At 43.2% G+C, this 144179-nt stretch overlaps 5 protein-coding genes across 5 annotated transcripts; all 5 read right to left on the reverse strand.

Moving 5' to 3' along the window:
* Positions 1 to 3458: 3458 nt before the first annotated feature.
* On the reverse strand, positions 3459 to 21708 carry LOC128419192 (phospholipase A2 inhibitor and Ly6/PLAUR domain-containing protein-like). The gene is made up of 6 exons (XM_053399611.1): positions 21574 to 21708; positions 12604 to 12656; positions 11338 to 11483; positions 8649 to 8798; positions 5165 to 5311; positions 3459 to 3707 (listed from the first exon to the last, which is right to left on the reverse strand). Exons 1-6 carry the CDS (start codon positions 21706 to 21708, stop codon positions 3535 to 3537), a joined length of 804 nt encoding a protein of 267 aa, XP_053255586.1. The 3' UTR covers positions 3459 to 3534.
* Positions 21709 to 31214: 9506 nt separating this feature from the next.
* LOC128419193 (phospholipase A2 inhibitor and Ly6/PLAUR domain-containing protein-like) lies at positions 31215 to 39744 on the reverse strand. Its single transcript, XM_053399612.1, has 4 exons — positions 39654 to 39744; positions 37017 to 37166; positions 33206 to 33352; positions 31215 to 31561 (listed from the first exon to the last, which is right to left on the reverse strand). The coding sequence occupies exons 1-4, from the start codon at positions 39742 to 39744 to the stop codon at positions 31392 to 31394; spliced, it is 558 nt and encodes a 185-aa protein (XP_053255587.1). The 3' UTR covers positions 31215 to 31391.
* Positions 39745 to 60988: 21244 nt separating this feature from the next.
* LOC128419194 (phospholipase A2 inhibitor and Ly6/PLAUR domain-containing protein-like) lies at positions 60989 to 69130 on the reverse strand. The gene is made up of 5 exons (XM_053399613.1): positions 69040 to 69130; positions 67728 to 67847; positions 63033 to 63182; positions 62401 to 62547; positions 60989 to 61152 (listed from the first exon to the last, which is right to left on the reverse strand). The coding sequence occupies exons 1-5, from the start codon at positions 69128 to 69130 to the stop codon at positions 60989 to 60991; spliced, it is 672 nt and encodes a 223-aa protein (XP_053255588.1).
* An 18810-nt stretch (positions 69131 to 87940) lies between these two features.
* LOC128419195 (phospholipase A2 inhibitor gamma subunit B-like) lies at positions 87941 to 93510 on the reverse strand. The gene is made up of 6 exons (XM_053399614.1): positions 93480 to 93510; positions 93277 to 93396; positions 89972 to 90121; positions 89340 to 89486; positions 89085 to 89116; positions 87941 to 88108 (listed from the first exon to the last, which is right to left on the reverse strand). Exons 1-6 carry the CDS (start codon positions 93508 to 93510, stop codon positions 87941 to 87943), a joined length of 648 nt encoding a protein of 215 aa, XP_053255589.1.
* A 21890-nt stretch (positions 93511 to 115400) lies between these two features.
* Positions 115401 to 127738, reverse strand: LOC128419196 (phospholipase A2 inhibitor and Ly6/PLAUR domain-containing protein-like). The gene is made up of 7 exons (XM_053399616.1): positions 127702 to 127738; positions 125070 to 125192; positions 118779 to 118928; positions 118146 to 118292; positions 117269 to 117372; positions 116083 to 116248; positions 115401 to 115462 (listed from the first exon to the last, which is right to left on the reverse strand). The coding sequence occupies exons 1-7, from the start codon at positions 127736 to 127738 to the stop codon at positions 115401 to 115403; spliced, it is 789 nt and encodes a 262-aa protein (XP_053255591.1).
* Between the last annotated feature and the right edge of the window lie 16441 nt (positions 127739 to 144179).

Here is a 144179-nt window from a genome sequence, read left to right on the forward strand (position 1 = left end):
AGAAGTTAAAGAAGAAAGAAAAGTATTCTATTTAACAATTAACCCCATAATATCAAAAATATTTTAGCTGAGATAGTTGAAAGGAGGGATGAAGCATGATTAGTGCAGTTTAGAAGCTATATGCTGTATAATATTTTATGCAGTTCATAGTTCAATCATAGGAGGCAGTGATGGCCACCAGCTTAGATTACTTGAAAAGAGGATTAGACAAACTCAGGCAGGGCAAAATAACCCACAATGTCTATGTTCCACCTCCAGTTTCAAAGGAAGTTTGCTTCCTTCCTTGAAAGCGAATGATATTTCTCAGTTTTCCACCCCATCCCTCACCAATAAATATATTTGGCTGGAAGGATTGGAGGAAACTGCTAAAGTGCTGTATTGTGTATCGTTATACTTATTGTGATAAATATTAATGATTGCGGAAAAGAAAAAAGTTGCTTCTAAAATGTGTATCCTTCAAATCAATAGTTTGGAATTGGGAAGTATAGTATTTTCTGATGTAAAGAATCAAGGTTTTGTTTTTAATGTAATACTGCAGGCAAGCAGAGATTTGACAGTTTTTCAATGCATGGTTATATCATCTAACCTCAATATAGACAACACATCTCTTAAATATGTGAAATGATAAAAGTGTTAGAACAGGTGGTGAAAGAGACTGGCTGGGCCTAATGATCTTTGTTTCTTCAGGTACCTTAGTCTTGTTAAAAAACAACATACAAAAAGTCATATTCAAAAGGCATTGGGCTTTTACAGCAATCCTATGGGCCTTCAGCTCTGACCATTTTGCTTTGTAAATGTTCTCATATTCTCCTTACAGTTCAAGAGTCCATTCACCTTGGAGACAAAGTTATTTTAAAGCTGATTTGAATGTATACCCCTGAACAGTCCCGATTTGGCCAGAATGGCTAGAGAATTCATTAAGCTGTCATGGGTTGTGACTTGATTCCATGGTGTCCTCATTTCTACCTGCCAGCAGAGAAGGGTCACAGAAGCAACTCCTGGAGTGGCAGCAGCATTGGGAAGGAGATGCTCTGGTCCATGGGGTCATGAAGAGTTGGACACGACTAAACAACGGAATATGTATGTAATCACATCTAACAAAATGTGGCATTTTCCGTCTTGTTTATTTTCAATGTTTCATTATTTAGGAAACCACAAAAGCAGAGTTGGGTGTGTGTGTGGAGATGACAAGGCATTGGTACAGTATGTATCAAAAACACATGGTGATAAGTATTGGTCTGTGCTTAAAAAATAAAATAAAATAAAATAAAAGACTTAATGTGCTGTCAAGTGGTAGTGGTGGGGAATCTCAAGCTGGTGCCAGTATCCAGGTAGAGAGGTGGCGAAGTGGGCATCTCCCAGGGTGAGAGGCAGGGTGAGAAAAAGGAAAGTACAAGGTGAAAATGGGGAGGGCCTGTCATTGGGAGCCAGGGAGGGTGCTTATGACTTGTCAATGCTGTGACTTGTTTGCAAAGCATTTTGAGGATGAAATTGCTTGCATCCACTGGGAACCTGACTCAGCTGTTACAGCAGATGAAACTCAAGGGGTGTCCAGAGCACTGTCTAGCCCTGATGTGTTGGATGAGTTTCACTTGGTAAGACTCAAGGACATTGCCCCTTGCCCCTCTTGTCTGAGGAAAAGTAGGGGGGGACAGCTGACTGGGTCAGGGAGGTGATTAATGCCTCCTTGCAAGAGGGGTCGTCCCTATCTACTTGAAGGAGGCAGTGGTGTGCCATCATCACAGATGAGTTATGTGGACCCCTCCAAGTTATTTCATAGTGGCCCCTGGAGGTGGGACTTCTGAGATGGGACTTTTTGGGTAGAGTGTCATATGACATCTTCAATCAAACTCTAGAGGGGTGGGGCATGACTAATAGACAGGAGGTAGTATACTGATACTACTGATGCCTGTTGTATGCATGACCAAAGTATCCTGCCAGGATGCTCAATCAGAGGAACTATGGCACTCTGTCTGAAGGCAACTAGGAGAGACCTATAGACCAGTTGCCATGCCGATCAACTTTGGAAGGGACCAGCTCCCTCAAATATTTTATGGGGGGGGATGAAGACCCCTTGCCACCTTGGAGTTGCCTCCTATGTAAACTGGTGTTTGTTCAGTGAAGGTCAGAGTGCATATACTTTCCCTTAGGTATTTATTGATAAAATTTAAAAATAGGATGGAGGTTTCATGGAGATTATGATTTTTAACAATAGAGAGCCTCCATCTTGGAATAAGGTAATACTACATATTATTGATGATTATGATCTTCCTAGAGATATTCTGAGTGTGTTATATATTGAGGTGACAACTTGTCATATGAAATTTCATATTTAGAAGTATAATTTCATGGTCAAATGTGCTCCTTGGCAAGTCTGTCCCAAGACATGTTGGCAGCTGAAGCAAACCACAAAATAGTGCCTCACCATTCCAGGGAAGAAGAGATAAGTGCAGATCAACATCCCGAACAATGCGAAGGGTGAGGAATAAAGATCACCACAGGAAACAGGATAGGAAGAGACCAGCAGTGCCTATTGGCAAAGAGGCCACTGAAGAGGCAACCTGATTTTGGGGGAGGGGCAAATCTGGTCTTTGAGAAGCACAGTGTGGCTGCTGTTGCCACTGTGCCAGTGTACCAAATGGGAGAAAGCTTTTACAACTCTGTCATAGTTGAAGGCTGCTCTCGCCGGATCCCCTATGTGATTTGCCTATGTAAAGGTAAGGGGCCTGAATATTCACCCAACTACTTACTGGTTTGTTCCATCTATGAGGACTTAAGAGAAGCTTTGTTCAAATATTTAAATCTCCCAATTGAGAGATAGATTGGTTATATGATTCATTATTTATTAAGGGACAAATCCCCTTACCCCTCTGAAAAATTGATCTGTGTTGCCTTTACAGTTACGATTATAAGGAGAAAAGTTTGTAGGGATCAGTGCTATTTTCCTAGATTTGCAGGTGCCAGAGTTCACCACGAACTTGTTCCTTGATCTCTTAGAATGGCAATGGCACTAACCTGAGAGGTGCCGGAGCTGAATTCCACTAAACTCTGCCTTAAAATATGCCCAAATTTAAATCTTTCAAAGGAGAAACCTCATATCTAATGAATCATCTGATTCTAATAATAATTTTAGTTCTGCAATGTGTTAATTTTGTTTTTATTCTGTTTTATGTATTGCGTCTTTCGTAATCGGTGTGGCTAAACCAATAAATGATAATTGCATTTGTATCTGAAAGAAACAGATCTGAGAACCAGCATTTCATTCTCCATAACCATTTATTTTTGCATTGTAATCGTAATAATGTAAACCTAACTGTTTTTTAATGATACACAACAGGATTCTTTGAAGTTAGAATCCACAATTCCCGTATTCTGACCTCTTTTTCTCTGCCCCTTGCTTCCCTTTTCTTCAACCAAAAGCAAAAAAAGAAAGAAACAGAGATCCTGAGTCCTGAATTTCAACACTAGGCCTCGAATTCCCCCTTATTGCCATAGATTTTGGAATACACAAGGAGGAGGTCTACACGGTCCCATTCACTCTTCATGTTCAGGCTGGTGTGAGATTTTTGAAGCATTGTAACAACTTTCTTGGGTAACAGAAAGGATATAGTACCCATCTCCGGTTATTTTTCTTTGCCTTTTCCCGATGGCACAAAAATCTGTTGTTCCACAACCTCGGAAAGTGAAACTGTGGGGCCGAAGTGCACCTGGGGGGGGGGAGAAATGTTGACATTAGTCCTTTACTCAGGGACTAGGAGATGGTTCCTGTGATGGTGAATGAGAATTTTAATAAGTTAGTTTTTAAAAGAAGTTCAGGTAAAAAAATTAGATCAGATATAATTTAAAATTGCTATCATACCCAAAGGACTCTCAAGACACAAAGATTTTTAATAAACAGGTTATACTTATAAGATATAATGAAATCAGAGAATTTGAAAACAGGCCTAATTGATAAGATTAACCAAATCAAATTCTTGTGGGCAGGTGAGTTGCAATAAAATGGGAGGAATACTATCCCCCCCCCCCATCTCCTGGGTGTCTTAAAAGTCACATGCTACGGCCACACAGCAAGATCTGAATACAACACTCCCTCCTTGGTGTCTGACCCTTGAGTGTGTGAAGCCGCCGTAAGTCAACAGGGTGATCCAGCAGCAAAAAAGCTGGAGATGCACATCACTGTCTCTCATGATGGTTGGGTGCCAACTAAGGTTCCCTCATTGCCCCACTGTGATCTAAGTATCCAGAGAATCCTCCTTTTATTTTACTGAAATATACTCAGAGTCGCAAAGTGATTTCATGCTCTTTATTCAACTCATAGTGGTGAGGAGGAATGAATGAATGTCCCCTCAAAGTATCTGCTTTATATACATTATTTACACAATGGGCTGCACATGATTGGCTAATTCCGGAATTCTACTGTAAGCCAATCAGGTTGTGGATTCACTTCTATCTGGAGCATGATTGGGTGGTTCCTGCCAAGCAATCATACGGCTGCATTGTTCTAGGACCAATCAGACTGCTGCATTCTGAATCCTATTGATCTAGGACCAATCAGACTGCTGCAGTTTGGATCCTATTCAGCTCAGTACATAACATTTACCATATTTATTTTCATGTTAAACACATCAAACATAAAGCAGGTGAAAAAGGCGAATCCCAAGAGCCAATCAGGTACTCACCTCAGAATTCTTACTCACCCCTTAAAAGAGAAACTAGCAAAGCCAAGGCTGTAAAGGGCAGCAGAAATAAGAGAAGAAAGAATGTAGGGAAGAAGCATCACAAATGGCCTGGAAATTGCCTCTGTCCTCCTGAGGCAAATCAGCCATATGCCCCTCCCCCATTCATTCCAAATTCCCTCCCAATGTAGCATTATTCCTGAAAAATTTGCTGATAGGGAGGTCTCCATCTATTTTATATACACATCTCACTCTGAATCCTCCTTCCGGACAAGCAAGTGGCATTATGAGAGTTAAAGGACACGGACCAGGCAGGCAAAACAATACGGAAGGGTGCAGAGTTGGGTCAGTAAGAAATATGATCCCTCTCATTTTTATAGCAACATGCAAGGGAAAGGGAGGAAGGAAGGGAGAGAAGAAGACAAGGAGAGAGTCTGCATGACCAAGAATTACTAGGCCTTTTTTCCTTGTCTGAGTAGCAATGTTACCGATAAGAAGAGCTACTTTGGATTGAATACACTGGGTCTCATTCTCAAGGCAGTTGATGGTCTTCTCACTTTTACACATTATTGTTCCTTTGGAAAAGCAGGATGGGCACTGCAAACCATTTTCAGCCAGCATGTTGCGATCAGGGACTGCCAAAATCAAAAGTATAGTGAGCATGCTAACGTCTTCGTCTGTTTTTGTATCTCTGTGTTGTATTAATGGAATCCACCCTAGGGCCTTCCAGTTTTGGTGGGGCAGTTGCGAGTACTCTTGGATAAAATATAATCTAGACACAATCTGGGTTCAGGACTGAGCATGGGACAAAGTCACCATTGTTCTCTGAGATGAATGACCTTTACATAAAGGGGGGTGGGGGAGTGTGAACTTTCTTCCCTTCTCAATCTCTCAGAAGGTTTTCCTGCCATTGATTATGGTGTAGCCTGTATGAAAAGGTATACTCTTAGTCCCTTATCTTTGTACAGAGTTTCTGGCTGTTTTTTGCACTTCAGCAATGAACTAACCGTCACTTTCTGTGAATTCCCTGAGACCTGCAGGTACAGGACAGTATATAAATTCAATAAATAATAATAATTAATAATAACTGTCAGATTAGACAGTGCTTATTTTGTCAATTAAAAGACTGACAAGAAGCAGTTCAAGGGTCATTTAGGAGGACACCTGGATAAGATAGGTGGGTTGTAAGGCCCATATTTGGACCATCTAATTGAATGTTATCTCAAAGGGACCATAACCTGTTTATGAGCTGTTCATGCACCTAGGTATCCAATTATGTTGCTATAAATATCATTCATGGCTAATTATGCATAAAGGTAAAGGTAAAGGGACCCCTGACCAGTAGGTTCAGTCTTGACCGACTCTGGGGTTGCAGCACTCATCTCACTTTATTGGCTGAGGGAGCCGGCGTACAGCTTCTGGGTCATGTGGCCAGCATGATTAAGCCGCTTCTGGCGAACCAGAGCAGCGCATGGAAACGCCGTTCACCTTCCCGCTGAAGCGGTACCTATTTATCTACTTGCACTTTGACGTGCTTTCGAACTGCTAGGTTGGCAGGAGCAGGGACCGAGCAACGGGAGCTCACCCCGTCGCGGGGATTCGAGCCGCCAACCTTCTGATCAGCAAGCCCTAGGCTCTGTGGTTTAACCCACAGCGCCACCCGCATCCCTAATTATGCATAGGGAATGTTATAAAGGCATCTTGAAGATTGTATTCTTGACCCCGATTTTCATTTTTATTTTTATACTTATCCACTTGGTTAATTAATGTAGACAAAATTCCTAAACTGACATAACTGACCCTTCTTTAGACACTTCTAAATCCTAGTGAAGGGCCATAAGGCTATTATTTTATAGTATATTATTTTCTTTTTTATATCCAACACTGCTCTTCTTCCTTCTGCCTGTGGCAGAACAAACCTTTCTTTAACAGACTGAAATATCCTGGGCCCCTTGCAGGAATGTGCCAAGGTCATAAAACGTAGCCATAAAACAATGAACTGTTCTTCTAGCAGAGGGAGGGCTGGGCTGTGGGTGGTCTATCTTTGATGGATGTTATATTCCTATATTATCTCTTACACTAAAATCTCTATAGGTGATATATATATATATATATATATATATATATATATATATATATATATATTTACTGCATATATATATATATATATATATATATATATATATATATATATATATACATATACATATACACACACACACACACACATATTATGTATGGAAAAACTTTCCTAGGTATATAGCTAATTATATTATTCTATTTACATAATAATAATAAAAGCAAGAATCTCTTTGGGCTTCCTCTCCCTCTCCTTTGGGCCATTCCTTGCCTCTCCCTACAGACCCCCCCTTCCCTTAGAAGCAGGAGGAATGACTGATTGCTCAGCCAGACGATAACGGGTTGCTATACCAACTCCAGCAGCCCAGGAGGAGGGAGGAACTAGAATACGTGAAATTAGGAAGTTAGCCCCTTTTATGGAAAAACGAATGTTTTAATTCTACACCATTTCTTGTAAATCACATGTTTTCTGGGAAATCAGATGATAGACCATCACAGGGGGTATAAAAAGGCTGGCAAGCCCAGAGAGGGGGCTCTTCTTTTTGGCAGGGCAGGCAATGAGCATTAGCCTGTCTGCACTTTTTTCTCATGACAAATAAATAACTGATTTTACTGCTGTCAAATTGACTCTTGGAAGCGTTTCTGATTCTCTGAGAATTACAAGGAACTAAAGCAGGACCTAACACTAGGAAATCAACATGACTCATGTCAGAAGCAATCTACTTCTGAGGTAACCATTTTGGGGAAGTGTGTCATTAAAATAGCAGATTAGCACAGCAGCACATCAAAGGAATGGAGGCTGCTCCCTGGGTAGTAATAAAACCAGGATTAGGTTATATTAGAATATGAGGGATGTGACCATTCTCAGAAAAAGACAAACTGCCAAGGCAAGGATGCTGCTGTGTCTATGAGAGCGAGAGCACATATTCTGGTGAATGTCTTCATTGTAGGCCTCAGGTTGTATATATTTATGCATAACGATATATCATAAAAACACCACAGTGCATTATGGTCTCACAGGAAACACAGAGCCTGGGTTACAGCATGCCTAGTACCCATGGAATCTCACATCACTTGGATATAGGGGCGATGTGTAACCATATCTTAACATACAGTAAAAACATGGCTGGGACAAGGGGCACTGGCACTGTGCAGGATCAGATCCTCCCACCTATCAGAAGGATGATCTGATTCTGCATGGTGCTGTTTTGAGGGGCAGGAAGAAGGAGAGGCCTGGTTGGAAAGGCAACCCGTCCCTTCACTGGCAGACGTATCTGCCAAGTAAAAGGTAAAGGGACCCCTGACCTTTAGATCCAGTCGCGGACGACTCTGGGGTTGTGGCGCTCATCTCACTTTATTGCCCAAGGGAGCCGGCGTTTGTCTGCAACCAGCCTCCGGGTCATCGGGCAGCAGGACTAAGCCACTTCTGGCGAACTAGATCAGCGCTCGGAAATGCTGTTTACCTTCCCGTTGGAGCAGTACTTAGTTATCTACTTGCACTTCGTGCTTTTGAACTGCTAGGTTGGCAGGAGCAGGGATCGAGCAACGGAAGCTCACCCCATTGCGGGGATTTGAACCGCCGAACTTCTGATTGGCAAACCCTAGGCTCTGTGGTTTAACCCACAGCGCCACCCGTGTCTCTAGCTAGGTCCCTCTTTTTCACAGTTTCTCCTCATGACTGTCTCCCCGTCCTGCCTGACTCTACATCGCTTGAGAGCCCCTAATAGTCCTGAGCTGCTCAACCCAACCTATAGCCACCTGGGGCTGTCTCACCCCATTTGAATGAGGCTCAGATTCTCTAAGTACTGCTGATTGACTAAGGATCCAGGCCATGGCCACATTCAGTGCAAAACCCTAACATGTTAATGATTCTAGATTGATGCAGAAACGTACGGCTGAGAAGTGCATTGTTACACATTTTAGTCCTGCAGCAGTGCTTCTTCATCTGAAAGAATTTACCATCCCCTGCAGTGAAGCTGTAATGGCCTGGGGAACAGTATCTGGATGACGAGCATTTATTCAAAAGTTCCTCTTGGAATTTCACTATGAAAAAGATTTTGAAAGAATTAACTAGATATGGAGGTTCATTGCTCCTAAGACACGTTCATTGTAATGGTTCCAATTTTCTGTAATGTCTGAATGAGAACCTTTTCAAACAAATAATATGGAAAGTAGTATTAAATTGGGCAATATAAAGTGATGTAGTTTTAAGAATTAAAATATGTACACACCACTATGTCATAGAAAGAAAAAATATCAAAATGTCTTCCAGCCATAATACTTAAAGCATTCAATAAAAGCTATTAAAAGTAAAGAAACAGATATCAATTAACCATGTATTCTGAATGGCTTGTATGAGCCTGGTGGAATACACAATTTTTCTGCAGGCATTTATAAGATGATTGCCAAGGATGGGTTGAAAAATAGTGAGACTAGAGAAGCAAATATAAGTCAGATGATACTACCCTGGCCTTGGCTAAGTTCCTCTCAGAAGTAATATGAAATAGAAACCTACATACTGTGGATAAAACAATGTGACCAGCTTTTAATCTTCCCTGTATTTCTTTTTTATTTTGTTTTTGAAAATGATTTTGTGGGTCTTTCAACCGAAATAAATAATGTTCTTGTTCTTGGCAGTATAAGTTGCATTTTCAGCTGAATTTGGGGGAACCAATTGAAGCAGCAATTTTGCAGTGCTATTTCAATGGCTTTTGTTTGATTTGCTCAATGCAAACAGCTAGAAGTCTGTAAATTTTGATAATCAACCCAATTTGCAATGGGGCGTGAATAATTTCGATTGAAACTGTAGTTTGTAAAATATAACTGAAGCTTTCAAAGCTTTTTTACGATCATAGACCAGAGTAAAAGGCATTAAATTTGGAAGGAATGTAGAACTTCATTTCAGATCCCAGCTGCAGCATGAAGAATCATGGCTTCTTCTATACCTCTGACAATACATGTGCCATACATTGCATTCTCTCTGCTAGTCGATCATAACCGTTTATAGGGTGGGAAAATACTTCCCTGAACTCCTGTTGCCCAACCCAAGATACAGTGGTGCCTCGCAAGACGAAATTAATTCGTTCCGCAAGTTTTTTCTTCTTGCGAGTTTTTCGTCTTGCGAAGCACGGTTTCCCATAGGAATGCATTGAAAATCAATTAATCCGTTCCTATGGAGACCGCCTTCAGACCAAGGTCCGGGGAGAGTCTGCCCCCGGACCACTTCTGAAGGCTGGCGGGGGGAGAAGGACTTTTCTCCCCACCGCCAGCCTTCAGAACAGCCTTCTAAATGCTGGCGGTGGGGAGGAAAACCTTCCTCCCACTGCAAGTCTTCAAGACAGGTCCGGGAACAGAGGAGAAGCGCTGCGCGCATACCCCTCTATTCCCGGACATGTCCTGAAGGCTTGCGGTGGGAGGAGGGCTTTCCTCCCCACCGCCAACATTCAGAATGCTGTTCTGAATGTTGGCGGTGGGGAGGAAAAACCCTCCTCCCACCGCAAGCCCCGGGAACAGACGAGAAGCGCTGCGCGCCTTCTCCTCTGTTCCCGGACCTCCCACCGCAAGCCTTCAGGACAGGTCCGGGAACAGAGGAGAAGGCGCGCTGCGCTTCCCCGCTGTTCCCGGAGATTTCCCTATGGGCTTTCGTCTTGCAAAGCAAGCCCATAGGGAAATTCGTCTTGCGAAGCCGCTAAAAATCGGAAAACCCTTTCGTCTTGCGGGTTTTTCGTTTAGCGAGGCATTCGTCTTGCGGGGCACCACTGTACTTGGCAGAGGTTTAAAGACTGTCTCAAGGCAAATCTTTAAAAATGTAGTATCAACACTTACAACTGGGAAACACTGGCCTGCGAGCACTCCAGTTGGAGAACAGCCTTTAACCAAAGGTTTCATAGGCTTTGAAGACACTTGAACTCAGGATGCAATGGAAAACATGCTAGGAGGAACGCACGCTTGGCAAATCCACACCATGATCAATTCCTGACTGGAAACCAATGCCAATGCCCCCACTGTGGAAGGACGTGTGGATCCAGAATTGGCCTCCACAGTCACTTATGGACTCATTGTTAAAACCATGTTTATGGAAGACAATCTTACTCAGCTACAAGTGATCGCCAAGGAAGAAGACTTGGCAGGGCACGTCAACTGCACCAACCTCAATGTCCCATTTCCCCTCTCCCTCCAAGTATGTAGCAATGATGTAGGAACAGATGGTCAAGTGAGCACAACCATCCCACCCAGAATTGCCCCACGGTATTTTAGCAGCTGAGACGAACCACAAAATGGCAACCACACACTCTAGGGAAGGAGGATGGGTGAACATGTACATCAAGCTGGAAATCTGATGCTTGTGATCAGGTGATTTTAGATTCCCCATTTTCAAATGTTAGTGATTCCTTACTGCAGGACTGGGAAGCTGTGATCCTCCAGATGCTGCTGGACTACATCTCCCATCATCTCTGACTGGTGGCCAGGATAGATGAGGCAGATGGGAGTTCTCATTCATCTACAGCTTATGTGCCACAGCTTCCTTACCACTAACTTATTAATTTCAAAAACAAAAGACAAAGAACCAGATAAATCTTACCTATATTTGTACGCAGAACACTGGCAACACAGGAATCTTCTTGCAAGTTACAAGGTTTTTTTACATAGTGAACATATGTCAGTCCAGTACTGTTATACACGTGTCTGCAGTACAGAGGTAATGCTGAGGACAGGAACAAAAGATTACTTCATGGATTATTATTATCATTAACGTTATTATTATTTGGTTTTGTTGTTTCCTTCATTTGACACAGAGAATGAGGTGAGAGTAAATTAAATATTTTAAATGAAATGGGGTTCAAGTTAATAAGTTCTTTTTTAAAAAAATTAAATGAGTAAAAGCCATTGGCCAGAACACTGGTTTAATTATTTCCAAGAGGTTTGAAGGTAACCCCCCCCCCTTTACCATGGCCCATTTTTAATCCCATCCACTTCAATGCCTTTTTTTCTTCTACAGTTCGATTACAATCATAGATGTGAGCTTAGCTAAAGGAGCAGTGGCCAGACGATGAGCAAGAGGAAGGCAAATTGTGACAGATCCTTTCCCCCTTACCTGCAGGTCCAGTTTTAAATCTAAATTGGTCTTATCCCATCATTTAGGCATGAAAAAAGCATTGGGGAAACTGGGAACCCTCTGTAGGAATAATCTGTACCATCACTTACTAGACCTCTTGGGGAGAAGATTTTGCATTTCAACCAGTTTTAAGCAGAGTTAAATGAACATGGTTAGATGCAGGTGAATAGAGTTGGACTTTAAGGGGGGGTTAGGACAGTTAAGAGGGGAGAAAGAGGGGACTTCCTGGAAGCACATACTGTTCTGCATGATATGGACAAAGTGGAAATACAAACATTTTGATCCCTCTCTCGTAAGACTGACAAAGCTACCAATCTGAATGGCTACACAAAAAGTTTACACAAATGATGCAGTACCTTCAGTTACTAGCATATTTCAAATATCATTTTAAAACTCTATCCATTTCAGTTGCTCTTGGTTTCTATTTTATTTATTTATTTGATTTCTGCACTTGCCTCCAAGCAGCTCAAGGCTGTGTACATGGTTCTCCGCTCCCCATTTTATCCTCACAAGAACCTTGTGAGGTAGGTAACCTGAGGTATAGTGACTGGTCCAGGATCTCCCAGTGAGCTTTGTGGCTGAGTGGGGATTTGAACCCTGGTCTCCTGGATCCTTGTCTGACCCTCTAATGTCTACAACACACAAGCTCTCTTAATTTCAGCTCTCCGGATTCCTCTGTCCTTCTAAATATTATTTCTGTAAAAGTTCCCCATCCTACTGGTTCCTACTTACCTGAAGAAAGCAGGGGCAAGAGGAGGCATGTGCTCAGGAGTGCCTTCATCATGCTAGAAAGAGAACTGATGCGCATAGAGGCTTACTTGGAGGGATTTATAGGCTATGTGTTTGTGCTGCAGGCAACACTTGGGGACAAATGTTCAGTGAATTCTGAGAAGAGGAGTTTTTAAAAAAAAGATATTTATTAAATTTGTATGCAAAAACAAAAAATTAAAAAGACATAGTTCATAATACTTAATTTTCAATAACATATTTCTCTGACCTCCTCATACCTCCCCTTGTTGTATTCCATTTCAAGTTATTTATTCAGCAAATCCTTAACTCAAAGCATTACGGCTTATAAAAACACCTTATTTTCTATCCAACATCTTAAGTTATTATATTTGTCAGGGGCTCAGGAGCAGAAGCACAGGGGAGAGAGGAAATGGAGAGCGAAGGGGAAGAATCTGAGGGCAGCGTAGGGGAGTATGACAGTGACCCGAGAGATTCCATGAGCTTCTCCAGTGAATCAGAAGATTCCCAGAAGGGGGCGCCGATGGTCAGGGCAACGGGGGTCCCGGGGGGGACGCACCAGAAACAAGGGGCCAGCGGGGACTCCCAAAGCAGCAGCGGGAGATCAGGACCAGCTTCCCCACCAGAGCGTAGTGGGGGGGAAGAGTCCCATGTGTCAGGACCAGCGTCTCCTCCAGCGGGGAGAGAAGATGAGTCAGGGCTGACCACGCCTCTATCGGAGAGTGGGGGAACGGAGGGGAGGTCAGGTCCAGCTAGCCTCCCCGAAGGGGGAAGCAGTGATAGGAGCAGTGTAACGGTCAGGAGGAAGGCTGCCGGCTGGGCACGCGTGCCAAGTTCGAATGTACAGGCGCGCGGGACAGCAGAAAACCCGGATTGGGAACCAGGTCCTAAAGCCCGCCGGAGGCAGGGGGAAGACTCAGGGGACTCAGCGTCAGAAGAGTCTAGGAAGGGCAAGACCCTGACGGACAGGCGGAACCAGAGGAGGAAAGAGCAAAGGAAGAGGTGGAACAAGGCTAGAGTCTTAAACTGGTGTCTGGGGGGGGGAGGAGATTCAGACGGAGCTTCAGCGGTCTAGAGTTTGAGACGTAGAGCTGCACGCTGCGGCTGTGAAAGCGAAACTGAACTTCAATAAAGACTTTCGTACATAACAATGAACCGGCGTTGGTCCTTTTGTGAGCTGGGACCTCGGGCAGCTCTGACAGTAAGCTCCGTCTCGTTATAGAATTGAACCCTCGCAGCGTGAGTTGGCGCAGCGAGGGGGCAAAACTTGGTGTTTTGCGAGCTCACGAAGATAGGCAAAGATGACTACAGAGGAGAAGGTGACAGGACTGCAAGAAGCAGTCACGACGCTTTACGCAGAAGTAGCAGCATCCAGAAAGAGAGAAGAAGAAGCAGTAGTGCTCTGCCGGGATCTGCAAACCAGGTGGGAACGTTTGGGCAAAGAGGGGCTGCCAGGACCCAAGCCGGAGGGAGTTGGCCTCGGGAAGAGGGGGGGCAGCATAGTAGCCCACTTCGACGGGAACCTGCAGCAGTATCCTAACTTCAGAGCCGACAGAAATTTCACGCTCAATTTGCTTCGGAAAGACTTTAGAGATGAGGAGGAGAAAGTAGGCTTCATAATAACTCATCTGCATGGGGAAGCTAAATCGTGGCTGCGCAATTTATGGCGCGAAAATGATCCCGCCCTCCAAGATTCAAAAGCATTTATCAAGGCTATGGACGATTGTTTTAAATCAACGGTAGATGTGGATGTGGCCAGGAGGGAAATGCATGGGCTGAAGCAGGGCAAAGCCATGGTGAGACAATATCACTCCCGCTTTTTTGCGTTAGTAAATGTGCTGGGCTGGGAGAAGGACTCCGCTGCCGTAAGGGATCTGTTCTGGGAGGGACTAAATGGGGCCGTGAAAGATGAGCTGGCGAGGGGAGAGAGACCTAAAAGCACAACAGAAGTCGTCCAGAGAGCGCTGGCAATAGGGGTGCGCCTGGAAGAACGCCCTTGGAGCAGGGATGAGGGACGTATGGCAAGCACACCAGCCAGAACAACTCCCTTCCTACCCAGAGAGACAGGGCGCGTGCAATCCACGCCTCCACTGGGGGGAGGAGAAGAGCCGATGGAGATAGGTGGTGCCAGGGCTCAGACAGCGAGCAGAGCCCAAACACCAGGAGCAGTCAAGGCGAAGGCTCCTAGAGGGAGCAGGAAGTGTTATATCTGCGACAGTGCACAGCACATGGCCAAAGAGTGTCCCCAGAGGATCCAGAAGCACACTGCAGCCTCAGCAACAGTAAGGGGAGCACTTCAGCAGGGGGAACAGCTACAGGGAAACGACGAAGCCTGGATGGAGGCAGAGGCACTGGGGCCCAGCCAGGCGAGTCAGTGAAGCAGTCCCCAGAGATTTTACAGCCCACAGACCCCCTCCCACCCAAACCAGTGGTGCAACTCACCGCATCGCTCCAGCTGCCCAATGGACTCACCCTGGAAGTCCCTATTACCATTGACTCTGGTAGTAATGCAGACTTTGTAGGAGTGGACTTCATCAGGCAACATCGCATAGCACTCCTACCAGCCACGATGCCCCTAAACGTCGTCACGGTCGATGGCAGGGAGATACTGGGAGGAGAGGTGGTACAGCAAACACCGCCCATGGTAATGCAAATTGGAAATCACCGCGAGGTCATCAGCTTCAACGTCACCCACCTGTCGGACACGCCCATAGTGTTGGGCATGAGTTGGCTGGATAGGCACAGCCCGGCATTAGCATGGTACCAGCGGCAATTGACCTTCTGCTCCTCCTACTGCGCAGAACACTGCGTCCGGACCAGCCAGGAAGAAGAGGGGCAAGGGGATGAACCGCAGCTACACCTAGGCATGGTGCAAGCGGTACCCAACAAGTACAAGGCGTTTTTGGAAGTCTTCTGCGAGAAGGAAGCGGACAAGCTGCCTCCCCACAGGCCCTACGACTGCAAGATTGACTTCCTGCCGGGGGCGACGCTGCCGACTGGAAAACTGTATTCCATGTCTGAAGACGAACTGCAAGAACTCAGGGAGTTCATAGATCACAACTTGAAGCGGGGATTCATCCAAGAATCCAAAGCAGTGGGGGGCAGTCCCGTGTTTTTCGTGAAGAAGAAAGACACGCCCCAACGGAGGCTGGTAGTTGATTACAGAATCATCAATTCCAGGACAAAGCCCACAGCATTCCCCATGCCCAAGATCGACGACCTGCTCGCAACGGTGAGGAAGGGACGAATCTTCACCAAGTTGGATCTACGAGGGGCGTACAACCTTATACGCATGTGGGAGGGCGATGAGTGGAAGACGGCCATGTTTATGCCTTTAGGCACCTATGAATATCGAGTTATGCCGTTTGGTCTGCAAAATGGCTCCCATTGTTTCCAAGCCTTCATGCACCACGTGTTAGCGGGACTCCTCTACAAGAAGTGCGTCTGCTTCCTAGACAACATCCTGATCTTCTCGGAATCGCAGGAGGCTCACGAGGGAGATGTCAAGGAGGTCCTGCAGAGACTACGGGAGCACAGACTTTACGCCAAACTGGAGAAGTGCCAGTTCGACATGACGGAGGTGGATTTCCTGGGCTACAAGGGACTCGCCATGGACAGCACCAGGTCCGCTCGGTGTTGGACTGGAAGAGCCCGCACAATCGGAAGGAGATCCAGAAGTTCGTCGGCTTCGCCAACTTTTATCGCAAGTTCATCAAGGGGTTCGCGATGGAGACGGCGGCCATCACGGACACCCTCAGCTCCAAGAAGAAGAAGTTCACCTGGACGGACCAGGCGGAGCAGTCCTTTCGGAGACTCAAGCGTCTCTTCGCGTCCGAAGAACAGCTGCTACACGTAAACCCCAGCAAACCAATGAGGGTTGAAACGGACGCCTCGGACAGAGCGGTGGGGGCGGTCCTGTTGCAGCAAGATCCACAAGGGGACTGGAGGCCATGCGCATTCTACTCCAGGAAACTCAGCAAGTCGGAACAGAACTACACTATCTGGGACAGGGAGTTGCTGGCCATTCATGCAGCCTTCAAGGCGTGGCGGCACTTCCTCATCGGAGCCAGACACACAGTGCAGGTCCGCACGGACCATAAGAACCTGGAGTACTGGCGCACGGCGCGGTTCCTGAACCAGAGACACATCCGCTGGGCGGTGTTCTTTGCGGATTTCGATTTCCGGATAGAATACATCCCAGGAGACAACAACGTCATGGCGGATGCACTATGCAGGAAGCCGCAGTATCTCGAGGAAGCGGCACCGGTGGCGGCCAAACACATTTTCGCACCGAAAGCGTGGGCGTGCGCTTCAGCCACCGTGGACCTGGATGCGGTGCGTCGCACGCTGCAGACGGATTCGTTCGCACAATCCAAGATGGAGGAGGTGCGAAGAGGCACAGCGAAGGACGACGAGTTCCAGATACGCGACGGACTGCTCATCCGCAAAGGGGCTCTCTACGTACCGGGAGACGACCTCCGCACGAAAGTCCTGCAGCAGTTACACGATGCGCCCAGCGCTGGGCACTTCGGCAAGGACAAGACGGCGGAATTAGTAACCAGAGACTTTTGGTGGCCCAAGATGAGGGGAGAAGTCGCGGATTATGTCTCTAGGTGTGACACATGCCAAAGGGCCAAACAAGTACACAGGAAGCCGGCGGGACTGCTGGAACCGCTACAGATGCCGCTCGAACCGTGGGAGAAAGTGGCCCTGGACTTTGTCACAGATCTGCCCAGCTCGCAAGCAAAACAGCGGTACTCGTGGTCGTAGACCTGTTCACCAAGATAGCGCACTTCATTCCTTGCGCGAAGGTGGCCACAGCGGAACAGACCGCCAAGCTGTTCATAGACCACGTGTTCAAAGTTCACGGCTTACCGCGGTCCATCCTGTCCGACCGGGGTCGCCAATTCATCTCGAGCTTCTGGCAGAAGCTGCTGGGCATCCTGAACGTCAAGATCAACTTAGCGTCGGCACGACACCCGCAGACCAACGGACAAGCGGAGAGGGTCAACGCCATCATGCAGCAGTACCTGCGATGCTACGCGAATCAACAGCCCTCGACCTGGGTGGACTACCTACCGCTGGCCGAGTTTGCCTACAACAACACGAAGCACGGGTCTACAGGGGTGACACCGTTCTTCGCCAACAATGGGCGGCATCCCAGAACCTTCCCGGGGTTAGAGACGAAGGGGGAGGGGGAGCCACGGGGAGCAGAGCACTTAGCAGCAGAGTTACAGGAGGTCCACGAGCAACTCCGAAGGCACTTGGAACTGGCAAAACACGCCTACAAAATGCAGGCAGACAGGCACAGGAGAGTCGGGGAAGACATCCAGGTGGGGGACTGGGTCTGGTTAGCAGCCCAGGCAGTGCCGGCCAGAACGTTAGCTAAGAAGAAGCTCAGACACAAGCAGCTGGGGCCTTACCAAGTCGCGGCACAAATCAATCCAGTGGCCTTCCGGTTGACACTCCCGGAGGGCTCCAGAATGCACCCGGTCTTTCATAGGTCAGCGCTCACACCCTACAAGGAACCCCACAGGTTTCAGGCGCCAGGGAACGCACCAGACCCACTCAGCAAATCGCCAACAGGGGTGGGGTCACCGAGGGTGGCGCCACTCAGCGAGGTCACGGAGATTTTAGACTCGAGATGGGGGGAAGAGGGAGTTGAATATCTCCTCGCCAGGGAAGGTACCCCGGCTAGTGCCAACAGGTGGGTACCGTACTATGCCGTGGAGGAGCACTACCTCAAAGACGAGTTCCATGCACTGTTCCCACACAGACCTATGCCGGCAGATTATTTCGACGACTGTCTTTTCACACCCACACTTTCAGCCAGTACGTTCCAGGGGTTCTCATCAGCTGAGGAAACGGCGCCAGAAACAAGCTCCCCGGAGGGATCACTCTCGGGGTTTGTCACAGACCGCTCTTATTGGTGGGACAATCAACCGGAGGTGGAGTGGAGCAGGGAACTGCTGAGGGGGCCCTTACACGCAGCATCACCCGAGGTAACAGGGGGAGGGAAGGACATGGACGTGTTGGGGGAGGATCCTGGGTTCGAGCACAACTACAGAGAGATGGAAGCAGAGGAGATCGACGTTGACGAGCCCATTGCGGGTTGGTCGGATCCCGCTGGCCGGCTGCACACCAGGGGGAAAGAACGGTATCCCGCACTCACCCCCACAGCACTGGAGCACCCGGAACCCGCACCCGAAGAGGGGGAGGGGGGAAGGGGGGCTTCGATGGTCAGGGCAAGCGGGGTCCCAGGGGGGACGCACCAGAAACAAGGGGCCAGCGGGGACTCCCAAAGCAGCAGCGGGAGATCAGGACCAGCTTCCCCACCAGAGCGTAGTGGGGGGGAAGAGTCCCATGTGTCAGGACCAGCGTCTCCTCCAGCGGGGAGAGAAGATGAGTCAGGGCTAACCACGCCTCTATCGGAGAGTGGGGGAACGGAGGGGAGGTCAGGTCCAGCTAGCCTCCCCGAAAGGGGAAGCAGTGATAGGAGCAGTGTAACGGTCAGGAGGAAGGTTGCCGGCTGGGCGCGCGCGCCAAGTTCGAATGTACAGGTGCACGGGACAGCAGAAAACCCAGATTGGGAACCAGGTCCTAAAGCCCGCCGGAGGCAGGGGGAAGACTCAGGGGACTCAGCGTCAGAAGAGTCTAGGAAGGGCAAGACCCCGACGGACAGGCGGAACCAGAGGAGGAAAGAGCAAAGGAAGAGGTGGAGCAAGGCTAGAGTCTTAAACTGGTGTCTGGGGGGGGGAGGAGATTCAGACGGAGCTTCAGCGGTCTAGAGTTTGAGACGTAGAGCTGCACGCTGCGGCTGTGAAAGCGAAACTGAACTTCAATAAAGACTTTCGTACATAACAACGAACCGGCGTTAGTCCTTTGTGAGCTGGGACCTCGGGCAGCTCTGACAATATCCTTAAATTTTCACTTATAAAAAACCATTTTTTCATGTTCCTTTATACCATTACAGCTAGAAACCACTCAATTTCAATCCAGCATCATTCAACATTCCTTAATTTTACAAGAGAAGAGGAGTTTTTTCCCCCCTTTGGCATAAAGACATAGAGAAAATGATGAAATTCAAAGCTCACTGTTGTAATTGTCTGAATTATTTCACCACAATCTCATTAGTTGTCAACAGGCACTTTTCAAATTTCTTCCTCTATACAGTTACCATATTTTTCACTCTATAGGACACACTTTTTCCCTCCTAAAAAGCAAGGGGAAATGTGTGCGCGCCCTATGGAGCGAATACAGAATAAATTCTGACAGCACCCAATGAAGGAGCTGAGAACAAAAAAAAAGGCAATGGCAAAGTCCAGAAGCCACCTACAAAAACCCCCTCAATACAGTCTCCATCTAAGGATTCCTCTTCTAAAGAAGAGAAAAGCCTGGATACTAGATCCATCCCAGCAAGGCTGCGAAGTATAGGATGAGCTGTGCTTAAAATGCTGACTTCATATTGCAGCGCACATGGCTGCAATGGAGGTTTCAACCAGTAAAACTGATCCACACAGAAAAAATGAGGGTGATTCAGTGTCAGCAAAGCAATCACTTCAGGGGCAGGCAAGTAAGGCTGAGGTAGAAAGCAGAGTGATACCTCTGGATACGAATGCTTCAGGTTACGAACTCCGCTAACCTGGAATCAGCTGCTCCTAGTTGCAAACTTTGCACCAGGATGCCAATGTAAATCGCGCACAACAGGAGGTCCCATTAGTGAAAGTGCGCCTGAGGATAAGAATGAATTCAGTTCTTAACCAGAGGTACCACTGTAAGGTAATGTTACTGCAGGACCACAAACAGCTCCAAATGAGCAACTTGTTCCAAGAAGGCTACAAAGTCAATTGAGGCCATGTGACTATGCTCATCATTAAAATTAGAAAAAATAATTCTGAGCCAATTCCTCTGTTTTTGCCTTTGCTTACTGATTTGGAAGGAACAATATACTTTTTCTCTTCTTCCAGGCCACTAATCAAAGTTCAATGAAAGCCTCAAGGTACTGCTCAGGTGACTGCTCAGCTGGCAAACTAGACATACCTCAGGGCTGTTGAAAGGTGCCAGGGACACACTGGTAGGCACTTAATAGAATACAGTGACTCTAAGATTATTACTGAGAGCTGATTAAATCATTTTACTGAACTTTGCCCCTCCTTGTTCTAATTGTGTCAGATTGTTGTGAAAGGCAGAGGATACTTTGAGCCAGCTTTTTTGTTTAGTGATGACTAGACTTAGCCACATTGTCTTGAACTGAATCCAGCTACGTAGTTGTTTATCCCTGCTTCAAATCCCACCCTCCATTTTCAGGACAAGAAGAACCCTGCAGTCTAGCAGCATCCTTCTTGGAGTGGCTGATCAGATGTACATTCATACAGGACTATCATAACAGGAGGGCAGTCGCCCACTCCCCCTGTTCTCCCTCAGCAACTGGAAATGGTATATCCATCAAATTAATTGCCACTGATAGCCTCTTCCATAAATGTGACTAGTCCACTGTTAGGTCAATCCAACTGTGGCTTTCACTGCTGATGTGGGTTTTCTATAGCTCAGCGAGTAGAGCATGAAACTCTAAATCTCATGATCGAGTCCCATGGGGGCAGTTTCAGTGGTTGGACTAGATCAATCTTGAGGTCCCTTCCAACTCTACAATTCTATGATTAAGTTGAAGAATTTTGCTGATGCAGATTATGCTTCACTTCTTTTCTTTTTTAAAATATGTTTTATTACATTTTCAGTGTTTTGTGATCACAATATCCATATATTAATCCATATGCTCAAACATTGCTCTATCCGAGCATCGACCTCCTCCAGCCCCTTTTTCTGACTTCAATACGTAATTACTTTATTCTTAGCATTTCTATAACCACTTCTTTACCTTCTCTCTTATTTTTGTATTTCCCTTTATTAAATGTAAATCAGTTCCTTATATTGTCATTACAAAACATTTCAACTCACAGCTACAAATGTTTTCAGATATTTATAATATTCTTTCATATACAATATAAATTTGCTCCAGTCCTTTTGATACAGTTCATCGCGCTGATTCCGGATCTTCCCCGTCAGCTTTGCTAACTCAACGTATTTCACCATCTTACTTTGCCATTCTTCCAATGTTGGAATCTCCTGTGATTTTCATTTCTGGGCCAGGAGTATCCTTGTGGCCGTTGTGGCATACATAGATTCATCTCCAATTAGACCTAACAAAAATTTCCGATGTCCTGGAGAAGGTAATCTAATGTTTCTTAATTATTTTGCTTGCGTTTGGTAAGTTAAAGAAAAAAGAAAAGTATTCTATTTAACGATTAACTCCATAATATCACAAATATTTTAGGTGAGATAGTTGAAAGGAGGGGTTAATGCAGTTCAGAAGCTATTTGCTGTATAATATTTTATGCAGTTCATAGTTCAATCATGGAACTCACTTCAATAGGAGGCAGTGATGGCCACCAGCTTAGATTACTTGAAAAGAGGAATAGACAAACTCAGGCGGGGCAAAATAACCCACAATATCTATGTTCCACCTCCAGTTTCAAAGGAAGTTTGCTTCCTTCCTTGAAAGCGAAAGATATTTCTCAATTTTCCACCCCATCCCTCACCAATAAATATATTTGGCTGGAAGGATTGGAGCAAACTCCTAGGGATTTCAGCACACTCCTATGCACTTTTGGTTGAAGTAATAACCATTTATTTCAAAGGGATTACAGTGCAATTCTATACCTGTCTATCTAGATGTAAGTGCCACTGATTTCAATGGGTCTTACAGATAAGTCTGTATAGTTTTGTATTGCAACTTCCTCAAAGTATACTTTGGAGTTTTGGTTTCTCTGGCACTTCCCTTTATCTCCACTGCCTCAGACGCTTTTCCAGTTGAAATAACTATTATAATGCTTCACATATCTAACACCAGCCTCACATTGATGGGTAATTATGGTTCAGCATAAATCTCCTCCTTGTGAATTCAATAATTCATAGCAATGTGAGGGTGATTCCTAGTGGTGAGAGTCAGGCATTGGGATCCCTGTCTCTTCCTCTCTCTCTCTCTCTTTTTTTTCCTGTTCATGGAGGGAAATGGGATGCAGTACACAGAGAAAAGAGTGCTGTCTATCATTGTGGTTATTATGATAAAAATAAATGATTGTGGCAAATAAAAAGTTGCTTCTAAAATGTGTATCCTTCAAATCAATAGTTTGGAATGGGGAAGTATGGTATTTCCTGATATAAAGCATCAAAGTTTTGTTTTTAATGTAAAACTGCAGGCAAGCAGAGATTTGACAGTTTTTGAATGCATGATTATGTCATCTAACCCCAATGCAAAAGGACAGATCTCTCAAATAAATGAAATGATAAAAGAGTTAGAACAGGTGGTGGAAGAGACTTGCTGGGCCTAACAATCTTTGTATGTTCAGTTACCTTAGCCTTTTTAAAACACAACATACAAACAGTCATATTCAAAAGCCAATGGACTTTTACGCCAATCCTATGGGCCTCCAGCTCTGACCATCTTGCTTTGTACATGTTCTCATATTCTCCTTACACTTCAAGAGTCCATTCACCTTGGAGGCAAATTTATTTTAAAGCTGATTTAAATGCATACGCCTCAGCAGTCCTGATTTGGCCGGAATGGCTACGGAATTCCTTAAGCTGTCCTGGGTTGTGCCTTGATTCCAGGGTGTCCTGATTTCTCCCCGCCAGCAGAGAAGGGCCACGGAAGCAGCTCCTGGGGTGGCAGCAGCATTGGGAAAGAGACAGGAGGGCTCCTTCCCAAAGCCTACTTAGTCCTTAAAAGGCTTTGGGGGAAAAGCCGTTTGACTCCAGGATCCTGTCAGAGTCCTCACACCTCCTGCCAGAAGCACCTCCTTTTGCTGCTTCTTTCAGACCAGACGGAAGGGGCTTACCCAACCATTGCACTGCTCCCACACCTCTGTATTGTTTAGCCTAGGCAGTAGTCAATACCAACTCTTCATGGAAGAAGCATATACTCAAGAAGACCCTCATAATGCCTGAGTGATTAGAAGCCAATGAGGAATGAACCAACAGGTGACCTCTGGAAGAAGAAGTTGACTTGGAGGGATTCATGGGCCAAGGAAGGGTGACCAAGGATTCCAATTGGGAAGGACTGGTCCAGTGAGGAGCAGGAAATTATGGAAATAGAGAGTGCTTGCTTTCCCAGAAATCCTATATTTTTATATTGTAACACAAATCTCTTTTTTCATATTGGATGCAATCTTTTTAAGGAACTCTGTGGGAGTCAGCCAGGTGCCTCTTCCAGTTCAACCACATTCACACTCTCAGTAAGCAGGTACTTTTAATAAATGTGTTCCTCCCTCAGGCTTTATGGTAAAGCTGAGCTGGAAACAAACTTACTTACTTATTCAAACCTTTATTAGGCATTATACAAATAAAACGATAAAAGAGAAAGTAACATATAAAAGCCTTGAGATATATACAGAAAGGCAGCAGTTGGCTACATACATATATATATATATACATATAAAATCAGTGGTTTTCCTTGCTAACCCGCTCCTTGGAGGGCTACTACCAAAAACTCGGCTACCCCCGCCGTTACCCTTTGGTCAACGTCGGATAGGCAGAATCCCACACATTCACCTTGTTGGGGCTCCAGACCACCCAAAAGAGGGGACAGCACGCGTTGACGGAGCGTACTGTACAATGGGCACTGAAAGAGAATGTGCTCTACCGTGTCCGGGACATTCATAAAACATCTGCAGAATCTCTTGTTTCTGGGGATGTTTTGATATCTTCCCCTAACAAATGCTGAGGGAAAAACATTCAAACGGGCCAGCATAAAGGCCCTACGTTGGGCTGGAATTATTAATTTGGTGACGTAATTGGCTCTGCTATCTAAGATATTTAAATCATAGAATATGGGCGAACAAATTTTGTTTACAGCTGCCATAATATTTTGCCTCTCGACATCCTTTAGTCTAGTTAGGATATTATGGAAAATGTATTGCTCATTAGAATTGTACAGGGGCTCCAGCTCGATGCCTAAAGATTCAATCTTTTTTTCGAGGTACTGATACCATCTTGATTTGTAGGAGTCTTTGAGCAAATCAGCGAGCAGACTTGATGGAGGGCAGCGAAAATGGCAGCGTAACCAGTACTTTATTGAGGTGGACCAGGCCCAATATTCCATTGTGTGTATGCCTATTTCTGCACACATTGTTTCATATTTGATCACAGTTGGGAGTCCAAGAATACGTCTCAGAAAGCTGGAGTGAATCTTTTTTAGATCACTATTATATGCTTGGACCCATAGCGGGATTCCATAGAATATCTGGGATTGCACTTTTGTTTGGAATATCTGATTGGCCGCAGGAATAAATTGATTGCCTTTCTGATAATAAAAACGGGCAACAGCTGATGAGGTGCACTTTGCCTGTTTTATGGCATTTGTGCGATGATTTGCCCACCCTAAATTGCTCTGGAATAAGATTCCCAGATACCTATAGATTTTCACTTGTTGGATTTCCTGCCCTCTTATTTTCCATTTCTCTAATTTCCAACCATTCGAGAAGACCAAAATTTTTGTCTTCTCATAATTTATAGAGAGCTTGTTACATTCGCAGTAAAGGATCAGAGAAGATATAAGACGTTTCAGACCCAAGCTCGTTAATGATAGTAGAACAGCATCGTCTGCGTATAATAACAGAGAAACTGGTTTCTGATTAAGTTTAGGGGCATGTGATTCTATTTTTTGAAGGTGATCTGGCAAGTCTGATAAAAATAAATTAAATAGGAAGGGGGCAAGAATACACCCTTGTTTTACCCCTTTCGAGTTTGGGATGTCTGATGAGAGGTGACCTTTGGTGTTAAGTTTGACTTGACAGATATTGGAAGAGTATAAATTTTTTATTAGGATCAATAAGCGCTGATCAATTTTTAATTCTGTGAGTTTCCTCCACAACTTTGGGCGGTCAATTGAATCAAATGCACCACGAAAATCTACAAAAGCAGCATATATCTTAGATTGCCTTTGAGATCTGTATTTTTCAACCAAGTGCATAAGTATAAGGCAGTGGTCTAATGTAGAGCAACCTTTGGAGAAACCTATTTGTTCTTTCCCTGGTAAATTTAGATTTTTCATCCAGGTAAGGAGTTTAGATAAAAGGTGCTTAGCGTAGATTTTCCCTATCACTGATAATAGGCTTATCGGTCTATAATTCCTTGGTTCTTTTGGGTCGCCATTTTTAAAGATTGGGATAATTATTGATCTTAACCATATCTCAGGTATGATCCCATATTTATCTATGAGAGTAAACAATTGAGCTAAGGGTTCTGCCCACCAATCTATATAGGTCTTGAATAATTCTATTGGTAGACCGTCTGGCCCAGGAGATTTCCCCGATTTGAAATTTTTAACTATCTCTCTAATTTCCTCTTCTTCTACCCTTGGCCACTCCTGGAGTTTATTGATTTTATTTTTAGTGGTTTCATTTCCTTTAAGCTCACTGTGTAGATTGTTAAATACCGATGTAAAATATTGGGACCATTTGGATTCTGCAATTGGTGGTAGAGTTAGTTGATTTTCGGCTTTCAATCCTCCGTACACTAGGTTCCAGAACGCTTTGTTATTTTTACTCTGAATTGAGTCGAGTAATTGTAGCCATTTTTGGGTTGCATATTTCTGTTTCTTTTCGGCCAGAATGTAATGATATTTTCTTTTTTCATCAAGATAAGAGGGCTCTAGTTTAGTACGATTATTTTTAAATGTTTGGCGCAGTTTTCTTTTTAGCTGGAAACATTCATCGTCAAACCAAGGGCTAGCGCTATGTTTAAGTACCCAAACTTTAGGTGGAGTACTAAGTTCTACGAACATTTGGAAGATTTCATTATAAATTTTCGGAATATCGCTGTAGGAATTAGTAGTCTTTAAGTTGGATAATACTTGTTTTCTCAGGTTGGCTGTAAGTTTTTGCCCCACTACTACACTCATTTCCTGGGACCATTTTAATTGAGTCATTTGTTTGTATTGAGAGGGTTCTATAATATTGTGCTTGGTTATTTTGGTTTCGTCCTTTAAGTTAATAGACAACAATAATGGCTGATGGTCGCTTTCAGTACGCGTTCCAATTTTGAGGTCCATGATCGAATTTATAATATTATAAGGGACAAGAATATAGTCGATGACACTGCATCCTCGGGGGGAGAAGTATGTAAACTCCCCGCTTCTATCGCCTTTTGTTGAACCGTTCACAATCTGCAAATTAAAGTTGTTACATAATTCAAGTAGGCGTAAGCCTTCGGTGTTTACAACCCTATCTCTGGAGAATCGTCCTATTTTCAGGGCATGTGCGATATCATTATCAGTATTCCAATTTAGTTTGCTACATAGTTGTTCATTGTTGGTTCCCACTCTGGCATTAAAATCACCTGCTATTATCAATGAGGTGTTTGGGTATTTATCGGTCAAATTTTCTATATAAAAGGTTAGTTGTGACCAATTTTCACTGTTGCTGTTGTTTTTGGATGGGGGGATATAGACATTTACAAGTAGCAAAGTATCGTCTTTTTGGGTTAAAAGTAGGGCTTGTGCAAGTGGCAAGCATTTTTCTAACTGCTTGATTTCAAACCCTAAGTTGTCTTTGATCATACAACAGAACCCTGCTTTCGGCCGGCCCTTCGTGTTCGTTTTCAATGCGGGTTTCATATAGGAGGAGAATCCATTGATTTTAATATCTCTAGTTGACCATGTTTCTTGTAGAAGTATTAATTCAAAATCTTTGAAGAATCTTTGAACAAACTAATCCTAATGAGGCACAAAGTAATAAACAATTAGCATGTCAGACACATGCTCTTCCCAGAAATCAGGTGAACCTGGAACCTGCTTGTATCCATGGGGCCATTCAAGTTTACACTGTCAGTTTTGTAACTTATTAGTATTTTGTTTTTGATATAGTTATGATAGCTATTTTCCCTCCAGTATGAGAACTAGTAAGCCTCTGAATATCTGTTGTTGCAGATCACAGCGGAAAATGTGATCTATAAAGGGATACACATGCATTGATGGTTACCACATCCTCTTTGTGGGTCACAAAGTGGTGTTGTCCGTTATGGATACCATCCTCGCAAGCTTCCCAACCCCGACTGACACCCCGTCGGTTCTGGCAGCAAAAGACATTGCAGAAGAACTGTCAGCAATGCATACTTTGCTAAAAGAGCATTTGGACTGTGCTAAAGATATTGTCCAATGCGCACTGACAACCCGGCACCGAGATTAATGTGGAAGATCAGGTGTGGCTGTCAAAACCTGATTTGCCACAAAAGGGCATGTGCAGGAAACTGAACCCAAAGAGTGGGCCCGTTTGAAGTTGTGGACCAGATCAACTCTCTGACTTTCTGGCTCCGATTGCCTGTGTCTATGAAGATTCACCCCATCTTGCACAGATCAGTCTTGTCACCTGTCGTGCCTGCACACCCTTACCAGGCACCTAGACATGGTAGAAGGAGAGGAAGAGTACAAAGTAGAACAAATTCTAGACTCCCGGATGCAAAGGAAGAAGTTGCAATACCTGATTGCGTGGGAGGGGTGTTGACCAGAAGAAAGATCATGGGAGTATGCAGAACATGTCCATTCACCATACTTGCAAAGGGCGTTGCATACATGCCACCCCAACTGACCAAAACTACTGGGATGGGTGGAGGAGGGCTCTGGAGAGGGGAGTGATGTCAGGGACTGGGCAGAGGAGGAATGGTGGAGACTGCCTCCCCAACCTGACCCTTCCAGAGAAGAAGACAGTTCAGAATTACAACAGAGGTTTGAGGGAGATCACAATTCAGAGGAGGATGAGGGGAGAAGTTGGGAAATAATGGGAGAGTAGGAGGAGGCAGATCCAGAGCAGCTGGCTGACACACTTTCACTAGAAAGCATTTCAGATCCACCATCTCCCTGAACCCTGCGAGCAAAGAGCTCTAAGACAAATGGCCCTAAGAGGCAACCATAGAGGGGGTGGTGCTGTTGACGAATGAGGAAGTGGGAGAGAAGGGGAGTGGAGTTTTACTCAGGACTACGCCATTTCTCCAAGAGGCTGCATTCCCAAGCATCTCCCTGTAAACATTGAATAAAAAGCAGATGGGAAGGAAATTTCCTTGTGTTATCCGTTCCTGACAACCTGCCGTGGTTGTTGGTTCCTCTGCCACCTGACAGCTGTTAAAATATACTAGTTTAGACTTGTTTCTTTTCTGTGTACATATTTTCCCAAATGTTCCCAAATTCCTAACTGACCTTCTTCTACCATCCTTTATTCCTGTTTGGTAACAGGGTGCTTACTACACTGTTGTTTTATTTGTCTTAAATAAATATGTAATTCTGTATTTTTTGATCCAAACCAGTGCATCAGATCTTTTTGAGTCTTCTGTCCTATATATTTTGGTGATTTAACTCCTACTTTCTGGAATCACTCAGATGTCCTTTGTACCCACAGGTGTTTCCTGGACCTGAAGGGAAGAATTGTTAGCAAGAGTGTTGACATACTAATATTCTGGGAGTTTGGCCTTGTGTTTAAGAGCCAACAAGAGAACAAGCTCTTGAAACGATGGGTCCATTTCATAAGCTACAGGAATGAAAGAGTTGTAGATAACATCTTTTCTTGTAACCTGTTTTCAGTGATCTGACTTCTGAACGGCTTTCAACTGCATTTTAAACATGCACAAACATCCCTCCCTTCCCAATGTTTCTCTTTTGCCCTTCCTTCCTTCCTTCCTTCCTTCCTTCCTTCCTTCCTTCCTTTACTTTTCCTCATATTTACCCCTTTCTTTTCTCCTCCCATTCCTGCTTTTATTGTGTTCTCTTTTTTATACACCCTAATATCATCATGACCATCATTATTGCTATTAATATTATTTAAATATACCTCTTTCTATTCATTTCCTTTGAATCGGTGTGTCTTTAGTATTTGCTTATACTAACAGAATTTCAAAGGGATGGAGAAAGGAGAAGAGAAGATTCCCTGGAAAAGACCCTGATCTTGGGAAAGATTGAAGGCACAAGGAGAATGGGATGGCAGAGGACGAGATGGTTGGACAGTGTTCTCGAAGCTACTAACATGAGTTAGTAGACCAAACTGAGGTAGGCAGAGAAAGACAGAAGTGCCTGGCATGCTCTGGTCCATGGGGTCATGAAGAGTTGGACACGACTAAACAATGGAATATGTATGTAATCACATCTAACAAAATGTGGCATTTTCCCTCTTGTTTATTTTCAATGTTTCATTATTTAGGAAACCACTAAAGCAGTGTTGGGGTGTGTGTGGAGATGACAAGGCATTGGTACAGTATGTATCAAAAACACATGGTGATAAGTATTGGTCTGTGCTTTAAAAATAAAATAACATAAAATAAAATAAAAGACTTAATGTGCTGTCAAGTGGTAGTGGTGGGGAATCTCAAGCTGGTGCCAGTATCCAGGTAGAGAGGTGGCGAAGTGGGCATCTCCCAGGGTGAGAGGCAGGGTGTGAAAAGAAATGTTCCAAGGTGAAAATGGGGAGGGCCTGTCATTGGGAGCCAGGGAGGGTGCTTGTGACTTGTCAATGCTGTGACTTTTTGCAAAGCATTTTGAGGTTGAATCTCAAGGGGTGTCCAGAGCACTGTCTAGCCCTGTTGTATTGGATGAGTATCAGTTGGTAAGATTCAAGGACATTGCCCCTTCCCCCTCTTGTCTGAGGAAAAGGAGCAGGGAGGGGACAGCTGACTGGGTCAGGGAGGTGATTAATGCCTCCTTGCAATACAGGGTGGTCCCTGCCTACTTGAAGGAAGCAGTAGTGTGTCATCATCACAGATGGGTTATGTGGATGCTCATCCCCAGGTTATTTCATAGTGGCCCTTGGAGGTGGCCCTTCTTAGATGGGACTTATGGGGTGGAGTGTCATATGACATCATCAATCAAACTCTATGGCAGTGGGACATAAGCAATTGACAGGAGGTAGTATCCTTATACTACTAATGCCTTGGCCTGTAGATTAGTGTCAGAAGAGATGAGCTGACTGAGTCCAGGAATGATACACCATTGACTGGAAAACTGAACCTGAATCCTGATACTGAAGCTCCACCATGATTGCCCCAAGGGTCCTGTAACTTTCAGCCTACATGCTTCTCCATTCCGAAGTATTCATCTGAAAGAAGACTTGGTGTTTTTAATCAATTGGTAATGGAAGAAAAACTATAACTTAATTATGAAAATACAGGATGATTATAATGGCAATAGTACAGGATCAGTGCTATTTTTTCAAGATTTACAGGTGCAAGAGCTCACAATGGAATTCTTCCTTGTTCTCTTAAAATGGTAATGGCACCCACCTGAAAGGTGCCGGAGTTGAAAAGATGCCCCGAGTTAAATTCTTCAGAGGAGAAACCTCTTATCTAAGAAAACATTCAATTTTAATAATGATTTTAGCTGTGTAATGTATTTTATTATGTTTTTATCCCGTTTTATGTATTTTATCTTTTGTAATATCTTCGGCTAAACCAATAAATATTAATCACATTTGAATCTGAAAGAAACATCCAAGAACCAGCATTTTATTTCCCATAACCATTTATTTTGTATTGTAATAATCATAATGAAAACTTAACTGCTTTTTAATGATACACTACAGGGCTCTTTGAAGTTAGAACCCCCAAATTCCGACCCCTTTTTCTCTACCACTTGCTTCCCTTTATCTCCACCAAAAGCAAAAAAGAAAGAACTAGACTTCCTGAGTCCTGAATTTCACCACTAGGCCTCCAATTTCCCCTCATTGCCTACACTGTGCAAATTACCCTTCATGTTCAGGCTGGTGTGATATTCGTGAAGCATTATAACATCTTTCTCGCTGAACTAAAAGGACATATTTCCCTACTCCAACTCTCTTTCCTTTTTTTCGGATGCGACAAAAATCTGTTGTTCCACAGCCTTGGAAAGAAAAATTGTTGTGGGAAAAAAAAGCTGGAAAAAAGGAAAGAAATGCTGACATTAGTCCTTGATCCAGGGACTAAAAGATTGTACCTGTGATGGTGAATGTGAATTTAATAAGTTAATTTTAAAATATGTATATTTCAGAAATCTGAACAATATTATAATTTCATCCAAACATGAATATACAAGAATACTACTACTACTAATTTATTATTTATACCCCACCCATCTGGCTGGGTTTCATAATTCTCACCATTAGTAGTTTGGGTAAAAAAGTAACTCTTATGTAATTCAAAATTGCCATCATACCCAAAGGAGTCTCAAGAAATGAAGATTATTAATAAACAGGCTATATTTATAAAATATATTGAAATTAGAGGATTTGAAAACAAGCCTTGAGTATGTGGATCTGGCATTAATCCAGCTGGAGTTGCACTCCATTGTCTCTCAGGGCGGTTGGATGCCAGCTGAGGCTCCCTCATTGCCGCACTATGATCTAAGCATCCAGAGGATCCTCCTTTTATTTTACCATATCTATTTTCATTTCAAACTCATCTAACATGAAGTAGGTGAAAGGGGGGAATCCCAAGAGCCAATCAGGAACTCCCCGCAGAATTCTTACTCAGCCCTCAAAAGAGAAACTAGCAAAAACCCAGGCTGTAAAAGGGCAGGAGAAGGATGAGAAGAAAGAATGTATGGCAAAGGCAGCTCAAATGGCCTAGACTCTGCCTCTTCCTTCATGGGGCAAATCAGCCCATATGCCCCATCTCTATTAATTCCAAATCCTCTCTTCTTTTCAGAAAGGAGGGATTTGGCAATTCCCCCCCCCCTCTCAAAACATCATTATTCCTCAAAACTATGTTGATATGGAGCTATGCATCTAAGGCTGGATCTAGACACATCAAAAAAGTGATTCAGTTTAATACGTTGTAAACTTCATACATGGAAGTCCCATTGGTGAAAGACGGGACTCCACAACATCAATTCCATAATGTTATAACACATATAAAGCGCTTTATATTTTTACGAATGTAGCTAACTCATGACATCGGCAAAATGATGTATCCTTTTGGAAAGGAACATAGCCTCCCTCTTTTCCTCCCCCTGTGTATCCCCTAAATCCATTCCGGGAGTTTCCACAATTGTGGAGCAGATTTTGGGAGGAAACAGAGCACATGTAGGCAGAAGAGCCCAGATATTCTGTTGCACAACTGTAAATCCTTGCACTGAAGGTCTGAGTTAGCCAGATACTGCTCATTGTCACAGAATTTAAGGAAATCTATTACATTCATTTTACATAATAAATATGTTTTTTGAGCAAGAGGGACATAGTTTGTCCTGGACTGCATCTCATTGGTGGACAGATCCAGATGCAACTGGGGTAGAGCAATCAATGCACTTTTTACTTTTGTTTGGAAGGGTAGTTTATATGCATATCTCACTTTTAATCCTCCTTCTGTACAAGCAAGTGGCATTATTAAAGATAAAAGACACAGTCCAGGCAGGCAAAATACTAAGGAAGGGTGCAGAGTGGGACCAGTGAGAGAGACCAGTGTTCCCTCTCACTTTTCCAGCAACATGAAAGGGAAAGGGGGGGAGAAGGAAAACAGGAGGGAGTCTCTATGACCCAGCCATAGACTAGGCCTTTCCCCCCTGTTTGACTAGCAGTGTTACCTCTAGTAAAAACTCCTTTAAAATCCACACACTTGGTCTCATTCTCAAGGCAGTTGACGGTCTTCTCACTTTTACACTTTTTGTTTCCTTTGGAGAAGCAGGCTGGACACCGCAGACCATTTTCAGCCAGCATGTTCCGATCAGGAACTGCCAAGATCACAAATATATGGAGCATGTTAATGGTTTTGTCTATTTTTGTATCTGTGTGTGATAATTCACTTATTTTGCCAATTAAAAGACTGACCAGGACCAGCTCAAGGCTGATTTAGGAGGACACGGATAAGATATGTGGGTTGTAAGGTCAATATTTGAAACAATTGAATATTAACTTGAAGGGACCATAAACTGTTCATGAGCTGTTCATGAGCCTAGATATCCAATTATTCTGTTTGAAATAGATCGTTCACAGGCTTAAAAAGCATAGGGAATGTTATAAAGGTTTCTTAAACTTTGTATTCTTGGCCCAGGTCTATTTGGGGGGGACTTACCCACTGAGTTAATTAAGCTAGGCCAAGGTCTTAATTTTGGCTTGTTAGACACCTCTTGATTCTAGCAAATTATCTTGATGTATGTCAGAAGCAATCTACTTGTGAGGTGACCATCTGCAGAAGTGGGTCATTAAAATAACAGATTAGCACAGCAACACATCAAAGGAATGGAGGCTGCTCCCTGTGTAATAGGGATAAGTTTTATTAGAATATGAGGGATGTGACCGTTCTCAGGAAAAGACAAGCTTCCAAGACAAGAATGCTACTGTGCCTATGAGAGGGACAGATCTCCTTTTTGTGGACACCTTCATTGTAGGATTCAGGTTGTATCTATTTATAAATAAAAAATAAATCATAAAGGCACCACAATGTCAGCTGTGTATTTTGGTCCCACAAGAAACACAGACCCTGGGTTGAAGCACGCCTGGTACCCCTAGAATCTCAAATCACTTGGATATAGGGGTGATGTGTAACAACATCTTAACATCCAGTAAAAATATGGCTGGGACAAGGGGCACTGGCACTGTGCAGGATCAGATCCTCCCACCTATCAGTTGTAGGTTGCTGCTACAAGGGGCAGGAAGAAGGAGAGGCCTTTTTGGAAAGACAACCCATCCCTTCTCAGCTGCCCAGTAGGTCCATCTTTTTCACAATTTCTCCTTATGCCTGCCTCTCTGTCCTGCCTGCCTCTACACCCCTTGAGAGGCCCTAATAGTCCTGGAGCTGCTCAACTGAACCTGTATCCATGTGGGGCTGTCTCACCCCATTTGAATGAGGCTCAGGTTCTCTGCTAATATACTAAGGATCCAGGCCATGGCCAAATCCAGTGCACAGCCCTAACATGCTAAGGACTCCAGAATACCTGGAAGTAAAAAACAAAAAAACAAGCAGCATTGATGTTTATTGACACTGAAAAGGCATTTGATAATATCTCTTGGTCATTTATGCATAAGGTTCTAGAGGAGATGGAATTTGGTTTAGAAGAGGAATTGATGCAATTTATTCAGAGCAACAAGCAAGATTAATTGTTAATAATGTTATTACAGAAAAATGTAAAATCATGAAAGGGACAATACAAGGATGTCGCTTATCACCATTATTGTTTATTTTAATATGAGAAGTCCTGGTGAGAAACATAAGAGCAGAAAAAACTATTAGAGGAATAGTAGTAGGAAATAAAGCATATAAATTGAAACCATTTGCAGACAACCTTGTTATAATGGTTGATGACCCCCAAAATTCACTATTGAAAGTATTAGAAAAAATACAGAAATTTGGACAGGTATTAGGTTTTTAATTGCATAAGAATAAGACTAAACTCTTAGTGAAGAATGTTTCAGAGCAAGATAAAAAGGAGATACAGCAGAAGACAGAGATAGTTATATTTTAAAAAGTTAAATATTTGGGAATATGGTTGACAGCTAAGGATATTAATATATTTAAAGACAACTATGAAAATTATGGAAAGGAAAAAAGGAAATTAGAAATCTGGGGAAGGATGAATTTGTCTATATTAGGCAGAATGCCAGTGATCAAGATGAGTGTTTTGCCAAAAGTGTTGTTTTTATTCCAATCAATCCCAGTGATAAGCAATGCGAGCTGCTTCAAAGAGTAGCAAAGAGATATTTCAAGATATATCTGGAGAGGGAAGAAACGAAGAATAAAACATAAATTATTAATAGATGTTAAAGACAGAGGAGGCTTCTCTCTACCAGATTTAAGACTATATTATGAAGCATCCTGCATTTGTTGGATCTGGGAGTGGATAATTCTAAAACAAGCTGATCTGCTGGATCTGGAAGGTTATGATAATAGATTTTATTGGCAAGTGTATTTATGGTATCATAAGGCCAAAGTACATAGAAGATTTCATAATCATATAATAAGAAATGTGATATTTAAAGTTTGGGAGAAATATAAAGATTTACTAGAACAAAAAACACCATGGTGGCTTTCCCCGTGACAAGCAGTATCTTTTTAAAAAAAGACAGGTTGGCTGACATATAGAGAGCAGTTAACAGAAACAGATAATCAATTAAAATTAAAAGATTATGAAGAAATCAGTAGAAAAGTAACCGACTGGCTACAATATTTTCAGTTAAATGAAACCTTTAAAAATGATGAAAAGAAAGGATTAGTTATGAAGTGTCAAAGTTTCAGAGAGCAATTGTAGAAAACAATACAAAATTGCTGTCAAAAATGTATAATTTGCTTCTGGAGTGGGATACTAAGGAAGAACAAGTCAAATGTGTGATGATCAAATGGGCAAAAGACGTGGGACATAATATACAAATGTCAGACTGGGAAAGGCTTTGGAAAACAAATATGAAATTTACAGCATGTACCCAACCGAAAGAAAATTATAATAAAATTATGTACCGGTGGTATTTAACCCTGGTTAAACTAGCAAAAACATACAGAACAAGATCCAACAACAGAGGGTAAATTTTATCATATGTGGTGGAAATGTAAGGTCATTAATAACTTCTGGGAAATGATCTACAGTGATACCTCAGGTTACAGACGCTTCAGGTTGCGTTCTTTTGGGTTACGGATCCCCTGTATCCCAGATGTACCGGAACGGGTAACTTCCGGGTTTCGGGGGTCGCGCATGCGCAGAATCGCTAGATTGCGCTTTGCACATGTGCAGAAGCGCCAAATCGCAACCCACACATGCGCAGACGCGCCGCTGCGGGTTGCAAACGTGCCTCCCGCATGGATCACGTTCGCAACCCGAGCGTCCACTGTATAATGAAATGAAAAAAATATTTAGAGTAACTTTTGTAAAACAAAAAACCAGCAGCCTTTTAAATAGGTATTATAGGAGCAGAGGTTCCAAAAGACCAGAAGAAATTGTTGACGTATGTTACAATGCCCACCCGGACATTGCTAGCCCAAAGATGGAAAGAGGAAGCAGTCCCTACCAAAGAAGACGGGCAGACCAAGTTAATGGACTATGCTGAAATGGTGAAATTAATTGGAAAGCTCAGAAACCAAGATGATGAGAAATTTTAAAAAGAATGGGAAATGTTTATTATATATTTACAAAAGTACTGTAAACATCTTAATACATTGGCAGGTTTTTAAAAACACTTGTAATTTTAGAGACGGTACAGGAAACTTGAGGTTAAAATACAAATTTGGAGTAGAAAGGATATGCAGTTAAAAAGGATTTTCTTTTCTTTTCTCTTTTTCTTCTTTAATTTTTTGATGTAGTGTTTGTTCTCTTTTGTTTATATGTGATGCTTGTTACACTTGCAGAAAACCCAATAAAAACATTATTTCCTTTAAGAAAAGGATTCTACAATGATGCAGAAACTTACGGCTGAGAGTTTCACTGTTACACAGATCAGTGTTGCAGCAGTGCCTCTTCATCTGAAAGAATTTGCCATCTGCTGCAGTGAAGCTGTAATCACCTGAGAAGCAATAGTGGGGTGGCGAGCACCAATTCGAAAGTTGCACTCGGGGATCCACTATGAAAAAGAATTTGAAAGAAATATTTAGTTTGGGGGGCGGAATGCAGATTTATTGCTTCTAAGGCACATTCATTGTAATGGTTCTAGGTTTCTACGTTGCCTGAATCAAGACCATTTCAAACTGACAATATGGAAAAGTATTATTAAATTTGGCAATGGAATGTATGCAGAACTTCATTTCAGGTCAAAATTGTAGCACGAAGACTCATGCCTGCCTCTATGCATCTGATAATGCATGTGACATACACTGCACTCTCTCTACTAGTTGATTGTAACAGTTTGCAGGTTGGGGAAAATGTTTCCCTGAACTCTTGTTCCCAACGCAAGACACTTGGCAAGACATTGCATTGCACCAACTTTACTGCCCCCTTGGCTCTCTCCCTCCAAGAATGTAGCAGTGATGTTGGAGGTTCATCAGGGTGGAGGGGCGCACTTTGAATCAAGCTGGGTAACTGAATCCCTTTTTTAGAGGCGAACTACATGAATACTTTCTTTATATTGGTTCTTTTCTCATTGTTTCATCACTGAGAATTACTTCAAAATAACTTGAGTGGGGGGAGGCCATGGAGCCATGAAAGTTTGAAGTATCTTCAACTCCAATCCCGATTACACAGCTTTTGAATAGTTTTTATAGATCTGTGAAAGGACTCTCAATTTTAAGGTCATTTATGGCAAAGGGGATGTTCATCTTATATTCCAGGCTTATTGTCCTAGTTTGATAACCAAAACTAATCTGGAGTTCATTGGTTTGGCTCTATAGGGATTTCTGGTTGATGCAAATCAAGTTCTCTAAGCTTGGCGATCAGCCCCCAGATTCGGCCACTGGTTGTGATCAGGTGATGTTAGATTCCCCATTTTCATATGCAAGCCATTCCTTACTTCAGATGTTGTTGAACTACATCTCCCATCTTCCCTGACTGGTGGCCAGGCTAGCGGAGGCTGATGGAAGTTCTAATCCATCTACAGCTGAAGTGTCACAGTTTCCTCACCTCACTTTTTCATAGGTGAGTTGCCCCAGCATAAACTTCTATATGCTAGTAGAACCCTTAAAGTTCACCTATATCTTAACCTGGGTCAAATCCAACAGCAAAAGACAAAGTCTTACTTATATTTGTTCGCAGAGCACTAGCAACACAGGAATCTTGGTTGGAGTCACAAGTTATTTCCGCATAGCCATGATCTGTCAGTCCAGTCTTGTTATAAGCACTTCTGCACTTCCTAGCTAATGCTGAGGACAGGAGCAAAAGATTACTTCATAGATTATTATTACCATTACCATTATTATTTGGTGTTGTGGTTTGCTTAATGAGACCCGGAGGAGGAGGTGATAGTGAATTAAAACTTTTAAATTAAAAGGGGTTCAATTTAATAAGCATTTTAATAGAATAATATGAAATGATATGAGTAAAACACTCATTAATTAAAGCTCTTGAAGCCACTGACCAGAAAAAGTAGCATATTTCAGACATAAGTTGCTGGAACCCACAATAAGACAGAGTGTTGCACCTTTGCTGAGGTCCTAATTGTGTGCTTCCCATAGCCAATGTGTTGGCCAATGTGAGGACAGGTTCCGGGACCAAGGGTGAACAAATCTATCAGTTTCGCTTGCTCTCAATTTCAAATTTTTCAAATTTATTTATCTGCAGCCAAGCTCAAGGCTGTGTACTTGGTTCTCCCCTCCCCATTTTATCCTCAGAAGATTCCTGTGAGGTAGGTTAAGCCAAGGTATAGTGACTGGTCTAGGATCCCCCAGTGAGCTTTGTGGCTCAATAGGGATTCAAACCCTGGCCTCCTGGATCCTTGTCTAATACTCTCATCACAACAGCAAACTGGCTCTCTTAAATTCAGCTCCCCAGATTTCCACAATCAACAAGTAGTAGTAGCAAAACTGGATCCTCAGCAGTGGGTTTCTGTGATCTGTTCCAAGAGGATGTTTTTTTTTTCTTATTAAAATGTATTTAATTTCTTCCTGCTATGGCCATACTTTGTTTTCTCCCCTTTCCTTTCCTAAGCAACTTTTACTCTCCATTCCAATGGAATTACTATTCTGTCCTATTTTCTAAGTCCTATTTTCTCCCCCTCTCCCATTGAAGAAAAGATTGTTCACCTTCTTAGCACTTTCCCTGCATTTTGAAATCATATCCAACATTTTCATCTGACCATCTCTTGCCTTTGCACATCCCCCATCTGTTTCCACACCTAACGATGTGTCTGTCTCGTGTGTGTGTGTGTATAAACACACAAACATACACACACACACACACACACACACACACCAACAAACACAACACACACAGAGAGAGGGGGAGATCCTTGATTTGTGTGTTTTGCTGGAACTCAATAGAAATAAACTTGTGACTTGACTCTCCCCTACTTCCTCTTGGTAACCCAGCAGTCCTTGCTCTCTATGGTGTTGATCTACACTCCCAACTCCCCTTCCCTCCCAAGTGTCCTCTAAAGGTAATTTAATGTTCCCCATCTTACCTGGAGAAAGCAGGGCCAAGAGGAGGCATGCTCTCAGGAGTGCCTTCATCATTCTAGAAAGATTAGGAGACTCAGAGCAGAGAAGGATCATCAAATGAATTGATGCAGGTAGAGGCTTGCCTGGAGAGATTTATAGGCCATGGATTCATGTCGGAGGCAACACTTGGGAACAAATAGTTCAGTGAGGTCTGGAAATGGGGATTGTTTGTTCATTACAAAGATAAAGAGGGACATATTAAAATTCAAAGCTCACTGTTGGAATTGTCTAAATTATTTCTCTATAATCTCATTACTTGTTAATAGACACCTCTCAGATTTATTCATAATAATAATAATAACAATAATAATATTTTTACCCCACCCATCTGACTGGGTCACCCCTGCCACTCTGGGTGGCTTCAAGTATATACAGAAACATTCTTCTTCTTCTTCTTTGGCGATCACTTGAAGCCTTGTAAGATTGTCTTCTGGGCCCTCATGCCTCTTTCCCCATCTGGCAGACTAGCAGTGGCTCTGGCTGTGCCCTTTTTTTGCTCTTAATGATAGGTCAGCCCTAACAGGATGCTTTTAAGTATCTCCTTCTTCTCTTTCTATTGCTCTTGGATGCAGAGCAATAGCCTCGTTTCCCGCTCATACCACCAACAAAGGCGATTTTTAGCCACACAGCACAGAAGGCACAGAGGACATTCTGCTTTATGCTGCCTATCTTGAGGTGTGGTTCTCTTTGCTTCATTATTTATGTTATGCCTACTTAGCAATGCAACTCCTTCCTTCATAGGCAATGGTGCTTCTCAAGTTTCCACCCCATCCCTAACCAATAAATATATTTGGCTGGAAAAATTGGAGGTGGCATAGGGATTTCAGCACACTCCTATGCACTGTTGTTGGAAGTAGTAACCATTTATTTCAAAGGGATTACAGTGCAATTCTATATCTGTCTACATAGATGTAAATGCCACTGATTTCAATGGGTCTTACTCTCAAATAATAATAATAATAATAATAATAATAATAATAATAATAATAATAATAATACTACAGTGGTACCTCAGGTTACATACGCTTCTGGTTGCATACGCTTCAGGTTACAGACTCTGCTAACCCAGAAATCGTACCTCAGGTTAAGAACTTTGCTTCAGGATGAGAACAGAAATTGTGTTCCGGTGGCGCAGCAGCAGCAGGAGGCCCCATTAGCTAAAGTGGTGCTTCAGGTTAAGAACAATTTCAGGTTAAGAACGGACCTCCGGAATGAATTAAGTACTTAACCCGAGGTACCACTGTAATAATAATAATAATAATTCATTTATACCCTGCCCTTCCTGGCCAGGGCCAGGCTCAGGGCGTCTAACACCAAATATAAATTACAATAAAAAGTAATGGGGGGGGGGAAACAACAACAAAAAGTTAATTAAAATATGACTTGATACAACTTAAAATGCAGCTTCATTTTAGTAGTAGCCCATAAATCAAGACCACAAAGGGAGGAAACATCAGCTATTCGCCCAAGCCAGCTACCCATGCTGGTCCTACATGGGCCAGCAAAATCCAAGGGAAAATTTATATACCAAAGCCCACATAAGGGTTCAGAGTGAATCCAAGCCAAAGGCCAGGCGGAACAGCTCCATCTTGCAGGCCCTGCAGAAAGATGTCAAATCCCACAGGGCCCTGTTCTCTTGTGACAGAGCATTCCACCAAGTCGGGGGCCAGTGCTGAAAAGGCCCTGTCCTAGTTGAGACCAATCTAACCTCCTTGAGGCTCGGGCCTATTTATGGACCTTAAGGTCCTCCGCAGAGCATACAAGGAGAGGCAGTCCCATAGGTATGAGGGTTCTAGGCCGCATAGGGCTTTAAAGGTCAAAACCAGCACCTTAAACCTGACCATGTACTCCACCGGGAGCCAGTGCAGCTGGTAAGCACTGGATGAATGTGGTCCTGTGGCAAGGACCCTGTAAGGAGCCTTGCAGCGGCATTCTGCACCTGCTGGAGTTTCTGGGTCAGCTTCAAGGGCAGCCCTGCGTAGAGCCCAGCATAGATAAGTGTGTGTAGTTCTTTTTTGCAACTTCTTCAATGTATACTTAGGAGTTTTGGTTCCTCTGGCACTTCCGTCTGTCACCCCTGCCTCACACTCTTGGTTCCTACCAATACAGTCACTGTTTAAGAATCTTCTCTCTCTTAGAAACACCCACCCACAAACACACACAAAGTTTGCTGCCAAATGAAATTATATTGCAATCTATTTTGTCCTCACCTGTATTTTAACTCAATCCAAGAAACCAACCTTCACTGAGTTGCTGTGGCATTTCCTGTTCCAAGAGTTTCATGTAAATGTTGAATAGCACTGAAGACAGGACAGAATCCTGAGGTCAGTTGTCACAGTCCAATGACTAAGGCTTTGAAAAGGAGTCCTCTCAGTTGTGTCCTTTCGAGGCTAAGCCTATCCAACTCCCTCATCCATTCCACATAAAGCTTGGTTTCCAGACCCTTTATCATTTTAGGTTCCCTCCTCTGCACACGGTCCAGCTTCTAAATATCTTTCTTAGATTGCAGGGCCCGAAACTGGGCACAGCATTCCAGGTGTGGAATGAGAAAGTCAGAATAGAGCAGTACCATTTGTTCCCTTGATCTGGACACTATAAAAATCATTATAACATAGTATACTTAAAAAGAAACAAAAAGTACCGTATTTTTCGCTCGATAACACGCACCTGACCATAACACGCACATAGTTTTTAGAGGAGGAAAACAAGAAAAAAAAATTCTGAATGAAACAGTGGATGTATCATTTTTGTGCTTCATGCTGCGGCCACAGACATGTGATTTGACGGTGAGTTTGGGGTAGCCCAATGCAAAGATCCTGAGGATCCATGTGGATCCATGCTTTGTAACCACGTTTTTGCACCATTGCAGCCCCAGGCAACAGTGGGTGCATGATTTTTTTGGTGCAGGCTGTAGCCATGGACATGCTGTGTGATCTGATGGTGAATTTGGGGTGACCCAATGCAAAGATCCTGAGGATCCATGTGGATCCGTGCTTTGTAACCACGTTTTTGCACCATTGCAGCCCCAGGCAACAGTGGGTGCGTGATTTTTTTGGTGCAGGCTTTAGCCATGGACATGCTATGTGATCTAATGGTGAATTTGGGGTGACCCAATGCAAAGATCCTGAGGATCCATGTGGATCCATGCTTTGTAACCACGTTTTTGTACCATTGCAGCCCCAGGCAACAGTGGGTGCGTGATTTTTTTGGTGCAGGCTGTAGCCATGGACATGCTATGTGATCTGATGGTGAATTTGGGGTGACCCAATGCAAAGATCCTGATGATCCATGTGGATCCGTGCTTTGTAACCACGTTTTTGCACCATTGCAGCCCCAGGCAACAGTGGGTGCGTGATTTTTTTTGGTGCAGGCTGTAGCCATGGACATGCTATGTGATCTGATGGTGAATTTGGGGTGACCCAATGCAAAGATCCTGAGGATCCATGTGGATCCATGCTTTGTAACCACGTTTTTGCACCATTGCAGCCCCAGGCAACAGTGGGTGCGTGATTTTTTTGGTGCAGGCTGTAGCCATGGACATGCTATGTGATCTGATGGTGAATTTGGGGTGACCCAATGCAAAGATCCTGAGGATCCATGTGGATCCGTGCTTTGTAACCATGTTTTTGCACCATTGCAGCCCTGTTTTTGCATCAGATCATTGCTATGTGATCTGATGGTGAATTTGGGGTGACTCAATGCAAAGATCCTGAGGATCCATGTGGATCCGTGATTGGAACCACGTTTTAAGTAGGGAGGGAAGGAAAAACATAGAAGCGACAAGGAGAGGGGTGTGCAGAGAAGCAGCTGGCTAAGAATGCAGGAGAGGGGTTTTACCGGAGGGAGGAAAGGAAGGCAAAAGTCCCCCCCCCCCACAAGCCAGCCAGCTCTCTCTCTCTCCCCCCCCCCAACCTGCATGTTGCCTTCGAGTCCCAGACGCACGGAGAGGAGCTTTCCACTCTGCTTGCCTGGAGGGGAGGGGTTTTCTCTGCTCTTTGTTCCGTTTGAGCAAACACAGTAAGGAAACAGAAGCGGGTGGGCAGTAAGACCCTGAGGCAGAATGCAGGAAAGCAGCAACTTCCTCCTTTCCTCCCTTCTCTGGACTATTTGATATTTGCCTGATTTTTGCCTTCACTCGCGCTTGTCAGCTCCAGGGACCACACATTCGCTCGATAACACGCACAGACATTTCCCCTTACTTTTTAGGAGAAAAAATCTGCGTGTAATAGAGGGAAAAATACGGTATACACTTTATAAAATTAAGTCGATGCACTCAACATGGGGCTACCTTTGAAGGTGACTCAGAAACTACAACTAATCCAGAATACGGCAGCTAGACTGGTGACTGGGAGTGGCCACCTAGACCACATAACACTGGTCCTGAAAAACGTACTTTGGCTCCCAATATATTTCTGAGCACAAGTCAAAGTGTTGGTGCTGACGTTTAAAGCCCAAAACAGCCTCAGCCCAGTATACCTGAAGGAGTGTCTCTACCCCCATCGTCCAGCCCGGACACTGAGGTCTAGCTCTGAGAGCCTTCTGGTGGTTCCCTCCCTGTGTTACAGGGAACCAGGCAGAGAGGCTTCTCAGTAGTGGTGCCCACCCTGTGTAATGGCCTCCCATCAGATATCGGACTTTGAGAAGACATCTGAAGGCAGCCCTGTTTAGGGAAGTTTTTAATGTTTGATGTTTTATTATGTTTTAATATTCTGTTGGGAGCTGCCCATAGTGGCTGGGGAAACCTAGCCAAATGGGCGGGGTATAAATTATTATTATTATTATTATTATTATTATTATTATTATTATTATTATTCACCACCAGAACCACAAACTCCAAGGCCTTAGTAAATGACTAATGTGAATATTTCTTTTTCTTTTCCAGATTTCGTTCATAGGAGTGACTTCACTTTCCAAGGATGTTGAACAACAGATTTTTTTTTTGAAAGAGTTGGAATTGGAGCAATAGTGCTCTTTTCCAATAGAAATACTATTATAATGCTTCACAAATCTCACATTGACGGGTAATTATGTTTCAGCATAAACCTCCTCCTTTTGAAATGGGATGCAGGACACAGAGAAAAGAGTGCTGTATTTGTGTACTTCCTTATGTTTATTATGATAAATATAAATGATTGTGGCAAATAAAAAGATGGTTCGAAAATGTTTATCCTTCAAATCAATAGTTTGGGATGGGGAATAATGGTATTTCCTTATATAAAGCATCAGTGTTGTTGTTTTTTAATGGAAAACAACAGGCAAGCAGAGATTTGACAGAACACATCTGTCAACTAAGTGAAATGATAAAAGAGTCAGAACAGGTGGTGGAAGAGACTGGCTGGGCCTAACAATCTTTGTATGTTCAGGTACCTTAGCTTGGTTAAAACAAGGGGCTTCCCCAACCATTGCAATGCTCCCACACCTCTGTATTGTTTAGCCTGGGCATTAGTTGAAAGCAACTGTGCAAAGGAGAATCATATACTCAGGAAGGCTCACATAATGCCAGAGTGATCAAAAGCAAAGGAGGAATGAACCTATGGAAAAAGATGCTGACTTAGAGGGATTTATGGGTCAAGGAAAGGTGCCCAATGATTCCAACTGGGAAGGACTGGTCCAGTGAGGATCAGGAAATTATGGAAATAGAGAGTGCATGCTTTCCCAGAAATCCTATATTTTTATATTGTAACACAAAGCTCTTCTTTTCATATTGGATCCAATGTTTTTAAGGAACTCTGTGGGAGTCAGCCAGGTGCCTCTTCCAGTCCAACCACACCTACACTGTCAGTAAACAGGTACTTTAAATAAATGTGTTCCTCCCTCGGGCTTTATGGTAAAACTGAGCTGGAAACAACCTAATCCTAATGAGGCACAAAGTAATCAACAATTGGCATGTCACACATTTGCTCTTCCCTGAAATCAGGTGAACCTGGAATGTGCTTGCATCCATCAGGCCATTGAAGTTTGCACTATCAGATTTGTAGCTTTTCAGTATGTTTTGTTTTTACTGTAGTCATGACAGCTATCTTCTCTCAAGTATTAGAGCCAGTAAGCCCCTTATTACCCCAAAAAATTCCTCTCTTCCCCATCTTCTCTCTCCCCCTCTCCTTCTCATATTTCCCCTTTCTCTCTCCTCCCTTTCCTACTTTTATGGTGTTCTCTCTTTTACACACCCTAATATCATCATCATTACCATCATTATTGCTATTAATTTTATATACCGTATTTTTCGCCCCATAGGGCGCAGCGGCCCATAAGGCACACCTAGTTTTTTTTGGGGGGAATAAAGAAAGAAAAAATATTTCCCACCCCCCCAAGGCGTGAGGCTGGGGCGGGGGAAGCCTGAGCTTCCCCCGACCCCAGCCCCAAAACAGGCTGCTCTCCGCAAGCCGTGGGAGCCCTCCCGCAGCTTGCGCAGAGCTACCCGAAGCCCCGACGCAACTGCTCAGCGCGCCGGGACTCCGGGATAAGAGGCAGCGCTGCGCAAGCTGGGGGAGCCTTCCCGCAGCTTGCACAGAGCTACCCGAAGCCCCGGCGCGACTGCTGAGCATGCCGGGGCTTCGGGATAAGAGGCAGCGCTGCGCAAGCCGGGGGAGCCCTCCCGCGGCTTGCGCAGCGATGCCTCTTATCCCGAAGCCCCGGCGCGCTCAGCAGTCGCTTTGGGTAGCTTCGGGATAAGAAGCAGCACAGCGCAAGCCGGGGGAGCCCTCCCGCGGCTTGCGCAGAGCTACCCAAAGCCCCGGCGCGACTGCTGAGTGCGCCGGGGCTTCGGGATAAGAGGCAGCACTGCGCAAGCCGGGGGAGCCCGGGGGGAACTCCCGCGGGCTCCCAAGGCTTGCGGATAGCTTCCTGAAGCCTGGAGAGGGAGAGGGGTCGGTGCACACCGACCCCTCTCGCTCTCCAGGCTTCAGCGAAAGCCTGCATTCGCCCCATAGGACGCACACACATTTCCCCTTCAGTTTTGGAGGGGAAAAAGTGCGTCCTATAGGGCGAAAAATACGGTATACCCCTTTCTACTAATTTCCTTTGTATCACTGTGTCATTTGTATCTGCTTATTCTAACAGAATTTCTAAGGACTGGAGTACAGTAATATGTGTGTAATCACTTTTAACAAGATGTGACATTTTTCCTCCCCATTTATATTCAATGTTTCATTATTTAGGCAACCCCCTCACACTGAAAGAGAGAGAGAGAGAGAGAGAGAGAGAGAGAGAGAGAGAGAGAGAAGGCAATGCTAAGATATCACAACCGTGTGATGGTATGAAAGCATTGGTTCAAGCTTTAAATATAAAATAAAAGGCTTAATGTGCTGCAAGACTTGGGGGGGAATCTCAACCTGGTGGAGAAGTGGACATATCCCAGGATGAGAGGCTGGGTGAGAAAAGGAAAGCTCTAAGGTGAAAATGGGGAGGGCCTGTCATTGGGAGGCAAGGGGTCTGCTTGTGTCTTGTCAATGCTGTGACTTGTTTCCAAAGCATTTTGAGGATGAAATTTCTTGCTTCCACTGGGAACTTTACTCCGCTGTTACAGCATGTGATGTTATAGAATACTAAGGTTAAAAGTCCAAATGAAAAGAAAGAGAGATGTTAATGGACTAAGTAAATTTATGTGAAACTAGTTTTGAAAAACTGCTGCAATGATGTATATGGAAACTCAGCCAGGGGGATTCGAGGAAGTCAACCAACAATGATAACCAAAGCGGAATTTTTACAGTTAGGATATATGTTTGTTTGCTTGCTTGTTTTTTGATGTTTTCTTTTTAAGTTTGTTATAAATTTGGAAAACGAATAAGAAAAATTTGGGGGGGGGGAATCAAAGTATAGTGAGCATGTTAATGGTTTTGTCTGTTTTCGCATCTCTGTGTTAGATAATGTTTATTTTTCCCATTAAAAGACTAACCAGAACCAGCTCAAGGGTCATTTTGGAGGATACTGGGATATAATAGTTGGGTTGTAAGGGACATATCTTAACATCCAGCAAGAATATGGATTGAAGGGGCAGTGGGACTGTGCAGGATCAGATCTTATATAATAATAATTTGTTATTTATACCCCGCCCATCTGGCTGAGTTTCCACAGACACTCTGGGCGGCTCCCAATCAAATGTTAAAAACAGTACAGCATTACATATTAAAAACTTCCCTGAACAAGGCTGCCTTCAGATGTCTTTTAAAGATAGGATAGCTGCTTATTTCCTTCACATCTGAAGGGAGCGTGTTCCACAAGGTGGGCGCCACTACTGAGCCCAATACACCCCCCCCTGTGGAACCTGCCACAGCCATTCTATTGGCTGAAGCCCACTCCCAGGCAGCCCTGACCCTTTCCCTTAAAAAGCAAAATACAATCTTCCCACCTATCAGAAGGAGGATCTAATCCTGCATGCAGCTGCTTCGAGGGGCAAGAAGAAGGAGAGGCCTAGCTGGAAAGGCAAGCCATCCCTTCTCAGGAAGAGACAAAGCTGCCTAGTAGGTCCTTCTTTTTCACACTTTCTCCTCATGCATGCCTCTCCGTCCTGCCTGACCCTCCACCCTTTCAGAGCCCCTTATAGTCCTTTGTTGTTCAACCCAACCTGTAGTCATCTGAAGCTGTCCCATCCCATTTGAATGAGGCACAGGTCCTTTGAGTACTGCTGATTGACTAAGGATCCAGGCCTTGGCCAAATCCAGTGCACAGCCCTAACATGTTAATTATTAAGTAGTGGGTTGACATAGCAGATGGCACAGAGATTGCTCCAGGTAGTTCTTTATAAGTAAGCTGGAACTGAACTGAACTGAACTGAACAGCTCAGCCGGCCTGCTTTTATAGGCAGCCAGCTGCCAACATTGTAACAACAACACCCCAGGGTTTCCTGCCTAAATTAACTGACGTGGACCTGAGTGAAAACTATATACACAATACCTCTGGTGGCCAGGGTGAGAACTTCAATACATAACATTAATGATTCTAAAATGATGCAGAAACTTACGGCTGAGAGTTGCATTGTTACACATTTCAGTGTTGCAGCATTGCATCTTTATCCCAAAAAAATTTACATCTGCTGCAGTGAAGCTGTAATTGCCTGAGAAACAATCATTGGATGACGTGCATTTACTTGAAAGTTGCACTCTCGGTTTCACTATGAAAAAGAATTTGAAAGAAATATTTAGGTCTTGGAAAAATATGCAGGTCTATTGCTCCTAATTTTGTAATTTGTAATTTTCTGTGTTGCCTGTGTTACCTTTTCAAACTAACAATATGGAAAATAGAACTAACTATATGGAAAATATTATTAAATTGGGCAATGGAATGTATGCAGAACTTCATTTCAGGTCAATTTGTAGCACGAAGACTCATGCCTTCCTCTATGCATCTGATAATGCATCTGACATACACTGCACTCTCTCTTCTAGTTGATCGTAACAGTTTGTAGGTTGGGGAAAATGCTTCCCTGACCTGTTGTTCCCAACACAAGACACTTGGCAAGACATTGCATTGCACCAGCCTCACTGCCCCCTTGCCGCTCTGCCTCCAAAAATGTAGCAGTGATGTTGGAACAGATGGTCAAGTGAGCACCACCATCCCACCCAGAATTGCCCCAAGGCATTTTGGCACCTGAGGCGAACCACAAAATGGCACCCACACCCTCCTGGGTAGAAGGTGTGGGTGAATCAGGAACAAGCAAGGGGATCATATCAGCCTTAACCAATGGTTGAAGTAGGAACCAAAGTTCATCAGGGTGGAGGGGCCCACTTTGAATCAAACTGGGTAACTGAAGCCTATTTTAAGAAGCGAACAACAGGAATACTTCCTTTCTGTTGTTTCCTTCCTCATCGTTTTATAACTGAGAATTATTTCAAAATTACTTGAAGGGGGATAAGGAGCCATGAAGGTGTGAAGCACCTTCATTTCCCATCCCAGTTGCTCAGCTTTTGAATAGTTTCTGTGAAAGGACTCTCAATTTTAATGTAATTTATGTCAAAGGGGATATTGAGATTACAGTCATACCTCAGGTTGAAGTTGCTTCAGGTTGAGCATTTTCAGGTTGCACTCCACGGCGACCCGGAAGTAAAGGAATGTGTTACTTTCGGGTTTCACCACTCGCACACGCTCAGGTGCTCAAAATGACGTCACGCGCATGTGCAGAAGCAGCGAATCACAACCTGCACAGACATGCAGACACAGGTTGCGTTCTGCTCTGGATGCAAACGGGGCTCCGGAACGGATCCCATTTGCATCCAGAGGTACCACTGTATATTCCAGGCTTATTGTCTAGTTTGATAACCTAAACTAAACTGGGGTAAATTGGTTTGGGTCAAAAGGGATTTCTAGTTAATGCAAATCAAGTTCTCTAAGCTTGGAGATAAGCACCCAAATTCAGCTTACTTCAGGATCGGGAAACTGTGATCCTCCAGATGTTGCTGGACTACATCTCCCATCCATTTCTGACTGGTGGCCTGGCTAGCTGAGCCTGATGGGAGTTCTAATTCATCTACAGCTGAAGCGCCACAGCTTTCTTACCTCACCTTTTTCATAGGTGAGTTGCCCCAGAAATAGACTTCTATATGTTAGTAGAACCCTTAAAGTTCAATTATCTTAACCTGGATCTACTGCAACAGAAAAAAGACAAAAAATCGGGCAAATCTTACTTATATTTGTATGCAGAGCACTGGCAACACAGGTATGTTCATTGGGCAAATGTTGTCCCTATTTTCAAAAAGGGGAAAAGAGAGGACCCAAATAATTACCGCCCAGTCAGTCTGACATCAATACCAGGGAAGATTCTGGAGCAGATCATTAAGCAAACAGTCTGTGAGCACCTAGAAAGGAATGCTGTGATCACCAATAGTCAGCATGGATTTCTGAAAAATAAGTCATGTCAGACTAACCTGATCTCGTTTTTTGACAGAATTACAAGCCTGGTAGATGAAGGGAACGCAGTGGATGTAGCCTACCTTGATTTCAGCAAGGCATTTGACAAGGTGCCCCATGATATTCTTGTAAAGAAGCTGGTAAAATGCGGTCTTGACTATGCTACCACTCAGTGGATTTGTAACTGGCTGACTGACCGAACCCAAAGGGTGCTCATCAATGGTTCCTCTTCATCCTGGAGAAGAGTGACTAGTGGGGTGCCACAGGGTTCTGTCTTGGGCCCGGTCTTATTCAACATCTTTATCAATGACTTGGATGATGGACTCAAGGGCATCCTGATCAAATTTGCAGATGACACCAAACTGGGAGGGGTGGCTAACACCCCAGAGGACAGGATCACACTTCAAAACGACCTTGACAGATTAGAGAACTGGGCCAAAACAAACAAGATGAATTTTAACAGGGAGAAATGTAAAGTATTGCACTTGGGCAAAAAAAATGAGAGGCACAAATACAAGATGGGTGACACCTGGCTTGAGAGCAGTACATGTGAAAAGGATCTAGGAGTCTTGGTTGACCACAAACTTGACATGAGCCAACAGTGTGACGCGGCAGCTAAAAAAGCCAATGCAATTCTGGGCTGCATCAATAGGAGTATAGCATCTAGATCAAGGGAAGTAATAGTGCCACTGTATTCTGCTCTGGTCAGACCTCACCTGGAGTACTGTGTCCAGTTCTGGGCACCACAGTTCAAGAAGGACATTGACAAACTGGAACGTGTCCAGAGGAGGGCAACCAAAATGGTCAAAGGCCTGGAAACGATGCCTTATGAGGAACGGCTAAGGGAGCTGGGCTTGTTTAGCCTGGAGAAGAGGAGGTTAAGGGGTGATATGATAGCCATGTTCAAATATATAAAAGGATGTCACATAGAGGAGGGAGAAAGGTTGTTTTCTGCTGCTCCAGAGAAGCGGACACGGAGCAATGGATCCAAACTACAAGAAAGAAGATTCCACCTAAACATTAGGAAGAACTTCCTGACAGTAAGAGCTGTTTGACAGTGGAATTTGCTGCCAAGGAGTGTGGTGGAGTCTCCTTCTTTGGAGGTCTTTAAGCAGAGGCTTGACAACCATATGTCAGGAGTGCTCTGATGGTGTTTCCTGCTTGGCAGGGGGTTGGACTCGATGGCCCTTGTGGTCTCTTCCAACTCTATGATTCTATGATTCTATGATTCTATTCTAAGTCACAACTTATTCTGTCATAGCCATTATATGTCAGTCCTGTTTTGTTATAGCCAAAGAAGCAGTCCATAGGTAATGCTGATGACAGAAGCAAAAGTTTACTTTAAATTTCCTCCCACAATGGCTGAGACTGCCAACCATATTCTTCAGTCCCTGACTGCAGCCCTCATTAGCTACAAATATGTACGCAAACAGCTAATGCTATCACATCCAAGGCCTATAGGAAGTTGCTGGGTCCTTGATGGATAAAGGTGTCTTCTGAGCAAATGCCTCTGTTTTTGCACTTACTTGGTGTTGGGTTTTACTGAATTAGAATAAACAATATACTTTTTCTGTTCTTCCAGGCCATTAATCAAAGTGCAATGAAAGCCTCAAGGTACTGCTCAGGTGACTGCTCAGCTGGCAAAGCTAGACATACCTCAGGGCTGTTGAAAGGTGCCAGGGACACACTGGTAGGCACTGAATAGAATACAATAACTCCAAAATCATTACTGAGAGCTGATTAAATAATTTCCTGGAACTTTGCCCCGCCTTGTTCTAATTGCGCCAGATTGTTGGGACAGGGAAAGATACTTTGACTAACCTGTTCTATTTGGTGATGACTCTCCTTAGCCACATTGTCTTGAATTGAAGCCAGCTCATTCCCACAGGGATCCCACAGTAATCTGTTGAGATGCTGGACTTGAGGGGTGATTGCCCTGATCCAGTATGCTCACCTTATGTTTAACTGGTGATGGCCAGAGCAATACCCTCATTTCCCACCACCCAAGGTATTTTTTTAGCCACACACAGCACAGAAGGCACAGAGGACATTCTGCACTAAGCTGTCTATCTGGGGGTGTCCTTCTCTTTGCGTCATGATTTATGTTAGGACTACTTAGCAGTAGTTGTTGGCATTGGGAAGAAGGGGGTTGTACTTGGGACCCTGTCAGAATCCTCACCCCTTCTGCCAGAAGCCGTACAAATGCCTCCTTTTGCTGCTTCTTTCAGAGCAGAAAGAAGGGGCTTGCCCAACCATTGCACTGTTCCCACACCTCTGTATTGTTTAGCCTAGGCAGTAGTCTAAGCCAAATGTTCAAAGAAGAAAAACTATATACTCAGAAAAGCCCTCATAATGCCGGAGTGATCAAAAGCCAAGGAGGAACGAACCAGCAGGTGACCTATGGAAGAAGAAGGAGCTGACTTGGATGGATTTAAGGGCCAAGGAAATGTGCCCAAGAATTCCACCAAGGAAGGACTGTTCCAGTGAAGAGCAGAAAATTATGGAAATAGAGAGCGCATACTTTCCCAGAAATCCTATATTTCTATATTGTAACACAAAGCTCTTATTTCATATTGGATGAAATCTTTTTAAGGAACTCTGTGGGAGTTCAGCCAGATGCCCCTTCCAGTCTAGCCACACCTACATTGTCAGTAAACAGTAGACAGGTACTTTAAATGAATGTGATCTTCTCTCGGGCTTTCTGATAAAACTGAGCTGGAAACAACCTAATCCTAATGAGGCACAAAGTAATCAAAAATTAGCATGTCACATACATGCTCTTCCCAGAAATCAGGGGAACCTGGAACCTGCTTGTATCCATGGGGCCATTTTAGTTTGCACTGGCAGTTTTGTAGCTTATCAGTATTTTCTTTCTTTTTACACAGTCATGATGACTACCTTCTCTCCAGTATGAGAGCCATTAAGCTTATTAATCATAGCTGTCAACATTTCCCTTTTCTTGCTAGGAATCCTATTCAGAATAAGGAAATTTCCCTTAAAAAGGGGAAAATGTTGACAGCTATGCTATTGCCCTATTTTTTTGCTCCATAAGATGCACCTGACCATAAGACGCACCAAGTTTTTAGAGGGGGAATGCAAGAAAAAAAATAATTCTTTAAAGGGAGCGCTGAGCAGAGCTTGTATGCAGCCCAGGCTCTGCTCAGCGCTCCTTTCACAAGCCGCGAGGAGTGTGTATGTGGCTCTTGGGGGCTTTTCCACAAGGAGAGAGAAGGGCTGCCCTTCTCCCTCCCTGGGGAAAAGCCCCCAAGAGCCACACACATGCCACACACGGCTCTTTAAAGGGAGCACGGCTTTTGGGGCTTTTCTGGGAGGTGGGGGAAGGGACAGAGCTGCGTGCTCTGTCCCTTCCCCCACCTCCCGGAAAAGCCAGAGCTAGCCCCGCGAAGCCTCCGCAGGGCAGCAGGATGAAGGCTTCCCATGCCCTGCGGAGGCTTCGTGCAGCTAAGCCAGAAACTAGAACAGCAAGAGGGAGCGCTGTGCAGCGCTCCCTCTAGCTGTTCTGGCTTCTGGGATAGCCCCGCGAAGCCTGCATTCGCTCCATAAGACTTACTTTTTAGGAGGGAAAAAGTGCGTCTTATAGAGCGAAAAATTTGGTAGTAGTAGTTGTTGCACATCACAGTGGAAGATGTGCCCCGCAAAGGGATGTGTACTCACTGATGGTTGCCACATCTCTTTGAGGGTCAGAAAGTGGTGTTAAAATACACTAGCTTAGACTAAGTCAGATTTGCTATTTTCTGTGTTTGTATTTTCCCAAATGTTCCCAAATTCTTAAGTGACCTTCTTCTACGATCTTTTATTCCTATATGGTAACAGGGTTCTTACTACACTGTTGTTATTTTTTAAAATAAATATGTATTCTGTACTTTCTGTGCTTATTTGGATACAGTGTTGATTCAAACCAGAACCTCAGATCTCTTTGTGCATCCTGGGTGATGTATTTTGCTGGAGACATTGGGCAACAGCTTCTGCTTTCTGGGTCACCCAGATGTCCTTTGTACCCACAGGTGTCTCCTGGACCTGAAGGGAAGAATGGCTAGCAAGAGTGGTGACATCCTAATATTCTGGGAGTTTGGCCTTTTGTTGAACAGAAATCAGAAGCCAACAAGAGAACAAGCTCTTAGAATGACGGGTCCTTTTCATAAGCTACAGGAATGAAAAGGTTGTAGATAACATCTCCTCTTGTGACCTATCTTCAGCGATCTGCCTTCTGAACAGCTTTCATCTGCATTTTAAACAAACACACATTCCTCTCTTCCATATATTTCTCTTTCCCCTCTCATTCCTTCTTCCTTTCCTTTCCTTTCCTTTTTCTCTTATTTCCCCCTTTCTTTTCTCCTCTCTTTCCTACTTTTATGCTGTTCTCTCTTTTATAGACCCTAACATCATCACCTTTACCATCATTTTTGCTATTCTTTATATTTAAATATACCTCTTTCTACTCATTTCCTTTGTATAGGTTTGTCTTTTGTATTTTCTGATAATAACAGTATTTAGATATCTCTAAATCTCAGAATTTAAGATATCTCAGCCACATGATGATATGAAAGCATTGGCCTGAGCTTTTACAATAAAATAGAATAAAATAGAATAAGGTTTAATGTGCTGCCAGTGGTGGTGAGGGAAATCTCAATCTGGTGCCAGTAACCAGGTTGAGAGGTGGAGAAGTGGCCATCTCCCAGGGTGAGAGGCTGGGTGAGGAATTCTCCAAGGTGAAAATGGGGAGGGCATGTCATCAGGAGCCAGGGAGGGTGCTTGTGACTTTTAAATGCTGTGACTTGTTTTCAAAAAATATTGAGGAAGTAACTGCTTGCATCCACTGGAAACTTGACCCCTCTTTTACTGCAGATGAATCTCAAGGGGTGTGCAGAGCACAGTCTAGCCCTGTTGTGTTGGATGAGTTTCAGTTGGTAACATTCAAGCACAATGCCCCTTGCCCCTCTTGTCTGAGGAATACTAGTAGAGCGGGGACAGCTGACTGGGTCAGGGAGGTGATAATGCCTCCTTGCAAAAGGGGGTGGTCCCAGCCCACTTGAATGAAGCAGTGGTGTGCCATCATTACAGGTGGGTTGTGTGAACCCCCCCAAAAAAATCATTTTCATGGTGGCTCTTGGAGGTGGGATGGGACTCTTGGGGTGGAGTGTCATATGACATCACCAATTAAACACAAGAGGGGTGGGGAATAAACAATTGACAGGAAGTAGTATTATTTTACTACTGATGCCTGTTGTATGCATGACCAAAGTATCTTGCCAGGGGCAAAGGCACAATGGCAGTATTTCTCCTGGCGGAGTTGGGCCCGCCCTCACTTAAATATAGTGCACCCACCTCACAGAACACCAATTACCTGAATTCTTACAAACTACCCCAGAGTCTTTTCTTTTTGTAGAGGAATCTCTCCCATCCTGACTGGAATGAGACCTAAATAGACTGTATCTTTCCAGCTTCTACTTCTCCTGGTTCAGCCTCCCAGTTAATTCCTGACCTATTACTTTTACAGAACACAACACACTATCCTTCATGCTAAGCTCAGTGACACCTCTCTCTAGCTTTTGATATATTCCTCAGTGTGGATGCTTCTACCCAGAACCAACTCTCTCTCCTCTCACTCCCTACCTTGCTATCTCCCAACATATTATCCCAATCTCTGTCCCAACCTAAAAACCTGTCTCTCCAAATCCTCTCCTTTTCAACCCCCTCTCACGGAACTCCAGCCAATCAGAGGCTGTCATTCGTTAACAATTTGGTGGCAGCGAAAAATAAAAATAAAACACTTGAGGAAGAACCTGCCCAGCAAAACAAACTTTCCCGTCACACCAGGTTGCTCAGTCCGTGGAATGGGGGGGGGGGGGACGACGACAATTGTTTATGGCACCCTGTCTGAAGGCAACTAGGAGAGACAGATCAGTTGTCATGCCCCTGGCCTGTCCTTCAGTTTCAGGAGACATGAGCTGGCAGAGTCCAGGAATGATTCTCCATTGACTGGAAAACTGAACCTGAATCCTGATACTGAAGCTCCACCATGCTTGCCCCCAGGGTCCTGTAACTTTCATCCTTCCTGTCTGCTATATATGCTTCGCCATTCCAAAGTAGTCATCTGAAAGAAGACTTGATAATGCAAGAAAAACTTAAACTCAGTTATAAAAAGACAAATGTTTTGATTTCAGCCCTCAAAACTTACAAAGTCAAAGTCACCCTACAAATCTGTTATGGTGCACAAAAATGGGAATCTCCTCAAAAGTGGAATTTGTAAAACCACGGAATAAAAATATATGCACTATCTTAGAGCTGCCCAAAGAAGACTTGATAATGCAAAAAAAACCCTTAAAATCAATTGTTTTGATTTCTGCCAATAGGTTTAAAAACACAAGTGGCAACTCGAGGAGCACCTCACTCACTGATCTGGTGAAATCTTTTAAATAACTAGGTTTATGCTTTTAAATCTGAATAAGCACTTTGTAAATACAATACATTGGTTATTAATTCAGTCAACTCTCTATCAAGGTTCTATTGGAGTAAAGGGTGTATACAGATTCCCCCAGCCCTCAAAACTTTTGAAATCAAAGTCACCCCACAAATCTCTTATGGTGCACAAAAATGGGGATCTCCTCAAAAGCGGAATTTGTAAAACCAAGGAATAAAAATATATGCACTATCTTAGAGCTGCCCAAAGCTTCTCCTTTTGGAAGTGGTCAGCTGTGCCAACTTGAATAATATAGGGGTGAGGGGCTGGTTAGCCATGCCCCACCCAATCAGTCACATGATGTGGTGCACGCATACCATGTGAATAGCAATGCCCATCAACTTTGGGAGAGCCCAGCTCCCTCAGACATTTTACTGGAGGTGGTGAAGACCCCTTGCCCCCTAGGAGTTGGCTCCTAGGGAAGCTGGTGTTTGCACAGTGGTCAGAGTGCATATCCTTTCCCTTAGGTATTTTATATGGGGGTGGAGGTTTCAATGAGATGCTGACTTTTAACAATGGGGAGCCTCCAGCTAGGGATAAGGAAATGCTACACATTATTGATGAGTATGAGTGTGCTAGCTAGTGAGGTGGCACCTTGCCATATGAAATTTCATATTTTAAAGCATTATTTCTGTGCTCATCACACTTCTGCCTGTCTTGTCAAATGTGCTCCTTGGTAAGGCTGGCCCAAGACATGTTGGCAGCTGAGGCAAACCACAAAATAGTACCTCCCTATTCCAGGGGGGAAAGGGTTAAGTGAAGATCGACATCAGGAACAATGTGAGGGGTGATGAATAAAGATCTCCACAGGAAACATTTCTGCCATCTCGATCCTATTTAATCTGCAGCCCGATAGCAGCAGGAATCCAATATGGGTACGACTTTCAGCTATCCTCATATCTTAGGAACCTGTCTGTACCGACCTATCAGCATTTATTTACCAAAGCCAGACTAAATGTATTTCCTTCGGAAGTGCTAAATGGTAGACTGAGAGGCATCACTTATCAGAATAGGCTTTATGTTCTCAGAACATCGACTGCATGAAGCATATCTTACTGCATTATGGGCAATACGAGCAAGCAAGGGACCAAATGATCAAACCCCTACTACCAAATCTGCCGGAAAAATCTGAAGCCTCCCATATTAAATATATTTTGGATGACAGGTTTGATGATATTACACTGGCCATGGCAAAGTTTCTTTGGGAAGTCAAAAGAAACAATGATCATCAAGCTCGAGACAAAACAAAATGAGCACCTCAGTTTCTCTCTCTCTTTTGTGGTTGGCTGTCTTAACTGTATTTTCTTCTGAAATTGTTCTATAGGTCTTTGGACCTCAATAAAGATTATATATATATATATATATATATATATATATATATATATATATATATATCTCCCCACAGGAAACAAGGACTGGAGGAGACTAGCAGCACCTCCTAATGGCCAAGGATAAGCATCAAGGACTCTCCATCAGTTTTATGTAAGTTTATTTACAAGAAAAACACATCCAGAGCATCGCATGCCTCAGACAAAGCACAGCCTCTCTCCTCTCCTTCTCTCTCACTCAGCCGGCAAAGTCTGAAGCCTGCCTCCCCCAGTTCCTCTCTGGGCATACTGCCAAACCTTCGCACTGAAATGTCAGGAATGCCAGCCATCTTTAATGGCTGTCTGCCTGCCCCCCTACTTTTGATCCTTCGTTCCATAGTTGCAGAGAGAAGCCTGTACCATGTTCTCTAATGAGGAGGGGGCGCATCCTGGCCAGTTCATCCAGTAAGTCCCCATTAAGCCTGGCTCGATACAACGTCACAAGGGGCTTATCCCCCCACTCCAGCTGTTGTCACCACATATTGAACTCCAACCAAAATTGCATCACTATTCTACTCCCCTGCCTCAAATTTAGCAATTGCCTGGAAGTGACAGGCAGCCTCTGGGGGTCTTGGAACATTGTATTCATGAACGCCAAAATCCCGCAATCATTGTATCCATGAATGCCAAAATCCCGTCTTTCTTCTCCTTCCCTTCTGTTGCTCTTAAAGCTTCTCCAGTCTCCCCATTCAGGGACTGAATTGCTGGCCTGTCTCTTCCCCAGAGGGATGCGGGTGGTGCTGTGGTCTAAACCACTGAGCCTCTTGGCTTCCCGATCACGGGGTGAGCTCCCATTGCTCTGTCCCAGTTCGTGCTAACCTAGCAGTTCAAAAACACACCCGTGCAAGTAGATAAATAGGTACCACTGTGGTGGGAAGGTAAACGGTGTTTCCATGCGCTCTGGTTTCCTTCACGGTGTCCCGTTGCACCAGAAGTGGTTAAGTCATGCTGGCCACATGACAAGGAAAGCTGTCTGTGGAGAAACGCTGGCTCCCTTGGCCTGAAAGCGAGATGAGCGCCACAACCCCATAGTTGCCTTTGACTGGACTTAACTGTCCAGGGGGCATTTACCTTTTTTACCTTTCTTCCCCAGAAGACACAGCCTCAGACTCTGGCTTAGCTGATGGTTGCCTGGCTTCCAACTCTTCCTCTCTTCCTCATGAGAACAAACAGATTATTCCCTGGGAAAAAGGGGGTGGGCTGTCCTCTCTAAACTCAGACAGCTCGCATCTACTGAGTTATCCCTTTGCTAGCTCAGCTCAATTTCTGAGGCTGACTGTCCTGCTGTGCTCTGGGGGGCCATGTTCCTGACGACCCCTATCAATCCAGCCACCTAAGATGGTCACCACACCTTGCTTCATGGGTGGGACCATCCTGCATCTTGATATGCCAAACTACACATTCAACCCCGTCACTATGTAACCAGCATCACAAATACCAAATGGGGGAAAGCATTTACAGCTCTGTGGCTCCAGTGTCTGAAGTCCATTGTTGTTGAAGGATGCTATCACCAGATGCCCTAGGTATAAAAGGTTTGCCTACATGGAGATAGAGGTTCCTAATTATCTACCCACTACTTGCTGGTTTGTCCCATCTATGAGGACTTAGTATAGTTAAAGCTATGGTTTTCCCAGTAGTGATGTATGGAAGTGAGAGCTGGACCATAAAGAAGGCTGATCAACAAAGAATTGATGCTTCTGAATTATGGTGCTGGAGTGGACTTTTGAGAGTCCCATGGACTGCAAGAAGTTCAAACCTATCCATTCTTAAGGAAATCAGCCCTGAGTGCTCACTGGAAGGACAAATCGTGAAGCTGAGGCTACAATACTTTGGCCACATCATGAGAAGAAAAGATTCCCTGGAAAAGACCCTGATGTTGGGAAAGATTGAGGGCACAAGGAGAAGGGGATGACAGAGGACGAGATGGTTGGACAGTGTTCTTGAAGCTAGCAGCATGAATTTGACCAAACTGCAGGAGGCAGTGAAAGACAGGAGTGTCTGGCGTGCTCTGGTCCATGGGGTCATGAAGAGGCGGACACGACTAAACGACTAAACAACAACAACAACAATGAGGACTTAAGAGAAGTTTTGTTCAAATATTTAAATCTCCCAACTGAGAGATGGATTCGGTATATGATTAACTTTTTATTAAGGGACAAGTGCCCATACACCTCTGAAAAAGTGGTCTGTTCTGCTTTTACCGTGACGATTATAAGGAGAAAAAATTATTCTGCGTTTATCCTGTTTTATGTATTTTATATTTTGTAATTGCTTCAGCTAAACCAATAAATAATAATTGCATTTGTATCTGAAACAGAACTAAGAACCAAAATTTTATTTTCCATAACCATTTATTTTGTTTTGTAATGATCATAATGAAAACTTAACTATTTGTTAATGATACACTACAGGGTTCTTTGTAGTTAGAATCTACAACCCGCACATTTTTGACCCATTTTTCTCTGCCCCTTGCTTCCCTTTACCCCCACCAAAAGCAAAAAAGAAAGATCCACAGATCCTGAGCCCTGGACTTCAACACTAGGCCTCCAGTTTCCCCTCATTGCCATGAATTTTGCAATACACAAGGAGGAGGTCTACACTGTCCTATTTACCCTTCATGTTCAGGCTGGTGTGAGATTCCTGAAGCATTATAACATCTTTTTTCGGTAATAAAAAGGGCATATCCCCCAGATCCAAGTTTTCTTCTGTGGATGGCACAAAAATCTGTTGTTCCACAGCCTTGGAACGTGAAATCGTGGAGATGAATGGGGGCTAGAAGAAAAGGAAAGAAATGTTGACATTAGTCCTTTACCCAGGTACTAAGAGATTGTGCTTGTGAGGCTAAATGACAATTTTAGTTAGTTTTAAAATGTGTATATTTAAAAAATCTGAAAAATATAATTTAATTAGAACATGAATAAACAAAATTTTCAACATGAAGTTCGGATAAAAAGAAATTCATATGTAATTCAGAATTGCCATTATACCCAAAGGAGTCTCATGATTATTAATAAACAGTTTATCTGTCAGGCTTCAGGAAATCCGAAAAGTAGAGGGCAGCTCCCACCATTCCTCCTCAGTCCAGCCTCTGACATTTTATTTATAAAATATAATGAAAGTAGAGAATCTGAAAACAGGCCTAATTAACTAGATTAAGCAGATCAAATTCTTGTGTGCAGCTGAGTTGCAATAAAATGGGAGGAATTGTATCCCTGCTATCTCCTGGGCATGTTAAAAGTCACATGCTGTGGCCACACAGCAAGATTTGAAAACAACACTCCCTCCCTGGTGTGGGAACCTTGAGTGTTTTAACCTGGCATGAGACAACAGTGTGATGCAGCGACACACAAACAAAAAGCTGGAGATGCACTTCATTGTCTCTCAGGATGGTTGGATGCCCACTGAGGCTTCCTCATTGCCCCACTGTGATCTAAGCATCCAGAGAATCCTCCTTTTATTTTACAAGTTTCCAAGAGCGGAAATTCTGTTGCACAACTGTAAATCCTTGCACTAATGGTCTGAGTTAGCCAGATACTGCTCATTGTAACAGAATTTAAGAAAACTTATTACATGCCTTTTACATAATAAATATGCTTTTTGAGCAAGGGGGACATTTTGTCCTCGACTGCAACCCAATGGTGGACAGATCCAGATGCAACTGGGGTGAAGCAATGAATGCACTTTATACTTTTGTTCAGAAGGGTGTTTTTAATAATAATAATAATAATAATAATAATAATAATAATAATAATAATTTATTTATACCCCGCCCTCCCCAGCCAAGGGGAATACTCCTTCTGGACAAGCAAGTGGCATTATGAGAGTTAAAGGACACAGTCCAGGCAGGCAAAACACTAAGGAAGGGTGCAGAATGGCGCCAGTGAGAGATGTGGACCCTCTCACATTTCTAGTAATATGCAAGGGAAAGGGAAGGGACGGGGAGAATAGGAGAACAGGAATGAGTCTGCATGACCCATCCGATGACTAGGCCCTTTCCCCCTGCCTAAGTAGCAATGTTACCTCTAAAAAGAGATCCTTTAAAAACAACACACTGGGTCTCATTCTCAAGGCAGTTGATGGTCTTCTCACTTTTACACTGTGTGGCTCCTTTGGAGAAGCAGGTTGGGCACTTCAGGCCATTTTCAGCCAGCACGTTGCGATCAGGAACTGCCAAAATCAAAAGTATAGTGAGCATGTTAATGGTTTTATCTGTTTTTATACCTGTATGTTATATTATTGTAATTCACCCAAGGGCTTTACAGTTTTGGTGGGGCACCAGCAAGTGTTATTGGATGAAAAGATTATCTAGACCCAGTCTGGGTTTAGGATTGACATTGGGACAGATTCAGGAGAGGCCTGGTTGGAAAGGGAACCCATCCCTTCTCAGGCAGAGATGTAGCTGCCCAGTAGGTCCCTCTTCTTCACAGTTTCTCCTCATGCCTGCTTCTTCGCCCTCCCTGCCTCTCCACCCCTTGAGTCGGCCCTAATAGTGCTGACCTGCTCAACCCATATAGCCATCTGGGGCGGTCTCACCCCTTTTGAATGAGGCCCAGGTCCTCTGAGTACTGCTGATTGAGTAAGTATCCAGCCCTTGGCCAAATCCAATGAAAAGCCTAACATGTTGTGGATTTTAAAATTATACAGAAACTTACGGCTGAGAGTTGCATTGTTACACAGTTCAGTGTTGCAGCAGTGCTTCTTAATCTCAAAGAATTTACCATTCCCTGCAGTAAAGCTGTAATTGCCTGAGAAACAATCGTCGGATGTCGTGCATTTATTCAAAAGTTGCACTCGATGTCCCCCTATGAAAAAGAAATTGAAAGAAATATCTAGATCTGAGAAAAATATTCAGGACTATTGCTCCTAAGGCACATTCTTGGTAATGGTTCCAATTTTCTTTGATTCCTGAATCAGGACCTTTTCAAACTAACAATATGGAAAGTATTATTAAATTTGGCAATCTAAAGTGAGGTGCTGTTTGTTTGTTTGTTTGTTTGTTTGTTTAAATGCATGTGCACTGCTATAACATAAGAGGAAAAAATATCAAAATGTTTTCCAGTAATAATACATACCGTATTTTTCACTCCATAGGGCGCACCGGACCATAGGGCATCCCGCTGGCTGTCTTGGCTTCCTCTTTAGCCATACACAACCTCTCCAGCCAGGAGAGGCTGTGTGGGGCTTCGATTTTTGCCGTGGGGCTGGGGTGGGGGAAGCCCGAGCTTCCCCCGACCCCAGCCCCCAGAACAGGTCCTGGAGCGGAGACAAAGTTGCGCAGCTGCCCAAAGCCCACACCCCGGGCTTCAGGCTGCAGGCTGCTGTCCGCAAGCCTTCGGAGCCTGGCGGGAGTTCCCACCGCGCTCTGAAGGATTGCGGATAGCTTCCTGAAGACTGGAGAGCGAGAGGGGTTGATGCGCACCAACCCCTCTCGCTCTCCAGGCTTCAGCGAAAGCCTGCATTCGCTCCATAGGACGCACACACATTTCCCCTTCATTTTTGGAGGGGAAAAAGTGCGTCCTATAGAGCGAAAAATATGGTAAAAGATATAAGAAAAACCACATTAAAAGTAAATCAATAGATATCAATTAACCAGTGTGGAAAGATCTATTCTTAATGATCTGCATAGCCCAGGTGGAACAGAATAGTTTTCTGCAGGCATTTATGAGTTCAGCTCTCTGCCACAAGTAGTAGTCTCTTGCCTCCATAATCCATAGGACCAACCTCTTTTTTTATATTTGCAATTAATTTGTATAATGCTTTTAATTTGGAATGTATGCAGAACTTCATTTCACATCAAATTTCAAGCACAAGGACTCATGCCTTCTCCTATACATCTGACAATACATGTGCCATACACTGCATTCTCTCTGCTAGTCGATCATAACAGTTTGCAGGGTGGGGGAAATGCTTCCCTGAACTCCTGTTGCCCAGTGCAAGAAACTTGGCAAGACATTGCATTGCATCAGCCTTACTGCCCATTTGCCCCTCTCCCTCCAAGAATGTACCAGTGATGTTGGAACAGATCCCACCCAGATGTTGGAACCATCCCACCCAGGATTGCCCCAAGGCATTTTGGCGCCTCAGACGAACCAGAAATGGCACCCATGTCCTTCTAGGTAGAAGGGGTGGGTGAATCAGGATCAAGCAAGGGGATCAAAACAACCTTAACCAATGGTTGAAGTATGAAAGAAGTTCATCAGGTTGGAGGGGCCCACACTGAATCAAGCTGGGTAACGGAAACCCTTTTTAATAGGTGAACTGCAAGAATACTCCCGTAATGATGGTTCCTTCCTAATCATTTCATCACTGAGAGTTATTTCAAAATTTCTTGAGGGGGGAGGGGGAGCCATGAAAGTGTGAAGCACCTTCGTTTCCCATCCCAATTGCTCAGCTTTTTTTATAGATCTGTGAAAGGAGTCTCAATTTCAATGTCATTTATGGCAAAGGGGATATTCATGTTATATTCCAGGCTTATTGTCTAGTTTGATAACCAAAACTAAATTGGAGTTCATTGGTTTGGGTCAATGGGGATTTCTAGTTAATGCAAATCAAGTCAAAACTTTAGAAGGGTAAGCAGGGATTTATCATTAATGCAAATCAAATTGTCCAAGCTTGGAGATAAGCACCCAGATTCAGCCACTCGTTGTGATCAGGTGATGTTAGATTCCCCATTTTCAAATGTAAGCCATTCCTTACTTCAGGATGGGAAGCTGTGATCCTCCAGATGTTGTTGGACTGCATCTCCCATCATTCCTGACTGGTGGCCAGGCTAGCTGAGGCTGATGAGAGTTCTAATTCATCTACAGCTGAAGTGCCACAGCTTCCTCACTTCACTTTTTTAATAGGTGAATTGCCCCAGCGTAGACTTATAGGGGACGCGGGTGGCGCTGTGGGTAAAAGCCTCAGCACCTAGGGCTTGCCGATCGAAAGGTCGGCGGTTCGAATCCCCGCGGCGGGGTGCGCTCCCGTTGCTCGGTCCCAGCGCCTGCCAACCTAGCAGTTCGAAAGCACCCCCAGGTGCAAGTAGATAAATAGGGACCGCTTACTGGCGGGAAGGTAAATGGCGTTTCCGTGTGCTGCGCTGGCTCGCCAGATGCAGCTTTGTCACGCTGGCCACGTGACCTGGAAGTGTCTTCGGACAGCGCTGGCCCCCGGCCTCTTAAGTGAGATGGGCGCACAACCCTAGAGTCTGTCAAGACTGGCCCGTACGGGCAGGGGTACCTTTACCTTTACCTTTAGACTTCTATATGCTATTAGAACCCTTAAAGTTCAACTATCTTAACCTGGATCTAATCAAACAGAAAAAGACAAAAAAGACAAAAAGACAAAAAAGACAAAAAAATCAGGCAAATCTTACTTATATTTGTACGCAGAACACTGGCAACACAGGAATCTTCATTGGAGTCACAAGTTGTTTCAAGATAGCTATTGTATGTCATTCCAGTCTTGTTATAAGTATATCTGCAGTGCAGAGGTAATGCTGAAGACAGAAGCAAAAGTTTACTTCATGAATTATTTATTATTATTATTATTATTATTATTAACATTATTATTAATTGGTTTTGCAGTTTGCTAAGTGACACACAAAGGAGGAGGTGAGAGTCAATTAATACTTCTAAATTAAAAGGGGTTCAATTTTAAAAGCATTTGAATAGAATAGAATAGAATAGAATAGAATAGAATAGAATGAATAAAACACTCATTAATTAAAACTCTTGAAGCCATTGCCAAGAATATCGGTTAAATTATTTTCAAGAAGTGGGGAGGTGAACTCCCCCTTTCCCATGGCCAACCTTCCCCCCCATCCAGACTCTCACTTAAATATATTTTCTTCCCACTGTTTGGTTACAAACTTAGCACAATTAAACTATGGAATTTTCTACAAGAGGTAGTTAATGCCACCAATTTGAATGGTTTTAGAAGGGAATTAGACAAATTGATGGAAAATAAGACTCTCAGTGGCTACTAAACATGATGCCTATGTACTACTCCAGTATAAAAAGTTGCATATTTCAGATATCAGTTGCTGGAACTCACAGTAAGCCAGAGTGTTGTTGCACTGAGGTCCTGACTGTGAGCTTCCATAATCATTGTGTTGGCCAGTGTGAGGACAGGATCCTGGACTAGGGATGAACCAATCTATCAATTTAACTTACTTTCAGTTTCTATTTTTCCGATTTATTTTTTTATCTGCATCCACTTCCTCCAAGAAGCTCAAGGCTGTGTACATAGTTTTCCCCTCCTCATTTAATCCTCAGAAGATTCCTGTGAGGTATTCATTATTTATCTCTATGACATCATTTATTTGGATGACTGTGAAGGAAAAGTTTGTTTTTGCTGGGGCAGGGTGGGTCCCCAAGTATTTCCTTTTTCTTTTTCCCATGCCAGAAAATGGTTAATGTATGGCACCATCTGATTGGCCGAGGTTCCAGGAGGGGGAGTTGAAAAGGAGAGGATTTGGAGAGAAAGGAGGAGTGAGTATTGGAGGGAGTGTTGGGAGGAGGTTTTGGAGTAGGTTGGGATTGAGAGGATAGGTAGGAAGATAGGGAGTGAGAGTTGGTTCTGGGCAGAAACATCCAGTCTGAGGAAAATATCACACGCTAGAGAAAGGAGTCTCTGAGCTTAGTGTGAAGAACAGTGTGCGGTGTCCTGTAAGAGTATTTAGGCCAGGAATTAACTGGGGGGCTGAGGTTGAGAAAGGAGAAGTAGAAGCTGTAAAGAGACAGTCTACTTAGGTCTCATTCCAGTCAGGAGGGGAGATATTCTTCTAGTAAGAGAAGACTCCCAAACCAGTGAAACCTTGGAGTGCCTCAGGAGCATGGTTGTCTAGGGGTGTGTAACTGACAGAAAGTACCACCTTGTTAAGAACCAAAGCATTAAGTGTGAAACAACTGAGAAAACCTTGAAGTGAAATAACATTGTAAACTGAAGTATCCTAAGTTTTATCGACTCGTGTCATGAACTTCCTTGTTAAATAAAATTGTTATTGTTTATTTGAGCAAATCCTGCCCGAGACTCCTAATTATTAAGTTTTACTTCACGCAAATCCCCTACAAAATAATCTGAGGTAGACTGTGGAAATCCATGGGATTGGTGTTCTGTGAGTTGTGTGCACTATACTTAAGTGAGAGGACGGGCCCAACGGTGCCAGGGGAAAAAGGGTTGTCGGGCCCATCATAATGACATCACAAGAAACATTCATGACTTAACTCTCTGCTACTTTCTCTTGGTAACCCTGCACTCCTTGCTCTCTGGGGTGTTGATCTGCACTTCTAACTCCCCTTCTCTCCCAAGCTGCAAGTTATTTTCAGTGTCCTCCAAAGGTAATTAAATGTCCCCCATCTTACCTGGAGAAAGCAGGACCAAGAGGAGGCTTGCGCTCAGGAGTGCCTTCATCATTCTGGAAAGATTAGGAGACTCAGAGCAGAGATGGATCAACAAGGGAATTGGTGCAGGTAGAGGCTTACCTGGAGTTATTTATAGGCCATGGTCTCATGTCGCAGGCAACTCTTGGGAACAAATGGTTCAGTGAGGTCCGGGAATGGGTGTTTTTCCCCCCAGGAACATACTGAAATTCAAAGCTCAGTGAAGGAATTGTCTATGATCTCATTAGTTGTTGATAGACACTTCTCAGATTTCTTTTTCGATATAGATAATTTGCAATTTACAATGTAAATGATGAAGGCACTCAAGAAAGCAATTTAGAGCCAAATAGGCAAGGGCAAAAGCCCTGAAGCCACCTACAAAATAGCCCCTAAAAATGGCCTCCATCTAAGGATTCCTCTTAATAGTAATAATAATGATTTTATTATTACTACTCCCCACCCTATCGGACTGGGTTACCTCAGCCACTCTGGGTGCCTTCAAGCATATACAGAAACATAATAAAACATCAAACATTTAAAATCGCCCTATACAGGACTGCCTTCAGATGTCTTCCAAAAGTTCTATAGTTACTTATCTCCTTGACATCTAATAGGAGGTCGTTCCATAGTGTGGGTACCACTTCCAAGAAGGCCCTCTGCCTGGTTTCCTCTATCTTCACTTCTCACAGTGAGAAAACCTCCAGAAGGCCCTCAGAGCTAGATCTCAGTGTTTGGGCTGAATTGGGAGTGGGGTAGAGATGCTCCTTCAGGAAAAGCCTGGATACTAGATCCATTCCAGGAAGACTGGAAAGTGTGGAATGGGCTGTGGATGCAATGGAGACTTTAAGCAGTAAAACTGATCCTGCTGTCTTCGACGTGGTTTCCAGAGGGTGAAAAGAATGAATTGAGACCTCAGGAGTTGAATGTGCCAATGGCCGAGTGTGCCAGGTATGAATCAGCCACTTACACAACTACGAGGAAGGTCTCAATTGGAGCCAGCAATGGCCATGGAGCTTTCTCTATTAGGGAGCTACACAAACATGGCTATTCTCTCTTTTTTAAAAAAAGAAAAGAAAATCTTTTTTCTTCAATTTTACACGATTCATTTGAATGCAAACATTAGTGACAATCATCAACATTTAGGATTCTCTCCATCCCTCCATGGTTTCCATTTTCAAATACTTTCTACTGCATCATATATTTTCTCTATTTTTCTTAAAATAATCCATTTTTAGCTTAGCTTTTAGTACATTGAAAGCGTTACTCAAATCCTGTCAAATTTTTAGTTCTTTACAGTGTTCTCCTAAGTAAATTGTATATTTTTTTCCATTCCTTGTTAAAGTGACTATGTCCTGGTTTCTGATTTCCCTGGTCATTTTCGCCATTTTGGCGTTGTCCATCATCTACATCAACCATTCACGTCTGGTCAGGACTTTGTCTTTTTTCCATCTTTGGGCCAGTAGTATCCACACTGTTGTCCTCGCATACATAATCTGCTACTTTGGCATCTCTACATCTGAAATTCCTAGTAAAAAAGTTTCTCCCCCCCAAAAAAACGTTTTTTTAAAACATTTCTTCTGCTCATTATATATCATTTCCCAGAATGTTTTTGTTATCTTGCCCATCTACCACATGTGGTAGAACGTGCCTTCCTTCTCTGTACACTTCCAATATACATTTGAAGTGTTGGACACGACTAAACAACAAGTTCTATATATCTTTGCTAATTTTGTAGGTGTTACATCATTTTCATATAGTTCTCCTTCAATGCACAGCATGCTGTAAATTTTAAGTCCTCCCTCCATAACTTTTCCCAAGATGAAAATTGAATATTGTGCCCAATATCTTTTCCCCATTGTATAATTACCGATTTAACTTCCTCATCTTTAGTATGCCATTCTTGCAACAATTTATACATTTTGGTAAGTAACTTCACATTGCATTCCAGTAAATCTTTTTCAAACCTTGAAATTTCCTTACTAAACCCATTTTTCTTATCAATGTTAAAGACATCATTCAATTGATGGTATTGCAACCAATCTGTTACTAAATGTCTTGTATCCTCAAATCTTTTCAACTTTAATTGTTGTTCTATTTCCATTAGCAACTCTTTATACGTTGCCCATTCACTTTTTGCATTAGTTTTTTTCAAGCATATTGCTTCCAGTGAGGAAAGACACCATGGTGTCTTCTGCTCTAACAGGTTTTTATATTTCTCCCATACTGTGAAAATGGATTTCCTTACCAAATGATTTAAAAACCATTTGTGCACTTTAGTCTTCTCATACCAAATAAATGCATGCCCTCTAAATCTATTATTATGACCCTCAAGGTCTAAAATATATGTATTAAAAAAATTATCCACTCCCACAGCCAGCAGAGACAGGATACTTCATAATATAACTTCAAATTTGGCAGTGAAAATCCACCTCTTTCTTTGGCATCTGTTAATAATTTATATTTAATCTTTGGTCCCCCCCCCTCCCCGCCAGATAAATCTAGAAAGATATGTTTGCCATCGTTTGAAGTGTTCTGCTCCACTGACTATGGGTATGGTTTGAAATAAAAATAACATTCTTGGCAATACATTCATTTTCATTGCTGAAATTCTTCCCCATAGTGCTAAATTCATCCTTCCCCAAACATCCATATTTTCCTTTATTTCTATCCATAGTTCCATACATAGTTATCCTTAAAGAAATTTCTGTTCTTAGCTGTCAACCAAACGCCCAAACAGTTCACCTTTTTTCTCAATTGTCAATTGTGTTGCTAGTTGTAACTCATTTTTATGTTGTTCTGTCATACTTTTAAGCAGTACTTTCATTTCATTTTTATTTATCTTAAATCCCGCTACCTCACCAAATTCAGATATTTTATCTAGGACCCTTGGTACATTTGCCAATGGGTCTTCTACGGTCATTACAAGGTCATCTGCAAATGCTCTCGGCTTATATGCTTTGCACTCAACTGTTATACCTTTTATTTCTTCTTCAGATCTTATATTTCTCACCAGGGTCTCTAATACTAAAATGAACAGTAATGGTGACAGGGGCCAAACTCTGTCTTGTCCCTTTTGTAATTTTACATTTTCTGATACTACATTATTGACTGTCATCATGCTCTGTTGGTCTGCATAACTTGCGTCAATTCCCCTTAGGAATGATTTTCCAAAATTCATCATCTCCATGTTCCCCTCCCCCCATAAAGGTCCATGACACATTATCAAAGTCCTTCTCTGCATCCACAAACATCAAAGCTGCTTGCTTTTCATTCCTGACTTCCAGATACTCTATTGTATCAATTAATTTTCCTTATATTATCCTTCATCTGTCAGCCAGGAAGAAAGCTAGCCTAGCTTGATCTTGATGAATTAGCTCTTTTACATCCTTCATCCATCAACAGTTGTCCCAGAAAATCCTGTAGTTTTTTAATAATATTTTGCTGATAAATCTGGCCCTGGCAATTTACCTAATTTTGAATGGTTAATTTCTTGTTGCCCTTCCTGTATTATTATTGGTGCATTTAAATAATTGATTTTCTGTTTTGGAATCTTTGGTAAATTACTGTGCTTTAAATATTCTCCAGTTCTAGCTTTATTTTCTTTACCGGCTCAATATAGCTCTGTATAATAATTTACAAATTGTTGTCTAATGTCGTTTGGGTTCTCTATTATTTTCCCTTCTACTTTCAATTTATTTATTACATTCAATTCATGTTTCTTTTTTAACTGCCAAGCAAGCAGTTTTCCTCATTTGTTTGCATTTTTTTTAAAAAAATCTACCTTAACATTTTAATCTTTCATTCAGTTTCTTGGCTCACTAATATATAATGAACTGAAAAAGGTATTTAAATATACCTTCCTGAAGAAACCAGAGGCCTTTCTCTTGGGTATTGTCGGCCAATTGGTGTCAAAGAAGGATACAACATTCTTTATGTACGCCACAACAGCAGCAAGAATACTCATCGTGAAGTATTGGAAGACACAAGACCTACCCACCTTGGAAGAATGGCAGATGAAGGTGATTGACTACATGGGACTGGCAGAAATGACTGGCAGAATCCGAGACCAGAAGAGAGAGACAGCAGAGGAAGTTTGGAAGAAATTTAAGGACTATCTTAAGAAACATTGCAAAATTAATGAATGTTAGTATGACGCTGGTTTAGAATTTATGTGGTTTCAGCTGTATTGGATAAGTAAAAAGAAAAGAAAGGTCAAAAATTAAATGAAATTAAGGGAAAGGATTTGCTGAATCAATAAATTAGAAACTGGAATACAGAAAGGGGAGGTATGAGGAAGTCGGGGAAGTAAGTTACAAGAAAATAAGGGATTGAAAGTATACTTGTTTTCTACTTTTGTCTGTTTGTATTTTTGTATTTTTGTATTTTTGTTTTGTTTTGTCTTTATATAATTTTTGAAATTTTAATAAAAAGATTTAAAAAAAATGAATCCAGGTTTTTAAATCACTTCTTCCAATATTTCTTTCTTTTTACCCTCTTCAAACTTTTTTTGATAAGCATTCTGGGCTGCATCAATAGGAGTATAGCATCTAGATCAAGGGAAGTAATAGTGCCACTGTATTCTGCTCTGGTCAGACCTCACCTGGAGTACTGTGTCCAGTTCTGGGCACCACAGTTCAAGAAGGACACTGACAAACTGGAACGTGTCCAGAGGAGGGCAACCAAAATGGTCAAAGGCCTGGAAACGATGCCTTATGAGGAACGGCTAAGGGAGCTGGGCATGTTTAGCCTGGAGAAGAGGAGGTTAAGGGGTGATATGATAACCATGTTCAAATATATAAAAGGATGTCACATAGAGGAGGGAGAAAGGTTGTTTTCTGCTGCTCCAGAGAAGCGGACACGGAACAATGGTTCCAAACTACAAGAAAGAAGATTCCACCTAAACATTAGGAAGAACTTCCTGACAGTAAGAGCTGTTCGACAGTGGAATTTGCTGCCAAGGAGTGTGGTGGAGTCTCCTTCTTTGGAGGTCTTTAAGCAGAGGCTTGACAACCATATGTCGGGAGTGCTCTGATGGTGTTTCCTGCTTGGCAGGGGGTTGGACTCGATGGCCCTTGTGGTCTCTTCCAACTCTATGATTCTATGATTCTATGATTTTGTTGGGTAAAAAAACCACCTCATCACTGCCATGGCCATTCTCTCAACCAGTCAAGTGGTTTAATGCCCATCATTAAAGCCGAACAACTAATTTAGTGCTTTGGTCGTTCTACTGCAAACAAAGTGCTTGAATGGTTTGTGATGAGGCTTTTAAATTTCCTCCCACAATGGCTGAGACTGCCAACCATATTCTTCAGTGCATGGCCGTAGCCCTCATTTGCTACAGACATGTGCATAAACTGCTAATACTATCACATCCAAGATCTATGGGAAGTTGCTTGGTTGTTGGTGGATAAAGGTGTATTCTGAACTAGTGTCTCTGTCTTTGCTCTTACTTGATGTGGGGTCTTAATGAATTGGAAAGAGCAATTTACTTTTTCTGATCTTCCAGGCTGCTAATCAAAGTGCAATGAAAGCCTCAGGGTACTGCTCAGGTGACTACTGCGGTGGTAGAGCTAGACATAGCTCAGGACTGTTGAAAGGTTCCAGGGACACATTGGTAGACACTTAATAGAATACAGTGACTCCAAGATCATTACAGAGAGCTAATTAAATCATTTTACAAAACTTTGCCCCTCCTTGGTCTAATTGTGTCAGATTGTTGGGACAGGGAGAGATACTTTGACTAAGCTCTTCTGTTTGGTGATGACTGTCCCAGGCCACATTGTATTGGATTTAACCCAGCTAGTTATTTATACCTGCTAGAAATCCCATCTTCCATTTTCAAAAGATAAGAACCCTGGCAGTGCTCTTTTTTGCTTTTCTGCAACCCTCTTTTTGCTCTTTTGCAACCCTAACAGCAGACATTGATGGCCACCAATTTAGATGACTTAAAAAGAGGATTAGACAAATTCAGGCAGGGCAAAGTACCCACAAAGGCTATGTTCTACCTCTACCATCAAAGGAAGTTTGTCTCTGAATACTTGGTGCCTGGGAATTGCGGATGGACAGAATATTGTCACAGTCAAGTCCAGCTTTCAGGCTTCCCACAGGGATTTGTTGAGATGCTGGACTTGAGGGGTGATTGCCCTGATCCAGCATGTTCCCCTTATGTTTAATTGGTGAGGGAGAGAGCAATACCTTCATTTTCCCGCCACCCAAGGTATTTTTTAGCCACACACAGCACAGAAGGAACAGAGGACATTCTGCACTAAGCTGTCTATCTTGGGGTGTCCTTCTCTTTGTGTCATGATTTATGTTAGGACTACCTAGCAGTGCTTATTGGCTTTGGGAAGAAGGGGGTTGTACTTAAGACCCTGTCAGAATCCTCACCCCTTCTCCCAGAAGCCGTACAAATGCCTCCTTTCGCTGCTTCTTTCAGACCAGAAAGAAGGGGCTTGCCCAACCATTGCACTGTCACCACACCTCTGCATTGTTTAGCCTAGGCAGTAGTCTAAAACAAATGTGCAAAGAAGAAATATATACTCAGAAAAGCCCTATAATAATAATAATAATAATAATTTATTATTTGTACCCCGCCCATCTGGCTGGGTTTCCCCAGCCACTCTGGGCGGCTCCCAACAAAGATGAAAGATACACTAAAATGTCACATATTAAAAACTTCCCTGAACAGGGATGCCTTCAGATGTCTACTGAATGTCAGGTAGATGTTTATCGCTTTGACATCTGATGGGAGGGCGTTCCACAGGGCGGGCGCCACTACCGAAAAGGGCCCTCTGCCTGGTTCCCTGTAACTTGGCCTCTCGCAGTGAGGGAACCGCCAGAAGGCCCTCGGAGCTGGACCTCAGTGTCCGGGCAGAACGATGGGGGAGGAGACGCTCCTTCAGATATACTTCAGATATACTGGACCGAGGCCGTTTAGGGCCCTCATAATGCCGGAGTGATCAAAAGCCAAGGAAGAATTCAGCAGCAGGTGACCTATGGAAGAAGAAGGAGCTGACTTGGAGTTATTATGGGCCAAGGAAACGTGCCCAGGAATTCCAACTAGGAAGGACTGTTTCAGTGAGGAGCAGGAAATTATGGAAATAGAGAGTGCATGCTTTCCCAGAAATCCTATATTTCCATATTGTAACACAAAGCTCTTATTTCATATTGGATGCAATCCTTTTAAGGAACTCTGTGGGAGTCAGCCAGATGCCTCTTCCAGTCTAGCCACACCTACATTGTCAGTAAACAGGTACATTAAATGAATGTATTTGTCTCTCGGGCTTTATGATAAAACTGAGCTGGAAACAACCTAATCCTAATGAGGCACAAAGTAATCAAAAATTAGCATGTCACAGACATGCTCTTCCCAGAAATCAGGTGAACGTGGAACATGCTCGCATCCATGGGGCCATTGAAGTTTGCACTGGAGGTTTTGCAGCTTATCAGTAAGTTCTTTTTGATGCAGCCATGGTTGTCATGTGACAAAGACACATGAGAGCAGAAGCAGCAAAGCAGTCTGGGAAGTGCTGGGACTGCACAGTCATTTGGGCCTACTAAAGTTACAGTGGTGCCCCGCAAGACGAATGCCTCGCTAAACGAAAAACCCGCAAGACGAAAGGGTTTTCCGATTTTTAGCGGCTTCGCAAGACGAATTTCCCTATGGGCTTGCTTCGCAAGACGAAAGCCCATAGGGAAATCTCCGGGGACAGCGGGGAAGTGCAGCGCGCCTTCTCCTCTGTTCCCGGACCTGTCCTGAAGGCTTGCGGTGGGAGGTTCGGGAACAGAGGAGAAGGCGCGCAGCGCTTCTTTGTTCCCGGGGCTTGCGGTGGGAGGAGGGTTTTTCCTCCCCACCGCCAACATTCAGAACAGCCTTCTGAATGTTGGCGGTGGGGAGGAAAGCCCTCCTCCCACCGCAAGCCTTCAGGACAGGTCCAGGAACAGAGGAGAAGGCGCGCAGCGCTTCTCCTCTGTTCCTGGACCTGTCTTGAAGACTTGCGGTGGGAGGAAGGTTTTCCTCCCCACCGCCAACCTTCAGAACAGCCTTCTGAATGTTGGCGGTGGGGAGGAAAGCCCTCCTCCCACCGCAAGCCTTCAGGACAGGTCCAGGAACAGAGGAGAAGGCGCGCAGCGCTTCTCCTCTGTTCCTGGACCTGTCTTGAAGACTTGCGGTGGGAGGAAGGTTTTCCTCCCCACCGCCAACATTCAGAAGGCTGTTCTGAAGGCTGGCGGTGGGAAGAAAAGCCCTTCTCCCCCGCCAGCCTTCAGAAGAGTTCCCGCAGGGCTCTCCAAGCTGCGGATAGCAGCCTGCTGCCCCTATCCGCAGCTTGCGGATAGCAGCCTGCTACCCCTATCCGCAGCTTGGAGAGCCCTGCGGGGAAGTCCTGCAGGGCTCCCCAAGCTGCGAATGTCTGCCCTGCACGAGGGGCGCTCTGAAGCTCTCTCTTTCAAACAATGTTAAGTTTTTCTCTAAAACCTTAGTTTTTGACTTATTCAGTTTAAATCCTGCCACCTGACCAAATTCTTGAATTAATTCTAGGACTCTTTTGGTACTAGATTCTGGCTCCTGTAACGTCAAAACTAGGTCATCTGCAAATGCTCTCAATTTATACTGTTTAGCTCCGACCTGAATACCTTTAACCAGCCGGTCCCTTCTAATCATGTTCAGCAAAACCTCCAGGACCGATATAAAAAGTAATGGGGAAATTGGGCACCCTTGTCGTGTCCCTTTTTCTATCTTAAATTGTTCCATAACCACATTATTTACAATTAATTTAGCCTTTTGTTCAGAATATATTGCACCTATACCATTTTCAAAACCTTGGCCTACCCCCATACCCTGTAGGTTCTTTTTCATAAAACTCCAAGAAATGTTGTCAAAGGCTTTCTCTGCGTCCACAAATATCAGAACCGCTTTGGTGTTTATGTTCACTTCTAACTTTTCCAGAATGTCAATGACATTCCTCAAATTATCAGATAGGTGTCTTCCCGGTAGAAAGCCCGCTTGGTCCTTATGAATCTCTTCAATCAATACTCTTTTCAATCTCTTAGCCAAAATATCAGCAAAAATTTTGTAATCCACATTTAATAAGGATATAGGACGGTAGTTCTTAAGTTGAGTCTTTTCAGTCTCTGTCTTCGGTATAAGTGTAATATAGGCCTCTTTCCACGTTTCTGGTGCCCTTTTCCCTTCCAAAATTTCATTGCAGACCTCCTTCAGAGGTTGGATTAGCCAATCCTTCAATGATCTATAATATCTGGAAGTCAGCCCATCTGATCCCGGAGACTTGCCCAATTGCATATTTAGAATGGCACCTTCTATCTCTTGGTCAGAAATTTTACAGTTCAGCAATACTTTACTTTCTTGTGAAATTTTTTGTAATCCATTTGTTTTCAACAATTCATCAATACCCCTTTCATTCTGTGGCCCTTGTGCATATAGTTGTTTAAAGTACTTCTGGAAGCAATTTCTAATCTCATTTGGATTATGTATGTCTTTTCCTTCTACTTCCAGGTTTGTAATGGTGTTTAGTTTTTGTCTTTTTTTCAATTGCCAAGCCAGTAATTTCCCACATTTGTCCGCCGATTCAAATGTCTTCTGTCTCATCTGTTTGATTTTCCATTCTATTTCCTGGTTCATCAGTTCCATATATTGTGTTTGATAAACCTTTATTTCTCTCAAGATCTCCTGCGACTTTGGCTTGACTCTCAATTTTTTCTCACCTTCTCTTATTTTCTCCAAAATTTTATCTTTTTTCTCATTTTGCCTTCTCTTTCTTAATGCATTCTGTTGTATCAAAAACCCTCTCATCACAGCTGTAATGGGAATTGGGGTTGCTTATGCGTAAACTCCAAACTGCTCCAAGCGAGTTGTATAGCTAAACCTTTCCCTTGTTTGACAGCCTCTTACAACGCCACTGTCTCAATCACTGGCAGAATCCGTCAGTGGGCGTTTCCTGAACTTCTTCCAACATAAAAATTCCTTGACCGCCAGTCTCCTCCTAGCTTCTCTGCGCGGAAGCCTTCTGTGCAGAGTAGGCGTGCCAAGCGGAGGTCCTGCACTCTCCCCACTGATCTCACTGGAAGAGTCTCGGAGCCTTCCCTCCGAAGTACTCTCAGCCTCCCCTTTCTTCCTGGTGTCACCTTGGTTTCCTTCCCCAGCGGAAGCTCTCTCTCTCTCCTTGCTAGTTCCCTCCCCTGCATCATTGGGGCGACTTCCCTCTCCGCTAATCTCTGATGTCAGTTCCCTGACAACAGCTTTACTTGCATCCCATATTACTCTTTTTTCCACATTTGTTGCCAAATTTATTTCAAAATAGTCTCTTAAAGTCTTTTGGGCCTTGCTATACACTTCTTCATCTCTAAATAAGGTGTCATTCACCCTCCATCTAAAGGTGCCGGTTGTTGTTTGTTTCATCTCCATCTTTACAGTGTTATGGTCAGAGCAAGTTTTAGGGCAGATCTCCACTTTTTTTTATCTTCGGTGCCATTCCTCTAGTAATCCAAATTTGGTCAATTCTGGTCCATGTCATCTTGGCTTCAGAGAAAAAAGTTCCCTCTCTCCCCAGGGGGTTCTTAGTTCTCCAAATATCAATCAAGTCCATGTTATCAGTCATTTCAAAGAAAGTTTTTGGTAGTCTACCATCTTTGGTGACTACCTGTTTTTGCGCCTTGTCCATATTAGTAGATACAACTCCATTCATATCTCCCATCAAAATTATGTTATAGTCCATAAAGTCCATAAGAGTCTCAGGCAACTTCTTGAAAAAATCAGATTTCCCCTCATTCGGTGCATACACCCCTACTATCAAAAATTTCTCTCCTTGGAACTGAATTTCAATTGCCAAATATCTTCCTTGCTCATCTTTAAAAATAAATTTCGGTAAAAGTTTCTCCTTTGCATATATCACCACTCCTCTCTTTTTAACTTTGTCAGACGAAATAAACTCTTGTCCTAATCTTTTATTGATGAGTATTTTCCTGTGTAGCCTCATTACATGTGTTTCCTGTAAACAAATCAAGTCCAATTGTTCTTTTTTTAATATGTGAAAAACAGCTTTTCTCTTTCTAGGAGAATTCAGTCCATTACAATTCCAGCTTAAAAGTTGCAGAGACATGGTTGGTTACTTAGTTTTCCCTCCCACTGCACCAAGTTGTTGTTCTTCTTCTGTCGGTGGCTTGTCTTTCCCTGAACCAGGGAATCCAAATGATAAATTTGCTATGTCCAAAATTCCTTTTCCTAACACCAATGGGTCCTCACCAGACTCCACTTCCTTCTGTAGGTCCTCTTCGTGATCTTTCAGAAACTTGTCCTTATCGTTTACTGTCCTTATTCTAATTTTCTTTCCTCTGTATTTAAAAGACAGACCTTGGGGAAATTCCCACCTGAAAAGTATTCTGTTTCTTCTCAGCAGAACAACAAGATCTCTGTAGTAGGCCCTTACATCCAAAATATGTTTAGGTATATCCTTGAAAATTTCCACGAAGGCGTCTTCAATTTCCAGAGTTCTTTGGTAGTGCAGATTCAGAATTTTATCCCTTTCCTCCTTTGTTCTTAAAATGATCAAGCAGTCTCTTGCTTTATTCTTTCCTTGTCTTCTACCAAGTCTAAATGCACTCACTATCTTGAATTCTTCCTTCCCCGGGTCTTGCTGCCAAAATTGTAACAGTTCCTTTGTGAGAAAGTCTACCAAGTTATCTTTCTCACTTTCTGGTATGCCTCTAAGTCTTAACTTCCTCTCCTTCCTTTGTAACTCTATCATAGACAATGTCAGGTCATGCTCTTTTAATTTATTATATACCGGTGGTATCTTCTCTTGAGCAGCGGTTGCAATTTCCTTGGCTTCCTCCGCCAACTTTCTAGTTGAGGCCGATTCCTCCAATAGTTTTTCAATAGACTGTGTATTAGAATTCACCTTTTTCCCCAATTCATTGATACTTGAGGTGTTCAAGTCAATTTTTACTGAGGCCTCAGCCACTTGTCTATTTGTCTCTGCAACCTGGTTGGCTAATTTCTCCAAAGATGCATCTATCTTGCCCAATGCTTGAGCCAATAACTCTTCAGATGACATAGCTTTTGATTTTGCCTGTAAGGCAGCAACTCCTGCTGTACCTGCTGCCCCAGCTGTTGAGGCCCTCCTCTGATGTGTAGTGTCAGTCTTGTATTGTCTACCAGACCTGGTGGTTTTTTCCTGTGTCAGCTCTATCTTCCCTTTCCCATCTGCCATAACACTCTCATACAGAACCCAAGGTCAGTCCCACGCCTAGGAAGTTTGTTTTGAAAGGGAATTTTCCACAGCTTGGTTACTTGACTCAGATGTTATTGCAACATAGTCACCTCTAGGGGACACATTCCAGCTTCATTTTGCAACTTTTAAACAAATAAAGTTCTAATAGGTCCCCAGTATCTCTAAAGTCCAATTTTCAAAGTCCTAAAAAGTAACTTTACTTTCCAATATAATTCTATACAAAGTATTCTTTGCAGAGTTGAGTCAGAACTTTTTTTACTCTTACAGTTTTGACAGTTCTTCCCACTGATCGGCTTCCCTGTCAAAGGCAGTCCGTTTCCAGGTTTTAAAATTGGCAGATATACTTTTAATCTCACTTTTCTTGCAGGACAGGTATCTCTTAAGTCTCTCCCCACTGTCCCTGCCAACAGAGGGGGAAATTTCCTTTTTGATGGTAGATTTTAATCCTTTCAAAAGCGTCTTTCTCAGTCACAGCTTTAAAGTCTCTTTGCTTTGATCTCTTAACAGTCCGGGAAGGCAGACTTCCTGTTTTTACCTTTCCCGTTTCGGTGCCAAATTTTTTATAATTTTGTTCCAAATAAATGTCTGAATCCTACTCACGGGTAGTTTTTTTAGTATCCAATTGTCCAGCGAAGAAATCAGTGCTCTCCGACCCTGGCTGTGCGGCTTCACTTCGCGGAGACGGGTAATCAGTATGTAATCTCAGACAAACTGTTTGGAACCATGTTGTTTATTAAGATTATTTTAATTCAGTAAAGTTTTTATTCTTTAAAACTCTGCATTATTAATTTATGCTGCACGTCAGTGATGGCTACCTTTCCTTCAGTATGAGAGGCATTAAGCCTATTAATACCAGTTGTTGCACATCACAGTGGAAGATGTGCCCCGGAAAGGGATGTGTACTCACTGATGGTTGCCACATCTCTTTGAGGATCAGAAAGTGGTGTTAAAATACACTAGCTTAGACTAAGTTAGATTTGTTGTTTTCTCTGTATGTATTTTCCCAAATGTTCCCGATTTCTTAAGTGACCTTCTTCTACGATCTTTTACTCCTATATGGTAACAGGGTTGTTACTACACAGTAATTTATTTATTAATAAATATGTATTCTGTACTTTTTGTGCTTATTTGGATACAGTGTTGATTCAAACCAGAACATCAGCTCTCTTTGTGCATTCTGGGTGATATATTTTGCTGGAGACATCGGGCAAATATGTCACATATTAAAAACTTCCCTGAACAGGGCTGCCTTCAGATGTCTTCTGAATGTCAGGTAGTTGTTTATCGCTTTGACATCTGATGGGAGGGCATTCCACAGGGCGGGCGCCACTACCGAAAAGGGCCCTCTGCCTGGTTCCCTGTAACTTGGCCTCTCGCAGTGAGGGAACCGCCAGAAGGCCCTCGGAGCTGGACCTCAGTGTCCGGGCAGAACGATGGGGGAGGAGACGCTCCTTCAGATATACTTCAGATATACTGGACCGAGGCCGTTTAGGGCCCTCATAATGCCGGAGTGATCAAAAGCCAAGGAAGAATTCAGCAGCAGGTGACCTATGGAAGAAGAAGGAGCTGACTTGGAGTTATTATGGGCCAAGGAAACGTGCCCAGGAATTCCAACTAGGAAGGACTGTTTCAGTGAGGAGCAGGAAATTATGGAAATAGAGAGTGCATGCTTTCCCAGAAATCCTATATTTCCATATTGTAACACAAAGCTCTTATTTCATATTGGATGCAATCCTTTTAAGGAACTCTGTGGGAGTCAGCCAGATGCCTCTTCCAGTCTAGCCACACCTACATTGTCAGTAAACAGGTACATTAAATGAATGTATTTGTCTCTCGGGCTTTATGATAAAACTGAGCTGGAAACAACCTAATCCTAATGAGGCACAAAGTAATCAAAAATTAGCATGTCACAGACAGCGCTTCTCCCCTGTCTTGAAGACTTGCGGTGGGAGGAAGGTTTTCCTCCTCACCTCCAACATTCAGAAGGCTGTTCTGAAGGCTGGCGGTGGGAAGAAAAGCCCTTCTCCCCCACCAGCCTTCAGAAGAGTTCCCGCAGGGCTCTCCAAGCTGTGGATAGCAGCCTGCTGCCCCTATCCGCAGCTTGCGGATAGCAGCCTGCTACCCCTATCCGCAGCTTGGAGAGCCCTGCGGGGAAGTCCTGCAGGGCTCCCCAAGCTGCGAATGTCTGCCCGCGCGAGGGGCGCTCTGCTTAAGAGCGCCCCTCGTGTGGGGCAGCAGGCTGCTATCCGCAGCTTGGAGAGCCCTGCAGGGAAGTCCTGCAGGGCTCCCCAAGCTGCGAATGTCTGCCCAGCGTGAGGAGCGCTCTGAAGCAGAGCGCCCCTCGCGTGGGGCAGCAGGCTGCTATCCACAGCCTAGGCAGCCCTGCTGGAACTCTTCTGAATGCTGGCGGCGGGAGAAGGGCTTTTCTTCCCACCGCCAGCCTTCAGAAGGCTGTTCTGAAGGCGGTCTCCATAGGAACGCATTAATTGATTTTCAATGCATTCCTATGGGAAACCGTGCTTCGCAAGACGAAAAACTCACAAGAAGAAAAAACTTGCGGAATGAATTAATTTCGTCTTGCGAGGCACCACTGTATTCAGGCCTAACTGCTAACTGTTGAGTCATTCTAACATGTGACTGAGTAGCCAGTTTCTCTTTTGTGTTTTCTCTAAGATGTGAGAGTCTGTCTGCTTCAGTTGTGAACAGAGTCAGTATGTAATCTCAGACAAACTGTTTGGAACCATGTTGTTTATTAAGAAGATTATTTTAATTCAGTAAAGTTTTTATTCTTTAAAACTCTGCATTATTAATTTACGCTGCGCGTCAGTGATGGCTACCTTTCCTTCAGTATGAGAGCCATTAAGCCTATTAATACCAGTTGTTGCACATCACAGTGGAAGATGTGCCCCGGAAAGGGATGTGTACTCACTGATGGTTGCCACATCTCTTTGAGGATCAGAAAGTGGTGTTAAAATACACTAGCTTAGACTAAGTTAGATTTGTTGTTTTCTCTGTAAGTATTTTCCCAAATGTTCCCGAATTCTTAAGCGACCTTCTTCTACGATCTTTTACTCCTATATGGTAACAGGGTTGTTACTACACAGTAATTTATTTATTAATAAATATGTATTCTGTACTTTTTGTGCTTATTTGGATACAGTGTTGATTCAAACCAGAACATCAGCTCTCTTTGTGCATTCTGGGTGATATATTTTTCTGGAGACAGCTTCTGCTTTCTGGGTCACCCAGATGTCCTTTGTACCCACAGGTGTCTCCTGGACCTGAAGGGAAAAATGGCTAGCAAGAGTGGTGACATCCTAATATTCTGGGAGTTTGGCCTTTTGTTGAACAGAAATCAGAAGCAAATAGGAGAACAAGCTCGTAGAATCATGGGTCCTTTTCATAAGCTACAGGAATGAAAAGTTTGTAGATAACATCTCCTCTTGTGACCTGTCTTCAGTGATCTGCCTTCTGAACAGCTTTCATCTGCATTTTAAACAAACACACATTCCTCTCTTCCCCATATTTCTCTTTCCCCTCTCCTTCCTTTCCTTTCCTTTTTTTCTTATTTCCCCCTTTCTTTTCTCCTCTCTTTCCTACTTTTATGCTGTTCTCTCTTTTATAGACCCTAACATCATCAACATTACCATCATTTTTGCTATTATTTCTATTTAAATATACCTCTTTCTATTCATTTCCTTTGTATCGGTGTGTCTTTTGTATTTTCTGATACTAACAGTATTTAGATATCTCTAAATCTCAGAATTTAAGATATCTCAACCACATGATGATATGAAAGCATTGGTCTGAGCTTTTACAATAAAATAAAATAAAAGGCTTAATGTGCTGCCAGTGGTGGTGAGGAAAATCTCAACCTGGTGCCACTAACCAGGTTGAGAGGTGGAGAAGTGGCCATCTCCCAGGGTGAGAAGCTGGGTGAGGAATTCTTCAAGGTGAAAATGGGGAGAGCATGTCATTGGGAGCCAGGGAGGGTGCTTGTGACTTGTCAATGCTGTGACTTGTTTGCAAAAAAATATTGTGGATAAAATTGCTTGCATCCACTGGAAACTTGACCCCTCTGTTACTGCAGATGAATCTCAAGGGATGCGCAGAGCACGGTCTAGTCCTGTTGTGTTGGATGAGTTTCAGTTCGTAACATTCAAGGACATTGCCCCTTGCCCCAACCTATTCTCCCAACCTCTATCCCAACCTAAAAACCTGTCTCTCCAAATCCTCTCCTTTTCAACCTCCTCTCCTGGAACTCTGGCCAATCAGAGCCTGCCATTCATTAATTGTTTGCTGTCACCGAAAAAGAAAAAGAAAACACTTGGGGACCCAACCTGCCCAGCAAAGCAAACTTTACCATCACACCAGGCTGCTCAGTCAGTGGAATGGGGGGGGGGGATGACGACAAATAGGAGAGACAGATCAGTTATCATGCCCCTGGCCTGTCCTTCAGTTTCAGGAGACATGAGCTGGCTGAGTCCAGGAATGATAAACCATGGACTGGAAAACTGAACCTGAATCCTGATACTGAAGCTCCACCATGATTGCCCCCAGGGTCCTGTAACTTTGTAAATACAATACATTGGTTTTTAATTCAGTCAACTCTCTATCAAGGTTCTGTTGGAGTAAAGGGTATATTGCAGATTCCCCCAGCCCTCCAAACTTATAACGTCAAAGTCACCCCACAAATCTCTTATGGTGCACAAAAATGGGGATCTCCTCAAAAGCAGAATTTGTAAAACCATGGAATAAAAATATATGCACTATCTTAGAGCTGCCCAAAGCTTCTCCTTTTGGAAGTTGTCAGCTGTGCCAACTTGAATCATATAGGGGTGAGGGGCTGGTTATCCCTGCCCCACCCAATCAGTCACATGATGTGGTGCACGCATAGCATCTGAATGGCAATGCCCATCAACTTTGGGAGAACCCAGCTCCCTCAGACATTTTATTGGAGGTGGTGAAGACCCCTTGCCCCCTAAGAGTTGGCTCCTATGGAAGCTGGTGTTTGCACAGTGGTCAGAGTGCATATCCTTTCCCTTAGGTATTTTAAAATGGGATGGAGGTTTCAATGAGATGCTGACTTATAACAATGGGGAGCTTCTAGCTAGGGATAAGGAAATGCTACACATTTCAGTGGTACCTTGGGTTACATATGCTTCAGGTTACATACACTTCAGGTTACAGACTGCTAACCCAGAAATAGTACCTCGGGTTCAGAAATTTGCTTCAGGATGAGAACAGAAATCGCGCAGCAGCGGGAGGCCCCATTAGCTAAAGTGGTGCTTCAGGTTAAGAACAGTTTCAGGTTAAGAACAGACCTCCGGTACAAATTAAGTACGTAACCAGAGGTACCATTGTATTGATGAATATGAGTGTGCTAGCTATTGAGGTGGCACCTTGCCATATGAAATCTCATATTTTAAAGCATTATTTCTGTGCTCATCACACTTCTGCCTGTCTTGTCAAATGTGCTCCTTGGTAAGGCTGGACCAAGACATGTTGGCACCTGAGGCAAACCACAAAATACTACCTCCCCATTCCAGGGGAAAAGGGGTTAAGTGAAGACTGACATCAGGAACAATGTGAGGGGTGAGGAATAAAGATCTCCACAGGAAACATTCCACATAATGACCTGCCATCTCGATCCCATTTCATCTGTGGCCCAGTAGCAGCAGGAATCCAATATGGGTACGACTTTCAGATATCCTCATATCTTAGGAACCTGTCTGTACCAACCTATCAGCATTTATTTACCAAAGCCAGACTAAATGTACTTCCTTTGGAAGTGCTAAACGGTAGAATGAGAGGCATCCCTTATCATAATACACTTTATGTTCTCAGGACGTCGATTGCATGAAGCATAGCTTACTGCATTGTGGGCAATATGAGCAAGCAAGGGACCAACAGATCAAACCCCTACTGGCAAATCTGCTGAGAGAATCAAAACCCTCCCATATTAAATATCTTTTGGATGACAGGTCTAAAGATATTACACTGGCCATGGCAAAGTTCCTTTTGGAAGTCAAAAGAAACAAAGATCATCAAGCTCGAGACAAAACAAAATGAGCGCCGCAGTTTCTCTCTCTCTTTTGTGGTTGGCTGTCTTAACTGTACAGTCATACCTCAGGATAAATGTGCTTCAAGTTAAGTATTTTCGGGTTGCGCTCCGCGGTGACGCGGAAGTAACAGAACGCGTTACTTCTGGGTTTTGCCGCGCGCGCATGCTCTGTGACTCCAGTGTATGAAGTGCATCTTTTTTGAAGGATGCTATCACCGGATGCCCTGGGTATAACAGGTTTGCCTACATGGAGATAGAGGTTCCTAAATATCTACCCAACTACTTGGCGAGATGAGCGCCACAACCCCATAGTTGCCTTTGACTGGACTTAACTGTCCAGGGGGCATTTACCTTTTTTACCTTTCTTCCCCAGAAGATACAGCCTCAGACTCTGGCTTATCTGATGGTTGCCTGACTTCCAACTCTTCCTCTCTTCCTCATGAGAACAAACAGATTATTCCCTGGGAAAAAGGGGGTGGACTGTCCTCTCTAAACTCAGACAGCTCACATCTACTGAGTTAGCCCTTTGCTAGCTCAGCTCAATTTCTGAGGCTGACTGTCCTGCTGTGCTCTGGGGGGCCATGTTCCTGACGACCCCTATCAATCCAGCCACCTAAGATGGTCACCACACCTTGCTTCATGGGTGGAACCATCCTGCATCTTGATATGCCAAACTACACATTCAACCCCGTCACTATGTAACCAGTATCACAAATACCAAATGGGGGAAAGCATTTACAGCTCTGTGGCTCCAGTGTCTGAAGTCCATCGTTGTTGAAGGATGCTATCACCAGATGCCCTAGGTATAAAAGGTTTGCCTACATGGAGATAGAGGTTCCTAATTATCTACCCACTACTTGCTGGTTTGTCCCATCTATGAGGACTTAGTATAGTTAAAGCTATGGTTTTCCCAGTAGTGATGTATGGAAGTGAGAGCTGGACCGTAAAGAAGGCTGATCAACAAAGAATTGATGCTTCTGAATTATGGTGCTGGAGTGGACTTTTGAGAGTCCCATGGACTGCAAGAAGTTCAAACCTATCCATTCTTAAGGAAATCAGCCCTGAGTGCTCACTGGAAGGACAAATCGTGAAGCTGAGGCTACAATACTTTGGCCACATCATGAGAAGAAAAGATTCCCTGGAAAAGACCCTGATGTTGGGAAAGATTGAGGGCACAAAGAGAAGGGGATGACAGAGGACGAGATGGTTGGACAGTGTTCTTGAAGCTAGCAGCATGAATTTGACCAAACTGCAGGAGGCAGTGAAAGACAGGAGTGTCTGGCATGCTCTGGTCCATGGGTTCATGAAGAGTCGGACATGACTAAACGACTAAACAACAACAACAACAATGAGGACTTAAGAGAAGTTTTGTTCAAATATTTAAATCTCCCAACTGAGAGATGGATTCGGTATATGATTAACTTTTTATTAAGGGACAAGTGCCCATACACCTCTGAAAAAGTGGTCTGTTCTGCTTTTACCGTGACGATTATAAGGAGAAAAAATTATTCTGCGTTTATCCTGTTTTATGTATTTTATATTTTGTAATTGCTTCAGCTAAACCAATAAATAATAATTGCATTTGTATCTGAAACAGAACTAAGAACCAAAATTTTATTTTCCATAACCATTTATTTTGTTTTGTAATGATCATAATGAAAACTTAACTATTTGTTAATGATACACTACAGGGTTCTTTGTAGTTAGAATCTACAACCCGCACATTTTTGACCCATTTTTCTCTGAACTTGCTTCCCTTTACCCCCACCAAAAGCAAAAAAGAAAGATCCACAGATCCTGAGCCCTGGACTTCAACACTAGGCCTCCAGTTTCCCCTCATTGCCATGAATTTTGCAATACACAAGGAGGAGGTCTACACTGTCCTATTTACCCTTCATGTTCAGGCTGGTGTGAGATTCCTGAAGCATTATAACATCTTTTTTCGGTAATAAAAAGGGCATATCCCCCAGATCCAAGTTTTCTTCTGTGGATGACACAAAAATCTGTTGTTCCACAGCCTTGGAACGTGAAATCGTGGAGATGAATGGGGGCTAGAAGAAAAGGAAAGAAATGTTGACATTAGTCCTTTACCCAGGTACTAAGAGATTGTGCTTGTGAGGCTAAATGACAATTTTAGTTAGTTTTAAAATGTGTATATTTAAAAAATCTGAAAAATATAATTTAATTAGAACATGAATAAACAAAATTTTCAACATGAAGTTCGGATAAAAAGAAACTCATATGTAATTCAGAATTGCCATCATACCCAAAGGAGTCTCAAGATTATTAATAAACAGTTTATCTGTCAGGCTTCAGGAAATCCGAAAAGTAGAGGGCAGCTCCCACCATTCCTCCTCAGTCCAGCCTCTGACATTTTATTTATAAAATATAATGAAAGTAGAGAATCTGAAAACAGGCCTAATTAACTAGATTAAGCAGATCAAATTCTTGTGTGCAGCTGAGTTGCAATAAAATGGGAGGAACTCTATCCCTGCTATCTCCTGGGCATGTTAAAAGTCACATGCTGTGGCCACACAGCAAGATTTGAAAACAACACTCCCTCCCTGGTGTGGGAGCCTTGAGTGTTTGAACCTGGCATGAGACAACAGTGTGATGCAGCGACACACAAACAAAAAGCTGGAGATGCACTTCATTGTCTCTCAGGATGGTTGGATGCCCACTGAGGCTTCCTCATTGCCCCACTGTGATCTAAGCATCCAGAGAATCCTCCTTTTATTTTACAAGTTTCCAAGAGCGGAAATTCTGTTGCACAACTGTAAATCCTTGCACTAATGGTCTGAGTTAGCCAGATACTGCTCATTGTAACAGAATTTAAGAAAACTTATTACATGCCTTTTACATAATAAATATGCTTTTTGAGCAAGGGGGACATTTTGTCCTCGACTGCAACCCAATGGTGGACAGATCCAGATGCAACTGGGCTGAAGCAATGAATGCACTTTATACTTTTGTTCAGAAGGGTGTGTTTTTTTAATAATAATAATAATAATTTTTATTTATTTATACCCTGCCCTCCCCAGCCAAGGGGAATACTCCTTCTGGAAAAGCAAGTGGCATTATGAGAGTTAAAGGACACAGTCCAGGCAGGCAAAACACTAAGGAAGGGTGCAGAATGGCGCCAGTGAGAGATGTGGACCCTCTCACATTTCTAGTAATATGCAAGGGAAAGGGAAGGGAGGGGGAGAATAGGAGAACAGGAATGAGTCTGCATGACCCATCCACTGACTAGGCCCTTTCCCCCTGCCTAAGTAGCAATGTTACCTCTAAAAAGAGATCCTTTAAAAACAACACACTGGGTCTCATTCTCAAGGCAGTTGATGGTCTTCTCACTTTTACACTGTGTGGCTCCTTTGGAGAAGCAGGTTGGGCACTTCAGGCCATTTTCAGCCAGCACGTTGCGATCAGGAACTGCCAAAATCAAAAGTATAGTGAGCATGTTAATGGTTTTATCTGTTTTTATACCTGTATGTTATATTATTGTAATTCACCCAAGGGCTTTACAGTTTTGGTGGGGCACCAGCAAGTGTTATTGGATGAAAAGATTATCTAGACCCAGTCTGGGTTTAGGATTGACATTGGGACAGATTCAGGAGAGGCCTGGTTGGAAAGGGAACCCATCCCTTCTCAGGCAGAGATGTAGCTGCCCAGTAGGTCCCTCTTCTTCACAGTTTCTCCTCATGCCTGCTTCTTCATCCTGCCTTCCTCTCCACCCCTTGAGTCGGCCCTAATAGTGCTGACCTGCTCAACCCATATAGCCATCTGGGGGGGTCTCACCCCTTTTGAATGAGGCCCAGGTCCTCTGAGTACTGCTGATTGAGTAAGTATCCAGCCCTTGGCCAAATCCAGTGAAAAGCCTAACATGTTGTGGATTTTAAAATTATACAGAAACTTACGGCTGAGAGTTGCATTGTTACACAGTTCAGTGTTGCAGCAGTGCTTCTTCATCTCAAAGAATTTACCATCCCCTGCAGTAAAGCTGTAATTGCCTGAGAAACAACTGTCGGATGTCGTGCATTTATTCAAAAGTTGCACTCGATGTCCCCCTATGAAAAAGAAATTGAAAGAAATATCTAGATCTGAGAAAAATATTCAGGACTATTGCTCCTAAGGCACATTCTTGGTAATGGTTCCAATTTTCTTTGATTCCTGAATCAGGACCTTTTCAAACTAACAATATGGAAAATATTATTAAATTTGGCAATCTAAAGTGAGGTGCTGTTTGTTTGTTTGTTTGTTTGTTTGTTTGTTTGTTTGTTTGTTTAAATGCGTGTGCACTGTTATAACATAAGAGGAAAAAATATCAAAATGTTTTCCAGTAATAATACATACCGTATTTTTCACTCCATAGGGCGCACCGGACCATAGGGCACACCTAGTTTTATTCCCCTCCCCCCAGCCCCAAAGAGCAAATAAACCAAGACAGCCAGTGGGATCCATCCCGCTGGCTGTCTTGGCTTCCTCTTTAGCCATGCACAACCTCTCCAGCCGGGAGAGGCTGTGTGGGGCTTCGATTTTTGCCGTGGGGCTGGGGTGGGGGAAGCCCGAGCTTCCCCCGACCCCAGCCCCCAGAACAGGTCCTGGAGCGGAGACAAAGTTGTGCAGCTGCCCAAAGCCCACACCCCGGGCTTCAGGCTGCAGGCTGCTGTCCGCAAGCCTTTGGAGCCCGGCGGGAGTTCCCACCGCGCTCTGAAGAATTGCGGATAGCTTCCTGAAGACTGGAGAGCGAGAGGGGTTGATGCGCACCAACCCCTCTCGCTCTCCAGGCTTCAGCGAAAGCCTGCATTCGCTCCATAGGACGCACACACATTTCCCCTTCATTTTTGGAGGGGAAAAAGTGCGTCCTATAGAGCGAAAAATATGGTGAAAGATATAAGAAAAACCACATTAAAAGTAAATCAATAAATATCAATTAACCAGTGTGGAAAGATCTATTCTTAATGATCTGCATAGCCCAAGTGGAACATAATAGTTTTCTGCAGGCATTTATGAGTTCAGCTCTCTGCCACAAGTAGTAGTCTCTTGCCTCCATAATCCATAGGACCAACCTCTTTTTTTATATTTGCAATTAATTTGTATAATGCTTTTAATTTGGAATGTATGCAGAACTTCATTTCACATCAAATTTCAAGCACAAGGACTCATGCCTTCTCCTATACACCTGACAATACATGTGCCATACACTGCATTCTCTCTGCTAGTCGATCATAACAGTTTGCAGGGTGGGGGAAATGCTTCCCTGAACTCCTGTTGCCCAGTGCAAGAAACTTGGCAAGACATTGCATTGCACCAGCCTTACTGCCCATTTGCCCCTCTCCCTCCAAGAATGTACCAGTGATGTTGGAACAGATCCCACCCAGATGTTGGAACCATCCCACCCAGGATTGCCCCAAGGCATTTTGGCGCCTCAGACGAACCAGAAATGGCACCCATGTCCTTCTAGGTAGAAGGGGTGGGTGAATCAGGATCAAGCAAGGGGATCAAAACAACCTTAACCAATGGTTGAAGTATGAAAGAAGTTCATCAGGTTGGAGGGGCCCACACTGAATCAAGCTGGGTAACGGAAACCCTTTTTAATAGGTGAACTGCAAGAATACTCCCGTAATGATGGTTCCTTCCTAATCATTTCATCACTGAGAGTTATTTCAAAATTTCTTGAGGGGGGGAGGGTGAGCCATGAAAGTGTGAAGCACCTTCGTTTCCCATCCCAATTGCTCAGCTTTTTTTATAGATCTGTGAAAGGAGTCTCAATTTCAATGTCATTTATGGCAAAGGGGATATTCATGTTATAGTCTAGGCTTATTGTCTAGTTTGATAACCAAAACTAAATTGGAGTTCATTATTCATTTCATGTTGATGCAAATCAAGTTCCCTAAGCTTGGAGATAAGCGCCCAAATTCAGCCATTGGTTGTGATCAGGTGATGTTATATTCCCCATTTTCATATGCAAGCTATTGCTTACTTCAGGATTGGGAAGCTATGATCCTCCAGATGTTGTTGGACTACATCTCCCATCATCCCTGACTGATGGCCAGGCTAGCTGAGGCTGATGGGAGTTCGAATTCATCTATAGCTGAAGTGCTACAGTTTCCTAAACTCACTTTTTTCATGGGTGAGTTGCCCTACCATAGACTTCTATATGCTGTAGAACCCTAATCTAATCCAACAGCAAAAGACAAAAAGGCAGGAAAATCTTACTTAGATTTGTACGCAGAACACTGGCAATACAGGAATCTTGCTTGGAGTCACAAGTTGTTTTAAGATATCTATTGTAGGTCATTCCAGTCTTGTTATAAGTAAATCTGCATTTCAGAGGTAATACTGAAGACAGAAGCAAAAGTTTACTTCATGGATTATTATTATTATTATCATTATCATTATTATTAGTTGATTTTGCAGTTTGCTTAATGAGACTAAGAAGAGGAGGTGATAGTAAATTAAAAGGGGTTCAATTTTAAAAGCATTTTAACAGAATAAAATAAAAGGAAAGGAAATGAGTAAAACACTCATTAATTAAAACTCTTGAAGCCATTGCCGACAACACTAGTTTACAGGAGAATTAGAAGCTGTAAAGAGACAGTCTACTTAGGTCTCATTCCAGTCAGGAGGGGAGAGATTCTTCTAGTAAGAGAAGACTCCCAAACCAGTGAAACCTTGGAGTGCCTCAGGAGCAGGGTTGTCTAGGGGTGTGTAACTGACAGAAAGTACCACCTTGTTAAGAACCAAAGTATTAAGTGTGAAACAACTGAGAAAACCTTGAAGTGAAATAACATTGTAAACTGAAGAATCCTAAGTTTTATCGACTCGCGTCATGAACTTTCTTGTTAAATAAAATTGTTATTGTTAATTTGAACAAATCCTGCCCGAGACTCCTAATTATTAAGTTTTACTTCACGCAAATCCCCTACAAAATAATCTGAGGTAAACTGTGGAAATCCGTGGGATTGGTTTTCTGTGAGTTGTGTGCACTATACTTAAGTGAGAGGACGGGCCCAACAGTGCCAGGGGGGAAAGGGTCGTCGGGCCCATCATAATGACATCACAAGAAACATTCATGACTTAACTCTCTGCTACTTTCTCTTGGTAACCCTGCACTCCTTGCTCTCTGGGGTGTTGATCTGCACTTCTAACTCCCCTTCTCTCCCAAGCTGCAAGTTATTTTCAGTGTCCTCCAAAGGTAATTAAATGTCCCCCATCTTACCTGGAGAAAGCAGGACCAAGAGGAGGCTTGCGCTCAGGAGTGCCTTCATCATTCTGGAAAGATTAGGAGACTCAGAGCAGAGATGGATCAACAAGGCAATTGGTGCAGGTAGAGGCTTACCTGGAGTTATTTATAGGCCATGGTCTCATGTCGCAGGCAACACTTCGGAACAAATGGTTCAGTGAGGATAAAGAGGAACATACTGAATGGTTCAGTGAGGATAAAGAGGAACATACCGAAATTCAAAGCTCTGCGTAGGAATTGTCTATGATCTCATTAGTTGTTGATAGACACTTCTAAGATTTATTTTTCGATATAGATAATTTACAATTTACAATGTCAATGATGAAGGCATTCAAGAAAGCAATTTAGAGCCAAATAGGCAAGGGCAAAAGCCCTGAAGCCACCTCCAAAATAGCCCCTAAAAATGGCCTCCATCTAAGGATTCCTCTTAATAGTAATAATAATGATTTTATTATTACTACTCCCCACCCTATCTGACTGGGATACCTCAGCCACTCTGGGTGCCTTCAAGCATATACAGAAACATAATACAACATCAAACATTTAAAATCTCTCTACACAGGACTGCCTTCAGATGTCTTCCAAAAATTCTATAGTTACTTATCTCCTTGACATCTAATAGGAGGTCATTCCATAGTGTGGGTACCACTTCCAAGAAGGCCATCTGCCTGGTTTCCTCTATCTTCACTTCTCACAGTGAGAAAACCTCCAGAAGGCCCTCAGAGCTAGATCTCAGTGTTTGGGCTGAATTGGGAGTGGGGTAGAGATGCTCCTTCAGGAAAAGCCTGGATACTAGATCCATTCCAGGAAGGCTGGAAAGTGTGGAATGGGCTGTGGATGCAATGGAGACTTTAAGCAGTAAAACTGATCCTGTTGTCTTCGACGTGGTTTTCAGAGGGTGAAAAGAATGAATTGAGACCTCAGGAGTTGAATGTGCCAATGGCCAAGTGTGCCAGGTATGAATCAGCCACTTACACAACTACGAGGAAGGTCTCAATTGGAGCCAGCAATGGCCATGGAGCTTTCTCTGTTAGGGAGCTACACAAACATGGCTATTCTCTCTTTTTTAAAAAAAGAAAAGAAAATCTTTTTTCTTCAATTTTACACGATTCATTTGAATGCAAACATTAGTGACAATCATCAACATTTAGGATTCTCTCCATCCCTCCATGGTTTCCATTTTCAAATACTTTCTACTGCATCATATATTTTCTCTATTTTTTTTTTTAATAATCCATTTTTAGCTTAGCTTTTAGTACATTGCAAGCGTTACTCAAATCCTGTCAAATTTTTAGTTCTTTACAGTGTTCTCCTAAGTAAATTGTATATTTTTTCCCATTCCTTATTAAAGTGACTATGTCCTGGTTTCTGATTTCCCTGGTCATTTTCGCCATTTTGGCGTTGTCCATCATCTACATCAACCATTCAGGTCTGGTCAGGACTTTGTCTTTTTTCCATCTTTGGGCCAGTAGTATCCACGCTGTTGTCCTCGCATACATAATCTGCTACTTTGGCATCTCTACATCTGAAATTCCTAGTAAAAAAGCTTCTCCCCCCCAAAAAAACGTTTTTTTAAACATTTCTTCTGCTCATTATATATCATTTCCCAGAATGTTTTTGTTATCTTGCCCATCTACCACATGTGGTAGAACGTGCCTTCCTTCCCAATATACATTTGAAGTGTCGGACACGACTAAACAACAAGTTCTATATATCTTTGCTAATTTTGTAGGTGTTACATCATTTTCATATAGTTCTCCTTCAATGCACAGCATGCTGTAAATTTTAAGTCCTCCCTCCATAACTTTTCCCAAGATGAAAATTGAATATTGTGCCCAATATCTTTTCCCCATTGTATCATTACCGATTTAACTTCCTCATCTTTAGTATGCCATTCTAGCAACAACTTATACATTTTGGTAAGTAACTTCACATTGCATTCCAGTAAATCTTTTTCAAACCTTGAAATTTCCTTACTAAACCCATTTTTCTTATCAATGTTAAAGACATCATTCAATTGATGGTATTGCAACCAATCTGTTACTAAATGTCTTGTATCCTCAAATCTTTTCAACTTTAATTGTTGTTCTATTTCCATTAGCAACTCTTTATACGTTGCCCATTCACTTTTTGCATTAGTTTTTTTTCAAGCATATTGCTTCCAGTGAGGAAAGACACCATGGTGTCTTCTGCTCTAACAGGTTGTTATATTTCTCCCATACTGCGAAAATGGATTTCCTTACCAAATGATTTAAAAACCATTTGTGCACTTTAGTCTTCTCATACCAAATAAATGCATGCCCTCTAAATCTATTATTATGACCCTCAAGGTCTAAAATATATGTATTAAAAAAATTATCCACTCCCACAGCCAGCAAAGACAGGATACTTCATAATATAACTTCAAATTTGGCAGTGAAAATCCACCTCTTTCTTTGGCATCTGTTAATAATTTATATTTAATCTTTGGTTCCCCCCCCACACAAACCAGATAAATCTAGAAAGATATGTTTGCCATCGTTTGAAGTGTTCTGCTCCACTGACTATGGGTATGGTTTGAAATAAAAATAACATTCTTGGCAATACATTCATTTTCATTGCTGAAATTCTTCCCCATAGTGCTAAATTCATCCTTCCCCAAACATCCATATTTTCCTTTATTTCTATCCATAGTTCCATACATAGTTATCCTTAAAGAAATTTCTGTTCTTAGCTGTCAACCAAACGCCCAAACAGTTCACCTTTTTTTTCAATTGTCAATTGTGTTGCTAGTTGTAACTCATTTTTATGTTGTTCTGTCATATTTTTAAGCAGTACTTTCATTTCATTTTTATTTATCTTAAATCCCGCTACCTCACCAAATTCAGATATTTTATCTAGGACCCTTGGTACATTTGCCAATGGGTCTTCTACGGTCATTACAAGGTGATCTGCAAATGCTCTCAGCTTATATGCTTTGCACTCAACTGTTATACCTTTTATTTCTTCATCAGATCTTATATTTCTCACCAGGGTCTCTAATACTAAAATGAACAGTAATGGTGACAGGGGCCAAACTCTGTCTTGTCCCTTTTGTAATTTTACATTTTCTGATACTACATTATTGACTGTCATCATGCTCTGTTGGTCTGCATAACTTGCGTCAATTCCCCTTAGGAATGATTTTCAAAATTCATCATCTCCATATTCCCCTCCCCCCATAAAGGTCCATGACACATTATCAAAGTCCTTCTCTGCATCCACAAACATCAAAGCTGCTTGCTTTTCATTCCTGACTTCCAGATACTCTATTGTATCAATTAATTTTCCTTATATTATCCTTCATCTGTCAGCCAGGAAGAAAGCTAGCTTGATCTTGATGAATTAGCTCTTTTACATCCTTCATCCATCAACAGTTGTCCCAGAAAATCCTGTAGTTTTTTAATAATATTTTGCTGATAAATCTGGCCCTGGCAATTTACCTAATTTTGAATGGTTAATTTCTTGTTGCCCTTCCTGTATTATTATTGGTGCATTTAAATAATTGATTTTCTGTTTTGGAATCTTTGGTAAATTACTGTGCTTTAAATATTCTCCAGTTCTAGCTTTATTTTCTTTACCGGCTCAATATAGCTCTGTATAATAATTTACAAATTGTCGTCTAATGTCGTTTGGGTTCTCTATTATTTTTCCTTCTACTTTCAATTTATTTATTACATTCAATTCATGTTTCTTTTTTAACTGCCAAGCAAGCAGTTTTCCTCATTTGTTTGCATTTTTTTTTTAAAAAAATCTACCTTAACATTTTAATCTTTCATTCAGTTTCTTGGTTCACTAACACCTCTGAATCCAGGTTTTTAAATCACTTCTTCCAATATTTCTTTCTTTTTACCCTCTTCAAACTTTTTTTGATAAGCATTTTGTTGAGTAAAAAAACCATCTCATCACTGCCATGGCCATTCTCTCAACCAGTCAAGTGGTTTAATGCTCATCATTAAAGCAGAACAACTAATTTAGTGCTTTGGTTGTTCTACTGCAAACAGAGTGCTTGAATGGTTTGTGATAAGGTTTTTAAATTTCCTCTCACTATGGCTGAGACCGCCAACCATATTCTTCAGTGCGTGGCCATAGCCCTCATTTGCTACAGACATGTGCCTAAACTGCTAATACTATGACCTCCAAGATCTATGGGAAGTTGCTTGGTCCTTGATGGATAAAGGTATATTCTGAACTAGTGTCTCTGTCTTTGCTCTTATTTGATGGCTGTGCTCTTTTTTGCTCTTCAAGATATGGCAACCCTAACTGGAGGCAGTGATGGCTACCAACTTAGATGACTTAAAAAGAGGATTACAGAAATAGAGGGCAAAGTTACCCACAAAAGCTATGTTCTACCTCTACTGTCAAAGGAAGTTTGCCTCTGAATTCTTGGTGCCTGCCCCTTCATGGATCATTGCCTTGCCGTGGCAAAGGGGCTTGAATAACTCAGAGAAGCTATGAGCTATGCCGTGCAGGGCCACCCAAGATAAACAGGTCATAGTTGAGAGTTTTGACCAAACATGATCCACCTGGAGCAGGAACCGGTAAGCCACTCCAGTATCCCTGCCAAGAAAACTCCATGGACAAAGACAACAGGCATATAAAAGTTATGACACTGGAAGATGAGCCCTTCAGGTCGGAAGGCGTCCAACATGCTACTGAGGAAGAGTGGAGGACAAGTACAAGTAGATTCAGAGCTGATGAAGCGGTTGGGCCAAAGCCGAAAGGTTGCTCAGCTGTGGATATGCCTGGAAGCGAAAGGAAAGTCCAATGCTGTAAAGAAAAATATTGCATAGGAACCTGGAATGTAAGTACCATGAACCTAGGTAAGTTGGATGTGGTCAAAAATGACATGGCAAGAATAAATAAATCCTGGGCATCAGTGAACTAAAATGGACAGGAATGGCGAATTCAGTTTGGATGACCATCATATCTACTACTGTGGGCAAGAATCCCGTAAAAGAAATGGAGTGGCCCTCATAGTCAACAAAAGAGTGCCAAGAGCTGTACTGGGATGCAATCTCAAAAATGATAGAATGATCTCGATACGAATCCAAGCCAGACCTTTTAACATCACAGAAATCCAGCTACTCTTTTCCAACAACACAAGAGACGACTCTACACATGGACGCTACTAATAACAAGGCCAGTGGAAGTGATGATATTCCAGCTGAACTATTTAAAATTTTAAAAGATGATGTGAAAAGCTGGGCTGAATGAATCCCAAACCGGAATTAAGATTGCTCGAAGAAATATCAAGAACCTCAGATATGCAGATGACACAACCTTGATGGCAGAAATTAAGGAGGAATTAAAGAACCTTTTAATGAGGGTGAAAGAGGAGAGCACAAAATATGGTCTGAAGCCCTGAGTGCCCACTGGAAGGACAGATCCTGAAGCTGAGATTCCAATACTTTGGCCAACTCATTAGAAGAGAAGACTCCCTGGAAAAGACCCTGATGTTGGGAAAGATGGAGGGCACAAGGAGAAGGGGACGACAGAGGACGAGATGGTTGGACAGTGTTCTCGAAACTACCAGCATGAGTTTGACCAAACTGTGGGAGGCAGTGGAAGACAGAAGTGCCTGCCGTGCTCTGGTCCATGGGGTCACAAAGAGTCGGACACGACTAAACGACTAAACAACACTTGGTGCCTGGGAATTGCTGATGGACAGAATATTGTCAAGTCCAGCTTTCAGGCTTCCCACAGGGATCTGTTGTGATGCTGGACTTGAGGGGTGATTGCCATGATCCAGCACGTTCACCTTTAACTGGTGAGGGATTGAGCAATACCATCATTTCCCACCACCCAAGGTATTTTTTAACCACACACAGCACAGAAGACACAGAGGGCATTCTGCACTAAGCTGTCTATCTTGGGGTGTCCTTCTCTTTGCATCATGATTTTTGTTAGGACTACTTAGCAGTGCTTATTGGCTTTGGGAAGAAGGGGATAGTACTTAGGACCCTGTCAGAATCCCCACCCCTTCTTTCAGAAGGCGTACAAATGCCTCCTTTTGCTGCTTCTTTCAGACCAGAAAGAAGGGGCTTGCCCAACCAATGCACTGTTCCCACACCTCTGTATTGTTTAGCATGGTCAGTAGTCAAAACTATCTGTGCATGGAAGAAACATTTACTCAGGAAAGCCCTCATAAGCAAAGGAGGAATGAACCAACAGATGACCTATGGAACAAGAAGAAGCTGACTTGGAGGGATTTATGGGCCAAGGAAAGGTGACCAAGGATTCCAACTGGGAAGGACTGTTCCAGTGAGGATCAGGAAATTATGGAAATAGAGAGAGCATGCTTTCCCAGAAATCCTATATTTCCATATTGTAAAACAAAGCTCTTATTTCATATTGGATGCAATCTTTTTAAGGAACTCTGTGGAAGTCAGCCAGGTGCCTCTTCCAGCCCAACCACACCTACACTGCCAGTAAATGGGTACTTTAAATAAATGTGTTCCTCCCTTGGGCTTTATGGTAAAACTGAACTGGAAACAACCTAATCCTAATGAGGCACAAAGTAATCAACAATTAGCATGTCACACACATGCTCTTCCCAGAAATCAAGTGAACCTGGAACCTGCTTGTATCCATGGGGCCATTCAAGTTTGTGCCGGCAGTTTTGTAGCTTATCAGTACAGTGGTGTCTCGCAAGACGAAATTAATTCGTTCTGCGAATTTTTTCGTCTAGCGAATTTTTCGTCTTGCGAAGCACGAAATCCCATAGGAATGCATTGAAAATCAATTAATGCATTCCTACGGTCAAAAAAAGTCCAAACAAAGCCAAATTTGGTACAACAAGAGTTTATTAAGTGCTCTTTAAAGTCACACATACTGTAAAGAGCATTTCAAAATTCAAACCCAGATATTTTTTAAAAAAACAGCAGAGTGGCCCAATGGTCACAGAAAATCATAAAAATGCAGAAAAAAAAACACAAGCTTCCAGATTCTTGCAAACCCATCCCCAACTGTTCCCCCAGCCACCCAGCACACAGAAATTCAAATCCAGAAATTTTTTTAAAAAACAGCAGAGTGGCCCAATGGTCACAGAAAATCATAAAAATGCAGGGGAAAAAACACAAGCTTCCAGATTCTTGCAAACCCCTCCCCAACTGTTCCCCCAGCCACCCAGCACACAGAAATTCAAATCCAGGATTTTTTTTAAAAAATCAGCAGAGTGCCCCAATGGTCACAAAAAAATCATAAAAATGCAGGAAAAAAAACACACAAGCTTCCAGATTCTTGCAAACCCCTCCCCAACACCAAGTCCTTGAATTCCAAACACACCAACCCAAAATCCAACCCCCCCAAAAAAAAGTTTTAAAAGCTTAACTTACCAAATGGCTGCAAAAGAAGTTTTGGAAAAGCTTCAAAAATCACCAAAGTCTTTAAAAACCTCAAAAAAGGCTACTATGTACACTGCGTTCTATGAGTTGCTCCTCGAAGTCAAGTTGCAACTGTATTAATGGTGTTAAGAAAAAGGAAACAAACTTGCAAGACGTTTTTGTCTTGCGAAGCAAGCCCATAGGGAAATTCGTCTTGCGAAGCAGCTCAAAAAACGGAAAACCCTTTCGTCCAGCGAGTTTTCCGTCTTGCGAGGCATTCGTCTTGCGGGGCACCACTGTAATTCCACATTACAAGTGTCCTTACATCCCTGCCAAATATTTTAACCATTTACAGTGGTCTTTTAAGTAAATTACAAATTTACTCCAGCCTTTAGTAAATACTTGATCTTCCTGGTTTCGGATCTTCCCCATCAGTTTTGCCATCTCCATATACTCCATCAGTTTCATCTGCCATTCTTCTTTTGTTGGTACTTCTCCTTCCATCCATCACTGGGCTAGCAGCATTCTCACTGCTGTTGTTGCATACATAAAAAGTTATACCTAACAAAAAGGCTTCTGTTATTTTAATGATGGCTCAAGATTCTCAGCCCTCATGCAGAAAAAGTCAAAGCCTGAAATGAATGCTGGGGAAAGGGAGTTCAGTGAGGATGCTGAAGAATGTTAGTAAGTGAAGCGGCCAAACTGTGTATTGGAGCTTGGGGCGGGGAGGCATCACCAGCCCTCCTTGCCTTTCATTATATCCTTCCCTCATCCCTTTCTTTTACTCCGAGCCAGAAAAACAGCCTAAGTTTTCCTGCTTGCCACATGCATTAGCTCTCACATTTCCAAGGATCCTGTCCACATCCTTGGGCTATACAAACTGAAAGTTATCGATTATCACTAGCAAGCAGGGGCCAAAGTTACATCCATATCTGGAAAGTCATATGCAAGATTGGGTCATCTGTTTTACCAGTGCCTGCCTAGGAGGGTTTAAGAAGAGGATATTGGGGACTCAAGTTCAATTTTAACCTAAGGAACTGAAGCCAAACCACTTATAACATGTATTAGCTGTTTTATTTTAAAAGCCTTATGCTATCACTTGAGGCTTGTAGCTCCCAGGCCTCCTTTAATTCTGGGGTGGTATAAGGTCAGGCAATCCATCCTGCTTCTCTTCCCTTCTGGAATGAAAATGTTAAGTAAGTCTTGCCAGAAAGCCAATGGAGAATGAGCAACAGGTATGGGCAAGGTCTGCTAAAATACCTGCCCCCTGCCTCCAATCCTTCCAGCCAAATATATTTATTAGTGAGGGATGGGGTACAAACTTGAGAAGCATCCTTGGCTATCAAGGAAGGCGTTGCATTGCTAAATAGGCCTAGATAAATTAGTTTAGCTTCTCCAGGACATCAGAAATTCTGCTGAAGCAAAGCATAATCTGCATCAGCAAAATTCTTCAGTTTAATCATCAAATTGTAGAGTTGGAAGGGACTCCAAGGGCCATCTAGTCCAACCCCTCAATTCCCCCCCCCCCCATGGGACTTGACCATGAGATTAAGAGTCTCATGTTCTACTGGCTGAGCTAAAGAAAACCCACATCAGCAATGAAAGCCACAGTTGGATAGACCTAACTGTGGACTAGTCACATTTATGGAAGAGGCTATCAGGGGCTATTAATTCTGAGGGATGTACTATTTCCAGTTGCTGGGGGAAAACAGTTGGAGTGGGCTACTGCCCTCCTGTCATGATAGTCCTGTACCCATGGACATCTGATCAGCCACTCCAAGTAGGATGCTGCTACACTGCAGGGTTCTTCTTGTCTTCTGAAAATGGAGGGTGGGATTTGAAGCAGGTATAAACAACTAGCTGGATTCAGTTCAAGACAACGTGGCCAAGGACAGTCATCACTAAACAGAACAGCTGAGTCAAAGTATCTCTCCCTGTCCCAACAATCTGACATAATTAAAACAAGGAGGGATTAAGTTCCGGAAAATGATTTAATCAGCTCTCAGTGTTGATCTTGGAGTCCTTGTATTCTATTCACTGCATACCAGTGTGTCCCTGACATCTTTCAACAGCCCTGAGCTATGTCTAGTTTGGCAGCTGAGCAGTCACCTGAGCAGTACCTTGAGGCTTTCATTGCACTTTGATCAATATATTGCTCTTTATCCATGAAGGACCCAGCAACTTCCCATAGACTTTGGATGTGACAGTAAAAAAGGAAAAGGTAAAGGAGCCCTGGATGGATAAGTCCAGTCAAAGGCGACTATGGGGTTGCGGCTCTCATCTCGCTTTCAGGCCAAGGGAGCTGACAATTTTCCACAGACAGCTTTCCGGGTCATGTGGTCAGCGTGACTGAACCACTTCTGATGTAATGGAACACTGTGATGAAAGCAAGAGCCCACAGAAACGCCGTTTAGCTTCCTGTCACAAAGGTTCCTCTTTATCTACTTGCACTAGTATGCTTTCAATCTGCTAGGTTGGAGGAGCTGGGACAGAGCCACATGATTTGTAGCTACTGAGAGTCTTATTCTCCATCAATTTGCCTAATTCCCTTCTAAAGCCATTCAGATTGGTGGCATTCACTATGTCTTGTAGAAAATTCCATAGTTTAATTGTGTTCAGATTTAAGCTTGTAACCAAACAGTGGGAAGAAAATATATTTAAGTGAGAGTCTGGATGGGAGGAAAAGTTGGCCGTGGGAAATGGAGGGTTCACCTCCCCACCTCTTGGAAATAATTAAACCAGTGTTCTGGACAATGGCTTCAAGAATTTTAATTAATGGGTGTTTTATTTTATTTTATTAAAATGCTTATTAAATTGAACCGCTTTTAATTTAAAATTTTTTATTCACTATCATCTCCTCCGCTGTGTCTCATTAAGCAAACCACAAAACCAAATAATACTGATGTTAATAATCCACAAAGTAATATTTTGCTCCTGTCCTCAGTATTACCTCTGATGTGCAGATGTATCCGAAACAACAATGACACCACATGGCAATTTAACAAGACGTTGTGACTCCAATAAATATTCCTGTTCTGCCAGTGTTCTGTGTACAAATCTAGGTAAGATTTGCCTTACTTTTTATCTTTTGCTGTTGGATTAGATCTAGGTTAAGATCGTTTAACTTAAGGGTTCTTTTATCTCTTTTATGTATTTAATGTTTATGTGAAAAACATTTTGATATTTTTTCCTTTTATGATATTGCACTGCACACACATTTAAATAAATAAACAAAAATTAAATAGCACCTCTCTTTAAATTACCAAGTTTAATAACACTTTCCACATTGTCCAGATTCAGGCATCAAAGAAAATTGGAACCATTACATTGAATATGCCTTAAGAGCAATAGACCTGCATATTTTTCCCAGATCAAGATATTTCTTTCAAATTCTTTTTCATAGGGGGACACCGAGTGCAACTTCTGAATGCATTCGCAGTAACCAGGTACTGTGACTCAGGTGAATACAGCTTCACTGCAGGGAATGGTAAATTCTTTCAGATGAAGAGGCACTGCTGCAACACTGAACTGTGTAACAATGCAACTCTCAGCTGTAAGTTTCTGCATCATTTTGGAATCCTTAGGATGTTAGGGCTTTGCACTGGACTTGGCCAAGGGCTGGATCCTTAGTCAAGCAGCAGTACTCAGAGGATATGTGCCTCATTCAAATGGGGTGAGACAGCCAAAATGGCTAGAGGTTGGGTTGAGCAGTTCAGCACTATTTGGGCCTCTCAAGGGGTGGAGAGGCAGGCAGGATGAAGAAGCAGGCAGGAGGAGAAACTGTTTTAAAAAAGGACCTACTGGGGAGCTACATCTCTGCCTGAGAAGGGATGGGTTCCCTTTCCAACCAGGCTTCTCCTGAATCTGTCCCAATGTCAGTCCTAAAACCAGACTGGGTCTAGATAATCTTTTCATCCAATAACACTTGCTGGTGCCCCACCCAAACTGTAAAGCTCTTGGGTGAATTACAATAATATAACATACAGGTACAAAAACAGATAAACCCATTAACATGCTCACTATACTTTTGATTTTGGCAGTTCCTGATCGCAACGTGCTGGCTGAAAATGGTTTGAAGTGCCCAGACTGCTTCTCCAAAGGGACCAAAAACCTAATGAAACAATTTTTTTAAAAAGAAAGAAAGAAAAGAAACTCCAGATAGGAGCATAGGAAGTGGGGTGTGGTGGGTGCAGTCCGCCTCGGGTGTCACCCTGATGGGTGGTGACAATATGGCAGGTGGCACTCACCGCAGGGCCTGCAGCATGCCCAAGCCATGCATCTCAAGAGCCCGCAGGCTCCACGCTGTCCGCCCACTGCCTCCCCCCCCCCAGCTGTAGGGCACCATCGGTGTGGGCGCTGCGCGTGCGCTGCCAGGCGGTTCGCCCTGTCCCTCGGCACCCCAGTCTTCCTCCACCACTGACTCCAGTCATCATTAGAGGAAGCTGATCTCTTAGAGTTCTTCATGATCCTGCAAACAATGGCCTGGTGGCCCTCTCTGTTGGCACATGCACCATCACCCCAGCAGGGCCGATCCTGGGTTTTGGCAAAGTGGGCAGCTGCTCCCCCCTCCCCACAGCACCGTGGGCAAGAAATGCTCCCTAGAGCACTTGCTGGCCAAGCAGCATTGGGGGATTTGTACGCCAGCCAACCAGTTGATATTTTACCACGCTGCCCCCCCCCAACACCATGTTTGGTCAGATTGTTTGCTGCCACAAGGAGGCGATATTCAGCGGTGATATTGTGTGTGATTTGTGGCTATGTTAAGGGTTAAGAGAGCCAGTGTGGTGTAGTGGTTAAGAGCAGTAGACTCTTAATCTGGTGAACCGTGTTCGTGTCCCCGCTCCTCCACATGCAGCTGCTTGGTGACCTTGGGCTAGTCACACTTCTCTGAAGTCTCTCAGCCTCACTCACCTCACAGTTTGTTGTGGGGAAGGATGGGAAAGGAGACTGTTAGCCGCTTTGAGACTCTGTAGGGTAGTGATAAAGCTGGACATCAAATCCAAACCCTCCTCCTTCTATTTTATCATAAGACATCATCCATCAAACTCTGAGGGGTTGGGCATAAGCAATTGACAGGCGGTATTATCCTTAAACAAGTGCTGCCAGGTTGCTCAGTCCGTGGAATTTGGGGGACGGGACACTGTCTATGGCACCCTGTCTGAAGGCATCTAGGAGAGACAGACAGACCGGTTGTCATGCCCTGGGCTATAGTTCAATTTCAGGAGAGATGAGCTGGATGAGTTCAGGAAATCTCATATTTAAAATCATGATTTCTGTGCTAATCACACTTCTGCCTGTCTGGTCAAATGTGCTCCTTGGCAAGGCTTCCCCAAGACATGTTGCCCAGAGCCAGCCTATTAGCACAGTTGGCTCTGGCTGGCTTCAGGAGTTGCTCTCTGCCGTGGCACCACGTCAGCAAACAGCAAGCAGCTCCTGAAACCAACCAGAGCCAACTGCACTACCAGGCTGGCCCCTTCTGGGCAACGGCCATTCGCCCGTTACTCCCGAGCCTCCCGTGATCTGTCAAAACAAAGAGGGAAGGGGAAGGAGATCAGGGAAGGCTCGGGAGTCACAAGCAGGTGCATTTATGTTTCACAGAGTGTGAAAGAAGGGTTTTGCACCTTTATACAATATGCATGTGTGCTTGGGCCCAGAGGAAAATCTCAACCTGGTGCCAGTAACCAGGTTGAGAGGTGGAGAAGTGTCCATCTCCCAGGGTGAGTGGCTGGATGAGGAATTCTCCAAGGTGAAAATGGGGAAGGCATGTCATTGGGAGCCAGGGAGTGTGCTTGTGACTTGTCAATGCTGTGACTTGTTTGCAAAAAATATTGAGGAAGTAATTGCTTGCATCCACTGGAAACTTGACCCCTCTGTTACTGCAGATGAATCTCAAGGGGTATGCAGAGCACAGTCTAGCCCTGTTGTCTATTGCCCAAGAGGCCACTGAAGAGGTGACCTGATTTTGGGGGAAGGGGCCAATCTGGTCTCTCAGGAGTGCAGTGCAGCTGTTTCTGCCACTGAGGCAGCAGTAGTGGGCAAGGAATTCTCTGGAGGCCAGATCTCCTGCTCTTATGGATCCAGCCGCCTAAGATGGTTGTCACACCTAGCCTCATGGTTGGGACAGTCCTGCACTTTAGAATGCCAGACTACTCATTCAGCCCCCTCACCCTCAGTATGTAACCAGCATTACAAATACCAAATGGGGAAAAGCTTTTACAGCTCTACAACTCCAGTGTATGAACTCTGTCATATGAGACTCTGTGTATGAACTCTGTGCAATGTATTTTGTTTTGTTTTTAACCTCTTTTATGTATTTTATCTTTTGTAATCTCTTTGGCTAAACCAATAAATAATACTTGCATTTGTATTTGAAAGAAACAGATCTGAGATCCGGCATTTTTCCCCCCATAACCATTTATTTCGTATTGTAATGAACATAATGAAAACTTAAGTATTTTTTATTGAAACATTGCAGGGTTCTTTGTAGTTATAATACACAATCCCCACACAACTGTCATGGAAATTCTACTCAATATCAATCCAGAGAAGATCCCAATGTATAGTTAGCAGAGTAAAAACTTCAACACGTTTCAGGATTCCCCCAAAAATAGACCGGAGGCAATTAATATTTCATCCAGCAGAGTTTTACTGCTACTGAAGGCAAATGAACACAATGGTCACTTATACAATGCATTCAGGATTGGCACTGTCCACAAGAAATCCAGTTGCAGCAGACTTCACATAAACTTACAATAACTTACAATAAGTCTAAACCTTAACACTATATACGGAACTCCACACCAGAAGGAAGAGATATAGAAAGAGAAATGAAACCCGGGCTCCTTCTGGCCTCTTAATATGACCTTAAAAAAGATTGATAGATAGATAATACTTTATTCGGCTATAAGCCCACAAGGTAAAACCAATCAATAAATAAAATAGCATTTTACATTCTAAAATATCAACTAAAATATTTCAACGCATAATCTCCTTCACGTTACATACAATCTCTAGATGTACCATATTGTGGCCTTGAATATAAAGATGGTGGATAGAGTTTACTAGATTTTTAATAGTCATGCAGCATTCCATGAAGTCTTTTATATGAAAGAACTGAATTCAGGAATCTGGCAACCTGTAATGTTCTATAAGAGTCAATGTCCTGGAGTAGATAGGCTAGATGTAATTCAGGTGGTTTAGCAACAGTTTCCAAGATGATTGAACTCAGAATCCTTGATCGGGGAACAATATATAAAGGACAATTAAACAAGATATGATAATGAGATTCTATTGATTTGTTGTCACATGCGCATAAAACAGAGGTTTTACCGTTAGAAAATCTATTACTCAGCACATTTGAGGGGAACACATTAAATCTGGCTCTAACAAAAGCGAATCTATGCGACGCAACCAATAAGGTAGACAGATATCGAGGTATCTGGGACATAAATGCAATGCCCTGATTTATCGGGGAACATGTTCCTCCACCTGTAGTAAGATTTTGTGGCAAATCAACCTCCTCCAATCTTTGTTTGATGACCTTTTTTGCTGTAATTAGATCTAAATTTAGTATATCGGAAGGAGAGATTCCATAAGAGAACAGTTTGGAATGGATTTTTGTTGCCCATGGGCTGGTAAATTCATCTCTCCAAAGGCACTGAATAAGATGGTAATTGGGCAATTTATGCCAAAGGGACAGCCAGTAATTAAAGGCATGTCTCCACATCAGGATCTCTAAGGAGGGGGTCTTAAGTTCTAAGCGAATAGCCGAGTTGCTTACACAGGAGGGTAGTTTCAAAAGGCGTCTGAGAAAAAGATTTTGCAATGTCACCAGAGGCATGAGGTTTACAAAAGCGCCCCATAAAGGGACCGCATAGGCCATAGTTGCAACCACTTTTGCACTATAAACTTTTAAGGCAGATGGAACATGCATAGCCCCCTCTGTAAAGAAAAAGCGTAATAGAGCGTAGATAAGGGCTTTGCCCTTATTTTGTAAGTATGTGATATGCGCTTTCCATCCCATATTATACTGAAAGTAAATTCCTAGATATTGAAATTGTAACACAAAGCTCTTCTTTCATATTGGATGCAATCTTTTTAAGGAACTCTGTGGGAGTCAGCCAGATGTCTCTTCCAGTCTAGTCACACCTACATTGTCAGTGAACAGGTACTTTAAATGAATGTGTACTCACTGATGGTTGCCACATCTCTTTGAGGATCAGAAATTGGTGTTAAAATACACTAGCTTAGACTAAGTCAGATTTGTTGTTTTCTGTGTATGTATTTTCCCAAATGTTCCCTAATTCTTAAGTGACCTTCTTCTATGATCTTTTATTCCTAGATGGTAACAGGGTTCTTACTTCACAGTTGTTGTTGTTGTTGTTGTTGTTGTTGTTGTTGTTGTTGTTGTTGTTGTTGTTGTTATTTAATAAATATGTATTCTGTACTTTTTGTGCTTATTTGGATACAGTGTTGATTCAAACCAGAACATCAGCTCTCTTTGTGCATTCTGGGTGATATATTTTTCTGGAGACAGCTCCTGCTTTCTGGGTCACCCAGATGTCCTTTGTACCCACAGGTGTCTCCTGGACCTGAAGGGAAGAATGGCTAGCAAGAGTGGTGACATCCCAATATTCTGGGAGTTTGGCCTTTTGTTGAACAGAAATCAGAAGCCAACAAGATAACAAGCTCTTAGAATGATGGGTCCTTTTCATAAGCTACAGGAATGAAAAGTTTGTAGATAACATCTCCTCTTATGACCTATCTTCAGTGATCTGCCTTCCGAACAGCTTTCATCTGCATTTTAAACAAAGAAACATTCCTATCTTCCCCATATTTCTATTTCCCCTCTCCTTCCTTCCTCCTTTCCTTTCCTTTTTCTCTTATTACCCCCTTTCTTTTCTCCTCTCTTTCCTACTTTTATGCTGTTCTCTCTTTTATAGACCCTAACATCATCACCATTACCATCATCTCTGCTATTATTTCTATTTAAATATACCTCTTTCTACTCATTTCCTTTGTATAGGTGTGTCTTTCGTATTTTCTGATACTAACAGTATTCAGCTATCTCCAAATCTCAGAATTTAAGATATCTCAACCACATGATAATATGAAAGCATTGGTCTGAGCTTTTACAATAAAATAAAATGAAAAAATAAAATAAAATAAGGCTTAATGTGCTGCCAGTGGTGGTGAGGGAAATCTCAAACTGATGCCAGTAACCAGATTGAGAAGTGGAGAAGTGGACATCTCCCAGGGTGAGAGGCTGGGTGAGGTATTCTCCAAGGTGAAAATGGGGAGGGCATGTCATTGGGAGCCAGGCAGGGTGCTTGTGACTTGTCAATGCTGTGACTTGTTTGCAAAAAATATTGAGGATGAAATTGCTTGCATTGACTGGGAATTTGACCCCTCTGTTACTGCAGATGAATCTCAAGGGGTGTGCAGAGAACTGTCTAGCCCTGTTGTGTTCAATGAGTTTTAGTTGGTCAAAAGAAACAAAGATCATCAAGCTGGAGGCAAAACAAAATGACCACCTCAGTTTCTCTCTATCTTTTGTGGTTGGCTGTCTTAACTGTATTTTGTTCTGAAGTTGTTCTATGGGTTTTTGGACCTCAATATATAAAATCTCCACAGGAAACAAGGAATGGAGGAGACTAGCAGCACCTCCTAATTCTCCAAGAGCCCACTGAAGAGGTGACCTGATTTGGGAGGGGAGGTGTAAATCTGGTCTCTAAGGAGTGCAGCTGTTGCTGCCACTGTGGCAGCAGCAATGGGCAAGGAATTCCTTGCAGGCCAGATCTGCTGCCCCTATAATTATCTCTGGCAGGCATGCAGCCTGATAAGCGGCAAGGACTCTCTGTCAGTTTTATGTAAGTTTGTTTACAAGAAAAACACATCCAGAGTATGGCGTGCCACAGACAAAGCACAGCCTCTTTCTTCTCCTTCTCTCTCGCTCTGCCAGTGAAGTCTGGAGCCTGCCTCCCCCAGTTCGTCTCTGGGCATACTGCCAAACCTTCGCACTGAAATGTCAGGAATGCCAGCCATCTTTAATGGCTGCCTGCCTGGCCCCCTCCTTCTGATCCTTCATTCCATAGCGTGGTGATCTAGTTGCAGAGAGAAGCCTGTAGCATGCTCTCTAATGAGGAGAGTGCGCATCCTGGCCAGCTCATCCAGTAAGTCCCCATTAAGCCCGGCTCGATACAACGCCACGAGGGGCTTCTCCCCCCACTCCAGCTGTTGCCACCACATATTGAACTCCGCCCTATATTGAATCACTGTTCTACTCCCCTGCCTCAAATTAAGCAATTGCCTGGAAGCGGCAGTCTGCCTCTGGGGGTCTTGGAACATCGTATGCATGACGCCAGAATCCTGCCTTTCTTCTCCTTCCCTTCCATTGCTCTTAAAGCTTCTCCACTCTCCTCATTCAGGGACTGAATGGCTGGCCTGTCTCTTCCCCAGAGGGATGCGGGTGGCGCTGTGGTCCAAACCACTGAGCCTCTTGGGCTTGCCGATCACGGGGTGAGCTCCCGTTGCTCTGTCCTAGCTCCTGCCAACCTAGCAGTTCAAAAGCACACCAGTGCAAGTAGATAAGTGTGGTGGGAAGGTAAATGGCATTTTCGTGTGCTCTGGTTTCCGTTACAGTGTCCCGTTGCACCACAAGCGGTTTAGTCATGCTGGCCACATGACCCAGAAAGCTATCTTTGGAGAAGCGCTGACTCCCATGGCCTGAAAGCGAGATGAGCGCCACAACCCCATAGTTGCTTATGTTGAGGGGGCTCAGAACTTACAGGGTTAAGAGTTCTGAGTGATGACGCCTCACATTCTGAGGGCGGGCAGAGAACACGGAAGGGGCGTGGATTTCTGTGTGTGCTTTCAGTCTGCGTGTTATGCTCCATGGAGAAAGGAGCAACATGAGTTGCGTCTCACCGGGAAGATTTACGATGTGTTGATTTGTACAGCAATAAAGACTTTAAGATAAGGAGAGTTGCGTGTCAGCCTGAGTTATTGCCACCACACGACAGAACGTTCCTGCTTCTGCTTCTGCTGTGTTTACTCTGCTGGAGTCAAAGGTTCCAGGGGGGAAGAGCAGAGCTGCGCGGAGGAAGTGTGCCGGACCCCCTGGACGAAATTGACCCCCCCGAATAAGTTATGGGAGACCAGCAATAAAGATAAGCAACGTTCGTGCGTGTGAGGAGGCCAGCTGATGAGACGCTGGGAAAGGGAAACTGCAGGCAAAGAGGCCAGCAGCCAAAGGCCAGCTAAGGAGTAGCTGGAGCCAGCCGGGAGGAGCTCGCTGGGAAGGATCTGCCGGACCGGGAGGTGCTACTGTATCGTGAGTAAGCTGGGCCCCCGGGGAGAGATGGCAGACAGCCATGAATCGCGTGCAGTCCCTTTTGATAAGGTGGACGGGAGCAAGCCCTGGGCCGGGAGAAGGCAGGCACTGAAGAAAGCAGTGGGAGCCAGGCCCAGAGAGGGGGCTGAGAATTGCTCTGAGGAAGCACCAAGAAGCCCAGAGGGGGCTGGAGGCCCAGAGGGGGCCAGATGCTGCACAGAAGCTGGGGAACGCCCAGAGAGTCAAGGAGGGGCTGTGGGACGCCCTAGAAGCCCAAACTGGGCTGGAGCCGTGTCTAAAAGCTGCTGCGATGCTTTGACACGCCAGAGAGACAGGCAGCCGTGTGCTGGACAGCTGCTGGAAGCTGGAAAGAGGAAAGCAGAGGCAAGCTGTTCCTCTGGAGGCTATGCATCCAAGTTTGGGGGTGCAGGCCAGAAAGGCCAGTCCAAGAGTCTTGAGAGTGCCCAGGCTGTTTGGCAGGAGCTGAGAGGGGTTTGCAGAGAAACCACAGCAGAAGCCAAAAGCCATTTTCCCAACAGCAGAAAAGCCTCAAGGAGGATTGCTGCTGGAGAGGTTGGGGGGGCAGTGAAGACCAAAGGCAAGTTTGCAAAGTTTTCCACTAGGCGATGTTTTGTTTGTGCCTCGGCTGAACACCTGCGATGGAGCTGCCCACAGAGAGCGAGAGAGCTAGGGCAGGAAAGTCCCAAGGTCACTTCCCATGGGAACCAGCCGGGTTTCCATGGCAACAGTGGGAGCAGACATGGGAGCGTTTTTCAACTGTCTGCTTCGATGGCGGTTTTGGATAACACCACCTGCAGCGAGAGCTCCAAGGTCGAGGGCAGCAGGAAGTCAGTTGCAACAAAGGCAACAAAGAAGGACAACTCCAGTGGGGGGAGGGTCCTACGTTGGGTTGTTGACTCAGCTGCGAATGCCCATTTGGTAACAGCGCCACCTGCTGGACAAATGTGGAACTGCAAAGCTGTTTCAACTGAGAAAACTGTTAGATTTGCTACAGGTGCACAGGGGCGTGTAACCCATGTTTCTAACTTGTTTGTCTCTTTTTTACAGGCTGAATTGAAGGTTTATGTTCTCCCTGAGATAAAACATTGCTTGCTGTCTGTACCTTGTCTTTTACAGGAGGGATATTCTGTGAGTTTTGAAAATGATGTTTGTACAATTTCCAGAGGTGGAGAGCAACTGGTACGTGTTGAAAGAAATCAGAACAACCTCTTTGTTCTGGAATCACCTCTCGAGGGTGAGGGGAAAGCCACTGACCACACTCATGTGTCGTGTGCTTGCGTGTGGCACAAGAGGATGTCACATGGGTCCTGTGAGGACGTCCAGATGTTATCAGAGTGCACCAAAGGTTGCAAGGTAAAAGAATGTGGTAAACCTTTGAATTGCAAGGCTTGCAGGAAAGCCAGAAACAAGGGATTTAATGATCCCAGGGTGGAGAGGGTCACCACTAGGCCTTTTGAGCTTGTGCATGCAGACCTTATAGGTATGCCACAGCCAAGTCTGGGCAAGGCCAAGTGGCTGATGGTGCTGACAGATGATTTTACGCAGAACTCATGGGCGTTCACGCTGAGAACGAAGGAGGACGCAACGCAACTGATCAAAGATTGGGTTGCAGAGGTGGAACAGAGGTTCTCCACCAAGGTGCAAGGTTTCCAGTTTGACCGTGGTTCTGAGGTCACTGGGTCTGCTCTAAAGGGTTTCTTTCGCCAGAGGGGGACACGTCACAAGGTGACTTCTCCTCAGGAGAGTGGCGTGGCAGAGCTGAGGAGTAAAGCTCTGGTTCGAGCATCAGAGATTCTACTGGATGACTCTGGTTTGCCTCACAGTTTTTGGGGGGAGGCGGTAAAAACGGCCAATTTCTCGATGAACAGGTGCTACAATGCAGTGGTGGGTGACACCCCGTATTTCCTGCTTCATCGGCAGAAGCCGCTTGTGCATTTCTTTCGCACTTTTGGTTGCAGGGCCATGGTGCCTGTACCAAAGTGGTTGCAGCAAGAAGGTGGTCCAAAGTACCAGGAAATGATCTTCTGTGGGTATGAACCAGCGACAAAAGGGTGGAGATTCGCATACCCAGAAGGTGATCAGACCAAGCTTCTGGTCAGTAAACAGGCTGAGTTCTTTGAGCAGGATGGTTGGGCAAGGCGCAAAGCGCGCTCTGACGTTCACTCAGATTGTCTGTCTGACTCTGAGGAGGAAAGAGAGCCAGAGCCTGAAACTGCTGGTGGAGACCAGGTCCCTGAACAGAGTAGGGCGTCTCCACAGGTTGTGAAGGGAGTGTCCAAGAGTGAGCCCTCATCTCCTGTGCGCATAATGGAGAAAGCTCACAGACGTGTCAAGTCAGAGGGGGAGTCTTCTGATGAGGAAGACGCACATGCTGGCCCCAGTGGGTCAGGAGGAGCACCCCAGTTTGTGCCCAGGCGGTCTTCGCGGGCTACAAAGGGAATTCCACCTGAGAGGTTTCAGGTCACAAATGCGTGGGTTGGTTTCGCACAGTGCGAACCTGAGGTTTGTGAGGTTCAACAGGTGCCTAACAACGATGCCAAGAAGGGGCGGAAGGCAATGGGGAAGGTGTTGAACACTCAGAAGTCCTCTCAGAACGTGATTCAAGAGGGGGTGTTGAGGGGGCTCAGAACTTACAGGGTTAAGAGTTCTGAGTGATGACGCCTCACATTCTGAGGGCGGGCAGAGAACACGGAAGGGGCGTGGATTTCTGTGTGTGCTTTCAGTCTGCGTGTTATGCTCCATGGAGAAAGGAGCAACATGAGTTGCGTCTCACCGGGAAGATTTACGATGTGTTGATTTGTACAGCAATAAAGACTTTAAGATAAGGAGAGTTGCGTGTCAGCCTGAGTTATTGCCACCACACGACAGAACGTTCCTGCTTCTGCTTCTGCTGTGTTTACTCTGCTGTAGTCAAAGGTTCCAGGGGGGAAGAGCAGAGCTGCGCGGAGGAAGTGTGCCGGACCCCCTGGACGAAATTGACCCCCCCGAATAGCTTAATCGTCCAGGGGTGCTTTACCTTTTTTACCTTTCTTCCCCAGAAGACACCGCCTCAGACTCTGGCTTATCTGATGGTCGCCTGGCTTCCAACACTTCCTCTCTTCCTCTTGAGAACAAGCAGATAATTCTCTGGGAAGGAGGGGTGGGCTGTCCTCTCTAAACTCAAACAGACAGCTCGCATCTGCAGAGTTAGCCCTTTGCTAGCTCAGCTCAATTTCTGAGGCTGACTGTCCTGCTGTGCTCTGGGGGGGGGCATGTTCCTGACAGCCCCTATGGATCCAGCCACCTAAGATGGTCACCCACCTTGTCTCATGGGTGGGACCATCCTGCACCTTGATATGCCAAACTACATATTCAGCACCCTCACTATGTAACCAGGATCACAAATACCAAATGGGGAAAAGCATTTACAGCTGTGACTCCAGTGTCTGAAGTCTGTCATAGTTGAAGGATGCTATCGCCGGATTCCCTATGTAGAAAAAGTTTGCCTACATGGAGATAAGGTTCCTAAATATTTACCCAACTACTTGATGGTTGGTCCCATCTATGAGGACTTAAGAGAAGTTTTGTTCAAATATTTAAACCTCCCAAATGAGAGATGGAATGGGTATATGATAAACTTTTTATTAAAGGACAAGTGCCCATACACCTCTGAAAAAGTGGTCTGTTCTGCCTTTACAGTGATGATTATAAGGAGAAAAAATAATTCTGCTTTTATCCTGTTTTATGTATTTTTGATTTTGTAATAGCTTCAGTGAAACCAATAAATAATAATTGCATTTGTATCTGAAACAGAACTAAGAACCAAAATTTTATTTCCCATAACCATTTATTTTGTTTTGTAATGATCATAATGAAAACTTAACTATTTGTTAATGATACACTATAGGGTTCTTTGTAGTTAGAATCTACAATCCCCACATTTTGACCCATTTTTCATTGCCCCTTGCTTCCCTTTACCTCCACCAAAAGCAAAAAAGAAAGATCCACAGATCGTAAGCCCTGGATTTCACCACTAGGCTTCCAATTCCCCCTCATTGCCATGGATTTTGCACTACACAAGGAGGAGGTCTACACTGTCCTATTTACCCTTCATGTTCAGGCTGGTGTAAGATTCCTGAAGCAGTATAACATCTTTTTTGGGTAATAAAAAGGCCAAATTCCCCAGATCCAAGTGTTCTTCTGTTTTCCGGGATGGCACAAAAATCTGTTGTTCCACAACCTTGGAACGTGAAATGGTGGAGCCTAGCAAAAGCTGAGGGAAAAGAAAACAAATATTGACATAAGTCCTTTACCCAGGGACTAGAAGATTCTGCCTGTGACAGTGAATGAGAATTTTAATTAGTTAGTTTTAAAATGTTGTTGTTGTTGTTTACTCGTTTAGTCGTGTCCGACTCTTCGTGACCCCATGGACCAAAGCACGCCAGGCACTCCTGTCTTCCACTGCCTCCCGCAGTTTGGTCAGACTCATGTTTGTAGCTTTGAGAAAAATGTGTATATTTAAAAAATGTGTATATTTAAAAAATCTGAAAAATATCATAATTTCATTGGAACATGAATATACAAAATTTTCAACATCAGAAGTTAAGGTAAAAAATATTCATATGTAATTCGGAATTGCCATCATACCCAAAGGAGTCTCAAGACACAAAGATTATTAATAAACAGGTTATATTTATAAAATATAATGAAAGTAGAGGTTCTGAAAACAGGCCTAATAAACTAGATTAAACAGATCAAATTCTTGTGTGCAGCTGAGTTGCAATAAAATGGGAGGAACTCTATCCCTGCCATCTCCTGGGCATGTTAAAAGCCACATGCTGTGGCCACACAGCAAGATTTGAAAACAACACTCACTCCCTGGTGTGGGAGCCTTGAGTGTTTGAACCTGGCATGAGTCAACAGCCACACAAGCAAAAAGCTGGCGGTGCACTCCATTGTCTCTCAGGATGGTTGGATGCCCACTGAGCCTTCCTCATTGCCCCACTGTGATCTAAGCATCCAGTGAATCCTCCTTTTATTTTACAAGTTTCATGTTAAACCCATCTAACATGAAGTAAGTGAAAAGGGGGTACTGCAAAAGCCAATTAGGAACTCCTCTCAGAATTCTTACTCAGCCCTTAGAAGAGAAATTTTCAAAGCCCAGGCTATAAAGGGCAGGAGAAGGATAAGAAGAAAGAATGTAGGGCAGAAGCAGCTCGAAGGGCCTTGATTCTGCCTCTTCCTTTATGGGGCAAATCAACCCATATTCCCTTCCCCCGTTCATTCCAAATACCCTCTTCTTTTCAGAAAGGAGGGATTTGGCAAATTTGTCTTGTCTCCAAACAGCATTATTCCTCAAAACTATGTTGATAGGGAGGTATCCATCTAAGGCTGGATCTAGACACATCAAAAAAGCAATTCAGTTAAATGCATTGCAAACTTCATACAAGCAAATGCGATTGACGAAAGATGGGATTCCATCACGCCATCTGGTGTCACAGTGTTTTAATGAATATAAAGTGCTATATCTTTACTAATGTAGCTAAATCATGACATCAGCAAAATGATGTATGCTTGTGGAACTGAGTATATCCTCCCTCTATTTGTCCACCTAAATACATTCTGGGGTTTTCCCCAATTCTGTGGAGCAGATTTTGGGAAGATACAGAACACATACATGCAGAAGAGAGCAGAAATTCTGTTGCACAACTGTAAATCCTTGCACTAATGGTCTGAGTTAGCCAAATACTGCTCATTGTCACAGAATTTAAGGAAACTTATTACATGCCTTTTACATAATAAATATGCTTTTTGAGCAAGAGGGACACATTTTCCCCTGGACTGCAACCCAGTGGTGGAGGGATCCAGGAGCAACTGGGGTGAAGCAATGAATGCACTTTTTACTTTTGTTCAGAAGGGTGTTTTACATACACATCTCGCTCCTTCTGGACAAGCGAGGCATTATGAGAGTTAAAGGAAACAGTCCAGGTAGGCAAAACATTAAGGATGGTTGCAGAGTGGGGCCAGTGAGAGATGTGATCCCTCTCACATTTTTAGTAATATGCAAGGGAAAGGGAAGACGGGGGGAGGGAGAATAGGAGAAGAGGAGGGAGTTTGCATGAGCCAGCCAATGACTAGGCCCTTTCCCCCTGTCTGAGTAGCAATGTTACCTATATGAAGAGCTCCTTTAAAAACAACACACTGGGTCTCATTCCCAAGGCAGTCGATGGTCTTCTCACTTTTACACTCTGTGGTTCCTTCGGAGAAGCAGGCTGGGCACTTCAGGCCATTTTCAGCCAGCACGCTGTGATCAGGAACTGCCAAAATCAAAAGTATAATGAGCATGTTAATGGTTTTATCTGTTTTTTGTACATGTATATTATATTATTGTAATTCACCCAAGGGCTTTACAGTTTTGGTGGGGAACCTGCAAGTATTATTGGATGAAAAGATTATCTAGACCCAGTCAGGGTTTAGGATTGACATTGATACAGATTCAGGAGAAGCCTGGTTGGAAAGGGAACCCATCCCTTCTCAGGCAGAGATGTAGCTGCCCAGTAGGTCCCTCTTCTTCACAGTTTCTCCTCATGCCTGCTTCTTCATCCTGCCTGCCTCTCCACCCCTTGAAAGGCCCTAATAGTGCTGCATGGCTCAACCCATATAGCCATCTGGGGCTGTCTCACCCCATTTGAATGAGGCCCAGGTCCTCTGAGTACTGCTGATTGACTACCTATCCAGCCTTTGGCCAAATGCAATGCAAAGCCCTAACATGTTGTGGATTTTAAAATTATACAGAAACTTACGGCTGAGAGTTGCATTGTTACACAGTTCCGTGTTGCAGCAGTGCTTCTTCATCTCAAAGAATTTACCATCCCCTGCAGTGAAGCTGTAATTGCCTAAGAAACAATTGTCGGATGACATGCATTTATTCAAAAGTTGCGCTCGGAGTTCTACTATGAAAAAGAAATTGAAATAAATATCTAGATCTGGGGAATATATTCAGGACTATTGCTCCTAAGGCACATTCATTGTAATGGTTCCAATTTTCTTTGATGCCTGAATCAGGACCTTTTCAAACTAACAATATGGAAAGTATTATTAAATTTGGCAATCTAAAGTGAGGTGCTGTTTGTTTGTTTGTTTGTTTGTTTGTTTAAACACGTGTGCACTGCTATAACATAAAAGGAAAAAATATCAAAATGTTTTTCAGTAATAATACATAAGAGATACAATAAAAACAACATTAAAAGTAAATAGATAGATATCAATTAACCAGTGTGGTGTTGAATGGTCTCTTTAAATTTGAAGGTTCATTATTGTTTCACAAGATGTGTATTTCTTTAAGGGCCAGAGCAAATAACGTGACCTAGTTTTACAGCTGTGAAGCAGCTTTCTCACTCCCTTGGTGGATGGGTCATGCTTATTGATATATTATAATTAATGTAAAAGGAGTTTTTGTTATTAAAACCTAGGAAAAGTTATATTTGTGTTCCTTGTAATGTGTGGTCTCCCCAGCATGCTTTCTGCAGCGCAACTAATCTGCAAATAGCCAACATGTGGAAAGATCTATTCTTAATGATCTGCATAGCCCTGGTGGAACAGAATAGTTTTCTGCAGGCATTTATGAGTTCAGCTCTCTGCCACAAGCAGTAGTCTCTTGCCTCCTTAATCCATAGGACCAACCTCTGTTTTTATGTTTGCAATTAATTTGTATAATGCTTTAAATTTGGAATGTATGTAGAAATTCATTTCACATCAAATTTCTAGCACGAGGACTCATGCCTTCTCCTATACATCCGACAATACATCTGACATACACTGCACTCTAGCTGCTAGTCGATCATAACAATTTGCAGGTTCGGGGCATTCTTCACTGAACTCCTGTTGTTGAACACAAGACACTTGGCAAGACACTTGCATTTCACCAACCTTAGTGCCCACTTGCCCCTCTCCCTCCAAAAATGTAGCAGTGATGTTGGAACAAATGGTCAAGTGAGCACCACCATCCCACCCAGGATTGCCCCAAGGCATTTTGGCACCTCAGACAAACCAGAAATGGCACCCATGTCCTCCAGGGTAGAAGGGGTGGGTTAATCAGGAACAAGCAAGAAGAAGAAGAAGAGGAAGAGGAGTTTGGATTTGATATCTCGCTTTATTACTACCCGAAGGAGTCTCAAAGCGGTTAGCATTCTCCTTTCCCTTCCTCCCCCACAACAAAAACACTCTGTGAGGTGAGTGGGGCTGAGAAGTGTGACTGGCCCAAGGTCACCCAGCAGCTGCATGTGGAGGAGCGGAGACGTGAACCTGGTTCACCAGATTACGAGTCTACCGCTCTTAACCACTACACCACACTGGCAAGGGGATCAAATCAACCTTAACCAATGCCTGAAGTATGAAAGAAGTTCATCAGGTGGAGGGGCCCATACTGAATCAAGCTGGATAACAGAACCCCTTTGTAATAGGCAAACTGCAAGAATACTTAATGTTGGTTCCTTCCTAATCATTTCATCACTGAAAGTTAATTCAAAATTACTTGAGGGGGGGAGGGGGAGCCATGAAAGTGTGAAGCTCCTCCATTTCCCATCCCAATTGCTCAGCTTTTGATTAGTTTTTTATAGATCTGTGAAAGGACTCTCAATTTCAATGTCATTTATGGCAAAGGGAATATTCAGTTTATATTCTAGTTTTATTGTCTAGTTTGATAACCAAAACTAAATTGGAGTTCATTGTTTTGGGTCAATAGGGATTTCTGGTTGATACAAATCAAGTTCTCCAAGCTTGGAGATAAGCACGCAGATTCAGCCACTGGTTGTGATCAGGTGATGTTAGATTCCCCATTTTCATATACAAGCCATTGCTTACTTCAGGATTGGGAAGCTATGATCCTCTGTCGGAATATCAAGCCTTATCAGAGGAATTGGCCCTTCTCCAGGCACCCGGCTTGATTCCTTGTTGAACTCCCCGTCTGCGACTCCCGGCAAGATCAGGCGAGATCTCAATCGGCGATCCTCCTCAACGTGAGAAGAACACACCACTCCTCCCCTCCATCCCCAGGGAGGGGAAAGAGACAGACAGAAATGTATTTACATGCCTTTATTCCTGTCTTTCCAGCAGTACAGAGAAAACGTGACTGCACTCTCTCATCACCAACAGCAGAGAGAGAAAACTCCTCCCATGTACTTCCAGTACAGATCATGTGACACTCTGAGCTAACATCCGGTGCTCAGTACACTGAATAGACTATCCTTTGTTCCCACGGTACAGTCCCAAAACATTAACATCCTGTTTGGCTTTCCAGCCACCTGGAGCTCGCTGCTGCATTGATCCTTTTTCGTAACATCCTCCCCCAAAAGAATCAATGCATGTTGCGGCAAGCAAAGCGTGATCCAGAGAAGAAAACAAACAGTTGTTATACACATAACACTCCCCTGTTGTTACAGTTCCACCCTTGGAACTCCTCGCCACTGGTTTCCCCAGTGTACCTCTCTGGTTGTCTGGCTTCCAAGGAATGAGCGCATCTGCATTACCTTGGCTAGCAACTCTCTGTTGTGTCTTTGTCTCTGACTTAGACACAGCTCCAACCTGTCCTCGGTTGTGTACAACAGCAACACATGCAACAGCTAAGTTAGCAAACTCTTTTGAGTACCTCTTGGGTGGTACACCCTTTGTAACTCTCTCAGACCTTCGTATGAGGTGCTGATTCTCTCTGCTCACTAGTTCAGTCTCAGGACTCTTTGGAGAACCAGTTCCAATGGTAAACAGTGGTTCATCCTTCACCTGTGAAGGTCTATCCATTGTGTGAGATTTCCTCTCAATGACTGTGACAACTGAGCTCTCCGAGCTATCACTGTCGCTCTCAGTACCACTGTACTCTGTAAAATCATCATCATCTGAATTGTCCTCTGTGGGAAATGTGTGTACTATCACTCTCTCCTGTTCAGGAGCACTCTCTAGAAATTTTGTGAGAATCACCTGTCCAGATTCAGACAAAATTACTCTGTAGAGACCCTTTTCATATCCCACAAAAATGCCTCTGGCATTCTTTACTCCACCTGGAGCTTCTGTCCTCACATGAGACCCAAAAACCTTGAAATGGGCAACAGAAGGTTTTCTATGGAACAGTTTCTCAAAAGGAGAACTTCCCAACTCTTTTGAAACCTTTCTCAACCACGTATAACAAAACGACATTAGAGACTCCGCCCAGTACTCATGTGGCAGATGTGAACTAAGCAATTGCGCATTCATCCCCTTTTGCAATTCTTTGTTCACCCGTACACAGACACCCCTGTTCCACGCTTCCGCTGAAACAGCAACCTTGTGTCTTATCCCTTTCTTCTGCAGGAACTCCTGAAAATCCTGTAAAAGAAATATTTGCTTCTCATCTGTGAAAAGAAAATCAATGTTAGCATTATGCATATTTTTAACCTTGTCACAAAACTCCTGAAACCTTTCCAAGGCTTCCTGTGGCCTCTGTAACACATAAATCTAGACAAAATTAGTGAAATGATCCACACACACAAGATAAAATCTTGCTTTGCCTCTAGATGGTTCTAAAGGACCTATCACATCAGCATACACCCGCTGAAACGCTCTGTCGACCCTGGCCATCTTCTCGGCGCTCATTTTGGTCACACCTGCGGGAGAAATTAGGTTAGACACAGATGAATTACATTCCATGTAATCACTTTGGTCATAAGTCAACAAATACAGTCCATCTTTCTCTCTGGCAGAAAGATACAACTCTCCATCTTTGAAGATCTTGCAGCTCTCAGCATCATAGGACGTTTCAGTCCTTTCTTTGCAATCTGCGAAACACTCAGCAGATTGAACTTCAATTCAGGAACCAAATAAACATTGTTTATAGTCAAGTTCAGACTCTTAAGATACACAGTCCCTATCCCGGTCGCTTCCAGCTCCTGACCGTTGGCTTGTTTCACAGCGAAGCTTTGCTTCTTAAACGTTGAAAATAGTCCTCTGTGTGGGGACATATGAAAAGTACATCCAGTGTCGATTACAAACGAGTTCCCAACATCTGGCGTGGTTCCTTTCGCCATCAAAGCCTTTGCAGGTTTCACCGAAGGCTTGGTATGACTTTTGCCTGACGCCTCAGGCTTTGCTGAGCGGCCCTTAGCTCCTTTTGGCTGGCGTGGCTTCTTACAGTTCTGCTGAAGGTGCCCAGCCTGTCCACAATTGTAACATCGGACAACGTTCAAAGCTAGAGCTTTCTCTCCAGTAGCCACATAAGCGGGGGAATTAGAACTCCGTTCCTCCCTCCCCCTGTCCTTTACTTCCAGTGCAGCAAGTCTGTCCTGTTCGTTCAGAACCACGGCACACACCCTCTCCGCGGTCAAATATTGAGCCGGGAGGGAACCAAGCTGACTGGCAACCGTTTTGTAAGTCCGATTTAGGCTGTTTATCATCATGAAGCAAAACACTACCTCCTGTAGACGGAAATTGCGTTCCACCGTCTGTTGGCGCAGATATTTCATCTCCGTCAGGTGCGCTTGAACATCTCCATCAGGCGCAAGCCTCAGATTGGTCAACTTCTCAAAATACAGCAACGCTGAAGAACCAGCATCCCTCTGATGTGTTCTACGCAGCGTCTCCCAAATCTCTCGCGCATACTCTAAATTCTGAATATGCACCAATTGGCTATCTGAGACACACAGAATTATAGCCATCCTGGCCTTTAGATTCTGTGATTCCCAACGTCACGTTGGAACTGCAGGGATTGGGATCTCAATCACCTCAAAGACCCTCTGATTCTGCAGCAGGGCCTTCATCTTTACAGACCAAGATGAATAATTGTCATTAGTCAGGGGAGGTAAACCAGGTCATAGGGTAAACCTCCCCCCTTCTTGGCATCCATTCTGAATCCAAGTGTCTGCTCTCACTCTCAAGCCAGTAAAATCCAAAAGTCTATTTTGAGTTGTTTACTGCCTACACTGGCAGGCAAACTGCACACTGTTTTAAAGTCCTTGCTAAGATAGTCAAAACAATTCCACTTCCCAGGCTCTCTGACTGAGCCAGTAACTTTCCACTTTACTGACAGGCGTTGCCTAGCAACTGTGCATACCTTTCTTCAGACAGGAAATCTTATCAACCACAAGAATTCCTGGTATGCAAGCCTTTGCTCTCAGAGCTGTTTTTCCAAACGCAGCTCCCGTGAACCAGAGAATGAATCAATCTGCGTTCACACTTTTTAGCCCGAAATTCAGCATACCTTTTGGGGCTCCGTTGCTCGGACATTCCTCCTCTCGGTGTCTAGCCGTCTGTTCAGCTTCTGGCTACACGCAGACGTTATCTTATCTTCTTTTGGTGCAGAGGATGGCAAACAATCCATCGACCTCTCACCTCTCATGCTGATTCCCATGGGTCAGATAACCATCGGCTAATGCTACCAGTTGTCGGCATATCAAGCCTTATCAGAGGAATTGGCCCTTCTCCAGGCACCCGGCTTGATTCCTTGTTGACCTCCCCGTCTGCGACTCCCGGCAAGATCAGGCGAGATCTCAATCGGCGATCCTCCTCAATGTGAGAAGAACACACCACTCCTCCCCTCCATCCCCAGGGAGGGGAAAGACTCAGACAGAAATGTATTTACATGCCTTTATTCCTGTCTTTCCAGCAGTACAGAGAAAACGTGACTGCACTCTCTCATCACCAACAGCAGGGAGAGAAAACTCCTCCCATGTACTTCCAGTACAGATCATGTGACACTCTGAGCTAACATCTGGTGCTCAGTACACTGAATAGACTGTCCTTTGTTCCCACGGTACAGTCCCAAAACATCAACATCCTGTTTGGCTTTCCAGCCACCTGGAGCTCACTGCTGCATTGATCCTTTTTCGTAACATTCTCCAGATGTTGTTGGACTACATCTCCCATCATCCCTGACAGGTTGACAGGCTAACTGAGGCTGATGGGAGTTCTAATTCATCTATAGCTGAAGTGCTACAGCTTCCTCAACTCACTTTTTTCATGGGTGAGTTGCCCTAGCATAGACTTCTATATGCTAGTAGAACCCTTAAAGTTCAACAATCTTAACCTGGATCTAATCCAACAGGAAAAGACAAAAAGGCAGGAAAATTTACTTATATTTGTACGCAGAACACTGGCAACACAGGAATCTTCCTTGGAGTCACAAGTTGTTTTACCATAGCCATTGTTTGTCATTCCAGTCTTGTTATAAGTATATCTGCAGTTCAGAGGTAATGCTGAATACACAAGCAAAAGTTTACTTCATGGATTATTATGATCATTAACATTATTATTAGTTGGTTTTGCAGTTTGCTTAATAAGACTAAGAGGAGGAAGTGATAGTAAATTAAAACTTCTAAATTAAAAGGGGTTCAATTTTAAAAGCATTTTAACAGAATAAAGTAAAAGGAAATGAGGAAAACACTCATTAATTAAAACTCTCAAAGCCATTGCCCACAACACCGGTTTAATTGTTTCTAGGAAGTGGGGAGGTGAACTCTCCCTTTCCCACGACCCACTTTTTCTCCCATCCAGACTCTCACTTAAATACGATACATTTTCTTTCCACTGTTTGGTTATAAACTTACATCTTAGCACAATTAAACTATGGAATTTTCTACAAGATCCCAAGCTGAAAGACTTCTGGGAAAAGATTTATAAGGAATTGAAAAAAATGTTGAAATATACATTTATTAAGGAACCAGAACCCTTTCTACTTGGAATAACAGGTTTGGAATTGCCCAAGAAAGATGTCAGATTGTTTTTGTATTCCACAACTGCAGGTAGATTTTTGTTGGCCAAAAATTGGAAATCACAAGAAGTACCAACAGTGGAGGAATGGCAGATGAAGGTGATGGACTTTTGGGAGCTAGCCGATCTGACCGGAAGAGTTCGCGACCAGAAGAAGGAGGAGGAATGGAAGAAATTCAAAGACTACTTAGCTAAATATGTTAAGATAACTTAAATAGAATTACTTGTGAGTATCAGATAGGACTAGGATTAACATATGTGATGTTGTAGAATACTATGTTAAGTTAAAATGAATGAAAGAAAGATGTTAATTGACTAAGTAATTTTTTTGTGAAAATAGTTTTGGAAAACTGCTACAATGACCTATATGGAAACTTAGCCAGGGGGACTCAAGAATGTTACCCAACAAAGTTAACAAAAGTGAAACTATTACAATTAGGATAAATGTTTGTTTGTTTGTTTTTTGGTGTTCTTTTTTCTATTTGTTTGTTATAAATTTGGAAAACTAATAAAAAAAAATGGGGGGGGAGGAATTTTCTACAAGAGGTAGTCAATGCCACCAATTTGAATGGCTTTAGAAGAGAATTAGACAAATTGATGGAAAATAAGACTCTCAGTGGCTACTAAACATGAAGCCTATGTACTACCTCCAGTATAAAAAGTTGTATATTTCAGATATCAGTTGCTGGAACTCACAGTAAGCCAGAGTGTTGTTGCGCTGAGGTCCTGTGAGCTTCCCATAATCATTGGGTTGGCTAGTGTGAGGACATGATACTGGAGTAGGGGTGAACCAATCTATCAATTTAACTTACTTTCGGTTTCTAATTTCCAATTTATTTATTTATCTGCATCCAAGGCTGTGTACATGGTTCTCTCCCCCCCCCCCAATTTTATCCTCAGAAGATTCCTGTGAGGTATTCATTATTTATCTCTATGACATCATTTATCCGGATGACTGTGAAGGAAAAGTTTGTTTTTGCTGGGGCAGGTTGGGTCCCCAAGTATTTTCTTTTTCTTTTCCCCATACCAGAAAAGGGTTAATGTATGGCGCCCTCTGATTGGCCAAGGTTCCAGGAGGGGGAATTGAAAAGGAGAGGATTTGGAGAGAAAGGAGGAGTGAGTTTTGGAGGGAGTGTTGGGAGGAGGTTTTGGAGTAGGTTGGGATTGAGGTTGGGAGGATAGGTAGGAAGATAGGGAGTGAGAGTTGGTTCTGGGCAGAAGCATCCACTCTGAGGAAAATATCACACGCTAGAGAAAGGAGTCTCTGAGCTTAGAGTGAAGGACAGTGTGCGGTGTCCTGTAAGAGTATTTAGGCCAGGAATTAACTGGGGGGCTGAGGTTGAGAAAGGAGAAGTAGAAGCTGTAAAGAGACAGTTTACTTAGGTCTCATTCCAGTCAGGAGGGGAGAGATTCTTCTAGTAAGAGAAGACTCCCAAACCAGTGAAACCTTGGAGTGCCTCAGGAGTAGGGTTGTCTAGGGGTGTGTAACTGACAGAAAGTACCACCTTGTTAAGAACCAAAGTATTAAGTGTGAAACAACTGAGAAAACCTTGAAGTGAAATAACATTGTAAACTGAAGAATCCTATGTTTTATCGACTCGTGTCATGAACTTCCTTGTTAAATAAAATTGTTATTGTTTATTTGAGCAAATCCTGCCCGAGACTCCTAATTATTAAGTTTTACTTCACGCAAATCCCCTACAAAATAATCTAAGGTAGGCTGTGGAAATCCGTGGGATTGGTGTTCTGTGAGTTGGGTGCACTATACTTAAGTGAGAGGACGGGCCTAACGGTGCCAGGGGGAAAAGGGTCGTCGGGCCCATCATAATGACATCACAAGAAATATTCATGACTTAACTCTCTGCTACTTTCTCTTGGTAACCCTGCACTCCTTGCTCTCTGGGTTGTTGAGCTGCACTTCTAACTCCCCTTCTCTCCCTAGCTGCAATTTCTTTTCAGTGTCCTCTAAAGGTAATTAAATGTCCCCCATCTTACCTGGAGAAAGCAGGACAAAGAGGAGTGCCTTCATCATTCTGGAAAGATTAGGAGACGCAGAGCAGAGATGGATCAACAAGGGAATTGGTGCAGGTAGAGGCTTACGTGGAGTTATTTATAGGCCATGGTCTCATGTCGCAGGCAACACTTGGGAACAAATGGTTCAGTGAGGTCCGGGAATGAGTGTTTTTTTTCCAGGAACATACTGAAATTCAAAGCTCAGTGAAGGAATTGTCTATGATCTCATTAGTTGTTGATAGACAAATCTCAGATTTCTTTTTCGATATAGATAATTTACAATTTACAATGTAAATGATGAAGGCACTCAAGAAAGCAATTTAGAGCCAAATAGGCAAGGGCAAAAGCCCTGAAGCCACCTACAAAATAGCCCCTCAAAATGGCCTCCATCTAAGGATTCCTCATAATAGTAATAATAATAATTTTATTATTTCTACTCCCCACCCCATCTGATTGAGTTACCTCAGCCACTCTGGGTGCCTTCAAGCATATACAGAAACATAATAAAACATCAAACATTTAAAATCGCCCTATACAGGACTGCCTTCAGATGTCTTCCAAAAGTTCTATAGTTACTTATCTCCTTGACATCTAATAGGAGGTCATTCCACAGTGTAGGTACAACTCCCAAGAAGGCCTTCTGCCTGGTTCCCACTAACCTCACTTCTCACAGTGAGAAAACCTCCATAAGGCCCTCAGAGCTAGATCTCAGTGTTTGGGCTGAATTTTGGGTGGGATGGAGATGCTCCTTCAGGAAAAGCCTGGATACTAGATCCATTCTAGGAAGGCTGGAAAATGTAGAAAGGGCTGTGGATGCAATGGAGACTTTAAGCAGTAAAACTAATCCTGCTGTCTTTGACGTGGTTTCCAGAGAGTGAAAAGAATGAAATGAGACGTCAGTAGTTGAATGTGCCAATGGCTAAGTGTGCCAGGTATGAATCAGCCACTTACACAACTTCGAGGAAGGTCTCAGTTGGAGCCAGCAATGGCCATGGAGCTTTCTCTATTAGGGAGCTACACAAACATGGCTATTCTCTCTTTTTTTAAAAAAAGAAAAAATCTTTTTTATTCAATTTTACACGATTCATTTGAATGCAAACATTAGTCACAATCATCAATATTTAGGATTCCCTCCACCCCTCCATGGTTTCCATTATCAAACATTTTCTACTGCATCATATATTTTCTCTATTTTTCTTAAAATAATCCATTTTTACCTTAGCTTTTAGTACATTGCAAGCATTACTCAAATCCTGTCAAAGTTTTTAGTTCTTTACAGTGTTCTCTTAAGTAAATTGTATATTTTTTCCCATTCCTTATTAAAGTTACTATGTCCTGGTTTCTGATTTCCCTGGTCATTTTCGCCATTTTGGCGTTGTCCATCATCTGCATCAACCATTCACGTCTGGTCAGGACTTTTTTCCATCTTTGGGCCAGTAGTATCCACGCTGTTGTCCTCACATACATAAATAATCATTTCTGTTCCTTTCGTATCTCTACATCTGAAATTCCTAGTAAAAAAGCTTCTGTCCCCCCCAAACGTTATTTTAAACATTTCTTCTGATCATTATATATCAGTTCCCAGAATGTTTTTGTTATCTTGCACATCCACCACATGTGGTAGAACATGCCTTCCTTCTCTGTACCCTTCCAATATACATTTGAAGTAGTTCTATACATCTTTGCTAATTTTGTAGGTGTTACATCATTTTCATATAGTTCTCCTTCAATGCACAGCATGCTGTAAATTTTAAGTCCTCCCTCCATAACTTTTCCCAATATGAAAATTGAATATTGTGCCCAATATCTTTTCCCCATTGTATCATTACCGATTTAACTTCCTCATCTATAGTATGCCATTCTAGAAACAACTCATACATTTTGGAAAGTAACTTCACATTGTTGTTTTTTTTTCAAACCTTGAAATTTCCTTACTAAACCCATTTTTCTTATCAATGTTAAAGACATGATTTAATTGATGGTATTGCAACCAATCTGTTACTAAATGTCTTGTATCCTCAAATCTTTTCAACTTTAATTGTTGTTCTATTTCCATTAGCAACTCTTTATACGTTGCCCATTCACTTTTTGCATTAGTTTTTTTCAAGGATATTGCTTCCTGTGAGGAAAGCCACCATGGTGTCTTCTGTTCTAACATGTATTTATATTTCTCCCATACTGCGAAAATGGATTTCCTTACCAAATGATTTAAAAACCCTTTGTGCACTTTAGTCTTCTCATACCAAATAAATGCATGCCATCTAAATCTATTATCATGACCCTCAAGGTCTAAAATATATGTATTAAAAAAATTATCCACTCCCACAGCCAGCAGAGACAGAACTCTTCATAATATATTATGAAGTGTTCTGCTCCACTGACTAAGGGTATGCTTTGAAATAAAAATAACATCTTGGCAATACATTCAATTTCATTGCTGAAATTCTTCCCCATAGTGATAAATTCATCCTTCACCAAACATCCATATTTCCCTTTATTTATTTCCATAGTTCCATACATAGTTATCCTTAAAGAAATTTATATTCTTAGCTGTCAACCAAACCCCCAAACAGTTCACCTTCTTTTTTTCAATTGTCAATTGTGTTGCTAGTTGTAACTCATTTTCATGTTGTTCTGTCATATTTTTAACCAGTACTTCCATTTCATTTTTATTTATCTTAAATCCCGCTACCTGACCAAATTCAGATATTTTATCTAGGACCCTTGGTATACTTGCCAATGGGTCTTCTACGGTCATTACAAGGTCATCTGCAAATGTTCTCAGCTTATATGCTTTGCACTCAACTGTTATACCTTTTATTTCTTCTTCAGATCTTATATTTCTCACCAGGGTCTCTAATACTGAAATGAACAGTAATGGTGACAGGGGTCAAACTCTGTCTTGTCCCTTTTGTAATTTTACATTTTCTGATACTGCATTATTGACTATCAACATTGCCTGCTGGTCTGCATAAGTTGCGTCAATTCCCCTTAGGAATGATTTTCCAAAATTCATCATCTCCATATTCCACCCCCGCCCCATAAAGGTCCATGACACGTTATCAAAGTCCTTCTCTGCTTCTACAAACATCAAAGCTGCTTGCTTTTCATTCCTGACTTCCAGATACTCTATTGTATCAATTAATTTTCCTTATATTATCCTTCATCTGTCAGCCAGGAAGAAAGCTAGCTTATCTTGATGAATTAGCTCTTTTACATCCTTCATTCTTCAACAGTTGTCCCAGAAAATCCTGTAGTTTTTAAATAATATTTTGCTGATAAATCTGGCCCTGGCAATTTACCTAATTTTGATTGGTTAATTTCTTGTTGCCCTTCCTGTATTATTATTGGTGCATTTAAATAATTGATTTACTCTTTTGGCATCTATGGTAATTTACTGTGCTCTAAATAAATATTCTCCAGTTCTATCTTTTGTTGGGTTGAAATAACGACAGACAGGTAGCGAGTGTCATCTGGGAGGCATCTCTTGAGCAAGTCTCAAGGAGCCTCTTTTATTGAATATTACAATATTGCCACATATGTGCTTATTGTAGATTGGTCAACACAAATACAAAGCAAAGGTTGCATTAATCACCAATAGATTAAAGACTGGGAAAGGGAGCACAGAACTAGACAGGCATGAAGACCTCCTAATTAAATTATAACCAATGATTAATACAGGAAGACTTAAAACAATTACTAATGATTGATATAGAAAACTTAAAAGAGCATAATAATCACGTTCCGTAGATGTGATCAACTATGCATTAAGAACGGGTCAAAGTACAATGTTTTCCTGAACTCAATGTGAACTGAACATTCTAGGGTGGTGAGTGAATGTCTTAGTATTAGGACGGTTTGTGCAGCATTATGTGCAGGAGCGAAGCGTGAGAGCAAGACTTCCCATCAGGCCACAGTCATGTATAGGATCATAGCATCCAGCATCCCATCAATCTTTATTTTCTTTACCAGCTCGATATAGCTCTGTATAATATTTTACATATTGTTGTCTAATGTCATTCGGGTTATCTATTATTTTTTCTTCTACTTTCAGTTTATTTATTACATTCAATTCGTGTTTCTTTTTAAACTGCCAAGCAAGCAGTTTTCCTCATTTGTTTGCATTTAAAAAAAAAAAAAATCTGCCTTAACATTTTAATCTTTCATTCAGTTTCTTGGTTCACTAACACCTCTGAATCTTTTCCAGGTTTTTAAATCACTTCTTCCAATATTTCTTTCTTTTTACCCTCTTCAAACTTTTTTTGATAAGCATTTTGTTGAGTAAAAAAACCATCTCATCACTGCCATGGCCATTCTCTCAGCCAGTCAAGTGGTTTAATGCCCATCATTAAAGCAGAACAACTAATTTAGTGCTTTGGTCATTCTACTGCAAACAGAGTGCTTTAATTGTTTTGTGATAAGGTTTTTAAATTTCCTCTCACAATGGCTGAGACTGCCAACCATATTCTTCAGTGCGTGGCCGTAGCCCTCATTTGCTACAGACATGTGCATAAACTGCTAATACTATCACATCCAAGATCTATGGGAAGTTGCTTGGTCCTTGATGGATAAAGGTATATTCTGAACTAGTGTCTCTGTCTTTGCTCTTACTTGATGTGGGGTCTTAATGAATTGGAAAGCGCAATATACTTTTTCTGATCTTCCAGGCTGCTAATCAAAGTGCAATGAAAGCCTCAGGGTACTGCTCAGGTGACTGCTGCAGTGGTAGAGCTAGACATAGCTCAGGACTGTTGAAAGGTTCCAGGGACACACTGGTAGACACTGAATAGAATACAATGACTCCAAGATCATTACTGACAGCTAATTCAATCATTCTATAAAACTTCAACCCTCCTTGTTCCAGTTGTGTCAGATTGTTAGGATAGAGAGAGATACATTAACTCAGCTGATCTGTTTGATGATGACTGCCCTGATCCACATTTTCTTGAATTGAAGCCAGCTCAGTGTTTATACCCGTTTGAAATCCAATCCTCGATTTTCAAAAGGTAAGAACCCTGGCTGTGCTCTTTTTTGCTCTTCAAGATATGGCAACCCTAACAGGAGGCAGTGATGGCTACCAACTTAGATGACTTAAGAAGATAATTAGAGAAATTCAGGCAGGGCAAAGTTACCTACAAAGGCTATGTTCTACCTCTACCATCAAAGGAAGTTTGCCTCTGAATACTTGGTGCCTGGGAATTGCTGATGGACAGAATATTGTCACAGTCAAGTCTAGATTTCAGGCTTCCCTGTGGTTTCTGCAATACGTAAATCCAAACATATTGAGAAAAATAATCAGACTTCCGTGTTGGCTGCCCGTTCTGCTGGAAGGGTGAGCTCTTTCGCTGGAAAGAGCTCCGGTGCTTTGAAGGTTGGGGAAACTGCTAGAGCGACGCGGTACCCCTTAAAAACCTCGGATTGAGCATTCCGAGGACTTGGTGTTCCTGCGGTGCCTGGAACAACTCCCTCACCCCCGGTAAGCTCTTGATAAGGGCTCCGAGAGCGGGTGGGGTTGGAGACGGAGGCACTTGGGAATAGACTTGTTGCCTTCATCGCATGAAGCTCCGAGTCCGGCAATCGTGAGCGTCCAATTTCTCCAAGCAACTATGATTGGAAAAGAGTGAGTAATAAATTAAAAATTTGGACATTCATTTGGAAAGGACGGGCTTAAAAAAAAACGGAGGTCAGTCCCTTCCTCTGATTAAGAGACAAAACAGCTACATTAGCCAAAGCCGTGATCTAAAATTTACGACTTTCTAAAGACTTTCAAGTTAACCTTTGTATTCCTCCTTCTAGTAGGGGGGAGATACTTTTCAGATTGTTTTAATCCTTGCAGACAGTTTGGATTTATGAGGCATTTTCTTTGTGGAAGCGGACTACTCAGTCGGGAAGACTAGACTCCATTGTGACATCATAAAGAAAAGGACACTTTCAACTTTCGTTTTCCTACTTGGGGAGAAAAAAGTAACTGCAGCTGCTCGAACTCAAAGACTTTTCCCTTTCTCTTTTAAACGATACCTCTACCCCCAGATATAAATTGTAAATTCTAGGGAATTAAGAAAGGATTACAAGTTACAGAGACTGTTGACTGGTATATTAAGACTGGTGGAGAGGCTTGAGAAGAGAAACTGTCTGTCTCCTTATCTCCCCTTTGTATTTGAGACTGACCTTGAACAAAAGAACTGCAAGTTATGGATGGGGGAGAGAAAGGAGAGAGGACAGAGAAAACAAAAACCAAAGCAAGGAGGGATTCTAAGTCACCGTCTTTTGAGGACTCTGTGTTGCAATTGCTTCAGGAAATTAAAACAGAAGTAAGAGGAAATCAAAAGTCTATACAGGAATTAAAAAGTGACTTTGCTCAATTAAGACAAGATTTGGCGCATCAGCCCATGAGTCAAGACTGGCGTATTTGGAAACTGGGAGAATTCCTGACTTAGAGATAAATCAGCGACAATCTTAAATTTCAATTGCGTCTCAGCAGCTAAAACAGAAGGAATGTAATCTGAGATTGAGGGGCGTACCCCAGAAAGAGCGGGATAATTTGAAGGATTGGTTAATTGAAGAATTTGCAGCATACTGGGGCCTCTGAAAAGAAGAATGAAATTCCTGGATAGACAAGGCCTACAGATTTGGACTTAAAAAAGATGCTAAGATCACACATGACTGTATGGTGATTTTTAAAACTAAAGAGCAGAGAGACATTATTTTAGGCAACTATTATAAAAAAAGTTTAAAGATAGAGGAGAAGGGAATAATTCTGTTTAAAGATATTCCGACATACTTTTTGGCCCTGAGAAATAATTATACGGATTTGGCCAGTGCCCTAAGAAGAAAGAACATTTTCTTCAGGTGGGAGTTCCCGGAAGGACTATCTTTTAAATTTTAAGGAAGGAAACAAAGAATAACAACTGTCGGAGAGAAAGAAATATTTTTGGAGAAAGACGCAAAAGAGCTTGGACTGGAAAGTTCTCCTTCATCAGGGGCAGGGGCAGTGGGCCCCTAACAAATCAGGATGTCTTTGAAAATCTACTCCTGGAATGTGAATGGTCTAAATTCACATTTTAAGAGGAACCAAGTTTATCACGTATTGGCAAGACAGAATTTGGATATAATTTGTTTACAAGAAACACATGTTATAAGACTTCATAGGAAAATTCTCCAAAATAAGAAACTTGGGCAGGAATTTATTTCATCCGACAAAGTGAAAAAAAAGAGTCGTGGTTTTTTATGTTAAAGAAAAATGGAACCCCAAATTGCAGTTTAAGATGAGGAAGGGACGTACATTGCAGTTGAAATTACGGCACAAGGCGATAAATTTCTTTTGCTGGGAATTTATGCACCAAATGATGGCAAAGTGGAATTCTTTAAGAATCTGGACTTAAAACTCATGGATTATATGGATTACATATTGATTTTAATGGGAGACCTGAATGGAGTAGCATCAACATTAATGGATAAAACACAGGGACAGAAAAATCCAAGTTCCAGCAGACTACCAAAGATTTTCTTTGATATGACTGATAAATACGATTTATCGGACATATGGAGGCTACGAAATCCAATGGAGAGAGATTTCACTTTTTTCTCAAATTCAAATCTATTTCTCGCGAATTGACTACATATGGGTATCTAGAGATTTGGTTCCAAAGGTTACTAAAACAGAAATCTGCCCTAAGACTTGCTCAGATCATAATGCAGTGGTTTTGGAGATGAAATTATACCTGCAGGGTTCCTTTAGATGGAGGATGAATGATGAGTTGTTGAGGAATGAACAGATGATTAGTAAGGCCCAAAAGACTCTAAAAGACTATTTTGAACTAAATATGAACACAGAGGTTGAAACAAGAGTCATTTGGGATGCAAGTAAGGCAGTAATGAGAGGTTTCCTCATACAACAGAACTCAATAAGGAAAAAGATACAGAATGAGAAAAAAGAGAAAATTCTGTCTCAAATAAAAGACAAAGAGAAAAGTTTAAGATTAATGCCAAAGAGTCAACAGATTCCAAAAGAAATTAAAGCATTGCAGATTCAATTTTCTCAAATTATTAACCAGGAAATAGAATGGAAAATTAAAATGATGAAACAGAGAAATTTTGAATCTGCAAATAAATGTGGGAAATTGTTGGCTTGGCAATTAAAAAAGAGACAGAAGCAAAGTACTATTACAAACATTGTATCTGATGGAAAACCCTGCAGATATAAGAAAATGTTTTCAGAAATACTTTAAACAGCTGTATAAAGAAGGTAAAGAAGATAAGGATAAAATTGAGCAATTTCTTGTGGCAAATGAAATGCAGAAAATTCCTGAGGATAAAAGGTAATAATAATAATAATAATAATAATAATAATAATAATAATAATAATAATTTATTATTTTTACCCCGCCCATCTGGCTGGGTTTCCCCAGCCACTCTGGGCGGCTTCCAACAAAGATGAAAAATACACTAAAATGTCACATATTAAAAACTTCCCTGAACAGGGCTGCCTTCAGATGTCTTCTGAATGTCAGGTAGTTCTTTATCGCTTTGACATCTTATGGGAGGGCGTTCCACAGGGCGGGCGCCACTACCGAGAAGGCCCTCTGCCTGGTTCCCTGTAACTTGGCCTCTCGCAGTGAGGGAACCGCCAGAAGGCCCTCGGAGCTGGACCTCAGTGTCCGGGCAGAACGATGGGGGAGGAGACGCTCCTTCAGATATACTGGACCGAGGCCGTTTAGGGCTTTAAAGGTCAGCACCAACACTTTGAATTGTGCTCGGAAACGTACTGGGAGCCAATGTAGGTCTTTCAAGACCAGTGTTATATGGTCTCGGCGGCCGCTCCCAGTCACCAGTCTAGCTGCCGCGTTCTGGATTAGTTGTAGTTTCCGGGTCACCTTCAAAGGTAGCCCCACGTAGAGCGCATTGCAGTAGTCCAAGCGGGAGATAACCAGAGCAAGCACCACTCTGGCGAGACAGTCTGCAGGCAGATAGGGTCTCAGCCTACGTACCAGATGGAGCTGGTAAACAGCTGCCCTGGATACAGATTTGACCTCTGCCTCCATGGACAGCTGTGAGTCCAAAATGACTCCCAGGCTGCGCACCTGGTCCTTCAGGGGCACAGTTACCCCATTCAGGACCAGGGAATCCTCCACACCTGCCCGCCTCCTGTCCCCCAAAAACAGTACTTCTGTCTTGTCAGGATTCAACCTCAATCTGTTAGCCGCCATCCATCCTCCAACCGCCTCCAGACACACAGGACATTCACCGCCTTCACTGGTTCTGATTTAAAAGAGAGGTAGAGCTGGGTATCATCCGCATACTGATGAACACCCAGCCCAAACCTCCTGATGATCTCTCCCAGTGGCTGCATATAAATGTTGAAAAGCATGGGGGAGATGACAGAACCCTGAGGCACCCCACAAGTGAGAGCCCAGGGGTCTGAATGCCCCACCACCACTTTCTGAACACGGCCCAGGAGGAAGGAGCGGAACCACTGTATGACAGTGCCCCCAGCTCCCAGCCCCTCAAGACGGTCCAGAAGGATGTTATGGTCGATGGTATCAAACGCCACTGAGAGATCCAGCAGAACTAGGAAACAGCTCTCACCTTTGTCCCTAGCCCGCCGGAGATCATCAACCAGTGTAACCAAGGCAGTTTCAGTCCCATGATGAGGCCTGAATCCCGACTGGAAGGGATCCAAATGGTCCGCTTCTTCCAGGTGTGCCTGGAGTTGTTTGGCAACCGCTCGCTCAATCACCTTGCCCAAGAATGGAAGATTTGAGACTGGGCGATAATTGGCCATTGTGGCCGCATCTAAAGATGGTTTTTTAAGAAGTGGTTTAATAACCGCCTCTTTCAGCGGGTCTGGGAAAGCTCCCTCACAGAGGGAAGCATTCACCACCCCACGAAGCCCATCGCCCAGTCCTTCCCGTCTAGCTTTTATAAGCCAGGATGGGCAAGGATCCAGGAGACAGGTGGTTGGCTTCACCCGTCCAAGCAGCCTGTCCACATCCTCGGAGGTAACAGATTGGAATTGATCCCACACAACTTGACTAGACAGGACTCTAGCACTCTCCCGCCCTGGCCCTGCTCCCACTGTGGAGTCTACTTCTTCCCAAATCTGAGCGATTTTATCTGCAAAAAACTTTGCGAAATCATTGCAGGAGATCATGTGGCCCGTACTGGGCCCCGATGTCGCAGGTGGTTCCGCTAAATTGTGAACCACCTGAAAAAGTCTCCTGCTGCTGTTTTCTGCAGATGCAATAGAGGCGACGAAGAAAGTCTTCTTCGCTGTCGCTATCGCCACTTGGTAGGCTCGACGTTGAGCTCTAACCTGTGTCCGGTCAGATTCGGAATGAGTTATCCGCCACCGGCACTCTAGCCATCTCAACAATTGTTTCATTGCCCTCAGATCCATGGAAAACCACGGGGCTGCCCGGGCTCCATGCCATCGGAGAGGGCGCTTCGGAGCCAAACAGTCAATAGCCCTGGTTAACTCCACATTTCAGCGGGCCACCAGGGAATCGGCTGAAAGGCCAGCAACATGGGATAAAGCATCCCCTACCACTCTCTGGAAACCATTTGGATCCATTAAGTGGCGGGGGCGGACCATCCAAATCGGTCCCACCTCCCTGCAGAGGGGATGGGTCGCAGAGAAGTCCAGTTGCACCAGGAAGTGATCTGACCATGGCACTTCTTTCATTTTGCTTTTACTTAGTGTCAGATCACCAACATCCATAGAGGTAAACACCAGGTCCAAGGCATGTCCGTGGCTATGGGTTGGGCCAGACTTATTCAGGGACAGCCCCATGAAGGCCATGCTTTCCACGAAGTCCTGAGCAGCCCCTTGTAAGGTCGTGTTGGCATGGATGTTAAAATCCCCTAGGACAACCAAGCTAGGTGTCTCCAGGAGCATATCCGCCACGACCTGAAGCAGCTTGGGCAGGGAATCCTTGGTGCAGCGGGGAGGTCGGTACACCAAAAGGAATCCTGTACTGCCCCTATTGCCCAACTTCCAGAACATGCACTCAGAAAACTGGGTCTTCCCAATAGGACGCCTGGTGCAAACTAATGACTTCCTAAAAATCACTGCAAACCCCCCCCCCTGCCCACATGACCTGGGTTGCTGTGCATATGAGAAACCTGGTGGACAAGCAGCGGCAAGGACAGGCCCATCTACTTCATCCAACCAAGTCTCTGTTACACATGCCAGGTCAAGTCCTCCATCCATGATCAAGTCATGGATGGTAGTGGTCTTATGAATCATTGACCTGGCATTGCACAGCAGCACCTTCAGGTCATGTGGGTATCCCTTGCTGATTCTAGTATCCATCCGGTCAGGACCAGACCCGGAGGCAGGGATAGTCCTCAGACAACGACTAAACCTGCCTCCTCTGTAATGACATGGTCTGGTCTTAGCGTAACTCCTCCTCCTACCCGTGATCACTGAGATCGGTTGTCCCAGTGCATCCCCCCCTGTGGAACATGCCCCAGCCATTTTGTTGGCTGGGACCTACTCCCCGGCAGCCCTGACCCCTCCCCTTAAGAACAAAATAACACCTTAAAAAAAACAAACGAATAAAACAATACAAACAAAAAACAGTAAAAATTATAAAAACATAAAATCAAACAAATTCCCAGGCCCAATAAACATCCATCCCACCCCCACCCCCCCACATACAAAAAATTCAAAAGAAAATATTTAAAACATTTTAAAAGCACTCTGCACCCCTCCAGCAGTAACAGCAACTGTCCTAGTGAGGCCCATCAGGCCCTGCCCTGGGCCAGGTGGTAAGTGGCAGGAAGGAGCAGGCCCCCCAGACACTCACACAGGAGAGTCCTCCTGGGCAGCAGAGCACAGCAGTCCCTGTGAGGCTTCAGGCCCTGCCCTGGGCCAGGTAGATGGTAAGTGGCAAGAGCAGGGCCCTCAGACACTCACACAGGAGAGTCCTCCTGGGCAGCAGAGCGCAGCTGTCCCTGTGAGGCTTCAGGCCCTGCCCTGGGTCAGGTAGATGGTAAGCGGCAAGAGCAGGGCCCTCAGACACTCACACAGGAGAGTCCTCCTGGGCAGCAGAGCGCCGCAGTCCCTGTGAGGCTTCCCAGACCTGCTGAAAGAGGCGGTCATTAAACCACTTCTTAAAAAAACATCTTTAGACCCAGCCAATTTGGCCAACTATCGCCCAGTCTCAAATTTACCATTCTTGGGCAAGGTGATTGAGCGGGTGGTTGCCAAACAACTCCAAGCACGCCTGGAGGATGCGGACCATTTGGATCCCTTCCAATCAGGATTCAGGCCTCACCATGGGACTGAAACTGCCTTGGTCGCGCTGGTTGATGATCTCCGGCGGGCTAGGGACAAAGGTGCGAGCTGTTTCCTAGTTCTGCTGGATCTCTCAGCGGCCTTTGACACCATCGACCATAACATCCTTCTGGACCGTCTAGAGGGGCTGGGAGCTGGGGGCACTGTTATACGGTGGTTCTGCTCCTTTCTCCTGGGCCGTGTCCATAAAGTGGTGGTGGGGGATGAGTATTCAGACCCCTGGGCTCTCACTTGTGGGGTGCCTCAGGGTTCCGTCCTCTCCCCCATGCTTTTTAATATCTATATGAAGCCGCTGAGAGAGATCATCAGGGGGTTTGGGCTGGGTGTTCATCAGTATGCAGATGACACCCAGCTCTACCTCTCCTTTAAATCAGAACCAGTGAAGGCGGTGAAGGTCCTGTGTGAGTGCCTGGAGGCTGTTGGAGGATGGATGGCAGCTAACAGATTGAGGTTGAATCCTGACAAGACAGAAGTACTGTTTTTGGGGGACAGGGGGCGGGTGGGTGTGGGGGATTCCCTGGTCCTGAATGGGGTAACTGTGCCCCTGAAGGACCAGGTGCGCAGCCTGGGAGTCATTTTGGACTCATAGCTGTCCATGGAGGCACAGGTTAATTCTGTGTCCAGGGCAGCTGTCTACCAGTTCCACCTGGTACGCAGGCTAAGACCCTACCTGCCCGCGGACTGTCTTGCCAGAGTGGTGCATGCTCTAGTTATCTCCTGCTTGGACTACTGCAACGCGCTCTACGTGGGGCTACCTTTGAAGGTGACCCAGAAACTGCAATTAATCCAGAATGCGGCAGCTAGACTGGTGACTGGGAGTGGCCGCCGAGACCACATAACACCGGTTCTGAGAGATCAGCACAATTCAAAGTGTTGGTGCTGACCTTTAAAGCCCTAAATGGCCTCAGTCCTGTATACCTGAAGGAGCGTCTCCACCCCCATCGTTCAGCCCGGACACTGAGATCCAGCGCCGAGGGCCTTCTAGCGGTTCCCTCATTGCGAGAAGTAAGGTTACAGGGAACCAGGCAGAGGGCCGTCTCGGTAGTGGTGCCTGCCCTGTGGAACGCCCTCCCAGCAGATGTCAAAGCAATAAACAACTATTTTACTTTTAAAAGACAACTGAAGGCAGCCCTCTTTAGGGAAGTTTTTAATGTCTGATGCTGTACTGTTTTTAATATTCAGTTGGAAGCCGCCCAGAGTGGCTGGGGAAACCCAGCCAGATGGGCCAGGTATAAATAATAAATTATTATTATTATTATTATTATTATTATTATTATTATTATTATATTCTAAGAGGGGACAAAGCTCCCGAAACCTGGAAAGATGCATTTATCACTCTGATTCCAAAAACAGATCAAGATAGATCCGATGTAAAAAAATTATAGACCAATCTCATTACTTAATGTGGATTATAAAATCTTTGCAAACATTTTGGCCAATAGATTAAAAAAGGTTCTATCAAATTATATACATAAGGACCAGGCAGGATTTCTACCTGGGAGACATATGAAAGATAACATTAGAAATATAATTGATATAATAGAAAGGTTGGAAACGAAAAGAAATTGTAAAGCAATGTTAATGTTTATTGATGCTGAAAAAGCCTTTGATAATGTTTCTTGGTTATTTATGATGAAAAATCTAGAAAGAATTGAGGTTGGCCAGGAATTTTTAAATGGTATTAATGCGATCTATTTTGAACAAAAAGCAAAAATCATAGTTAATAATGTGGTCTCAGAGGAAATCAAAATTGAGAAAGGAACCAGGCAAGGGTGCCCGCTTTCCCCTCTGCTATTTATTTCTGTTCTGGAGGTTTTGTTAAACATGTTGAGGAAAGAGGAGGAGGTTAAAGGCATTGTAGTAGGATCCAAGCAATATAAATTAAAAGCCTTTGCTGATGATTTGGTTTTAACTTTACAAGATCCAGAAACCAGTGCAGTGAAAGCACTGGAGCTGATTCAAGAGTTTGGGCAGGTAGCAGGATTTAAATTAAACAAGAGCAAAACCAAAGTTTTAGGGGGGGAAACTTAGATAATGACGAAAGAAAAAACCTTTTTGAAAGGACAGGCCTTGTTTCGGTGAAAAAAAGTTAAATATTTGGGTGTGAATTTATCGGTAAAGAATTTGAATCTTTACAAAGATAACTATGAAAAATTATGGAATGAAATCAAGAGAGATCTTGAGGTATGGTCAAATCTAAAACTCTCATTGATGGGCCGAATATCGGTGGTTAAGATGAATGTATTGCCGAAGATGTTGTTCTTATTTCAAGTTTTACCAATCCTTGATAATGTCAAATGTTTTAAAGAATGGCAGAAGGTATTGTCTAATTTTATCTGGCAGGGGAAAAAACCTAGAATTAAATATAAATTACTTACAGATATAAAAGAAAGAGGGGGCTTTTCCCTGCCAGATTTGAAGATATACTTTGAAGCTGCTGCATTCTGTTGGATCAAGGATTGGATTCAATTAGAGAATGATGATGTGTTAGACTTGGAGGGACTGGATAATCGATTTGGATGGCATGCATATCTATGGTATGACAAGGTAAAGGCCCACAGGGGTTTTAAGAATCATGTAATTAGAAAGACATTATACAATGTATGGACTAGATACAAAGATCTCTTAGTAAGAAAAACACCAAAATGGATTTCACCAATGGAAGCACAGGCCCCAAAAAAGTTAAATATGGAAAAGAAATGGTTGAGGTATTCAGATTTGTTGTTAGAGAATCAGGAAGGTTTTAAATTAAAACCATTTGAACAAATTAAAGATAAAGTGAATTGGTTGCAATATTATCAAATTAACGAATTATATAAGATGGATAAGAGAAATGGTTTTGCAACAGAAAAAACCAAATTGGAAACGGAGTTGTTAGATACTAATGATAAGAATATGTCTAAAATGTACAGTTTGTTGTTGGAGTGGCATACAAAGGATGAACAAGTTAAATCGGTCATGATTGATTGGGCAAGGGATGTGGGACATAATATAATGATGGAGGACTGGGAGAGGCTATGGAGGAAAGGGGTTAAATTCACTGCATGTACGATGTTAAAGGAAAACATTATGAATATGATGTATAGATGGTACTCGACCCCTGTAAAATTAGCAAAGATTTATCACAAAAGTGATAATCTTTGTTGGAAATGTAAAGAAAAAGAAGGTACTTTTTTCCATATGTGGTGGACTTGTCCCAAGGTGAAAGACTTCTGGGAGAAGATTTATAATGAACTGGAAAAAATGTTGAAATATACATTTATTAAGAAACCAGAGGCCTTTCTCCTTGGAATAACAGGTTTAGAATTGCCCAAGAAAGATGTTAAATTAATTTGGTCATGTGGCAGGATTTAGATTAAATAAGCTAAAAACTAAGGTTTTAGAGAAGAATTTAACATCAATGGAAAAAGAAAGGTTTCAGAATGAAACAGGTTTAACTGTGGTTAAGAAAGTGAAATACCTTGGGATTAATATGACTGCGAAAAATCTGAATCTTTTTAAAGATAATTATGAGAAATGCTGGTCAGAAGTTAGAAAAGATTTAGAAATTTGGTCTAAATTGAAGCTTTCCTTGTTGGGTCGAATTGCAGCTATAAAGATGAATGTATTGCCAAAAATGTTATTTTTGTTTCAGACTTTGCAGATTGTGGACAAGATGGATTGTTTCAAGAAGTGGCAGAGAGATATTTCCAAATTTGTCTGGCAGGGCAAAAAACCCAGAATAAAATTTAAAATATTAACCGATGCAAAGGAAAGAGGTGGGTTTGCCCTGCCAGACATTAAACTTTACTATGAATCAGCAGCATTCTGCTGGTTGAAGGACTGGCTGCTTCTTGAGAACACAGACATTTTGGATCTGGAAGGTTGTAACAACGTTTTTGGGTGGCATGCATATTTGTGGTACGACAAGGTTAAGGCACATAAAGCATTTAAAAACCATATTGTCAGGAAAGCATTGTTTAATGTCTGGATAAGATACAAAGACTTACTGGAAAATAAAACCCCAAGGTTCCCGAACACGGGGTGAGCTCCCGTTGCTCTGTCCCAGCTCCTGCCAACCTAGCAGTTCAAAAGCACACCAGTGCAAGTAGATAAATAGGTACTGCTGTGGTGGGAAGGTAAACAGTATTTCTGTGTGCTCTGGTTTCCGTCACGGTGTCCC

The sequence above is a fragment of the Podarcis raffonei genome, chromosome 8, assembly GCF_027172205.1.
Source record: "Podarcis raffonei isolate rPodRaf1 chromosome 8, rPodRaf1.pri, whole genome shotgun sequence".
NCBI lineage: Eukaryota > Metazoa > Chordata > Lepidosauria > Squamata > Lacertidae > Podarcis > Podarcis raffonei.

Bases quoted from the DNA above. Each gene is read 5' to 3' on its own strand.
- LOC128419193 (XM_053399612.1), bottom strand. From the start codon at position 39,744: ATGATCCTTCTCTGCTCTGAGTCTCCTAATCTTTCTAGAATGATGAAG. The intron at 37,167-39,653 runs GTAAGATGGGGA...TCTTTTTCATAG, and splicing joins CTTGGCCCTGCTTTCTCCAG to TGGATCCCCGAGTGCAACTT. The intron at 33,353-37,016 runs GTAAGTTTCTGC...TGATCTTGGCAG, and splicing joins TAACAGTGAAACTCTCAGCC to TTCCTGATCGGAACATGCTG.
- LOC128419194 (XM_053399613.1), bottom strand. From the start codon at position 69,130: ATGGCGAAAATGACCAGGGAAATCAGAAACCAGGACATAGTCACTTTA. The intron at 62,548-63,032 runs GTAAGTTTCTGT...TGATTTTGGCAG, and splicing joins TAACAATGCAACTCTCAGCC to TTCCTGATCGCAACGTGCTG. The intron at 61,153-62,400 runs GTAACATTGCTA...CTTTTCTTCTAG, and splicing joins TAAAGGATCTCTTTTTAGAG to CCCCCATTCATCTCCACGAT.
- LOC128419196 (XM_053399616.1), bottom strand. From the start codon at position 127,738: ATGATGAAGGCACTCCTCTTTGTCCTGCTTTCTCCAG. The intron at 118,293-118,778 runs GTAAGTTTCTGT...TGATTTTGGCAG, and splicing joins TAACAATGCAACTCTCAGCC to TTCCTGATCACAGCGTGCTG. The intron at 117,373-118,145 runs GTAACATTGCTA...TGATGTGTCTAG, and splicing joins TAAAGGAGCTCTTCATATAG to ATCCAGCCTTAGATGGATAC.
- LOC128419195 (XM_053399614.1), bottom strand. From the start codon at position 93,510: ATGTTCCTCTTTATCCTCACTGAACCATTCA. The intron at 89,487-89,971 runs GTAAGTTTCTGT...TGATTTTGGCAG, and splicing joins TAACAATGCAACTCTCAGCC to TTCCTGATCGCAACGTGCTG. The intron at 88,109-89,084 runs GTATAAATAAAT...CTTTTCTTCTAG, and splicing joins CCTTGGCTGGGGAGGGCAGG to CCCCCATTCATCTCCACGAT.
- LOC128419192 (XM_053399611.1), bottom strand. From the start codon at position 21,708: ATGGTGAAATACGTTGAGTTAGCAAAGCTGACGGGGAAGATCCGGAAT. The intron at 12,657-21,573 runs GTGAGTTGAAAT...TTCTCTTTCTAG, and splicing joins ATCTGAAAACATTTGTAGCT to CATGATGAAGGCACTCCTGA. The intron at 3,708-5,164 runs GTAACATTGCTA...CCCCCCCCCCAG, and splicing joins CAAAGTAGCTCTTCTTATCG to GTGCACTTCGGCCCCACAGT.